The 143,148-nt window shown below is 42.1% G+C and overlaps 2 protein-coding genes and 1 long non-coding RNA gene across 14 annotated transcripts in view; 1 reads left to right on the forward strand and 2 right to left on the reverse strand.

Moving 5' to 3' along the window:
• Positions 1 to 14,715, reverse strand: part of HACD1 (3-hydroxyacyl-CoA dehydratase 1) — a 20,418-nt gene extending 5,703 nt beyond the window's left edge. The window contains exons 1-6 of one of the 4 annotated variants that reach the window (XM_073334135.1): positions 14,308 to 14,707; positions 8,728 to 8,845; positions 7,514 to 7,532; positions 7,342 to 7,424; positions 3,000 to 3,121; positions 104 to 282 (exon numbers count right to left, since the gene is read on the reverse strand). In XM_073334135.1, coding sequence (XP_073190236.1) covers positions 104 to 282; positions 3,000 to 3,121; positions 7,342 to 7,424; positions 7,514 to 7,532; positions 8,728 to 8,845; positions 14,308 to 14,441 — 655 coding nt within the window. In that variant the 5' untranslated portion in view covers positions 14,442 to 14,707. Of the gene's footprint in view, positions 1 to 103; positions 283 to 2,999; positions 3,122 to 3,503; positions 4,077 to 7,341; positions 7,431 to 7,513; positions 7,533 to 7,861; positions 7,929 to 8,727; positions 8,846 to 14,307 lie in introns of those variants that run through there. The other 3 variants (XM_073334134.1, XM_073334138.1, XM_073334137.1) reach the window with 3 other exon arrangements.
• Positions 14,716 to 32,591: 17,876 nt separating this feature from the next.
• Positions 32,592 to 39,378, reverse strand: LOC140906068 (uncharacterized). The gene is made up of 3 exons (XR_012157033.1): positions 38,598 to 39,378; positions 33,977 to 34,109; positions 32,592 to 32,937 (listed from the first exon to the last, which is right to left on the reverse strand). It is a non-coding gene; the product is annotated as an uncharacterized lncRNA (long non-coding RNA).
• A 219-nt stretch (positions 39,379 to 39,597) lies between these two features.
• Positions 39,598 to 121,140, forward strand: STAM (signal transducing adaptor molecule). Of its 9 annotated transcripts, none has more exons than XM_073334143.1 (15): positions 39,740 to 39,826; positions 62,125 to 62,241; positions 65,374 to 65,458; positions 88,925 to 89,000; positions 89,091 to 89,186; positions 90,291 to 90,437; positions 90,806 to 90,896; positions 97,058 to 97,250; positions 101,100 to 101,194; positions 103,179 to 103,267; positions 105,370 to 105,457; positions 111,542 to 111,596; positions 112,201 to 112,354; positions 113,875 to 114,050; positions 115,139 to 121,140. In XM_073334143.1, exons 3-15 carry the CDS (start codon positions 65,391 to 65,393, stop codon positions 115,359 to 115,361), a joined length of 1,551 nt encoding a protein of 516 aa, XP_073190244.1. In that variant the 5' UTR covers positions 39,740 to 39,826; positions 62,125 to 62,241; positions 65,374 to 65,390; the 3' UTR covers positions 115,362 to 121,140. The 9 variants fall into 9 exon arrangements, with proteins under 9 accessions (XP_073190240.1, XP_073190241.1, XP_073190244.1 ...); XM_073334142.1 differs by lacking the exons at positions 39,740 to 39,826; positions 62,125 to 62,241 and adding exons at positions 70,288 to 70,420; positions 71,769 to 72,037 and having other exon boundaries at positions 65,375 to 65,458; XM_073334140.1 differs by lacking the exon at positions 62,125 to 62,241 and having other exon boundaries at positions 39,600 to 39,826.
• The last annotated feature ends 22,008 nt before the right edge of the window (positions 121,141 to 143,148 follow it).

Consider the following 143,148-nt stretch of genomic DNA (forward strand, 5'->3'; position numbering starts at 1 on the left):
GCCCTAGCGACCCCATTAAAATGGGATCCTGACCCACAGTTTGAGAACGGCTGCATAATTTATTATTGTGTTGTTGGTATTATTAAAGTATAATAGTACTTACATGGTATATATGAGGCCATGACAATAATAAGGAAGTAGTAGTAGTCAAAAGAGACATTATACTTGTTGGGAAGTCTCAGTGAAAAGATGCCTGTCTTCTTCACATAAGGTAATGCAGCATAAATCGTTAGAAGTTCACCAGCAACTCCAGCAGGATACAAGATGATAAAAAAGTTGTATCTGAAGAAAAATAAATCTAAGAATTATTTTCTTGAAAGATAAATTCATGTTGTAACATTTCTTGTTTTGATGATTAGTGGCACAGCAATGAACTACAGTAGCTTCCTGCAAGAGAAAACCAAGGGCCAGACCCTGAGCTGGTATAAATGAGCACAACTTCACTGACTTTAATAGAGTTATGTTGATTTATACTAGATGAGGATCTGGTCCTAATCCCTTACATTTAGTTTGCAGTAATATCAAAATGTTTTAATGTTTTTCCAATGTTAAAGATAAAGATTTGAAGTTTGGAAAACTGTTGTATCGTCTAGTAATCTTGTTTTGGTTGATTTAGAGCCTGATCCTGGTGCCATTGATTGGTCTGGGAGCAGGCCTGGACCAATAATAAGTAGGAATACATATCTTCATCACAGCCCATGCACACTGGTCCAAGTGCATCCCTTCCCCATTGTAATTCTATTGAAGTTAATGGAATCTTAAGATACCTAGGAAGCTTGTTCCTCCCATTGTCATATGGGGAAGCTAACAATGGACTGCATCTGCCACTTACATGAATGGGAATTACTGATGCAAAAGCATCTGTGTGTGAGACCAGATATCTCAATGAACCCATTTTAGAACAAACAGACCAACTTTCAAATAAATGATAAAGCAAAGGCACTGAAAGAAGCCAACTACTTTGAATACCATATGCTACATACATGGTGGAAAAGTAAGAAACTGAAATCAGCAATGTTTTGAAAAATTCTCATGCAAGGTAAGACATACAGATGCAATCATTCATAAAGAACTGTTCTCTTGAGTTCAGGCTGGAGAAAGCAATGACAGCTGCCTCACAGGGTCTGAAATAAATGTATAATATGCATTCTATGACCAAACCAGATGAGTTTTAAAATGGCAGCAACTGAATATGAAACTCCCTAGTAATCGATGGGCTTAGCAAGCTCGTACATCAAACAGAACAGATTAGGTGAGACGTAACAAGAAACTGATGGCGTAACTCCAAATACACCTTGGCCATATGCAGAACAGAAACAAACCAAAAATGGGGTATTCTGAATTAAAATGTAGGTGTATTTATTCTATTTAATAGGGAAAGACAAAGCTTTTATCATTCAAAATAAAAAGCTAGTGATCCCAAAGCATTAAACAGAAGTTTACTATGGTTTGCACATGTGTATTGATATATAGCTATATATACAAAAAAGGACAAAACTCATCAAAGGAGGGGAAGAGGTGGGTGGGTTGGGGGGAAGAGAAGAGAAGACACAACTCAGATAAGCCAATGGATTTGTGCCCATTTGTGCTAGCTATAAATTTCCCCTGATTCCTGATGTCAGCCCTTGGTAAGATATGTGACAGAAGAACTCATTTTCAAATGTTTGTTTTCCAGTATATTTCACACACATATAAGGCTCTTTTGTCAGAATGACTATTTTTCCTACTGCCTTATTATATTTTGAATGGAAAAAAACCCTCTAACTTGGAAGCATTGGGAGTATCTGATAGGTTGATATTTTTCAAATGTGTTTTTAAATTTAAAGCCTAAATGTATATTCAATTAAAGACAGGGGATCTTTAACTGTTTATTTTTTTAAGTCTGCCATTTAGTCTTAAACATGCCAAAACCTACCACATACTGTACAAGCAGAAAGACAATGTATTATAAGAATGGATATAAATATCAGCCATATCAAAGAAGTGCATTAGAAGCATCAGAACTGTGTTGTCTACAAAACAAAAATAAAGCAAAATAAATAAACAAAAATATATTTTTGGATAAATATGGACAAATCATCTATAATGAATTTTTAAAAAGACTTATCTGCTTCATAAAAAGCAAAGTCTGTTCTGGATATATATTTATTGTTCATTCAATAATTACAGAGGATGCAATTCATCCAGTTAAGCTTCATGGTAAATACCCAGCCTAAACACAATCAGTAATGTATTTCACATTCAGTAACATACTCAAGTATTGACATCTCAAGTCAAGGTTACGTCTATAAAAAAGATGCCCTTGTTGTTTGGACTAAGCTAGTTAAAATATTAACGAAGGCTTTGTAAAACCTCTAATTAAATCATAAATTCAATACAGAATAAGGGACAAAGCCTATAAGGTGATGAGAGCCCAAAGCTCCCAGCAACTTCACAGGACTGAGTGGCCATTCTGGCCCCCGTCCTGCAAAGACTTATGTATGTGCTCAGCTTTATGAACTTGGAATAGTCCCATCACAGTTAGCACTCACAGTGTCTATGGGTAAGTCCTTGTAGAATCTGGGCCTACGTTTGTAAACACCTAGATTTCTGGCAACAAAAGGTTTTGTTTTTCTTTATTGCATAGTGTAAGAGGATACATGGTATGATCATTTTTTAAAAAAAGATAATTTAGTACATTTTAAATTGTATTCAAAATGCAACTTAAATTTCTAAAAGTTAAAAGGTAATCCTGCAAGCATAAAACAAAAGGATGACTAGTAAATGAAAATAACTATCAAACAAAGAAATTAAAAAACAAATCACATCCAAATATCTGAGCTAAAATATTCTTTACATTTTAAACCAAATGGCAATATTCCTAAATACACAAGGCAACCAACCGCATTCTTCTGACACAAAGCCAAAGCTCACACATCTGTTCTCCTGTGAGTTAGCTCAGCATGCATGAAATTAGCATGCACAGAACTATGAGAAACTAAACTGCAAGACATCTCCACCTGGCCCATTTAATGAAGTATGGCAAATGGTTGAGCAGGCTGAATGTGTAGAAGGAATATCGTGTAATCTCTGTCACAGTCCAAACGACCAGAAAAAGAATAACGCTCTCCTCATTCTGGATCTGTGAAAGTATAAAGAACCAACATTTTCTTCACCCTTAAACTTCTTTTCTATGCAAGCGGCAATAGACTTCCACTTAAGACATTTGGAATAGAACTAAGAATTTGAGAAGAAGGAAAACTGGGGTATCAAAAATCAGCACCTGTAGTCACCATCATGTTAACTTTTCTATTACAGGTATTGACCAACATACTGAAATTTTGCTAACTGTGCAGTACAAAGTGACTGTAACCATTGTAAATACATCAAAACACTGAACTATTTCGTTGATTTAATTCCTTCTTTTGCTTACCCTGCATCTGCCCTTTCAATTTGCTCTATTTCTTCTGATTTTTGGTCTAGTTGCTTGTGTTTATCCTCTCCCTTTCTTTTTCTCAAAATACTATGTATAATATTTCTCTTCCATTTTAGAGTGGACAAACATCACATCACACTACTCTTCGTCTTGTCTGTCTTCTTATGTTCACCTAGCCCATGTCTGTTGTTGCTTCCCCCACTCCTGCTTATTAATGTCTTCGCAATACACAAGATAATTCCATTTTGTTCAGTGTACTCCATGGGCTACAAAGTGAAACCTGACAGCAGAAGATCAGGTTGGCGTGCTCAGGAGTTTGCAGGATAGTTAGGCAGTTGGGAGTGGGTCGATCACTGAAGGAGGAGGAGTGAGAGGATCAAGAGCTGTAGGTGAATATACTCATCTGCAGTGTTTTAAAGATTCAAGTTCTGAGTAGTTAAACTGCCTCCTCAGTAGGTAGCATATCTACCTGCTGCTTCAAATATCAGATCCTTTGGGGAGGGGAATCCCCAACTGTGCAAAGATGATGGTTGGGGGTCTTTTACAAATAAAACCTTCTGAGAAGGAGAATTACACACAAGTGATTTAATTATTTTCTTTAAAAGGGGAGGAATTTGGTAATAGGCTTCTGTGCCTGAAGGCTGAAAACCTCCTGGGATTTCTAGAAAATAAAATAGAGACATTTTTTGTTCCAAACACAGAAAAGAGAAACACTGTTTTTCAACAAAATGCAACCTAGTGACAAAGCTTTAATGCTTTTCAAAGATTCTGAACACTCACAGCTAGGAGATGCAGATGCTCAGCACCTCTGAAAATTAGGCCCAATATGTGTAAATTGGAAACAAGATTTAACTTTTATTTAAAAAAAATAAGAGGGTTAGGACAAATCTCAATAACAAAAGCAAAAAAACAAACAAACCGAAGTACAAAGATATTCAAATATAGGTAAGGGAGAAGAAGAGAATTAGGCTACTCTCCACCTGAAGTAGATAAGAGGCTAACACAGACGGCTAAACCTGTATTTGGGTCACAATGCTAAATGCAAGCAATAGTTCTTTGAATAAGTATGTAGAGAATTCCATGTGGTTGCCTCGCAAATCTCCTGGACAAGTAGTGAGGCTGGCTATCATCACTAACAGGCCTCTAACTACATATCCCAGAGGTAGGCAAACTACGGTTCGCGGGCCACATCAAGCCCACGGGACCGTCCTGCCTGGCCCCTGAGCTCCTGGCCAGGTTAGCTTCTGGCCCTTCCCCCCCGTCCCTCCTCCCATGCAGCTGCACGGCTTGTGCCCACCCACCTCCCAGGCTTTCCAATAAGCCTGTCCTGCTGCTCTGAGCAGCATGGTAAAGGGGCGGGGGAATTGGATAAGGGGCAGGAAGTCCCGGGGGGTAGTCAGGCGGTGGTTGGATGGGGCGGAGGTTCGGGGGGCAGGGAGGGAAGGTCAGAAGACAGGGAACAGTGGGGGTTGGATAGGGGGTGAGGTCCCGGGGGGGGCAGGGAGCAGGGGGGCTGGATAGGGGGTGGGATCCTGTGGGGGCAGTTAGGGACTGGGGTCCCGGGAGGGGGCGATCAGGGGACAAGGAGTGGGGTGGGGGGTTGGATGGGTCAGGGTGCCTGTCAGGGGTGTGGATAGGAGTTGGGGCAGTCAGGGGACAGGGAGGGTTGCATAGGGGGTGGGGTCCTGGGGGGGGGTGGTTAGGGGCGGGGGGTCCAAGGAGGGGGCGGTCAGGGACAAGGAGTGGGGTGGTGGGGTTTGGATGGGTTGGAGGTTCTGAGGGGGGCGGGAAGTGGGAGGGGGCGGATAGGGAGCGGGGGACCAGGCTGTTTGCAGAAGCACAGCCTTCCCTACCCAGCCCTTGATACCATTTAGCAACCTCAACGTGGCCCTCGGGCCAAAAAGTTTGCCCAACCCTGACATATCGGATACCCTCACATGACCCTGAATGTTCAGGCATGCAAAGAAATAACAATGAGAAATGCATTCAGACAGACATTTAGACATGGGGATTTTTTGATGTAGTTTGACCTACTATATTGAAATCAAGTGAAACAAAGAGCTGGGTGGACAAGGTTTAGTCCATTCCACATAAAGGTAGAATGATGACAATCAGTGATATATGCCCTCGCCTCGATCTACTCGTCCAATGTAACCAACAATGGTTCACTTCTTGAACATTTTTTCTTTTCTTCTAAAAGCAAAACAAGAAGCAGTTACCTTAAAAAAATTTTAAGATAAACCTACTCGGTATTACAAAAAAGGGAGGCAAAGGAAACAAAGTGTATAAGAGAGCTCTCTTCTGTGAACAGATAAAAAGGGAATTGGCAATGGAGGCAGTTTCTGCCTGGCTGTTATATCTCATCAGCAGTTAGGCATGTGCCACCTGCTGGTGAGAAAGTTTAAAGGCTCAGCATCTTGAGTTAAGAAAGTTCTAACCCAAGTCACACACACAAGCACAGACCCAAAAGTTGGGATCCATTACTCGATATTTACCTTTAGAGAACAGGAATTTCAAGCCTTGCAAAGTAAATAAAATTCAGACGAACTAAACTATAAGTCCTAGTCCATTCATTACAAGAATCATAAATTCCTTGCATCATTTTTCCTTGGGGTAACAAAACAGTAGAATCTACATTAAAATCTATAACCAAGCACATAAATAACACTTTCAGGGGCAGTTGGGTAATTTTCATATGCTGGGAGGTTTTCTCTGTTTTTTTTTTAATGATGGCCTATTACAGTGGCATGCTGTGAACCTATAATATTAATATAATATTAATTTAAAATTTTTGAGAAAGGATTTAATACAAACTACAAAGAAAACATCAATGTAAAATGTCACAACAGTGTTTATCCAGATACATTCAGTTTAAGAATGATTTCCATTTGTACATTCAACACATGCTAATTGAAGTTCTTTTTCAAAGTGGAATGGTTGACAGTATGGTACATTTGTTGATGAACAGAAGCTCTACCCCTTAATCTTGCTTAACAGACAGATCAAACCTGGCAGCAACCCAATATGTCTCAGTTGTCCCTCTCCAATGGCATTTACCAGCATCCTGTGTGTAAACAACTGTAAACTATAGCGGGGTGGGCAAACTACGGCCCAGGGTCCACATCCAGCCCTTCAGACGTTTTAATCTGGTCCTCGAGCTCCTGCCAGGGAGCAGGGTCTGGGGCTTGCCCCGCTCCAGTGCTCCAGCAGGGAAGCGAGGTTGGGGGCTTGCCCCGCTCTGCGCGTGATGTGACTCCGTGCGGCTCCCAGAAGCAGCGGCATGTCCCGCCTCTGGCTCCTACATGTAGGGGCAGCCAGGGGACTCCGCATGCTGCCCCCGCAGTTCCAATTCACTGGGAACCACATAGGAAATGAAGCAGGGACATGCCTGCACTCCCGACCCCCTGCCCCAGCCCTGATCCCCCTCCTGCCTTCCGAACCCCTCGGTCCCAGCCCAGAGCACCCTCCTGCACCCCCAACCCCTCATCCCCACCCCAGAGCCTGCACCCCCAGCCAGAGCCCTCACACACACACCCGCACCCCAACCCCCTGCCCCAGCCCGGAGCCCCTTCCCACACCCTGAACTCTTCATTTCTGGCCCCACCCCAGAGCCCGCACCCCCAGTCAGAGCCCCAGCCCCTCCCGCACCCCAACCCCCAATTTTGTAAGCATTCATGGCCCCCCACACAATTTCCATACCCAGATGTGGCCCTTGGGCTAAAAAGTTTGCCCATCCATGAACTATAGGCTTGAACCTGTAAGTTCTCTACCTGTAGAATTTTGACTGAAGTTTGGTAAGAGCCCCCTGTATGGAGCATTTGCCAGATCCTATTACTTGTTAAATAACACTTCCTGCTAAAATGAGCTTTTTATTAATAATCAGCCCTTCCTGTAAAGAGTAAAACAGAATTTGTTCATGCACCCACCTGTTTTATACTGTGTGTTATAAACCATACCATGAAGATTCTTGAACTCACTTGGACCCCAGTCACAAGCACAGAGGTGTGAACTATTCCTTAAAAAGAGAAATACATTATCTATGTCCCATAATTCCTGTTTGTAATCAGTTAAGTGAGAAATTAAAAGCAAAAGACTCACCAACTGCACAGTGGACTACCTGTCAATAAAAATAAGTATAAATTAAAAGTCACTGGTTTAAAATCATTTTACTGTTTGCAGTATAAACAAAGACATTGCTGCTGTTAACATAAATCTAAACTTACTCCTAGTCCTTTACTCCTTATTCAGACTACACTTTCATTGACTTTATCGGCAGCAAAAATTAAGATGTCAAGGCCAAATTCTGTGAGGTGCCAACTCCCCTGAATTCCTATGCTGCACTCCTCACAGGATCAGGCCCTTGGTTTGTAATACCACTGAATCAAGACTGACTTGCTTACCGAAGGAACTTTTACATAAGGCTGATTTTCATATACATACACACACCTTGCTCTTCAGCTTCAAAACCAAACCTCAGTTTCACATGCAACATCTTATCCAGATCAGAATTCTTCTGGAAAATTTAAAGCAAGATACATATGGTGTTTCAGATATACAAGGATTTTAAAATTTTTGTTGTTCATTTTAGAAGATTTTTATTAATTCTTTTTCAAATTAAATCCTTGACTAGTGTTGATGGGTTCAGGTAGAATTATTTAGAAGTGTAAAGGTATTATTATAATATAAAAACCAAAACACAGATGACCATACATGTTAAAAGAGGCACATGTATTATATACATACATCTGCTTGATGAATGTATTATATATCAATATCAGTCTGATGCATGCTTTGCCAAGTGCACTCAGCCTCCAGAGTGCTTTGCAAATGTGGAAAGTCATAGTTCAATGAAAGACTAGTAGCAAACCATATGGGGCATGTGGGTCCAGTCTGGAAGGAGCAAAAGAGAGAAAGCCATATGGGGGATAATGCATTGAGTATGGGGAATGAGAAGGAAGCAATCATCTGTGGAGGAGGGCAGGGTGTCTGCAAAGGAATAGGCTCCATAAGAAATGAAGTCCCTGTTTGGCTTGCAAGATCTGTCTCTGAGCAATTCTTAAGCATTTTTGAAATGCAAAAAAATCATAAGCAAATAATTTAGTAGCCTAGAGTTAATGTTACAATAGATATCCATTCCCTTCAACCAACCTCCTCTCTCCCCCAGAAAAACACCTTAAAAATAAATGAAGTTAGAAAGACTGGAAATTCTGAGATATTCTTTCATCCTTAACTCCATGTTAATGAAGTTTTGTTTTTTTCTGCTGAGGGTAAATATTTTCCAATCAAGCAATGTGTAGCATTTAAAAATTTACCTCAAGCACAGCAAATGTCTGGAAAAATTTAAGTGTCTTTTGAATAGTTTTGTATAAGCCTTTGTATGTTCCTTTCTGCATGTAAAACCGAGCCATGGCAATAGCCAATACCAGCCACCTAGAAAAGAAAGAGAATGGATAATTTTCAAATGAGAATTCTAAGAACACCCAGGTATCTAAATTATTCATTACATTACTTTCATCTCAAATATTTGACGGAGAATTTTGATTTTCTACTTTGTTTAAAAAGAGATTGACAATATAATTTAAAATATAGCAAAATCCATTAACTATTTAGCTCCTGTACCCTACTTTGTGGAAAAGTATAGAGAGAATGTCTTGCTGCTCTTTGCAAAGAGCCCTCTTTGTTACATAGCTAAGGTGTTCTCTTTTCCATGGTATGGACCATATCTTTATTATTCAGAGAGTATTAATTCACATACTTTAGCTGTTTTTAACAAGACTTAGCAGTTAAAAAAAAAAAAAGATGCCAACTTCAGGTGCCAGCCACTCTCAATAGACCAGCAGTTGTCCCCTCTGCACAACTCGGTGTAATGGCTCTAGTATAGACTACAGTTCTTTTTCCAATATAATTTCAAATCCCAAATTGCTTATCATAGTTTCATAGCATTAGGATATTGAAAAATGTACATGAAATTTAAAAAAATATTTGAATATATGTATTGTGTTTTCTTAAAACATATTGAAAAGTAAACACTGTGGCCAACATTTCCAACCTTGGTCTCAATCCTGCAAGGAGCTCTGTGTGAGGGGACCTCTGAGAGTGGGGTTCTACCCACACAAAGCTCTTTGAAGGACTAGCACATAGGGACTTAAGGCCAAGACTGGAAAAAGCAACTAGTGATTCTGAGTGCCTCAGTTTGTGGGTGTCCATTTTGAGACACCAATAAAGGGGTCCAATTTTCAGAAAGTGTTCTATACCCATCCTCAGAAAATCAGGCCAATTTAAAGTGTCTAAAGTTGGGTACTCAAAAATCCAGGCATCCAGAATCACTAGTCACTTTTGAAAATTTTGGCCAAAGTGGATAGTTCTGGAACTGACATGTTGGTAATCGTGTACTGATATTAAGTGTGGATTTTTTTTAAATATGCATTCTGCTGTTATTCAAATGAAAGAAAGCAAAAATAACAGTTAGTCAAATTAAAGCTTTCTTCATTGAGATCAAACAAATCTGAGCTAAAATAAATTTTATAATCACCTAAGGCAGGGGTTGGCAACCTTTGGCGTGCAGCCCATCAGGGTAATCTGCTGGCGGGCCACAAGACGTTTTGTTTACGTTGACTGTCCACAGACATGGCCCCCTGCAGCTCCCATTGGCCATGGTTCGCTGTTCCCGGCCAATGGGAGCTGCGGGAAGCCTGCCGGGAATAGGGGCTGCAGTCCCTAAATATTGCTTACATTAAGTTTTGTGGCCACTTAGCAGGGGACTCAGTAGTGGCACAGAGCTAGCCCTTTTAGGAGACCTGCCTACCTGTGAGAGGCTCCTGTAAAGAAAAGCCAAGTCAGACACACCTGGAAGGAATTTTAAATCTCTAGGTGGCTAGCTGGTAGCTAATTAGCTAATGAGCCTGACAAAGGGTTACCAGAGATTAGCTGAGGTGGATCCTTGAGACAGGAAGCTTTTGAGGGCAGAAGAATTCACCAGAGCAAGGGACCTGGAAGGTCTGCTCAGAGGGGTAGGGAATTCCAAATAGTGGCAGAAGGGCCAGCCTGTCAGAACTGTGTGCTTCCTAGAGAAGGGCTACTACTGACAGATCTCTGCACACCTTCCCTTGGCTCTAGGGAAGAATTCTTCCCAGTGAGTGTCAAGAGTGTCTGGAGAAGGGACCTGAATTGAGAGAAAACCCCTGTTGGAGGAGAGTGGTAGACTCAGGTAGGAATTAATAAACCGAGACTGACTGTGTCTCCCAGATAAGATGCTGGGGTGAGGGTTGCTGGTATTTTTATTGGGTCTTTGGTTAATAAATTAGACCCTTCAGAAGGCCACGTAAAGCCTCAGTGACCTTATTGATGACATTAGGGGAAAGTGAGTCTGGGAGCACCTACAGCTCCACACTTGGCCAGAAGGGGACACTACTGGATAGGTACACCCTGTGACAATAGCCCTCTCACCTCCAAGCCTTTCTTTCAATATGTGAAACTCACATGCAACTGGGCTCCACCATACACTGCAAATGTGGATTCTCTCATCATGCCTATTCTACACCTGTTCCCCTGTGTGTAGTGTAACTACCAAGGTTCCATAATGCTGCGGCACAGGGTGAATTCCAATTCCTGTCCTAAGAATGAAACACAAGTGCCAGTTAAGCAACACCCACAGATATTATTTCAGCTTCTTATGGCTAGTGTAAAAATCTGAGTAAATTTTTGTAGAGTATAAAATTAGAGTGGATTCCAGCTACTGCTGAAATCAGTGGATTATTTTATCTTCAGCAATACATGTTGCCTTCACAATAAGGCTTTCCTGGGTTCTAAATGTTTTGTATTTTATAGTAAAGTGTGTGTCAAAGGAGAATTATAATGGATTTTTATATGGTTGGCAATATGGCAGGTGACAGCAGTACCTTTACATAAGAGGTACCCTGAGAAGCCATATTATATCTGACCAAAAAGGCAGTAAGTATAAACCAAAAAGGTTCCCTGAATCTCATTTTGCAACAAAAAGGGAACACGAAATGTCTTCTCTGACTTAACAAAAAACAAAAGTTGGTAGGTCTCTTGCTTAGAGAGGTTATTCTTTAAAAAAGTACTTCCACAGACCATTTTATTGGGTCTTCAGCTTGCAACTTTTTTTTTTATTGTGTCCCATATGGGCCTTTGTATTGCATACAGAAAAATGGCAACTTTCACTGAACATCAGACAAGCATTCAGTGTGAAACAGAAAATACCCTACACGATAAATTCTCCCGAGGGAGACTTTCGGAGGCCAAAGGACAGTTACGGGCCTAACTTCCATTGACTTTCAATGGGATTTGGACACTTACCTGCCATTTTTGCTTTTGAACATCACCTACGCATTTACCAGTATGAATGATAAAATGTAATCCCATATTAGAAAGAGGAATTAGCACAATTTTTGATAAACCGGGGTATTCCTAGAATTTTATTAACAAGTACTGTCTTGCCAAGTGGATAAACTTGCCTGTACTAGTATTACCCTTCAGTGTTCCCATAAGTGTAACTACTATACTTTATCAGTTTCAAAAGATGATGAAATGTTTGTCTTTCTTTTTTCCTATCCCACACAAGAAACAAAGGGCCCACTTTTACAACTGCTGGTGGCTCTCAACTACCAGAGACTTTGACGGGATATGTGGGGCTTCAGCACTTGCAGGGATCACAACTAAAATAGATGGCAAAGAGTCCTGTGGCACCTTTTTGACTAACAGACGTATTGGAGCATAAGCTTTCGTGGGGGATTACCCACTTCGTCAGTTGTATGTGTATTCACCCATGAAAGCTTATGCTCCAATACATCTGTTAGTCCAGAAGGTGCCACAGGACTCTTTGCCGCTTTTACAGCTCCAGACTAACACAGCTACCCTTCTGATACTTAATTAAAATAAAGGTTTCCACCTTAAAAGTCTGTGGCAGGAGCCCAGTGCTCATGAGCAAATGAACAACAACAAAGCAAGGGGTGGACTGTTAAGAAATACAATGAGGAAACACAGCAATTCCAAACTAGCAAAGATTATGAACAACGAATAAAAACACTAATTAAAGCTGACACAAACATACCTTCATAAAGTCATGCCTGACTTCAACAATTCCCTTTGTAAAACGTGCCAATGTCGAATTAAGTATTGAAGTATTGAACTAAGTATTGAAATTTGTGGGAGTTTGACAATTTTCAAAAAGAAAAGGAGGACTTGTGGCACCTTAGAGACTAACAATTTTATTTGAGCATAAGTCTTCTTGAGCTACAGCTCACTTCATCGGAAGTATTCAGTGGATGCATCCGATGAAGTGAGCTGTAGCTCATGAAAGTTTATGCTCAAATAAATTGGTTAGTCTCTAAGGTGCCACAAGTACTCCTTTTCTTTTTGCAGATACAGACTAACATGGCTGCTACTCTGAAACCTGACAATTTTCAATCATTCGACAGAAAATTAAGTCAGTTTAAGTATGTTATGAAAAATACTGCTATTAACATGATAAATCTTGAAAAGGAATGAAAATACATACATCAACCACTTAAATATAAGCCAGAATTCCCTTAGCCTTAAAACTTAATACCAATACTAGAATCCATTGTAACACTGGGCATCAGTTTAAATGCACTCCTGGGCTTATTAATAGTTCGACCCCATTGCATTCAAATTAGAACGGCCCCTACCAGTAGTTGAATTGAGGACAAAAATTGAAATGACATACTAAGCCAAATTCAACGTTGGTAAGTGGGTACAAATGCACTGAGTTTTGTCTGCTTGTGTCAGGTCTGAATTTGGCCTGTAACCTCTATTTTCAATACTGAGAGACTGATCTGTAGAGCAGCAGGTTGGGAGACCAAGATGGAGCTAGAAGAAGGAAACTAATGTCTTAAAATACTGTTTCAATATCAGTTAACTATTTATCAGTGATGCTGCTTAGTCTGAAGCCAAGATGGTTTTTCAATATAATAGTAAAAAGAAAAGGAGTACTTGTGGCACCTTAGAGGCTAACCAATTTATTAGAGCATAAGCTTTCTTGAGCTACAGCTCACTTCATCGGATGCATCGGATGCAAGCTTATGCTCAAATAACTTGGTTAGCCTCTAAGGTGCCATAAGTCCTCCTTTTCTTTTTGCGAATACAGACTAACACGGCTGCTACTCAGAAATATAATAGTAGTAATCATTTCTTGCAGTTAATTCTTAACATGGCAGATGGAAGAAATTAATATACGTTGCCCGTCTCCGGAGTGCTCTCCAAAGCAAGAATTTGAACCAAAGCTATTTAGAAACTTTGGGCAGGCAGTACCACCTGGTGCTGCTGGGAGCCAGTGGGTCTCAAACTACTCTGAAAACTTTATTAAAACATTGATCCCGCCCTCGGCGTGGGAGGAAAACGAGGAATCCTGCTGTAACAACGCGCTTACAGCCACTTCGCAACCCCCCAGAAGCCTTCACTGGCAGCTTGAGACCGCAAGTCTGCCAAGGCTCCTTGGACAGGGCGGTGCCCGAGCTGGCGGCCAGCCTCAGCCCTGCCCAGAGCGGGGCCCGCGGCGCAGGGGAGCCGCCTGCAGCCAGCAGCTCCCGCTCCACGCGGAGCCGGCTCAGCGCGCGGGGGCGGCCGCGGTGACTTACGCCAAGGGGAGCCCCCAGCCCCGGCAGCGCCGCCCGGCATTCCTGGCTCGGGCTATACTTAACCTCCCCGCCGGGCTGCGAGATGACGCGCTCGCGGCCGCACCGTATTAGGAAATGCCAGGCGGGCGAGGGCTCGCCCTGCAGGCAGCCGCCTCTGCCGCCCTCTGCTAGAGCAGAGCCGCCCCCGGTCGCAAGGCCTCCGCCTCCCAGCCCGGCTCCCGCCGCAGCCCGCTCCCCCTCGCCCCGCCGCGTCTGTCCAGCCCCGGCACGCACCCGGCGGTCATGGCGATGTTGTAGCCGATGAGCCAAGCTGTGGCCAAGGCGCCCAGGCGCCTCTTCCTGCCCTTCTCCTTCTCCTCCAGCGAGCCGCCGCCGCCGCCGGCCCCGTCCTCCTCGCTGGACGCCATGGTTTGCCCGAGGCCGGGGGGAGACGCGCGGCGGAGGAGGGGCTGGGCTGAAGCCGCGCTGACAGCTGGAGCTGACTCTCGCTCACCCCATCTGTCTTCACGGCGGGCTGCTGCTGCCCCCGGCCAGCGGCTCACATGGTGTCGCCGGCTCCTCCTTTCTCCTCCAGCGGCTCCTCAGGTCACACGGTGCCCCCCTCCCCCAGCCCAGCCGGCCGGAGGCTAACGCCCCGACCCTAACGCGATTGCTGCGCCGCGCGGTTCCCAGTCTGGCTTCCCTGACTTGAGATCAAACGTTTTTACACCCCGCCCCCCGAAGTTGCCTCCACAAAATACACTCCCCTGGCTAACCGTGTAGGTGTAACATATCCTTGCGTGCAACATGAGCGATTGGTAGGATAGCCAGGTGGGTACTTTTTGCTCACACAGGCTGTCCCCCTGCTACGGGTCCTTACTTTTACAGGGATCACCTCTGTTGGACGTGCGTCACCTTGGCTATGTCTGCACTGCATCGCAAATCCTGGTCTGTGAGACAGGTGTTTCCAACCCTTTGCTTGAGCATCCATGCTGCATTGTAAACCTGGCTTTACAATTGCTGGATCTGGGACTCACAGCTGTCCTAACATGACCACACTGTGCTATGCAGACCTTCTGACTCAGCTCAGCAGCTTGAACTGCACCCACATTGCTAAATAACAGGGCTTGGATCCAAGTCTCTGGGACTTGGGCCCTGACCCACGCCCAGCAGGGTCCTAGGAACCTGGGGTCCTGAGTGCTTGGTGACCAGATTCAGACTGATTTGTGTGTGGATGGAATGGGGGCTTGGGCTCAAACCTGAGTGAGAGCCCAGCCTTAGTTTACCGTGTAGACATACCCCCTACTTGTATGCAAAGTTGCCCCTGCATCAGTGGTGCTAGTACTGGGGGTGTTGCTGCCCCCTCCGGCTTGAAGTAGTAATAACAAATGCCAAATACATGATTTCCATCATCAGCACTCCCACCATAAAAATTGTACCAGCACCCCTGCCCTGCGTATACATTATGACATTCCCCAGGGGGAGGGTCCTTCGTGAATCAGACAGGTTGGATACTGCACCCTGATTCCCCAACAATACAGACCTGATAGGCTGTGGTTCCCAGCCAATGGGAGCTGCGGAGCCAGTGCTTGTGGTGGGAGCAGCGTGCAGAGCCACCCTGGCCTTTGCGAACTGAGCGCTGTTGCCTACCCACCCCCCCACCCAGCACCAGCGACTGTCTCAGGCTGAGCATCAGCGCCCAGCCTCCCCCCCCCCCCCCGGCACCAGCAGGGGTCCTGGGCCGCGCGCTGCTGCCCGGGGACCCCCAGCACCAGCAGGTGTCCTGGACTGCCCCCCTACAGAGCACCCATGGCCCCCTGTCCAAGTTTTAGTTAGGGGTATATAGTAAAAGTCATGGACAGGTTACGGGCCATGATTTTTTGTTTACTGCCCGTGACCGGTCCATGACTTTAACTAAAAATACCTGTGACTAAAACATAGCCTTAATAATGATTATGCACCAGGCTGGTTGACCTAAGAAGAGATTCCCAAGCACTTCAACCAAAACACACTGGTTTAGATAAAATAATAAAACAAGTTTTATTAACTAGAGAAAGATTTTAAGGGATTACAAATGGTAAGGCATAGAAGTCAGAATCGGTTACAAAAGAAATTAAAGGATAAACAGGCAAGCTAATTCCTAAACTTTACCAAGGCTAATAGGCTTAAAAGCAAAAGGGTTGTCTCACCATGAGCTGCAATACATTTCACAGGCTGCATCATTTTCCAGCCTGGGACCACTCCCCCTGCCCCTTTCTTCTTCTTATTAGCACAGAGATGGAAGGAGGAGATAGGTGAGGTGAAGGAAACTCTTATTCTTTTATACCCACCTCCTTTCTTTGAGGATTACCCTCTGCTACCGTGTAGACTAACAGTTCCCTGTGTACCTGAGATTTGAAATGTTCCTGCAATGCAATGTAAATTTCTTGTTTATACCTTCCATGCTGCTGGTGAATAAACAGTTAAGTAAGTGATGGCTTTTTAGCACCTTGCTGGCATGCTAGCGTGCCTTTGTCTCTGAGAAAATGGTTTGTGGGTGTTACCCAGAACTACAAATATTTCAGTAACAATCATACAGCAAAATCTCATAATTTTACATGCAGTGATGTTATACACATTTCAACAGAATAATAATATTCAGCAGATTGGGTTTTCAAAAGATACCTCCCAAGGTGTACTTTGTACAAACTATATTGTAACCTTACAAAAGTGGTGAACATGAGGTATTGAGTGTCATATGAGGCAGCGGTTCTCAACCAGGGATCCATGGCCCCCTGGGGTCTGTGAGTCCTTTCAGGAGGGCCGTGGGGCACCGTGGCAGAAACACGAGTCCCCTGGCACCCTCTTGCAGGCCTGAAGCTGGGAGCCTTGGCGCTCCCTCCCGTCTCAAGCTGGGAGCGGTGCAGGGCTGAAGCCAGTGGGCCCCACCCCGCAGTCTGAAGCCAGGAGTGCACATGGGGCTGAAGTCGGCGCCTGCCGCCGCATCTGAAGCCATGAGCACGTGCAGGGCTGAAGCCAGGACCACCACCACCCCAGGTCTGAAGCTGGGAGCAGGTGTGGGGCTGAAGCACCCCATCCCCCCCGTCCCCTCCATCTGAAGCCAGGAGCAATGAGGGGCTGAAGCTGGCATTCTTCTGCCCGCCCAGACTGAAGCCAGGAGCAGTGTGGGCTGAAGCCAGCAGCCCCCCATCTCCAAAGCCAGGAGTGGTGCAGGGATGAAGCCGGGAGCCCTAGCACACTCCCCCCTCTGCTGAACCTGGGAGCTGCACAGGACTGAAGCCACAATGCCTGGTGCTCCCCGTGGGCAGAAGCCCTGCCAGCCCTTGTCCCCCGCCCCCCCCCCCCCCGGGCCCTGGAGTTTTTATAGCATGTTGAGAGAGGCCTCAACAAGAAAAATGTTGAGAACCCCTGATATGGGGTATAGGGTGTCACATACATTTCCTAATATAGATACATCCTAGCTTGGGAGCCCTATTATTAATAAAATTTCCTTATACGGATGCAGGAATTGCCAGACTGGATCAGATCCATGGTCCATCTAGTCCAATACCTGTTGCCAAAAGCAGATGCTTGCAACAAACCCTACAGTGGACAGATTATCCAATATCTAATAGTTAGAGACTGGCATAAACCCAGAAGCATAAGAGATTTTATATCCATTCCAAAACATTGTAAATATTTGCTGTTGTTATTCTGGGTATTCTTGTTACCCATATAAGTGCGAATTCCCTCTTTTAATTTTGCTAAATTTTTGGCTTCAACTTCTTGGATTAATAAATTCTAACGGCAAAAGAGACCACTGTGATCATCTTTCTAGTCTGATTTCCTGCATAACACAGGCCATAGAATGCTCTAAAATAATTGCTGTTGCAATGAATTCCATGGTCTAATCAAGCATTGCATGAGCAGTATTTCTTTTTATCATTTGAATTCCCTGCCTTTCAATTGAATTGAATGTCCCTTGGTTCTTGTCTCATGAGACAAGGAGAACAGAAATTCCTGATCCACTTTTATCACGCCTCTTTTTATTTATCTTGGGAGTTTTTCAAATGTGTCAAAGGGATTTAGGAGCACAAATCCCATTGACTTTCTAACGTAAACAATTCCAATTTTTTCCAGTCTCGTCATATGAGAGTTTTTCCATACCCCTACTCATTCTCTTTGCCTGTGTCAGAATCCTCTCAAATTCTACAATATCGTTGCAGAGATGGAGTGACTAGTACTGAACACAGTACTGCAATGATTTATATAATAGCATTATAACATTTTCCACATTATTCTCCCTCCTATTCCTGATGCATCATAAACTTTTCTTTAATTTTTTGAAGTTTTTGTTTTTTACAGCAGCTGCACATTGAGCTATCAATAATGATGCTCAGATCCTTTTTCTGAGTTGATAATTTGTTTAGAACTCATTAACGTGTATATTCAATACAGTGTTTTTCCTGAAGTGTGCCTTATCTTACATTTATCAACATTTAATTTCATCTGCCATCATGTTGCCCATTCACCTAACTTGGCTAGTTCCTTCTGACATTCCTTATAATCCTTTCTGGACTTGACTTAATTAAATAATTTTGTGCTATCTGCAAATTTGCCACTTCTCTGCTCACCCACTTTTCTATATAGTTAATAAATATATTAAACAAAACCAGCTCTAGCACAGAACATTATGGAACCATTCTCTTGATTTTCTGCCATGATGAAAATTAACCATTTATACTTACATTACATTTTCAGGCTCTTAGCCAGTTTTTGATTCAAGGCAATATTTTGCATCTAGCCTCCTGACTACTTAGTTTATTTAATGGACTCTTGTAAGGGACTTGTCAACAACAGCCTTTTGAAAGTCTAAATAAATTATTGTGTGCCATCTTGTTGTAGCCATGTCAGTCCCAGGCTATTAGAGAGATGAGGTGGGTGAGGAACCCATTTATTGGACCAACTTCTGTTTGTGAGAGAGAGAAGCTTTCAAGCTTACACAGATCTTCTTCAGGTCTGGGAAACGTACTGAAAGCGTCACAGCTAAACACAAGGTGGAACAGATTGTTTTAGGATAAGTAGTTAACCCATAGTTCAAGGACCATTTAAGGTGAAATGGCCCATTTACTCCCCTGCAGTCATAGGAGGGAAAGGAAAGCAGGAGGGAAAGGCAATTGGGGGCTTGTTAGTGGGTTATATATTGTAATAAGCCATAAATCCAGTGTCTCTATTCAGTCCATTACTTTTAGTGTTTAGCAGAGTAATGAATTGAAGCTCCCAGGCTTGTCTTTTGAAAGTGATGTGCAGGTTTTCTTTGAGGGTGAGGACCAGTAAGTCAGCTATAGCATGAGTTTTTGTGAGAAGTGTTCACCCACAGGTGATGTGGTGTTTCTGTCTTTTTATCATTTTTCTGTGTGAGTTCATTTGAGAGCATCGTGATTGTCTGGTTTCACCCGTATAGTTGCTAGGGCATTTAGTGCACTGGATGAGGTGGACCACATACTGTGATAAGCATGTGAAAAACTGTTCCACCTCGTATTTAGCTGTGGCATCCTCAGTATGTTTCCCAGACCCAAAGAAGAACTCTGTGTAAGCTCAAAAGCTTGTCTCTCTCACCAACAGAAGTTGGTCCTATAAAAGATATTACTTCACCCACCTTGTCTCTAAATAAATCATGTCAGTTTTCCTTTATCCTCTCCTTTATTTAGATATTCAAAAATGCTAATAGGCATGAATTTCCTTTGCAGGTGCTTCTGAGGTGTTCTATTATTCTATTTTTAACCAAAACTTATATTAATAAACCAGGTACAGATGTCACACTTATTGATCTGTAATTCCTAGGATCACTCCTAGGACTTTTTTAAAAAATAGGTACAATATTTAGTATCCTCACATCAGCCAATATAGTAGCTGTTTTTAATGAGATTGCATATTTTTTTCTAGCAGCAAAGTCACTTCATCCTTAAGTTCCTTCAGAATTTAATAGCTCTTCTTCGGAAACCTGAGTGTCTGATAGTGCCTTTTGACTTGAAGAATCTCCAAATGATGTATAAGCTATATATAGGGATGGCTACACAAAGAATTTGCACAGACATTATGCCAACATTTTTATGGCTGATTTAGAACAACGCTTCCTCAGCTCTCGTCCCCTAAAGCCCCTACTCTACTTGCGCTATATTGATGACATCTTCATCATCTGGACCCATGGAAAAGAAGCCCTTGAGGAATTCCATGATTTCAACAATTTCCATCCCACCACCAACCTCAGCCTGGTCCAGTCCACACAAGAGATCCACTTCCTGGACACTACAGTGCTAATAAACAATGGTCACATAAACACCACCCTATACCAGAAACCTACTGACCGCTATTCCTACCTGCATGCCTCCAGCTTTCACCCTGACCACACCACACGATCCATCGTCTATAGCCAAGCTCTGCGATACAACCGCATTTGCTCCAACCCCTCAGACAGAGACAAACACCTACAAGATCTCTGTCAAGCTTTCTTACAACTACAATACCCACCTGCAGAAGTAAAGAAACAGATTGATAGAGCCAGAAGAGTTCCCAGAAGTTACCTACTACAGGACAGGCCTAACAAAGAAAATAACAGAACGCCACTAGCCGTCACCTTCAGCCCCCAACTAAAACCCCTCCAACGCATTATTAAGGATCTACAACCTATCCTAAAGGATGACCCAACACTCTCACAAATCTTGGGAGACAGGCCAGTCCTTGCCTACAGACAGCCCCGCAACCTGAAGCAAATACTCACCAACAATCACATACCACACAACAGAACCACTAACCCAGGAACTTATCCTTGCAACAAAGCCCGTTGCCAATTGTGCCCACATATCTATTCTGGGGACACCATCACAGGGCCTAATAACATCAGCCACACTATCAGAGGCTCGTTCACCTGCACATCCACCAATGTGATATATGCCATCATGTGCCAGCAATGCCCCTCTGCCATGTACATTGGTCAAACTGGACAGTCTCTACGTAAAAGAATAAATGGACACAAATCAGATGTCAAGAATTATAACATTCATAAACCAGTCGGAGAACACTTCAATCTCTCTGGTCACGCAATCACAGACATGAAGGTCGCTATCTTAAAACAAAAAAACTTCAAATCCAGACTCCAGCGAGAAACTGCTGAATTGGAATTCATTTGCAAATTGGATACTATTAATTTAGGCTTAAATAGAGACTGGGAGTGGCTAAGTCATTATGCAAGGTAGCCTGTTTCCTCTTGTTTTTTCCTACCCCCCCCCCCCAGATGTTCTGGTTTAACTTGGATTTAAACTTGAAGAGTGGTCAGTTTGGATGAGCTATTACCAGCAGGAGAGTGAGTTTGTGTGTGTATGGGGGTGGGGGGGATGTGAGAAAACCTGGATTTGTGCAGAAAATAGCCCAACTTGATTATCATGCACATTGTGTAAAGAGTTGTCACTTTGGATGGGCTATCACCAGCAGGAGAGTGAATTTGTGTGGGGGGCTGGAGGGTGAGAAAACCTGGATTTGTGCTGGAAATGGCCCACCTGATGATCACTTTAGATAAGCTATTACCAGCAGGACAGTCGGGTGGGAGGAGGTATTGTTTCATATTCTCTGTGTATATTTAAAGTCTGCTGCAGTTTCCACGATATGCATCTGATGAAGTGAGCTGTAGCTCACGAAAGCTTATGCTCTAATAAATTGGTTAGTCTCTAAGGTGCCACAAGTACTCCTTTTCTTGTAACTAAACTGGTTTGTACAAAAAGTAGTTAAATCAGTCCAACCCCCTTGTACTCTTAAATCACTCTTAAATCAGTGTAGGCTAATATTGATTTAGCTTAATTTGGCTATCTAATTTCAGTTCCCAACCTGGGGTGGACAGGGCAAGGTGGTTTGTATCCTGTATGAACCCAACTGTAATTTTCACAGCCACTTCCAGTTTATGCAAGGTGTTCTTTCCCATGTTCACCCAGTTTCCAAACCATAGCTCTTGGTACGCTGCCATTAGAAAGAAGTAGGTTTCCTTCTTTTTTTATCCTTTGAATATTTGTGTACACTTGCATTGTTGCTGTCCTACAACCTCAGCAGGTTTCCCGTATATTGCAAGTCTGAATGAGTTTTTTATTTTCAACTAAAAGAAAATAACAAAATAAAGAACAAAACTGAAGCCTCATGAGAACAGTGTTTCCTATGTAACTTTCTGCCACAATTTGTCTTACAAAATGGCAGCTCACCCTGGAGCAGGCAGATTCCTAAGAAAAGGATGAATCCAAATGATAGCTTTGAGGGATATGCACAATACAATGACGTGGACATTCTGTTTCTGAGGGGTTGGCATATACAGACACACTGCTTATTGTCACAGCAGTTCCAGTGTACTCTGTTTACATCATTCCTTTCTTTGTGGGCCATTCTGGATGGTAGCACCGTTAACTTTCATGCGTCTTTTGCTGCACTGCCACGTTGGTGCACAGAGTGATTCCATGGTATGCAGGCTATGGGCGGGCATCCCTGCGTACCACTTGTGCTGGCTATACCTGAGGGCTGAATTTCACCTTAAGGTCCCAATTCTGCAAATAATGAATGTGCTTAGTTTTAAGTATGTGAGTAGTTCTAGTGACTTAATTGTGAATGCCACCCCATATTCTTAAAGATATTTAGGCACCTAATTTCAATTGAAATCAGTGGGTGTTAAGTGCCTAAACACTTTTGTGAATCACACCCAAACTTATTTGCTGGAGTTCAGTTGTTACCTCGCCAAGTATCTTAGTCTCACAGTCCCCTCCCTTAAACATGTACAATAACTAGGCTTTAGTCATTTTTATATGAAATAGAGACTATGCTGCTACACCAAGTATATTGTAATAATGATTTTCTTTAATACAGCATCTTACAGGACTAGCTTGCAACACTCTCAATTCAATAAAAGTGAAAAATTACTCTGCTAACTTTCACTATAATTTCAAACAATAAATCTCTAACACCAGAGTTCTATAGGCTCTAATGCTGTGAATGGTTCCATTGTCAGTCTCACACAGCATTGAGATACTTATTTGAAATAAGTATAAGTAAGAAATACTTAGTTTTTAAGAGTAACAGCCGTGTTAGTCTGTATTCGCAAAAAGATAAGGAGTACTTGTGGCATCTTAGAGACTAACCAATTTATTTGAGCATAAGCTTAGGGTTAGGATGCATCCGATGAAGTGAGCTGTAGCTCACGAAAGCTTATGCTCAAATAAATTGGTTAGTCTCTAAGGTGCCACAAGTACTCCTTTTCTTTTTACTTAGTTTTTAAGAGACTTACTTTGCTAGGGTCTAGGGTGCCAGTCCTCAACTGCTTTTAAGGTCAATGGAAATATTCCCATTTTCTTTTGTAGGAGTTGGTGGAGGCTGGAAATGGCATGGACAATGTGGGGAGAGAAGGTTAATTTTAACTTCAACATTTTGTTGAAATCTGGCCCAGGTCACCAGCAAATGAAAGTGACCATCTTGGGCATGCTGCATCTGTAGGGGTTTGTGGTCAGAAACAGAACAGGTGTCTGCACCAAAAAAAGCACATGACAACCGGATCCTTGTTGGCAATATCAGTAAAGAGCCAAAGACTTAAGGTGATCAAAAGAAGGTATAAGTCCACTGAAGAAACTGTCTATATAGTATTTAGGAAACATTATTCAATATAAGGTCATAGTTTTGCCAAATTTAGAGAGAAAAAAATTCTGTTTTCTGATCTTGCTCATGCTTCCCTTGGGAGAGTTTAGAACTCCGCACAGAAGTCAGCATTCCACGTAAAACATACAGCTCTGTGATGGCTTCCGTCAATAAATATGGGAAACAAGAAACTGTTCAATGTCCCTTTGTAGCATCTAAAACCATTCTTATGCTAGTGAGTAAAGGGATTAGGAATACAGAGGTGCTGGGAACTGCCAAATGATGCCTAGCAGGTAAAACTAAATGAAACTTCAGGAAGAGGCCCAGACAATCCTAGCAGTTTGCCCCCAGCAACTCCAAACGCTTCAAACAACATCCAGAATGAAGAAATCTGCACCCAGGAATCTAAGAAACCTGCAGATGACAAAGCTAATAGTGCCTGCTTCTTAAAAGTATATCACAATAAACTGCCATTGGCCTATTAGAAGCAAATAATTTATATAATTTGGCCCTGTTTCTGTTCATGTATTGCCTCTGACTAGATTATGAGTTCAGTGCTTTTTGTTCAAAATGATTTGATGAAACTTTAATGTAAAGTTTTCAGCCTGGGGCTTGCTCATTAACTGCTTGCTGCAAACACTGTTCTGAGTGTGGAAAAACAAACAACTTGAACTGTCTCTTGATTAGATGAGCATAAATTCTAGAGCCTCGTTTCTGATGCAATGCTTGCAAATATGAGTTTATATTTGCATTTTGTGAATATTCTGCAGAAGTTGCTTTTTTCAAAGTGAACACAGGCTTTGATGAAGCAGATACCTCATACCAGCATGAAAAGGGTTAAAGATAGCCCATGGGGCCTGCTAGCCCAGCCCTGCAGCTAGTGCCAGGCCTGGAGGCGAAAGAAAAGGAAAGAGAATGTAGACTCCTGAGAGACGCAGGAGGTAACTTGGCCCCTCTACATGAAGGGAGCATCACAAGTCAGGCAGCCACCGGCAGAGAAACAGCATGTCCAAAACTCAGAGAGACAACTGGGGAGCATTCAGCGGTGTGTGAACTTTAATGTAACCCTTCTGCCAGGCCAAGTTGATAGCAGCAAGGGCCGGGTTCAGTACACAGGGGTTCCCCCTCATCAAAGCAAATGCAAAACTGGCTCGAGCCCCCACCCAGTGACCTGGGAAAATCTTACACACCCCCTGGGCACCTCAAAGAGGCAATACTTCCCCTCTCGCAAGCACAAAGTCTCGGTGCAGCAGAGAATCTTTATTAACATGAGGTGAATGACATCAGCATTAAATTGGGGAAACACCACAACTAGTGTTCATCAACCAAACCATGAGCAAAGACCCACCCCAGCAAATTGGGCCACATCCTTTCCCTCGGGTTCTTGAGTCCCAGAACCCAAACGTCTCGAGTCCAGCAATCCACAAATCACCCAAAGTCCAAAAAGTCCAGTCCCAGAGTTCAAAAGTTCATCTGCATAGTGTTATTCCCCAGTCTGGCTAAAATGTGCCTGTGTGCGGGGGGAAAGAGGTAAGGGGCACCTTACGTGTCCTGAAGCTGACTGCCCCACAGGGCTCTGCTCCGCTGTCTCACGAACGGCTCCACTCTGCACAGCTCACCGTCTCACGAACGCTCAACTCCGCTGTCTCACAAACGGCTCCGCTCTGCACAGCTCGCCTCCTCACGAACGCTCCACCAGCCTATCCACAAACAGCACCACTGCACCCTAGATCTTCCGGCTCCCCACTACTTGACACAGTGCTCAGTGATTTCAGCTCATAGTAGTGGGAGCCTTAGTACTGGTGCACCATATGGCCAAAGTGAATTCAGCACAGTACCTGTAGCAAGACTCTTAATGGACCCAAAATTAGCTCTGATATTCCACAGTGGAGAGATACAGAGATGCAATTGGTGTTTCAGACCCTCACAAAGGGTCCCACACCCCCAGGTACTAATACCCATCTCATGCCTCTCTCAATTCACAGAGTTTTGGAACCCATGTCCCTTGCCTAGCGAGTGCTACTTAGTTGATGGTGAGTCCCTCCATCATAACAAAAGGCCAAGTACAGTTCCAAGCACAGTTCCCATAATCAGGGAAATAACAATTTATTCTTCCCGCCCCAATAACAGAGACACTGGGGATCCCAGAACAGCCAAAGTGACCATTTGGGCAGTTATGGCCTCATTCTAGGTGGGGTGGGTGTGCCTATGCAAATGAGATCAGCCCCTGAAGTTCTTTTCCACAACTTGCCACACCTCACCACCAGATGTCAGGGTGGAGCTCATCCTGACTCTGCTTACAGTAGTATTTGATTATAAAGACACAGTGGGGCTAAACCCCTCCTACCTTACATCCACCTTGACCAGTGCGTCCTGAGCCCATGGCAGAATGCCACAAAAAGTTCACAAGCAGGAGCTACTTCTGGAGAGCCACTACGGGACTGTTTGGACTATAAGGGCGGCCATGCCACAAACTGAAGGGACATGGGTAGGAAGTAGATCAAGGCAGTGGTAGGGTAACAACCCATCTCGAATTGGGCGGGTCCTTCCCGAAATGAAGAGTTGAAGTCCTGGTCCAGGGCTGAATGACTCGAGGACTGCATTTGTCCCAGCCTGCCCGAGGCTCCGGGGCAGTGCTAACATCTTCCCGCTGGATGGGGGGGCTGAGGTGGGCCTTAGCCCCCACCTTGCCACGAGGCCCTGACCCCTGATGCCCTGGGAGGTGGGGACACAGGCCGGGAGCTGCTTTCAGGCACCCCAGCGCCCCACCCAAGGCAGGTGGAGGGTCCAGGGCTCCCCACAGTGGCCTGGGCTCCCTTGATGGCTCTGACCATGGCCCAGCTCCAGCTTCCAAACTAACCAGGGGCCGGGACCTTGCGGGAAGAGGAGGGGCACAGCGTGGGGCCACAGAGGTGGGTGGGGCTCCTGCATGTGTCCTGCTTTTGCCTTTTGAAAAGGTGGTCACCCTAAGCAGTGGACTTAGACTCTCTGCTGGGAGGACTTTGGGCATTGCTTTGCACAGGGCCCTGTGCTGGGACTTGGTGGAGAGGGAGGGCATGGGTCACTCTACCCCACTGCTTTAAGGGCTGAGGCCCGGATGCAAGTGGAGGCCAGAAGGTTCCCAGCCTATGGTTAGGAACCAGGCACTGCTGCCAGAGAAGCATGAGGGTCGGAAGTGAGGTGCACTAATCACTAGACTGCCTGGCCCTCTAAGCATCCTATCACACAGGCAAAGTGAATTTGTTTTCAAAAGTCCAATAACTGTTTGTGAATATTTTTCACATGATCTCTTACGCATGTTGCCCCTGAAGTTTAACTATCTGTCCCAACTTGTATTTAGCTCAGACAGTCCGATTTCTTTCCCCAGACCTGAAGAGTTCTGTGTAGTTTGAAAGCTTGTACGTTCCACCAGCAGAAGTTGGTCCAATAATAGATATTACCTCACCTACCTTCTCTCTTTACATATATATATATATATATATATATAGTGTAATATTTGTCTAATTCTAGTGATATCATCACCCCGGGGGAGCTCCAGCTACATGATTCAGATCATCTTCATTTGCATACTTAATATAAGAAGAAAGGAACACACACTTGGAGGAAAAGGCAGAACATTTTAAATTGACAAAAGAAAACTGTGTTAACACAATGAGTAATTAATCCATATAACTCAGTACTGAGGGAAATAATTTAACAGAAATGAAAAAGGAATAGATGTACTAGCATAAGAGAAAATATCTAGAGTTACTCATAAGATAAAATTTTACATGGTAAATCAATCTTTATACTGCAGGATTTACAACACATTGTCATTGGCTGGGACTTGGAAGAAATTTCCCTTTAGCCATATTACTGTATAAATATCCATTATGAAGATCTTACATCCTTCTCTAAAGCTCTGTTTCCGACCACTGTTGAAGACAGGGTAGGGCATTAGATATGCTATTGACACTTCCTTTGTTCTGAGAAATTTTCTGCTTCTACTTTCTCTCTGTCCTCAGTTCCAAGTAAAAAGCAATTTATAACAAAGGATATCCCTGGAAAACTAAAATTAAAATACTGATACAGCCTGTATCTGGCTGATACTTTGGATGGAAGTTTGGTCTCCGTATCTGTTCCATTCCTGAGTCTATCGGTATGACTTCTTTTCTGGCTCATACCACTCAAGGACAGCTGCTAAAAACCTCATGCTGCTACAGTGTGTGCTATATTAAATATGGATGCCAGGTGTGAGCATTCCTCCACTGAACATGCTCCCTGGAACTCCAATTGACCTTCCTTTGATGGTCATAGTATTTTTGTCTTTGCTCTAAAGCAGAGGCAGGCAAACTTTTTGGCCTGAGGGCTGCATTGGGTTCAGAAAATTGTATGGAAGGCCAGTTAGGGGAGGCTGTGCCTCCCCAAAAAGCCAGGCATGGCCTGGCCCCGCCCTCCCAATGCCCTGCTTCTCACCCCCTGATGGTCCCCACTGGGACTCCTGCGCCATCCAACCCCCACCCCCGATCCCTGACGGCCCCCCTGGGACCCATGCCCCATCCACACACACCCCTGCTCCCTGTCCCCTGACCGCCCCTGGAACCCTCATCCCTGACTGCCCCCTGCCACCCCATCCAACCCCTCCTTTCATTCCTGACTGCCCCCCTGGGATCCCTGCCCCATCCAACCACCCCTTCTCTCCGTCCCCTGACTGCCCCCTGCCACCCCATCCAACCCCCCCCTCATTCCTGACTACCCCCTGGGACCCCTGCCCCCATTCAACCCCCCGTTCCCTGCCCTCTGACCGCCCTGAACCCTATCCACACCCCCGCCCCCGACCACCACCACCACCCTGAACTCTCCTGCTCTCTATCCGAGCCCCCCTGCTCCCTGCCCCCTTACCGCGCTGCCTGGAGCACCAGTGGCTGGCGGCGCTATAGCTGCGCCACCCGCCTGGAGCCAGTCATGCACTGCGCAGCACAGAGCACCGGCTCAGGCCCAGGAGCCGCAGCCCCCCCCGCCCAGAGCATTGCGCCGGTGGTGCAGTGAGCTGAGGCTGCGGGGGAGCGGGAACAGTGGGGGAGGGGCTGGGGGCTATGCTCCTGGGCCAGGAGCTCAGGGGCCGGGCAGGAGGGTCCTGCGGGCTGGATGTGGCCCGCAGGCTGTAGTTTGCCCACCTCTGCTCTAAAGAATATGCTCACTGCAATTTGGGCTGACCACCAGACTGCCAATTAGTATAGTCTGTCTGGAAATAGACTATATCCTTACAACTGGCCTGATGAGTTCTAATTTAGAAATAACTGTTCAAAAGTGTACCCCCAGACCACAGGGAGATGGGGTACACTGTGTTATCATGACTGAACTTGGTACCAAGAGTCAAATATACATAACAGACACATGTGAACAAAACATGTCTTAAATAGCTAACAAAAAATCCTTACGGATTTGTAGTAAAAAGAAAAATTGAGTGTGTGTGTGTGTATATATATGTATATATGTAAATGGGATGCCAAACAAAAATAGTTTCAGGAGTGCAGTACCAAATTCTTTTGGGTCACTCTTAGTTTTATGAGGATATTGATATAAAAGGCATCATAGAAACTTGGTGGAATTAGGATAATCAATGGGACGCAGTAATACCAGGGTACAAAATATATTGGAAGGACAGAACAGGTTGTGCTGGTGGGGAAATGGCACTATATCATATATATCAAATGAAACAAAAATCTTAAATGAATCAAACTGTACCATAGAATCTCTATGGATAGTAATTCCATGCTCTAATAATATATAGCAGTAGGGATACATTACCAACCACCTGACCAGGATGATGATAGTGACTGTGAAATGCCCAGGGAGATTAGAGGGTCTATAAAAAAAACAAAACTCAACAGTAATGGGGGATTTCAACTATCCCCATATTGATTGGGTACATGTACATGTCACCTCAGGACAGGATGCAGAGATAAAGTTTCTTGAGACCTTAAATGATTGCTTCTTGGAGCATCTAGTCCTGGAACCCACAAGAGGAGAGGAAACTCTTGATTTAGTCCAGAGGTCAGCAACCTTTCAGAAGTGGTGTGCTGAGTCTTCATTTATTCACTCTAATTTAAGGTTTCACGTGTCAGTAATACATTTTAACGTTTTTAGAAGGTCTCTTTCTATAAGTCTATAATATGTAACTAAACTATTGTTGTATGTAAAGTAAATAAGGTTTTTAAAGTGTTTAAGAAGCTTCATTTAAAATTAAATTAAAATGCAGAGCCCCCTGGACTGGTTGCCAGGACCTGGGCAGTGTGAGTGCCACTGAAAATCAGCTCCCGTGCCACCTTTGGTTGCCATACCATAGGTTGCCTACCCCCGATTTAGTCCTAAGTGGATGACCGGATCTGGTCTAAGAAGTGATTCTAGCTGGATTGCTTGGTAATAGTGACTATAATATAATTAAATTAAACATCCCTGTGGTGGAGAAAACACCACAGCAACCCAACACTGTAGCATCTAATTTCAGAAAGGGGGATTAGACAAAAATGAGGACGTTAATTAAACAGAAATTAAAAGGTACAGTGCCAAAAGTGAAATCCCTGCAAGCTGCATGGAAACTTTTTAAAGACACCATAATAGAGGCTCAACTTAAATGTATACCCCAAATTAAAAAACATGGAGAATCAAAAAAGTGCCACCGTGGCTAAACAACAAAGTAAAAGAAGCAGTGAGAGACAGAAAGGCATCCTTTAAAAAGTGGAATTTAAATCCTAGTGAGGAAAAGAGAAAGTAGTATAAACTCTGGCATATGAAGTGTAAAAATATAATTAGGAATGCCATAAAAGGATTTGAAGAACAACTAGCCAAAGACTCAAAAAGTAATAGCAATTTTTTTTAAGTACATCAGAAGCAGGAAGCTTGTTAAACAACCAGTGGGGCCACTGGACGATCGAGATGCTAAAGGAGTACTCAAGGACGATAAGGCCATTGAGGAGAAACTAAATGAATCATTTGCATTGGTCTTCACAGCTGAGGATGTAAGGGAGATTCCCAAACCTGAGCCATTCTTTTTAGGTGACAAATCTGAGGAACTGTTCCAGATTGAGGTATCATTAGAAGAAGTTTGGGAACAAATTGATAAACTAAACAGTAATAAGTCACCAGGACCAGATGGTATTCTCACAAGAGTTCTCAAGGAAACCAAATGTGAAATTGCAGAACTACTAACTGTAGGTTGTAACTTATCATTTAAATCAGCTTCTGTACCAAATGACTGGAGGACAGCTAATGTGACACCAATATTTTAAAGCGGCTCCAGAGGTGATCCTGGCAATTACAGGCCGGTTAAGCCTGACTTCAGTACCAGGCAAACTGGTTGAAGCAAAATTGTCAAATACATAGATGAACATAATTTGTTGGGGAAAAGTCAACATGTTTTTTGTAAAAGGAAATCATGCCTCACCAATCTACTAGAATTTTTGAGGGGGTCAGCAAGTATGTGGACAAGGGGGATCAGAAAGCTCTCACCAAAGGCTCTAAAGCTAAGTAAGCTGTCGTGGGATAAGAGGGAAGGTCCTCTCACGGATTGGTAACTGGTTAAAAGATAGGAAACAAAGGGTAGGAATAAACGGTCAGTTTTCAGAATTAAGAGAGGTAAATAGTGGTGTCTCCCAGGGTCTGTACTGGGACCAGCACTATTCAACATATTTATAAATGATCTGCAAAAAGGGGTAAACAATGAGGTGGCAAAATTTGCAGATGATACAAAACTACTCAAGATAGTTAGGTCCCAAGCAGATTGGGAAGAGCTACAAAAGAATCTCACAAAACTGGGTGACTGGGCAACAAAATGGCAGATGAAATTCAATGTTGATAAATGCAAAGTAACGCACATTGGAAAACATAATTCCAACTATACATATAAAATGATGAGGTCTAAATTAGTGGTTACCACTCAAGAAACAGATCTTGGAGTCATTGTGGATAGTTCTCTGAAAACATTCACTCAATGTGCAGCGGCAATCAAAAAAGCAAACAGAATGTTCGGAATCATTAAGAAAGGAAAAGATAATAAGACAGAAAATATCATATTGCCTCTATATAAATCCATGGTATGCCCACATCTTGACTGCTGCGTGCAGATGTGGTTGCCCCATCGCAAAAAAGATATATTGGAATTCGAAAAGGTTCAGAAAAGGGCAACAAAAATTATTAGGGGTATGGAACGGCTTCCATAGGAGGAGAGAGTAATAAAACTGGGACTTTTCAGCTTGGGAAAGAGATGACTAAAGAGGGATGTGATAGAGGTCTATTAAACCATGACTCTTGTCGAGAAAGTAAATAAGGAAGTGTTATTCACTCCTTCTCATAACACATGAACTAGGGGTCACCAAATGAAATGTATAGGCAGCAGGTTTAAAACAAACAAAAGGAAGTATTTTTTCACTCAACGCAGTCAACCTGTGGAACTCTTTGCCAGAGGATGTTGTGAAGGCCAAGACTATAACAGGGTTAAAAAAAGAACTAGATAAGTTCATGGAGGATAGGTTCATCAATGACTATTAGCCAGGATGGGCTGGGCTGGTGTCCCTAGCCTCTGTTTGCCAGAAGCTTGGAATGGGAGACAAGGAATGGATCACTTGATGATTACCTGTTCTGTTCATTCCCTCTGGGGCACCTGGCATTGGCCACTGTTGGAAGACAGGATTCTGGGCTAGATGGACCTTTGGTCTGACCCAGTATGGCTGTTCTTATGTTATTTCCCTGCAAACCAATGGGTAGTGAACGTTTTGTTTCAATGTAAGGCTTTAACATAAAGAAGTGGAATGTTGATGTACTTAAAATTCCATTCAATTTTAAGTGACTTAAAATTAAGCAGCTAGAGCATATAGTGCAGATATTATGAAAATATAACAGTGCAGAGAAAATTATTATCCTTAAACTGTATCTATTTTTCAGTTTATTCCAGAGGCAAATCATCTTTCAACATGTGCACATTTCATTGCTGTCAAATCAAATTTGGTCTGGATTGTAAAATTCAGTAAGAGTGGAAAAATAATATAGTGCATTCATCCAGCCCATACTTCTTTAACTTGCTGACAAGAATACTATGGGAGACTGTGTCAAAAGCTTTGCTAAAGTCAAGAAACAATACATCCACTGCTTTCCCTTCATCCACAGAACCAGTAATCTCATCATAGAAGGAGATTAGATTAGTCAGGCATGACCTTCCCGTGGTGAATCCATGCTGACTGTTCCTGATCACTTTCCTCTCATGTAAGTGCTTCAGGATTGATTCCTTGAGGACCTGCTCCATGATTCCTGCAATGAATGGAAAGAAATTGGCACCATAGGGTATGTCTACATGTTCAGACTTGTGCTGCAGCCTGGGTTTCAAGACCCTCCCACCTTGCTGCGTTTCAGAGCCTGGGCTCCAGCCTGAACCTGAATGTCTACACTACTATTTTTAGCCCAGCAGTGTGAGCCCTGCAAGCCTGAGTCATTTCACGAGGCGGGCTCTGAGCAGTACCGGCTTTATAATGGCACAATGGTGGCGGGCCCACACTCAGAATGGTGTCTTCTTGGCCTCTTCGCCCTGAGGCCACACCCACTTCTCGCTCCTCTCTGCCCCTTCTCCCCTGTGTAAGTGGTGGGTGGGATCTCAGAGGGAAGAGACCGAGTAGGGTGGGGCCTTGGAGCAGGGAGCAGGGCCACTGTTGGGTACCAGAGCCCACAAAAGATTAATCTGTCCCTGGATCTGAGACTTGCAGCTACAGCTGTTTTCTTTATTTTCTTTTTCTTTCTTTTTGTACCGTTAGTCTGCAATTCACAAAAGCCAGCATGCTAGGCAGGGAGCTACCTAAGCTAGCCAATGGGAGATGGTGACAAGAGGGGTATGTGATAAGCCCTGCCCCTCTCTCAGCTGCAGGGAGGCATCAATCTGTTTTTGGGATTCTCAGCTATAAACACTCTCTTGGCATTAGGTGCTTATGCTTTTTAACAAGCAGCGGAGATGAGGAGGAAGAGAAGTTATTTGAGAGAAACAATAGGTATGAGATTGACTCTGTAGCCTGATAGTTTGAGCACTCAGCTGAGAAGGAGACCCAGGATCTGGTCCCCCTGCTCCAATGCCTCTTTAATTAGCTATCCAGAGTGCAACAGCTTCAACAGGAGATTGAGGAAACCTCACAACAGAATATCCCATAGCTCAACAGTTAAAGCAGGCATGTGAGTGTGATACTCATCTTAGGTGGATGGGGCGACTTGACCTGGGTGTCTCCCACATCCCAGGTGAGTATCCTACCCACTGTGCTAAAAGTTATAAGGGAGGTCCACCTTGGGCTGTTTTGTGTGAACTCACCTGAAGGACCTAATCAACCAGATGGCCTCGAAGCATGCCTATTGAATTAGGCCATGCATGCTGCTTAGATGACTGAATACTTATCTTCCTCTGGTTTGTGAATCACTCTGGGACTTAGGTGGGAGACAGGCACCTAGAGGGAGGCAGCAGTATGTGTGCTCAGGAGCCGAAACAAAGTCACATAGGGAATTTTTATTGCAAAAACCTAGGTGTGTACAAGTTCAGAGGGAGTTTTGTGCATCAGAGTGGTTCCAAAACTGGGACTTGGGGACTTAGGTGCCTAACCCCTTTTGTGCATACAGGCCTAGGTGCTTATGATTTTGAAGCTAGAGAATCTGAGTTCTATCCCTGGTACTCCTATGAAGCTCCAAGCTGCCATGATCTGCAACATAGTGATAATCACGAAATCATATGTGGCTATGGATTTGTTTGCCTGTGAGCCATGTGGAAAAGCACATTTTGTAAGTTAATAAATAAACAAATTGTAAATACTTATTTGTATTGTCTGTGTAATGTTTTTATAGTAATTATGCTTTATAAGACTAAATAGTTTGATAGCACTGACTGAAAGTTGTAAGTATTGGAAGACTACTCATTGGTTTTTGTGAAATGATTTGGGTATCTCAGTCAATTTCATAATGGACAGGTGGCCATATTCCAAAAAAATCTTTCATAACTTACATTTGTTGTCAATCTTGGCAAGAAAGCCAAGGAGACTGAATTTCTCTCTCATGCCTACTGATGGTCCTTCAAAACAGGGTTGAGATATATTACCCACTGTTTTAATGATCCCAGTAGAAGTTTTATTATGGGGAACTTTGAAAATTAATATATTTCACAATTTACACCCCCTCTTTTATCCCAAAGCTCTTCCCAAACCATATATATAAAATATCACCGAAGTGCAGCCATCTCTGAAGTGGAGCATAGAAGCCAACCAACACACAGAATGCTGCAATAGTATCCCTAAACTGCCATGTTGGTTTATATTTATGCAGATCAGCCACAACTTTGTTTTTTGAAGTCTTATCTGCAAGATCACCGCACTGTAAATTGCATGGTGCTAAAATTATCCACCTTGCAAAAATGAAGATTTAAATCGCATAAGTTGGACTGCACTCTATGCTTCTCTGGAGTCTAGGTATATCAAAAATGATGCTTAGAGCAACAACTTGTCCCTCTGGTTTTAAAGCATTGTCAATGACATGAAACAGAGGATTTCAGTCCCCTAGGGTATTAACCTAGAACATTTCATGAAACCTACATTTATAGTGGTCATCATTAAAAACTTTCTGATTTTGTCCTGTTTAATAAATAGTATTTGAAATATTCTCTAAATACTCTCTACAGTAAGTGCCGGGAATACTGTAAATATTGAGATCAAATAATCTAAGGAAAACTGGAAAGTTTTTAAGGGAGCTCACTTAATTTTTTTTAAAAAGTGTAACGCTTACAAAAAATTACATATCTTCAAGTTTCCTTTAGAAATGCCTTTACAAATTGCAAAACAGAAAAATCTGTTTTTAAAATAATATTTTATAACTGTGCTACTACTGTAAATAAAACTGGGACTGAAACTAGATTGTAATGTGAAATCAACAAATATAAAGGGATATAGAGTCTGATGGCTAACTCTACTGAAGCCCAAAGAGTTGCACCAGCAGAGAATTTGATCCAGGGTAATTTCTGTCTGTTACTAAAACTACCCTTCATTTTTTGCTGTATATAATATGCAAAAGACGTTAAAAGCAGACAGCTCTAGTTGATTCTAAAGAATCCTTGAAGATGTCAAAGCATAGTATTATGTGCATTTGAGACAAGTTTCCAAAAACCTTCATGTTTTCTAAACCAGTGAGAAAAAGAATCAACCTTCATTCAAGTTATTTAAAGACAAATATCAAGATATGTGCGTGACTTAATAACCATGACACTATATGAGGGAAAAAATAGGTGGAAAATGTAAGTATTGCCTTGAAATATATTACAAAATCAAATTTTCAGAGAAATAATTGCTCTTTCTCCCCTACATGTGGAATTTCCTCTAGTTTTGGAAACAGGAGCTTTATTGTACTCAGAAGGGGAGATTTCCTGCTTCAATGAAATCTAATACTCTGTTCTAGACCAGTAAAGGCCTGAGATAACTGTACTTTAAAAGGAGAGTATTTTTATATGCATAAACTATTTTAGCCTATTTTTTTAAACTTTTTTTAAAATTACTTTCTCTTAGCCCCGTACAACTGAACTCATGACCTAGCTTTACAAGCAGAGATACAAAAATGGTTCCTGTAATAATCTGAAAAACTAGTTTTTTCCTGTAACATGTGGAGGCAATCTTTCTCTGGTAGGTTGTTTTTATAGGTTGTGGCTATATGAAGCTGCTCCAGGGTTTGGAATATCAAAGTAAGTCCTGGGGAGATGGATTAAGGGGTGGAAAAGAAGATGAGGCAGTCAGAAACATGAAAAATACATGTAGCACATGGTTCTGCAATTTGTCACATGTGTAAACACACAGAGCAATTAAGAAACAACAGGAACTGATTAAGCTGCATAGATAATTAACTGAGCATTATTATTAATAAAATAGTAGCATATCTATGAATAGTACTATATAAAAGATGAAGTATGCCAAATATATAATAGGTCCCTGTCTCAAGGGCTTGTAGATCTTCCTATGCAGAAGAAAGGTGATTTTTTTTAGCAGTTTTTCTGAAGGATTTTGTGAAAGGCTGTTGCATATGAGACAACATCAGTAAGTCATGAATATATTGACCAAGTGGGGAGGGAAATAATAGATTTTCCCATTTATTTTAACTATTTTATTTCTGTATTGCATAAGTTAATATAAATCTTACTTTTTTAAATCCATGTTTGTTGCTATTTTGTTTTTTTATATGTCAACACCATCCTTTCTGAACAGATACTTCTCTTATGACTCTGTCACCACTGTTTACTCTCTTTCTAGCTCACTAATTATGCCGCCCTAATAGCCCTTAAAGAAAATGACTGAGCTTTGTATGGCAGGGATAGGCAGGAAATGTGTCATATGCTGTGACCCAAATCCTGCTCATGGAATAAATTCCATTGGAGGTGATGGGGCCGCTCCTATGAAGTTAAAAAAACAAGATTTGGTCTTCGGGTTACATATCATGTGCATGTTTAGTACCATAAAAACAATAATACTTTTATTAAGAGGGAAGGTTCTCTCATGGATTGGTAAAAAGGTAGGAAACAAAGGGTAGGAATAAACGGTCAGTTTTCAGAATGGAGAGAGGTAAATAGTGGTGTCATCCAGGGGTCTGTACTGGGCCCAGTCCTATTTAACATATTCATAAACAATCTGGAAAAAGGGGTAAACAGTGAGGTGGCAAAATTTGCAGAGGATACAAAACTACTCAAGATCATTAAGTCCCAGGCAGACTGTGAAGAGCTACAAAAGGATCTCACAAAACTGGGTGACTGGGCAACAAAACAGCAGATGAAATTTAATGTTGATAAATGCAAAGTAATGCACAGTGGAAAACATAATCCTAACTATACATATACAATGATGGGATCTAAGTTAGCTGTTACTACTCAAGATAGAGATCTTGGAGTCATTGTGCATAGTTCTCTGAAATCATCCACTCAGTGTGCAGCGGCAGCCAAAAAAGCGAACAGAATGTTGGGAATCATCAAGAAAATGATAGATAAGACAGAATATATCATATTGCCTCTATACAAATTCATGGTATGCCCACACCTTGAATACTGCATGCAGATGTGGTCGCCCCATCTCAAAAAAGATATATTGGAATTGGAAAAGGTTCAGAAAAGGGCAACAAAAATTATTAGGGGTATAGAACGGCTTCCATATGAGGAGAGATTAAAAAGACTGGGACTTTTCAATTTGGAAAAGAGGCGACTAAGGGGGAATACGATAGAGATCTATAAAATCATGAGTGGTATAGAGGAAGTAAATAAGGAAGTGTTATTTACTCCTTCTCATAATACAAGAACAAGGGGCCACCAAATGAAATGAATAGGTAGCAGTTTTAAAACAAACACAAGTAAGTATTTTTTCATGCAACACGCTGTCAACCTCTGGAACTCCTTGCCAGAGGGTGTTGTGAAGGCCAATACTATAACGGGGCTCAAAAGGGAGCTAGATAGATTCATGGAAGATAGGTCGATTAATGGCTATTAGCCAGGATGGGCAAGAATGGTGTCCCTAGCTTCTGTTTGCCAGAAGCTGGGATTGGGTGACAGGGCATGGATGACTTGATGATAACCTGTCAGTTCATTCCCTTTGGGGCACCATCCATTGGCCACTGTCAAAGGACAGGATACTGGGCTTGATGGACGTTTGGTCTGACCCCAGTATGGCTGTTCTTATGAATAATGTGTATTTACATATAAATCCACATGGATAACTGGCCAATCCACATTTATTTATAAATACATACTGTATTGAGGAATAATCTATCAGTGTCACCACCCTGAAACCCATCCTTAATTTCCTCATTTATTTCAAAGATGTGAGAGAGTTAACAGCAGTAGTGTTAGATCAGCCCAATCCACAGGGAAGCCTTGAAAATTAAAGACAGAAAACATACCAGTCTGGGCATGAAACTGACTCACTCACCATTTGGGGCAGCAGCAAAGAAAGGGGGAACGAGGATGTTACTTTTAATATTTTACTTGCTCCTTGCCCCTACAACACTGAATTGCTTGCCCTGGGGCAGACAGAATTGGATGAAGTTGGGGGACTTAATCAGAGCCGCCAAGTTTGGTGCAGCTCCGCAGATGCCATTCTTCACAGTGAGAAAAAGTCCGTGATCTCTCTCACATCGGCCCCCAGCAGTGGGAGCAGATGGGGATGCTGGCAGGCACGGAGCAGGTAGAAGCCCTTTTGGGGCAGGGACGGTGGAGCAGCGGGGTCCGAAGCCAGGCAGCGTGGGGAGCGGAGCTCAGGGGCTGAGGCTTCCTGGGGCCCCTCATCTGCCAGGCCCTCGGCTCTGGGGCTGCTGCTCCCTCCCCCCACAGCACGCGGCGGCGGCCCACGCAGCCATGTGGTACAAAGGGCAGGGCCCGGTCCAGCCTCGTGCCCCCCTCCCCATCCCTCGTGCAAATCAGGTCAGCATCAGCAGTCACGGGGCCGCCGCCGTGGTCCCTACGATGCGGGGCGGCGATGCGCGAGCTGCCCCCCTGGACACGCGGGGCCTGGGAGCAGGTGCTGCGGGGGACGCCGCAGGGCCCGGGAGCCGCTAGTGCGGAGGGGACGAGCCCCTCTCCCTCCCGACGCCTTAAAGGGACAGCACCCCGCGCGTGGGACGTCCCGCTGGAAGGCGCCCCTGCCGGGGCCACTTGCCAGCAGGTGCAAAGTCCCGGCTCCCACTTGCTCCAGTCTGACGGGGGAGGGGGGTGTCCGTCACCGACTGTCAGGGGCATAGCTGCCCTGAGAGCGCCGGAGGGGCCTCCTCTGCTGGCTGACCCACCGCCCCATCCAGCAACCCATCCTGGGGAGGCAGGGGCAGTGAAAGCACCGCGGTTATCACACAGCGGGAGGGCAGAGCCGCTCCCAGCCCTTTGTGTCTGCGCTGAGGGGCGTCTTCGGGTCAGGCATTGGAGTGGGCATCCCTGTTTTTCCCGGCATGCTCTGCGAGCACGGCGGGGTGGCTCCTGAGCTATGCCCTGACAGGGAGGAGGAGCTGAGGCCGCCGCGGAGAGTCCCCTTCCCCCGCCCCTCCATCGCACTCGCACGCCACACACCGTACCCCGCGACCGGGAGGGGAGGGAGAGGCTGTTCCCCACCCCCAGCGCGCGGACCCGAGATGCCGCTCTTCGCCACCAACCCCTTTGACCAGGATGTGGGTAAGTGGCACAGACACGAGCGGCCCGGCCCGGCCCGGCCCGGCCCGGCCCCTGCTGCCGGGCGCCCAGCCCCCCGCCCGGCCCTTGCTGTCTGGTACCCAACGCTCTCCCCGCCTGCCCCCTGGCGTCGGGCACTCCCCACTCCGCTCTCCGTCTGTGCTGCCTGCCCCCGGGTCTGCCACCATCCGCCCTGGCGCGCCCCTTCCCCACGCTCTGAGTTGCCCCCCGCTCCTCGCCTCAAACTTGTTTTGCCAGCCCACCCCGCGCGAGCCCCTGCTGTTCACGGCTTTGTTTTCTGGGGGAGGGGCAGAGACAGCTGGGACCAGGGGGCAGGCACGAGGGTGGGCTGTGCTGAGCCTTGCTGGCAGTGCCGCTGCGCTCTCAGGGGCCGCACGCCGTCACGAGGGACAGAGACACGCACACAAAGGGGACGGAAATGCTCACTGGTGAGAGCGCTGTGGACAGCGAGGCGTTGGTATCTGCCTGACGTGACTCAAACGGCTCATCGGATGCATGGAGTGAGCTGTAGCTCGCGAAAGCTTGTGCTCAAATAAATTTGTTAGTCTCTAAGGTGTCACAAGTACTCCTTTTTCTTTTTCCAAAATGTAAAGTTACATATACATGATCTGAAGTTATTTTCTGCCTGCCCATTTGATTTTTTGTGTAGTTGGTTTCTTATCAGTGGTTAGCTTCAAATTATTCAGTACTATGTTACACAGATAAGTTAACGTAAAGGCAATTACACTTTTAAAGACAATGACACTGTCAGTGATCTAGCTGCTTTAAAGGTAGAGATCTCTGGTTCATCTTCTTTTGATAAGCAAGTAAAGCCACTCATGATCTAAAAAACCTATACTATTAAATATGAAATATATTTCAGGGATCAAGTTTCTTCAGTACTCATCACTTTTTGTGTTTAGGACTTATAAACTACAAATTAATGATTAATTTTGTATATATAAGTATGACTTCAAAATTCAAGGCTCCCATTAACTCTCCCACTTCCCCAGACACCTCCACCTTATAATCGGTCAGCTTTCTGGGAACCACAAGCAAATGTTCCACAGACTTTGGTTTTAGAACTAGAGAACTGAATTATTGATAAATGAATCGGTACCTTTATTGGTACTATTGTACTAACGGTTCAGTGTGATCACAGTCGTCACATTATTTCAGGTGCGATTTTTGCCCCACATCCACAGAGGCACTATACTCCATCATTACAGTTCACTTCCTTTCTAGGTACCTACTGGCACAGCATTGTCTTCTGAGAAGCTTTGAAAGGCCTTCTGGAATCAAGGGGGAATTATGGGAAAATGTAATTTTTTGGAAGGCAGTACGGTGAGACCAGTTATTGTGTTTAGAAAATGAGCTTGGCAGGGCACTACATGCTCTCTGCAGATTTATATAACCAATAGCCTGAGAGACATGTTAAAAGTTCTCCCCAAGAAACCCTGGAATTTTTCTGTCATGGCGTGTCCAAAGTTACAATTTGACACTATACTGACAAAGGGTTCTTGTCCATAACTTCATTAATATTTGCCCTTTAAAGGCTCAAGTTGGCTGAAAATGATTGTAATGTATATGGAAATGGTATTAAAGGCAGAACTGAATGGACAGAGAAACTTAGAAGTCATACATAAGAAAAAAATATTGCAAACAGCCAATTTGAGTGAAAATTATTTATTTATGGGCAATAAAATATATGAAAGAACTAAAAATTCTTGCCCTGCTGGGATGTTTTATGCATCAATATTTTCTACAATTATCAGTCTACCAGATAATGTGCAATCAATTACTATGTCTATCTTTTGGTAGCAAGTATTACCCGACCCCCATAATTTGTTTTTCATAGCAATACTAACCTTTTACTGTAGGCTGGACCATTTTGCTATTTTCCCTTAAGAGAAGTGTTTGTATACCAACCTCACTGATACATTTAATGATAAATTATAAATTTAATACATTTGATGCATTTTTTCTATGCAAATACCTAAAATATTACTATTTTATTTGACAGCCAGTATATTTTTCTCAGCAACAGCACTGAGAAAAGAAAAACACAAACCTTTTTACTGGAATCCTCTTGTATATAACATTTGTTTCTTACATATTTTTAAGACAGTGACAGCTCATCTGGATTGGTATGAATTGATGTGATTATCTATATAAATCAACATTTTATTTTCTTATTAAAATCTAGTGTTCATTTTGAACTGTGTATTGTTCTTGGCACTGTAGTGCTTATTCCCTGAGTAAAATACATTTTTATTTCCCACTCTGACAGTCTACTTACAAAATCTCTCTCGTTGGACACATCATCATTGTGAATGACAGGTTCAGCAGCATTTTTGTGAGTGTTCTCACACTTCTGACACTTACACAAGTCTGTGCAGGAAAACACAGCAGCAAGACAGGAATACCTCCCTGTTTGACTTTTCTCATGCCTGCAACTTATTATCTGGTGCTGGACTTTTGTCATCCAGGTGCTTGCTGGCAAGCTCCTTGTTTTCTAAATGCCATCCATGATCAATTGGAAGGAACATACATCCTGTTAACAAAAGAGTGCCTCATTATAGCAGCCTCGTTATTTGCCCGCTTGCTCTGTTGGTGTAGCGCAGACGTTCTAAAACTTCATTACATTGTGATCCCTATCTGGCAACAAAAATTACTACATGACCCGAGGAAGGGAGACCGCAGCCTGACCGCACCCGAGCCCCACTGCTCCGGATTTGGGGGCAAAAGCCCAAGCTCCACGGGCCGGGGTGGTGGGGCTTGGGCTTCAGCCCCAGAGCTGTGGGTCTCGGGCTTTGGCCCTGGGCAGTGGGGCTTCAGCTCCAGGCCCCAGCAAGTCTAAGGCCAGCCCAGGCGACCCCATTAAAATGGGTTCACAACCGACTTTGGGGTCCTGACCCACAGTTTGAGAACCGCTGGTGTAGAGCATCTCATGTTTGTGGCATGCTCCTTTCAGGTAGTGAAGATGCTGCTAGGCAGCACACCTTGTGTCAGGCATGACTGACATACTGCGATGAAGTTTGGCCACACAGGTGACACACAAATTTACTTAAGCACAAGGAATCATCCAAAGCACAGGTCTTGGTGGTGATGGGGGACTTCAACTACCAAGGCTACTCATACACTTTAAGACCAGAAGGGACCATCATAATCCTCTAACTTGACCTCCTATGCATTGCAGGCCATAGAACCTCACCCACCCACTCCTGTAATAGACCCATAACCTCTGGCTGAGTTACTGAAATGCTCAAATCATGATTTAAAGACTTTGAGTTACAGAGAATTCACTTTTGTCCACTAGTTTAACCTGCAAGTGACCCATACCCCATGCTGCAGAGAAGGGTGAAACCCCCCCAGGGTTTCTGCCAATCTGACCTGGGAAGAAATTCCTTTCCAACCCCAAATATGTTGATCAGTTAGACCCTGAGCATGTAGGCAAGACCCAGCAGCCAGACACCTGGGAAAGAATTCTCTGTAGTAACTCAGAGCCCTCCCCAGCTAGTGTCCCATCATCGGCCGTTGGAGATATTGCTACTAGCAGATGCAGATTGGCTGCATGCTGTTGTAGGTAGTCTCATCATACCTTCGTCTCCATAAACTTATCAAGCTCAGTCTTAAAGCCAGTTAGGTTTTTTGCCTCCACTACTCCGCTTGGAAGGCTGTTCCAGAACTTCACTCCTCTGATGGTCAAAAACCATCTTATTTCAAGCCTAAAATTATTGATGGCCAGTTTATAGCCATTTGTTCTTGTGTCAACATTGGTGATTAACTTAAATAATTACTTTCCCTCCCTGGTATTTATCCGTCTCATGTATGTATACAGAGCAATTGTTTCTCCCCTCAACATTCTTTTGGTCAGGCTAAACAAGCCAAGCGCTTTGAGTTTCCTCTCAAAGGTAGGTTTTCCATTCCTCTGATCATCCTAGTAGCCCCTTCTCTGCACCTCTTCCAGGTTGAATTCATCTTTCTTAAACATGGAAGACCAGAATTGCACATAGTATTTCAGATGAGGTATCACCAGTGCCTTGTACAATGGAACTAACACTTCCCTGTCTCTCTACTGGAAATATCTCACATGATGTATCCTAGGACTGCATTAGCCTTTTACACAGTTGCATCACATTGACAGCTCATAGTCTTCCTGTGATCATCCAATACACCCTGGTCTTTCTCCTTCTTTGTCACTTCCAATTGATAAATCCCCATCTTATAGCAAAAGTTCTTCTTGTTAATCCCAAAGTGCATGGCCTTGCACTTTGCACTATTAAATTTCATCCCATCTCTATTACTCTAGTTTTCAAAGTCATCCAGATCTTCTTGTATGATATTCCAGTCTCTCCTTCATATTTGCAATACCTCTCAATTTTGGGTAATCCACAGATTTTATTAACATACTCCACTTTTGTGCCAAAGTCATTAATAAAAATGTTAAATAAGATAGGTTCCAAGACCGATCCCTGAAGAACTCTACTAGTAACCTCCATCCAGCCCGACAGTTCACCTTTCAGTACAACTTGTCTCCCCTTTAACCAGTTCCTTATCCACCTTTCAGTTCTCATATTAATCCCCATCTTCTCCTATTTAACAAATAATTTCCCATGTGGAACTGTATCAAATGCCTTACTGATATCCCGGCAGATGTCTGTTGGGAAATAATACAGCAGGGCACAGACTATTCAGTAAGTTCTTGGAATGTACTAGAGACAATTTTTTATTACAGAAGGTGAAAATGCAATGTGGAGAGACTGTTCTAGATTTGATTCTGACAAAGAGGGAGAAACTGGTTGAAAATTTGAAGGTGAAAGGCAGCTTGGGTGAAAATGATCATGAAATAATAGCGTTCGTGATTCTAAGAAATGGTAGGAGGAAAAACAGCAGAATAAGGACAATAGACTTCAGGAAGGCAGACATTTGCAAATTCAGGGAATTGGGAGGTAAGATCCCATGGGAAGCAAGTCTAAGGGAAAAAAGCGAGCCGGAGAATTGGCAGTTTTTAAAAATATATTAAGGGCACAAGAACCAACTATCCCAATGCGAAGGAAAGATAGAAAGTATGGTAAGTGATCACCCTGGTTAATGAAGATATCTTCAGTGACCTGAAACTCAAAAAGAGTCATACAAAAGTGGAAACTAGGTCAAATTATAAGGCATTAATATAAAAACAATAACACAAGCATATAGGAAAGAAATTAGAAAGGCTAAGGACAAAAACAGACACCCCCCCCAAAAGCACCCCACCCCCAATTAAATTAGCTAGGGACATAAAGGGTAACAAGAAAACATTTTACAAATATATTGGAAGCAAGAGGAAGACCAAGGACAGAGTAGCCCATTACTTAACGGGGAGGGAAAGACAATAAGAGAAAACACAGCAGTGGCCAATGTATTAAAAGCCCCTTTTTTGTTTCAGTTTTCACCAAAAAGGTTAGTAGAGATCGAATGACTAACGTAGCAAACATCTGTGTAAATGGGGTCTGAAACTAACTAGGGAAAGAACAAGTTAAGAATTATTTAGATAAGTTAGATGTCTGCAAATCAGCAAGGCCTGATGAAATACATTCTAGAATACTTAAGGAGCTAGCTGAAGAGATCTTTGAGCCATTAGCAATTATCTTTGAGAACTCATGGAGGATGGAAGATATACCTGAGGGCCAGAAAGGGGCAAATATAGTACCTAGCTATAAAAAGCAGAATAAGGACAACCCAGGGAATTAGAGACCAGTCAGCTTAATTTTGGTACCTGGAAAGATAATGGAGCAAATAATAGGTCAGTTTGTAAACAACGAGAAGAAAATAAGGTGATAAGTAACAGCATGGATTTCTCAAGAACCAATCATGTCAAACCAACCTAATATCCTGCTTTGACAGGGTAATGGGCCTTTTGGATAGGGCAGGGGTGGCCAACCTGTGGCTCCGGAGCCACATGCGGCTCTTTAGAAGTTTGTATGCGGCTCCTTTTATAGGTACTGACTCTGGGGCTGGAGCTACAGGCGCCAACTTTCCAGTGTGCCAGGGGGTGCTCACTGCTCAACCGTGGCTCTGCCACAGACCCTGCCCCCACTCCACCCCTTCACGCTCTCTTCCCTGAGCCTGCCATGCCCTCGCTTCTCCCCCTCTCCCCCAGAGCCTTCTGCGTGCCACGAAACAGCTGATCAGGAAGTGAAGTGAGGGAGGGGGAGGTGCTGATTGGCGGGGCTGCCAGTGGGCAGGAGGCGCTGGGAGGGGAGCTGATGGGGGGCTGCTGATATATTACTGTGGCTCTTTGGCAATGTACATTGATAAATTTTGGCTCCTTCTTGCGCTCAGGTTGGCCACCCCTGGGATAGGGGGAAGCAGCAGATATCTTGATTCTAGTAAGGCTTCTGATACTCTCTCACATGACCTTCTCACAACCAAACCGGGGAAATATAGCGTAGGCACACCTACTATAAGGTGGGAGAGGAGGGGAGACCACTGGCTGTAAAGCTCTGAGAGTATCAATGATTCACAGTCATGTTGAAAGGGCATATTGAGGGGGCTCCCTCAGGGAGCTGTCCTGGGTCTGATTCTTTTCAGTATCTTCATAAATGATTTGGGTAATGGCATAGAGGGTACACTAGTAAAGTCTGCAGACAATACCAAGCCAAGAGGGATTGCAGGCACTTAAGAAGACAGCATTAGAATTCAAAATGATCTTGACAAACTGGAGAAACGGTCTGAAATAAATAGGATAAAATTCAATAAGGATAAATACAAAATACTATGCTTAGGAAGGAATAATCAATTGTATAAATACAAAATGGAAATGGCTACTGAGGAAGGAGTACCGCAGAAAAAGGATCTAGAGGTTATAGTGGATCATAAACTAAATATGAATCAACAATGTATTGCTATTGCAAAAAAGCAAACATCATTCTGGATATATTAGCAGGAGTGTTGTAAGCAAGACATGAGAAGTAATTCTTCCACTCTACTCAGCACTGATAAGGTTTCAGCTGAAGTACTGTGTCCAGTTCTGAGTACCACATTTTGTGAGGGATGTGGACAAATTGGAGAAAGTCCAGAGGAGAGAAAAAAATTAAAGGTCCAGAAAACATGGTTTATAAGGAAAGATTGAAACACCTGCATTTGTTTAGTCTGTAAAAGGGACCGCTGAAAGGGGACATAAGACTTCAAGTACTGAAAAGGTTTTTATAAAGAGAGGGTGATATACTGTTCTCCTTACCCACCGAGGACAGGACAAGTTAGTAATGGGGTTAAATTGCAGCAAGGGAGATTTAGGTTAGACATTAGGAAAAACCTCCTAACTGCCATCACTGGAGGTTTTTAAGAACAAGTTAGACCAGCACTTGTGGGGTATGGTCTAGAGATAATCCTTAGCCCTGCCTCAGTGCAGAGGACTGGACACGATGACCTAATGAGGTCCCTTGTTGCCCTACATTTCTATGATTTAATCAGTTCTGATTCCCAAAATGTGCAATATCTCTTGATAGAATCTAAATGCTCATTTTTTGATCTGTCTGTACCTGCACCACCAACAAATTCAGGAGTATGTTAACAGAAACGGGTACTACTCAGTGCAGATGCAAGCCTTAGTAAATCATTGTGGGAGATTCCTGTATGAGTACTCAGGGTGGCTAGGCAAAGTGCATGATGCCAGAATTTAAGGAAACAAAATTCTGGACTTGTACAGTGGGGGACTCTATCCCAATGAAAAACATTGACATTTATGTCTTTATGCTTACTAATTTTCTGAAGGACCTTAATATCAATTTTTGCTCCATTCCTGAGAGATGCAGATTCAGCTGTACATTTGGTATCTGCAAGACGGTAGTGGAGTGTGGTTTTTGGGAGATTGAAAGCAAGATGGTGATATCCAATTCAGCATGACAGTTTGGTTACTAGTGCAGCAACTATATCGACGTGCTGCATTTTGCTTAATAGATGGATGCAAAAGTGAGGTCCTTAGTGAACAATAGAGTGAGGAGCCAGTAGTTTGGACAAGGTGTTGCACTTGAGGCTGCTAACTTAAATTCGTATAGCATACTAGTGTGCTTGCTGCCCAAACTACAACTGCTCTTTGCTCTAATGTATGTTACTAGAGAAATTTCATGTTGTTTTGGTGGTTTTATGGCAAGGAGTTCTTAGAGGCTTTTTTACAGTTGTGGTGGGATTTTAGTATTGATGATCGCAGGCATTTATTTTTATCATGATTAAGTAATGACTTGTATTAGTTATGGTGAGTAAGTTTATGGATGAGTGAATTGATGATTTATTGACATTAAACAGTATGCTTGAAGTGTTAATTGTCCTTTTTCCAGAGTCTGATTTATAAACAAACATTCGGACCAGCTGCAGTTGCAAATCTAGATTATATATTCTCAATGAAAAGGCCAATAGAATGTTGTACTGTTTTATAAAGTACATTTATTGGGAAGTCATCCAGAAGTGTGTGTGTATATAATATATATATGACTGCAAAGTTTTAGCTGGTAAGTTTTTGAATCTCCATTCAGGAATTGTAGCATTTGAACCTCGCCAGCTCCTTTCCTTCACTTTCTACTTTTTAGTGCTCTTTCTAGTTCCCACAATGAAAGATCCATCTTCATTCCTCTACCAAAGATTAACAATGGTAGAGAATGTGAACAGTGTCAGACTGTAAGCTTGATCGCACTGAACAATTATTGAAAATCGTTGGCACATGGATGCATCGACAACTAAAGACAAGAATTAGCAGAAGTTGGTTTGGTTTCCACTCAGGAATAGGCACAAGGAAGGCAGTTTTTGCCCTGAGGTTCATATATGAGTGTGCAATAGATGTGTAAAGGGAAATGTATATGTGCACTATAGATTTTGAGTAGGCATTTGATAAAATGGAGCTTGACAAGTTGATACATATTCTTGAAGAACGTAATATTGATTTCTGAGATCTATAGCTAATAAAAAGCCAGACAGAAAGCAGCAGTGTGAACAAACTGAAATATCTGAGTATTGCAGCATCAATAAATCTGTACACCAGCATTGCATCCAATCTTCGTAGCTATTCAACGTATGCGTAGAAGGTATGAGAGAAAGTTTAGAAGATGCCAAGTGGGGCAAACAGGTCAATGGCATATACATCAACAACATAAGATACGCTGATGACCTATTTCAGAGTAACAGCCGTGTTAGTCTGTATTCGCAAAAAGAAAAGGAGTACTTGTGGCACCTTAGAGACTAACCAATTTATTAGAGCATAAGCTTTCGTGAGCTACAGCTCACTTCATCAGATGCATATCGTGGAAACTGCAGCAGACTTTATATATACACAGAGAATATGAAACAATACCTCCTCCCACCCCACTGTCCTGCTGGTAATAGCTTATCTAAAGTGATCATCAGGTGGGCCATTTCCAGCACAAATCCAGGTTTTCTCACCCTCCACCCCCCCACACAAATTCACTCTCCTGCTGGTGATAGCCCATCCAAAGTGACAACTCTTTACACAATGTGCATGACAATCAAGTTGGGCTATTTCCTGCACAAATCCAGGTTTTCTCACATCCCCCCCACCCCCATACACACACAAACTCACTCTCCTGCTGGTAATAGCTCATCCAAACTGACCACTCTTCAAGTTTAAATCCAAGTTAAACCAGAACATCGGGGGGGGGGGGGGTAGGAAAAAACAAGAGGAAACAGGCTACCTTGCATAATGACTTAGCCACTCCCAGTCCTTGCAACAAAGCCCGTTGCCAATTGTGCCCACATATCTATTCAGGGGACACCATCACAGGGCCTAATAACATCAGCCACACTATCAGAGGCTCGTTCACCTGCACATCCACCAATGTGATATATGCCATCATGTGCCAGCAATGCCCCTCTGCCATGTACATTGGTCAAACTGGACAGTCTCTACGTAAAAGAATAAATGGACACAAATCAGATGTCAAGAATTATAACATTCATAAACCAGTCGGAGAACACTTCAATCTCTCTGGTCATGCAATCACAGACATGAAGGTCACTATCTTAAAACAAAAAAACTTCAAATCCAGACTCCAGCAAGAAACTGCTGAATTGGAATTCATTTGCAAATTGGATACTATTAATTTAGGCTTAAATAGAGACTGGGAGTGGCTAAGTCATTATGCAAGGTAGCCTGTTTCCTCTTGTTTTTTCCTACCCCCCCCCCCCCCGATGTTCTGGTTTAACTTGGATTTAAACTTGAAGAGTGGTCAGTTTGGATGAGCTATTACCAGCAGGAGAGTGAGTTTGTGTGTGTATGGGGGTGGGGGGGGATGTGAGAAAACCTGGATTTGTGCAGGAAATAGCCCAACTTGATTGTCATGCACATTGTGTAAAGAGTTGTCACTTTGGATGGGCTATCACCAGCAGGAGAGTGAATTTGTGTGGGGGGGTGGAGGGTGAGAAAACCTGGATTTGTGCTGGAAATGGCCCACCTGATGATCACTTTAGATAAGCTATTACCAGCAGGACAGTGGGGTGGGAGGAGGTATTGTTTCATATTCTCTGTGTATATATAAAGTCTGCTGCAGTTTCCACGATATGCATCTGATGAAGTGAGCTGTAGCTCACGAAAGCTTATGCTCTAATAAATTGGTTAGTCTCTAAGGTGCCACAAGTACTCCTTTTCTTTTTGCTGATGACCTAGTTTGCATAGCTCTGAGTAGGGAAGAACTTTAGAAAATGCTTATTGCTGTGAATAATGCGAGGAAGAAACGTGAAATGATGATCAATGTTAGGAAGATAAGTATGATAATAAGTAAACACAGAAGTGTACAAGATAGGTAGCACCTATCGTGGTCAGGTGGTGAAACAACTGTATAGTTCTTCCTATTTAAGGAGTTTAAATAAAGTTGGACCAATGATATGTGAAGAAATCAAGAGAAGGATATAGGTTGCAGAAAATACATTCAGCAACTTTCAAAGTCTTCTGTGAGGTTGAAAGAAAAATGTTCATATTAGCTGGATAACCAAAAGTATGAATGATGAGGTGATGAGAAGGATGAATTTAAAAAAGAACACAAATTACTTGAGACCCTAAGTAAGAGAATAACATCTTTCAGTGGACACATTGCTCACCAATCACAGAGTGACTCAATTCCACCACTCATGTTATGAGGCATGTTCACAGGCAAAGCAAGAAGAGGGAGGAGGAGAGCCGCTACATTGGAAACATCACCAGATGGATTGGTAGCCACAGGAGAGTGGAAATTTTACACATCTGTTGCAACTGCAAAAGATGATGTGATGGTTGACAACCTCCATATCAGAGATGTCACTTGAAGGTATATTGGGAGGGATGGAATGCATGGGACATGGATGAGGGACCTGGAGAGTAGGGTCCAGTAAATAGTATTGTATTATGATTATTTGCAGGCATAGGAGCATGCACTCGACTTGATTCTTCTGTCTGTTGAAATTTTAAAATTATAACTTTTTTTCATTTCCCTCTTGTTCAGAAATAGTGCTGCGTTGGCTCCGTGTTCTTCTGCCTGAACCAGTCCAGTGTTTGAATCTTGCCCCTTAATTTGTGCTTCTTATTCTCAGTATTCCTCTAATTTTTTCCAGTCATGTGTGGAATACATTTTATTATGTGCACGAAGGTAATGTGTGGCTGTGCGCCACTAGCAGAAAGAAAAAAAACTAGATATAATATATATTTTTAAAAAGTTACCAATAGGGATAATTACTCCAGCCAGGACAAGTTAGGCATTTTAGAACTCACTACCCAAAGAATTAAATTTAAGTGTAAGAGAAATAAAAATTATGAAATGCATAGACTAGAAAAAAATTAAAATAAAACACGTTGAAAGAATAAAATTACAGAGAATATGTGTGCATTGCAGGAAGTACCAAGAAGTAACAACAATAACTCTGTGTGCGCGCATGTGTGTGTGTGTGAGTGAGACATAGACACTGTGTGTGCTGGCTACTGGGGAAGTGGGAGATGCCCGTCTGCTGTCTCTTTAAGGCACTCACTGAAAGCTCTCCTCTTCCTGAACCATGTCCCCCCTCCCCCACTCTGCGGAGATGTGATACATGGGAGGGGGGAAGGGGAGAGATTGTGTGTGTTTGTGTGTGTGAGAGAGAGAGGCAGAGATTGTGTGCTGTTTGCTGAGGAAGTTTCTGAGAGACCATGTGCTGTCTCTTTAAGGCACTCACTCACCTGAAGGCTCGTTCAGACCTCAGAGCTGCTGAGAGTCCTGAGCCCTGTCCGCTCTACCCTGCTCTGTGAGGGGAAGGGGGACACCCTGATATCAGCACCCTCCTTCCCATCACCCCCACGCTTTGCACAGCCAGCAGGTCCTGGGAGCAGCTGTAGGAGCAACATGGCTGCAAAGCAACGGCGGGGGGGCGGGCACCTAAACACACGTGGCTCTGCTAATCAACTGCACAGCACTTGAATCTCTCCTGGGCGGCCGCCCAACCACGCAGCTTACAGGGAACACAGCCTATACTGTATGTTCAGTCCAAGTCCCCATTCATATCTTTATGTCCAGGAATAAGTCGTAATTGATTTTTTCTCTTACTGGAGCTCAGGCATGTAAGAGTTTCTGTCACTGCATTCTGACTGCTGGTCTCTTGTCTGTTTTGGAATGTCCTTGGTGCTGCAATAATCAATACAGTGGCAGAGAAGAAATGATAGTTAACCACAGTGACAGTCCTAGAGTTCAATTTTGAATTCCAGTGCTTTCTTGCAAGACACTTACTCTGTGGACTAGAGTTGGTAAAGACATCTAATTAGAACAACACGGTGAATGGGTGTGCTAGATTATTGTGAAAATGGGGTTTAAAAAAGGTTAAAGGGATCTGTTAGTGGTCAGTGTAACTGGGTTAAATAAGGTTGTTTATTGAGACAAACAGGATCCTTGAAAAACATTTAGTTATGGAAGGAAGGAGAAACATTATTCAAAAGGTAGGAGAGAGGCTTATACTAGCGTATTTAATGTGGATGGTACCAACAGTCAGCTGCATGAGTAGATAGGTTGTGTGACCTTCTGTGGGGGTTGTTGGAAATATGTAGTGACCTATACTTTGATACCACAACTCCCACTTGCTTTACTGAAAGGTTTTGGGACATTGTTATGATAGTGCCCAGTGGCCATCTGAGAATGGGACTCCATTGTGCTAGGCACCATACAAATACAGAGTAATACAGTCCTTGTCCTAAAATACTTATACTTACATAGACAAGACAAAGGGAAAGGACACCATACAAGTATAGTGATAGTTTGCAAACACTTGGTACCAAAATGTTGTGAGATCTTATCTTGGTAGCCAATAGCCTGATGATGATTTCATAACAATGGCAGTACAGGGGATATGAGTAGCAGTGAAGAGGTGACATTGCTTTGACAGATAATTTGCAATCACAGAAGCAGAAGACAAACAAGTTTGAATTCAAAAGTGACTTTGGATACTTTCTCTTTACTCCTCCATTTCCCACCCAAGACTTCAAAAGATTTATAATTACAACATCAGAGGCCTTTTTGGTGTCAAGATATCACAGTGGTTTATAGCAATGGCGGTATTCCCAGGTTGTCTTGAGTGTCAACTGCTGTTAAACTGAGATTAATTTAGATTTAATCTAATGAGGGAACTTGAGTTGTCTTAGCTGTAAACATTTATAACTTTTTTGAAATGTGGAATAAGTGAAGACATTGTTTTAAGTGAGTTTAGTACAAATCATATCTTCTATACACAGAACCCATGCAGCATTAGCAGCTGCCCTCCAAGCTGCTTTATATTGCCAATGTCTCTAAATTCTACCCCCCAAGTTATGGAGGTAATTCAGTCATTGGTGCTGTGTTGACTGAGATACCATCCTTGTTTTAAAGTGACCAGTGATAGGGAGTCTGCTCTGAACAACCACAATGTGGTGTTGGTCTGTAGTCTCTACTCATCGGAACAATTTAATTGAAGATGATTCTGTATTTCATTGCCAGTCCCTTGCTGTAAATATTTTGCAGGTTGGTTAGTGCTAGGAAAAAGAACTAGTGTGACTTTTATTAACAAGGGGTCTTCTAGAAATACTGGCAGACAAATCTGCAAGTAAGTTTGTTCTGTGCTATATTTTGTTTATCACTTGGCCAGTCTGAAACTGTTTTTGCTTCATAAATTAAAATTAGCTGTGGCCTTGCAACTGTGTAGTTACCCCTTTGACTTGCTAATAAATGGCGCTGATGGATTCTGGAATGAGCTGGTGAGAAAAATAAGTAATTATGTAACATGCTGAAGAATTTTTAGTGGTCTCAAACTATTGGGTGTAAGGGCTGGTGTAAGGGAAAATATATTGTTTCACTTAATAAAGCAACTGGAAGAGCAGATGTGTTGCCCTAAACTTTATAAACCCAAACACCCAGTTTATATTTTTGTATTATCGAGTATGTTAATCTTATGTTACTCCAAAGTGTATATATTTCAAAAGTGTGTGTGTATTTATATATATAAATAATATAAATAGCTTTCATAAGAACTAATCTTTCTCTTATGTATACATTAGAGAGAGCGAGATAGCACTGAAAGCTCTATCCAGAAAAATAATAGCATCGGCAAATGATGGACATAGTCTTCTTTGCATTAATCACATCAAATGGGATCTGCAAGTGCTCTGTTCAGTGCCGTATCCTCTATACCACCACATGCTAACACGTGTTTCTGTATGATATCCCACTGCTGCTTCTGGGTTGGACTCTGTCTTTTTCCTTCCATCTTGATGTGTTGTACTTTTACTCACATGGTTGTCAGGTCTGCACTTTATCTGTCCAAACCATCTGAGCCTGCACTCCTTCATTTTTTTCATTAATGGGTATTACTTGGAGCATGTCTCTAACATACGTTTTCCTCATGTGGTCTTTCTTGCTTACTCATCCATCTCAGCATTTGCATGTCTGTGGAACAGATAGCTTGTTCACGTTTGTTCCTTGTTGCCCAACATTCAGTGTCCTACGTTAAAACTGGACAGGCCACCATTACATAGGAAGATATCAGTAAGATTAAAAGAGAGAGTCTGTCACATACCTCTCACTTAATTCTCTCCATTTGAGCCAGACATTTATAATCCAAATTCTAATTTCATCCTTCACTTTTCCAGAATTCTGGAACCCAGATACATGAAACTTTGCATTTTTATTATTGTCTGCCCATGTAGTTTCAAAGATGATTCTTCAGGGTTCACATTATTGATCTTACATACCATAAACTCTGTTTTTCCTCTGCTTATTTTGAACCTATGTCTCTCCAACACATCTCTCCATTTATCAAGATCCTTTTCTAGACTATCTTTCTCCTACTGCATATAATGATATCATCTGCAACCGGCATGCACCAAGATGTTTTCTTCTGTATATTCCTTGTGGCAGTATCCAGGATGAGGATATATAAGAAAGACCTCATTGCTGATATTTGATGCACTCTTTTACTGATAGTTCATTTGTTTCACCACTGGAAGTTCTGGCTGTTGATGTTGTACCTACGTAGTTGGCTTGAACAAGCCGCACATAAGGTTTTGGTACCATTTTCTCCCTCATACACCACCAGATGACTGCCCTTGGAACTCGATCAAAGACCTTGTCCACATGAATCAGCGCCAAGTGAATATTTTTCCTTTTCTCTCTTCATCTTTCCACTAGCTGCCTCAGTGTAACACCAGCATCTATTGTTGACCCTCCTCGCATAAATCCATATTGTTTTGCGCTAATATCTACTTCACTTCTTAATGTCTTATCAATGACTCTGTCCCCCAGTTCCATTGTATAACTCACCAGCTTTATACCTCTATAACTTGTACATTTGCCAGCACCACCTTTTCTCTTATATATTGCCAACAAGATACTTTTCCTTCACGCGTTTGGTATCTTTTTCCCATCTCATGGTTGAAGAGGGATGTCAGCAGATGGATGCTTTCTTTTCCAAAGTTTCTCCATGCATCAGTAGGGATTCCATCTGGGCCTAGGTCCTTTATTATTTGGCATTTCTTTTACAGCATTTGCCACTTCCATCTGGTGTAATAGGCTCTACTACACCAATGTTCATTTTGAAGTCATAGATTCCAAGTCCAGGAGGGATCATTGTGATAATCTAGTCTGACCTCCTGTATAACACAGGCCATTAGAACTTCCCCCAAATACTTTCTAGGGCACATCTTTTAGAAAAAAAATTCAATTTTGATTTAAAAATGGCCAGTGATGGAGGATCCACCACAACCTTGGTAAATTGTTCCAATGGTTAATTATTCTCACTGTTAAAAAATTATACCTTATTTCCCATCTGAATTTATCTAGTTTCAGCTTCCAGCCAAAGGATTGTATTTATATCTTTCTCTTCTAGACTGACAAGCCCATTATTAAATATTTGTTACCCATCTAGATACTTACAGACTGTAATCAAGTCACCAGTTCTCTTTGTTAAGCTAAATAGATTGAGCTCTTTGAGTTGATTGCTGTAAGGCATGTTTTCTAATCCTTTAGTTGTTCTTGTGGCTCTTCTCTGAGCCCTCTCCAGTTTATCAACAGCTTTCTTGAATTGTGAACATCAGAACTAGACATAGTATTCCAATGGTGGTTGCACCAATGCCAGATAGAGAGGTAAAATAACCTCTCTACTCCTATTTGGATTCCCCTGTTTATGCATCCCAGGGTTGTATTAGCTCTTTTGGCCACAGTGTCACTCTGGATGCTCATGTTCAGCTGATTATCTACCACGACCCCTGTCAAGGTTCCTCCCCCACTCTGAACTCTAGGGTACAGATGTGGGGACCTGCATGAAAAACCTCCTGAGCTTATCTTTACCAGCTTAGGTCAAAACTTCCCCAAGGTACAAAATATTCCCCCCGTTGTCCTTGGACTGGCCGCTACCACCACCAAACTAATACTGGTTACTGGGGAAGAGCTGTTTGGATGCGTCTTTCCCCCCAAAATACTTCCCAAAACCTTGCACCCCACTTCCTGGACAAGGTTTGGTAAAAAGCCTCACCAATTTGCCTAGGTGACTACAGACCCAGACCCTTGGATCTTAAGAACAATGAACAATCCTCCCAATACTTGCACCCCCCCTTTCCTGGGAAATGTTGGATAAAAAGCCTCACCAATTTACATAGGTGACCACAGACCCAAACCCTTGGATCTGAGAACAATGAAAAAGCATTCAGTTTTCTTACAAGAAGACTTTTAATAAAAATAGAAGTAAATAGAAATAAAGAAATCCCCCCTGTAAAATCAGGATGGTAGATATCTTACAGGGTAATTAGATTCAAAAACATAGAGAACTCCTCTAGGCAAAACCTTAAGTTACAAAAAAGATACACAGACAGAAATAGTTATTCTATTCAGCACAATTCTTTTCTCAGCCATTTAAAGAAATCATAATCTAACACATACCTAGCTAGATTACTTACTAAAAGTTCTAAGACTCCATTCCTGGTCTATCCCCGGTAAAGACCAGCATATAGACAGACACAGACCCTTTGTTTCTCTCCCTCCTCCCAGCTTTTGAAAGTATCTTGTCTCCTCATTGGTCATTTTGGTCAGGTGCCAGCGAGGTTACCTTTAGCTTCTTAACCCTTTACAGGTGAGAGGAGCTTTCCCCTGGCCAGGAAGGATTTCAAAGGGGTTTACCCTTCCCTTTATATTTATGACAACCCCCAAATCTCTTTCAGAGTTTCTGCTTTCCAGGATGGAGTCCCCCATCCTGTAAACATAACCTATGTTCTTTGTTCCTAGATGTATACATTGATTTTAAGCATATTAAAACTCGTATTGTTTGCGTGTGTGAAGTTTACCAAGCAATCCAGTTTACAACTGCATTAATCGCTTCTTATAATTACTAGAGCATAACTGTTATCGGTCTGCATTTTTGTGTCATGTCTGTACAGATCCACTCACTGACACATCACTAGTATGTATTTTCTCTCTCATAAATGCTCTCGATCAATTTACTAATTCCGGGATATCCTATATATCTGTAAGGATTGGCTTTTTAATACTGTGGTACGAACTTAATTATCCAAAATAAAATTATTGATCCCAGCATCTGGTAATTACATTGAAGATTCTCTAGATTGTCAGAAACCTGTCTCCCTTGACATTTGGGTAGTCAAGTTTGTACTTTGTGATTTAAAAGTATTGTAATGAGTGTTTGTTTGCACTATGCATAAAAATGAAATGCCTTTATGTGCATGTTGAGCTTGGAGGCATCTGATAATTATTAAATCATACTTCCTAGTGAGGTGTTTTGGTGCTGAACATTTGAGTGGTTTTGGTTTTACATGTTTGGGATTTATTTTTCATATATGTTGTCCTTCAGAAGGTTTGAAAACACTTGTCCAGTGTATAGGACATTGGTGCCTCTACTTTCTTCAAGATGTAATTATATGCATGAGATCCTGGATGGAGGGTTTTTTTGTTTTGTTTTTATCTTGGGTATGTTTAACAGTGTGTTTGGGGAAGCTGGTGGTGATGGAAAGAGTAGGTTTAAGTTGTCTATCCTTTTGCTTTTCTGAAATTTTCTATGGTTTGCTTAGCCTTAATATTGAGGATTATGGAGTATATAATGGGAGTATAAATATATATAGTGCTTTTCAGAAGGATAAAAATACTAAACAAATACCCTGAAGAGTTGGCAGTCCAAAGACTCAATGATTTCTTTAACTGTGTGTGGATTTTTTCACTAACAACCTTAAGGGTGTCAAGTAGTTTTGGAAAAATGACTTTAAGGAGATAAGGGAGGATGTTTGGCACATGTTAATTAGGAAACTTCTAAAGAAGCAACAAAGTTGGGAATGGTAAAAGTCAGAACAAGAAGGAGAGAAGTTTGGGAAGACCATAGGTGTATGAAGAGTTAATAAGGGCAATTGTACAGTGCTTTGAAAACGGGAGAATCCTAAGCTGTATATGAAAGAAGAGTAAAATATGCGAGAAGGGAGGAAACAGTGCTGTAGGGGCAGTGTGGAGGAGAATGATACACAGACTGAGAGTCTCTTTTCTCATTTGTAAAAGAAATAGCGATACAAGTATTTGTGTCGTGTTTGTTGCAGTTTCAATATAGTGGTAATATGCATATCTCCAATCTGTACGAGTACATCTAATAACTGGTTGAATTAAGTGATGGAGGTATGTTTATGGTACAGTCTTTATAATCCTTTGAATTAATTCCAAATGTAAGAGAGATACTGGCAGGCCGGGATTCATTTATATCAGTTACCTTGTGTTAGGGTGCCATGTTTTATTTGTAACATTGGCATCCAAATTACCATGCATTTGTGTTTTTGATTGGGCTTTGTCTTAAGTTTATAAAGACATTTTTACAATGGTACATTAGGTATTGAAGGAGATGATATGTTTTCTTATTTTTTTTCTTTTGTTGGCAGGAATAATGGAAATTTGGAGGAAATTTCTGGAGTGGGATTGACTTGTATATTTCTAACAGGCGTCAAATCTTTTCTCTGAGGACATAGAATAGATTACTTTTCCTAAAAGCTTATATAAAGGGAGATTGTCAACTTGAAATCTCAGTGATAAAAATTGGATACTAATCTTGTCCTTGTGTGTTCCTGGCTGTTCCTTGTGTTACATTTCTCTCCCCTTTTGCTAAGATAAACAAGATAAAAAAATAGAGCAAATATTTTCTCTAATCTTCCAACTGTAGGAATCTTAGGCGATGTCTATAACAGTAGCAGCTTTTTTCCCCCCCAGAAGGCTGATTTTTAGGTGGGCTGGTATAGTTTAATGGTCTGCCAGCATTTCTTAGTTCTGGAACTATAAAAGATTTTGGATATCTATGTGGCACTGGCAGCCACAACTTATTAATTTTTTTCATAATTTTGTTGAATGTGTACTTTATAAGTTTGTCAACAGGCCTACAAGACATGTCAAATAAGTTTCTGTGTTGTTGTCTGAGACAGCACAGATCTTGGGTCCCTTCTTCTTACTTGATCTGACGGGCATAATGATGAGCAGTTGCCATCTAGGATTTTTCTATATTCTCTTCCATTGCCGTTTGATTCTTGCCTTGTGGAGTGCAGCATGCAGAAAAGTGACTTCCACAGCTACATCTCGCACTATTTTGTTTGTCCTTAGACTATTCTATTTGAGAGCATAATACAGCCCAAGAAGGCTAAATTAAAAGAGGTGGTGTCACAGGGTGGATTTAATTTAAATCAAATTGATTTAAATCACTAGTCAGGAAGACGCGATTTAATCATGGATTTCCACATAAAAGTGCGTTCTTGTTGGTTGTTATAACCTTCATACATATTCTTCACAACTCAGAGATAGATGTAGGTTTCATTTTTAGAAGATAAACGCTATACATTTTTAAAGTGATTTATTTTGAAAACTTTTCAGATTAGTTTTACAGCTATATCACAAAATGAATGATTGTTTGGTTATTTCATTTACCAAAGGGAATTGAAGCAGACATTTATGAAGTCATTGGGAGGTGAACTATCTCCAATTCAACAGGTTAATCATTAATATTTCGAGGATTTTTTTGCCATGCTGTATTACGAGGAGAACATCACCAGCCATTTACATTGTTTTATTTAACTAAAACAACAACAATATGTATTCTGGATTTTTTTTCTTCAACAGCAAACATATAATATTTTTACAAAACAAGCATATGAATTTTTGAATTTAGTTAAACGTTCAAGTTTTTTAAAATCAGGTTTGTTTTTGTTAAAACTGTTTTTAACTAAAATAGTTAAATGAAATATTTAAAAAAACAACAACAAAAATTAAATAGACTATTTTAGCTAGGTCAACATGAGAAACTTAAAATATTGGCTTCTGCAGCCAACTCAGTTGTCTTCACCTTCATTTTCCTGTTTGTTCATAATCTGGAAAAGAAAAAGAAGCTTTTCTGCTTTTTCACGTCTCAAATGATTTCTCAATTTGGAATGAATTGGTCCAAAGGAAGAAAATATTCTTTCTACACCAGCAGAAGAAGCTACTGCTGTTAAAAGTGAGATTATCACTTCAACAGTCTCCAAATCCAAGTGCTTAAGTGACTTCTACCAGTTCACTGGTGTGGCTTTCTTTAAAACATCATCAGCAAACATATTTCTTGGATGGTTCACCTGTAGGTCTGAAGTTTATTATAGTTGGCATTACGGAGGGATGATTGCTGAATGTCCATGTCATAGCCAACTCCTCTTTTTCAGCAGTTAAGATTTGACCCTGGAACCAAGTATTGAGAATATTTGCAAGAAAATAAGCTGGAGATAGTGCTTGTCCCATTGATTTTTTGTTTTAATGCTTGTAATTTAACACTGTCATTGCATATTTCTCTTTTTAAGATCTCACTCAGTTCCTTCCAAATTTCAACAGCGTCAGCAATAAAACAGCGATTTCCCTGCATTTTGTTCAAGGCTACAGAAATAGACTTCAGGATACTCAGCATGTGTTCAACGTTTCTCTTAAGCCCAATGTTGAGAACTTTGGCTGTGACACAGCTATGGCACATCTATTTTTTCACGATTTGGTTCACAAACTGTCATCAGATTAGGCCAGTTCTTGATACAGTGCTCAAAACAGTCCACTACTGAGTTCCATCGCATGTCTTGTGGGAGAGTTAGCTTGGTTCCTCCCACTTTTTTCAGAGCAGCTGCTGCAAAGTGGTTGTTACGGAAGTATTTTGCAATTTCAACACCATTCGCCTCTATTTCTGACACCATTCGCCTCTATTTCTGGAACACTGAAGTCTTTGGCTAGGAGGTGCATCAAATGAGCACTGCAACCGTATATTATTAGCTTGGGACTCTCTTCTAAATTTCTTCTCATCTTGGATACATTTGCAGCATTGTCTATGACCAAGCTGCGTACTAGACATTTGAATTTTTTTTCAGTTTGTTATAGCTTTTACTGCTACTTCTTGTAAGTATTCTGATGTGTGTGCATTTCCTGATGTATTATTTCTATAAGAGACATTCCTTTCTTTTGTTGTCACACAAGCACATACAACAGGTTCGTTGTGAACATTGCTCCACCCATCAATACTCAAGTTCACAATTTTACCCTCTAGACGTTTTGCACACTGCTCAATTTCTCTTTCATACACTTTATCCAGCAATTTGCCTGTGACATCTGCTCTGTTGGGTGGACTGTATCCTGGTGTTAATGACTGAACCATGTTAATGAAGTGTGCATTCTCAATCATACGGAAAGGAGAGTTTGTTGCATGACCAAACCGGGCAATTTTTTCATCCATTACCTCTTTTTGTAATCTGCTGGTTCTTATCACAAACGTATCTATGGTTGTTTCTGGATGATGGAGTTTTTTTTTTCTTTTTGCTACAGGTGATATACTATGGTTATGTGACATACATGATGTGACTGAAACACTGTCATTGGCAGATAACTCTGAAACTATAGAAAATGATGGTGAACTTGAAGATGGATAGTCTTCAGTATCCTGTATGTTGAGGATGAATTCTCCTAAACAAATTAAGTCAATGCAGTTATTTAATTATTATTACCATACTGATCATTTAGTATTACTCATTGCATTCACTGACACTCAGTACTACTTTAAAGGTTTCAGAGTAGCAGCTGTGTTAGTCTGTATTCGCAAAAAGAAAAGGAGTACTTGTGGCACCTTAAAGAGTGAGCTGTAGCTTATGAAAGCTTATGCTCAAATAAATTTGTTAGTCTCTAAGGTGCCACAAGTACTCCTTCTCTTTTTACTTTAAAGGTGAAATTGTAAAAGTAAGATCTGCCTATTTCAGCTATTTATTTTTTTATCACAACTGCATCTAAAATTATAGTACCATAGAGTAACAACTATATTTTTTGCTCAAACATGAGAACTCAAGAATAGTCCAGAAGGAAGACAGGAAGTTCTTAAGAAAGAAGTATGAAATAGAAAAGTTTACCAACCTGAAGATCCTGCATGTTCATACATGTTCCTTTCATCATCTTCGACTTCAGTGCAGCTTCCTCCTGAGAAGGAACACTTCTCATGATGTTGTTTCATTCGGACAACCAGGCATTGCATTTATTTGTTGCACTGTTTGCATTTTGCACATGTGCCTGTCTTACCCACAGGTAGAGGAACTTCATTAAAATATTCGCAAACTGGGTCTCTTTTATGGCCTGCTGTCATTATAGATTTTCCCTTCTAGTGAGAGAATGGTATGGTAGATCTCAAATCAATGAAGGCTACACTCAGAAAGATCTCAAGGCTTCTGGAATATGCTCCTTAAACAGTTTCATTTTTCTTTCTACTGCCTGTCCCTCCCTTCTCACATTTATCTCCAGACTTCTTCTCCTTGTCCAGATCTATTCTGCCCCCAACAATCTTCTATTCATTGAACTTTTTGAAACGTTGCACTTAGAGAGAGGTAAGGGATTGACTCTATGTACACAAATTTGCGGAGGGCCAATAGGGTTGAGGTCTGTTATTTCTCACCTCTCTCTCTCTTTATTTATTTATTTAAAAACATTTTTGCTGTTAACAAGCATGTTATCCCTGGAGACACAAATCCACAGTTCTCAAATTGCAAAACTAAGCATCTCTAGTGGTATCTTCTAGACTGAGCACTGAGTTCCATTGGGTAGATAGAAAGATTAACGTAAATAATCTATTCAGAAGCCCCTGGAACTGCATTAAATCGGGTCCCTAATCCATGAACTAATGGAACTCGTTTACAAAACTTTTCTTAAACATTACATGAATATATTGTCTCATACTATAGAATTAGAATTTATAATCCCTATTCCATAATGAGATATCTTTAAGCTATAATGTATCTTAATTAAAACTATCTTTAGATAGGTTTTTTCCTCAAAAAGCATTTTATCAAAAAAATCCGACAAATAAAAAAAATCCTTTTTTTAATTTTTTTTTTAAAAAAAAAAATCATTACTTTTTATTTACTCTGGGTGGTGAGTGACGGGACTCTCAGTTGTTTTTCTTGCAGTAGAGCTTTATTCGGGTGTGTTATTTTTTTCTTTAAGAAACTTTTGCTACCCTAGCAGAGTGAGACAACAACTGGCTTGCTCAGCTTGCATGCAGGACAGAGAAACTCACTTGCAGAAATTAGGCCCACAGCTTTGGGCTCAAAGATGGATATTCTACGTGACTTTTGGGAGACAGGAGGTTTCACTGACGTGGTCTCTCCGCTCTGTAGCCACTGAATTGCTAGAATAGATTAATGAGTCTTTCCCGGAAAAACTTTGCTTCCCTTCAGAAAATTATCTAGAAAGCCTCCCTGGGGCGTGAGATTATTTGCTGAGGCAGCTATTAAATTAAAAGACCAGAAATAAAGTTGGATGAGGCAGGGCCAGGAAGGGGGAACCAAGAAACCCCCTCCTAGTCTACTCTTCTGTTCACAGAATCATGGAAACTGTGCCTTCCCTGACTGCAAGCTAGGTTTTTTAGTGTCATCCAGTGGTGACATAAACTCCCATAGGATTCAAATCGATTCCTCAATTCAGAATTAGAGGGAAAAACTCAGTTTCCTTGTTTCTCTTTTATGGTGTCGTTATCCACCAGCCGCCTAAGCCTGAACATGACCTGCTGTGGAGGGAGATGTCGATTTGTTGCTCCTGCTTGTCTGGCAGCTGAATCTGCTTCCTGCTTGCTCAGCCTCTTTGTTATTCCTCTCTGCTGCTGCTGCTTGGTGGTGTGGCCTAATCAGAGAGATGGATAAACTGGGAGGAAAGAGAAGGCTGAGCTATTGGACTCCTGCCTGGCTATCATGGGATTAGCAGACTTCTGTGGCTGGAAAGAGGCCACTAAAGAAATCAGCCAGGGCAGAGCTGAGGTTGGGGAGCTAAAAGTTGGGGTGACTTTTCTCTTTTTTAACCCATCCTTGAACCCATTGTGGATCCATTGCAGTCTAATGGAGGTCACAACCTACAGATTGTGAAAGTGCAGAAAACTATATTTACAAACAAGCATCAGGCAAGCACAAGACACAGCAGCATATTAGAATCATCGGACTGGAAGGGACCTCAAGAGGTCATCTAGTCCAGTCCCCTGCACCCATGGCAGGACTAAGTATTATGTAGACCATTCCTGACAGGTGTTTGTTTAACTTTATCTTACTGAATATGTTGTGGCTGAATTGCTGAGGCACAAGGATGTATTGATGTGGCAAACAGTATACTAATGTCCTGGGAAGTGGTAGCCTTTGGAATTCATTTGCAGACCAAGAACTAAGAGTGCACAAAATTTTCTTGAAAGCTGATATATTTCTTTGAATATAAAAATAATTTTGAGTGTGTATTGTTTGAAATGCAAACAGAAAAAGTAAAATGCTCATTAGCTTATTAATTCAAATACTAGGGCACCAAGTGAATGTTTGAATATTTTAATGTTTGATACAACAGTAAAAAATACATGTGTGTAAAATGCAAATTTGTAAGAACTACTTCAAGAAATTAATTAAAAGCAAGGTATATCAAACATTGGCATTTAACAGAAATCTTACAGCATTAAATCTTGGTAGTTCTATGTTAAACTTTCACATATATGAGAACAAGAAGTTTATTCTGGTCTATTTACTCTCTCTCTCTCTCTCTTTTTTTTTTTTTTTTAACCAGAGAAAGCAACTAGTGAGATGAATACTGCAGAGGACTGGGGCCTCATCTTAGATATATGTGATAAAGTTGGACAGTCACGCACAGGGTAAGTGTTATGAACTGGGAGGATTTGCTTTTAAACTATGAATCTTTCATTTTTATCCTCGTAGATCACTCTTCATTATATTGATGTTGAGGGGGAGAGATGATGAAAATTTTGAGTTCAGACATTGTTTTGTCTTCTGTAGTTTAATTAACTTGGTTTAGAATGTACTTGCTATAGGAAGCAAAGGAGGGATATTTATTTTCACACACTATTTAAAAATCTGGGGTCTTGATTTTAGGACTTGCATTTGTGCATACAGCAGTTACTTTAAGGGTATGTCTACACTACGAAATTAGGTCGAATTTATAGAAGTTAGTTTTTTAGAAATCGGTTTTATATATTCGAGTGTGGGTGTCCCCACAGAAAATGCTCTAAGTGCATTAAGTGCATTAACTCGGCGGAGTGCTTCCACAGTACCAAGGCAAGCGTCGACTTCCGGAGTGTTGCACTGTGGGTAGCTATCCCACAGTTCCTGCAGTCTTCGCTGCCCATTGGAATTCTGGGTTGAGATCCCAATGCCTGATGGGGCTAAAACATTGTCACGGGTGGTTCTGGGTACATATCGTCAGGCCCCCGTTCCCTCACTCCCTCCGTGAAAGCAGCAGCAGACAATCGTTTCGCGCCTTTTTTCTTGAGTTACCTGTGCAGACGCCATACCACGGCAAGCATGGAGCCCGCTCAGCTAACCGTCACCGTATGTCTCCTGGGTGCTGGCAGATGCAGTACTGCATTGTTACACAGCAGCAGCAACCCATTGCCTTGTGGCAGCAGACGGTACAATAGGACTGGTAGCTGTCATCGTCATGTCCGAGGTGCTCCTGGCCACATCGGCCAGGAGCGCCTGGGCAGACATGGGTGCAGGGACTACATTAGAAGTGACTTGACCAGGTCATTCTCTTTAGTCCTGCAGTCAGTCCTGTTGAACCATCTTATGGTGAGCAGGCAGGCGATATGGATTGCTAGCCGTCCTATTGTACCATCTTCTGCCGAGCAGCCATGAGATGTGGTTGGCTTGCAGTCCTTCTGCACCGTCTGCTGCCAGCCAAAGATGTAAAAGATAGATGGAGTGGATCAAAACAAGAAATAGACCAGATTTGGTTTGTACTCATTTGCTTCCCCCTCTCCCCCGTCTAGGGGACTCATTCCTCTAGGTCACACTGCAGTCACTCACAGAGAAGGTGCAGCGAGGTAAATCTAGCCATGTATCAATCAGAGGCCAGACCAACCTGCTTGTTCCAATAAGAACAATTACTTAGGTGCACCATTTCTTATTGGAACCCTCCGTGAAGTCCTGCCTGAAATACTCATTGATGTAAAGCCACCACGTTTGTTGATTTTAATTCCCTGTAAGCCAACCCTGTAAGCCATGTCATCAGTCGCCCCTCCCTCCGTCAGAGCAACGGCAGACAATCGTTCCGCGCCTTTTTTCTGTGCGGACGCCATACCAAGGCAAGCATGGAGGCCGCTCAGCTCACTTTGGCAATTAGGAGCACATTAAACACCACACGCATTATCCAGCAGTATATGCAGCACCGGAACCTGGCAGAGCGATACCGGGCAAGGAGGCGACGTCAGCGCGGTCACGTGAGTGATCAGGACATGGACACAGATTTCTCTGAAAGCATGGGCTCTGCCAAGCATGCATCATGGTGCTAATGGGGCAGGTTCATGCTGTGGAACGCCGATTCTGGGCTCGGGAAACAAGCACAGACTGGTGGGACCACATAGTGTTGCAGGTCTGGGACGATTCCCAGTGGCTGCGAAACTTTTGCGTGCGTAAGGGCACTTTCATAGAACTTTGTGACTTGCTTTCCCCTGCCCTGAAGCGCATGAATACCAAGATGAGAGCAGCCCTCACAGTTGAGAAGCTAGTGGCGATAGCCCTGTGGAAGCTTGCAACGCCAGACAGCTACCGGTCAGTTGGGAATCAATTTGGAGTGGGCAAATCTACTGTTGGGGCTGCTGTGATGCAAGTAGCCCACTCAATCAAAGATCTGCTGATATCAAGGGTAGTGATCCTGGGAAATGTGCAAGTCATAGTGGATGGCTTTGCTGCGATGGGATTCCCTAACTGTGGTGGGGAATAGATGGAACCCATATCCCTATCTTGGCACCGGAGCACCAAGCCGGCGAGTACATAAACCGCAAGGGGTTCTTTTCAATAGTGCTGCAAGCTCTGGTGGATCACAAGGGACGTTTCACCAACATCAACGTGGGATGGCCGGAAAAGGTACATGACGCTCGCATCTTCAGGAACTCTGGTCTGTTTCAAAAGCTGCAGGAAGGGACTTTATTCCCAGACCAGAAAATAACTGTTGGGGATGTTGAAATGCCTATATGTATCCTTGGGGACCCAGCCTACCCCTTAATGCCATGGCTCATGAAGCCGTACACAGGCAGCCTGGACAGTAGTCAGGAGCTGTTCAACTACAGGCTGAGCAAGTGCAGAATGGTGGTAGAATGTGCATTTGGACGTTTAAAGGTGCGCTGGCGCAGTTTACTGACTCGCTTAGACCTCAGCGAAACCAATATTCCCACTGTTATTACTGCTTGCTGTGCGCTCCACAATATCTGTGAGAGTAAGGGGGAGACGTTTATGGCGGGGTGGGAGGTTGAGGCAAATCGCCTGGCTGCTGGTTATACGCAGCCAGACACCAGGGCGGTTAGAAGAGCACAGGAGGGCGTGGTACGCATCAGAGAAGCTTTGAAAACCAGTTTCATGACTGGCCAGGCTACGGTGTGAAAGTTCTGTTTGTTTCTCCTTGATGAAACCCCCCGCCCCTTGGTTCACTCTACTTCCCTGTAAGCTAACCACCCTCCCCTCCTCCCTTTGATCACCGCTTGCAGAGGCAATAAAGTCATTGTTGCTTCACATTCATGCATTCTTTATTCATTCATCACACAAATAGGGGGATGACTACCAAGGTAGCCCAGGAGGGGTGGTGGAGGAGGGAAGGAAAATGCCACACAGCACTTTAAAAGTTTGCAACTTTAAAATTTATTGAATGCCAGCCTTCTTTTTTTGGGGCAATCCTCTGTGGTGGAGTGGCTGGTTGGCCGGAGGCCCCCCCCCATCGCGTTCTTGGGCGTCTGGGTATAGAGGCTGTGGAACTTGGGGAGAAGGGCGGTTGGTTACGCAGGGGCTGTAGTGGCAGTCTGTGCTCCAGCTGCCTTTGCTGCAGCTCAACCATACACTGGAGCATACTGGTTTGATCCTCCAGCAGCCTCAGCATTGAATCCTGTCTGCTCTCATCAAGCTGCCGCCACATTTGAGCTTCAGCCCTGTCTTCAGCCCGCCACTTACTCTCTTCAGCCTGCCACCTCTCCTCCCGGTCATTTTGTGCTTTCCTGCACTCTGACATTATTTGCCTCCATGCATTCGTCTATGCTCTGTCAGTATGGGAGGACAGCATGAGCTCAGAGAACATTTCATCACGAGTGCGTTTTTTTTTCTTTCTAATCTTCACTAGCCTCTGGGAAGGAGAAGGAGAATGCTTTGTTGTACAGTGATTCCCGAGTACGTGTTACTGGCCTGGAGTGGTAAAGTGTTCTACCATGGAGGATCCAATAAGGCTGCCTTCCCCAAAAACCTTTTGCAAAGGCTTTGGGAGTACATCCAGGAGAGCCGCGAATGCCAGGGCAAATTAATCCTTTCACATGCTTGCTTTTAAACCATGTATAGTATTTTAAAAGGTACACTCACCGGAGGTCCCTTCTCCGCCTGCCGGGTCCAGGAGGCAGCCTTGGGTGGGTTCGGGGGGTACTGGCTCCAGGTCCAGGGTGAGAAACAGTTCCTGGCTGTTGGGAAAAACGGTTTCTCCGCTTGCTTGCTGTGAGCTATCTACAACCTCGTCATCATCATCTTGTTCGTCCCTAAAACCTGCTTCCGTGTTGCCTCCATCTCCATTGAAGGAGTCAAACAACACGGCTGGGGTAGTGGTGGCTGAACCCCCTAAAATGGCATGCAGCTCATCATAGAAGCGGCATGTTTGGGGCTCTGACCCGGAGCGGCTGTTCTCCTCTCTGGTTTTCTGGTAGGCTTGCCTCAGCTCCTTAAGTTTCATGCGGCACTGCTTCGGGTCCCTGTTATGGCCTCTGTCCTTCATGCCTGGGAGATTTTGACAAAGGTTTTGGCATTTCGAAAACTGGAACTGAGTTCTAATAGCACGGATTCCTCTCCCCATACAGCGATCAGATCCCGTACCTCCCGTTCAGTCCATGCTGGAGCTCTTTTGCAATTCTGGGACTCCATTATGGTCACCTCTGCTGATGAGCTCTGCATGGTCACCTGCAGCTTGCCACGCTGGCCAAACAGGAAATGAGATTCAAAAGTTCGCGGTTCTTTTCCTGTCTACCTGGCCAGTGCATCTGAGTTGAGAGTGCTGTCCAGAGCGGTCACAATGGAGCACTCTGGGATAGCTCCCAGAGGCCAGTACCGTCGAATTGTGTCCACCATACCCCAAATTCGAGCCGGCAAGGCCGATTTAAGCGCTAATCCACTTGTCAGGGGTGGAGTAAGGAAATCGATTTTAAGAGCCCTTTAAGTCGAAATGAAGGGCTTCATCGTGTGGACGGGTGCAGGTTTACATCGATTTAACACTGCTGAATTTGACCTAAAGTCCTAGTGTAGACCAGGGCTAAGTGTGAGAGAACAGGAGATTTGATGTGTGTTTTAAACACTGTCATTATGAATCCAGTATGAAGTATATAGCGTTCTAAATGTGATAAATGGTCATCTTGAATAGGGGATTAATAATTAAATTATACACGTGTTAGCATAGGCTGTTCAATCTACTTTCCCAATACACAGTAGCTGAATTTCCTCTCAGTTATGTTTTATTCAGGGATCTACTATCAAGATGAAAAGCTGGATCCAAATCTGAGATGGTTTTTGTGGAGGGAAATCATGCCTCACCAATCTACTAGAATTCTTTGAGGAGATCAACAAGCATGTGGCCAAGGGTGATCCAGTGTACTTAGATTTTCAGAAAGCTTTTGACAAGGTCCCTCCCCAAAGGCTCTTAAGCAAAGTTAGCTGCCACTGGATAAGAGGGAAGGTCCTCTCATGGATTGGTAACTGGTTAAAAGATAGGAAACAAAGGGTAGGAATAAATGGTCAGTTTTCAGAATGGAGAGAGGTATATAGTGGTGTCGTCCAGGGGTCTGTATTGCGACCAGTCCTATTTAACATATTCATAAATGATCTGGAAAAAGGGGTAAACAGTGAGGTGGCAAAATATGCAGATGATACAAAACTACTCAAGATAGTTAAGTCCCAGGCAGACTGTGAAGAGCTACAGAAGGATCTCACAAAACTGGGGGACTGGGCAACACAATGGCAGATGAAATTAAATGTTGATAAATGCAAAGTAATGCACATTGGAAAACAAAATTCCAACTATACATATAAAATGGTGGAGTCTAAATTAGCCGTTACCATTCAAGAAAGAGTTCTTGGAGTCATTGTGGATAGTTCTCTGAAAACAGCCACTCAGTGTACAGCGGCAGTCAAAAAAGTGAACAGAATGTTGGGAATCATCAAGAAAGGGATAGCTAAGAAGACAGAAAATATCATGTTGCCTTTATACAAATCCATGGTACGCCCACATCTTGAATACTGCATGCAGATGCAGTCACCCTATCTCAAAAAAGATATATTGGAATTGGAAAAGGTTCAGAAAAGGGCAAGAAAAATAATTAAGGATCTGGAACGGCTTCTGCATGAGGAGAAATTAATAAGAGTGGGACTGTTTAGCTTGGAAAAGAGATGATTAAAGGGGGATGGGATAGAGGTCTATTAAACCATGACTGGTGTGGAGAAAGTAAATAAGGAAGCGTTATTTACTCCTCATAACAGAAGAACTAGGGGTCACCAAATGAAATGAATAGGCAGCAGGTTTAAAACAAACAAAAGGAAGTATTTTTTCACACAAAGCAGAGCCAACCTGTGGAACTCTTTGCCAGAGGACGTTGTGGAGGCCAAGACTCAGGGTGGATTTGATTTAAATCATGATTTAAATCACTAGTCAGGAAATATCGATTTAATCATGGTTTTCTACATAAAAGTGCAATCTTGTTGGTTGTTATAACCTTAATACATATTCTTCACAACTCAGAGATAAATGTAGGTTTCATTTTTAGAAGGTACACACTATACATTTTTAAAGTGATTTATTTTGAAAACTTTTCAGATTAGTTTTTACAGCTGTATCAGAAAAATGAATGAATGTTTGGTTATTTCATTTACCAAAGGTAATTGAAGTAGTTCACCTCCCAATGACTTCATAAATATTTATCTCCAATTCAACAGGTTAATCATTAAGGATTTTCCTTGCCATGCTGTATTAAGAAGAGAACATCACCAGACAGACATTTACACTGTTTTATTTAACTAAAACAACAACGTTAAGTATTCTGGATTTTTTTCTTCAACAGCAAACATATAATATTTTAACAAAACAAGCATATGTCGCTTGCTTCTCACATTTATCTCCAGACTTCTTCTCCTTGTCCAGATCGATTCCGCCCCAACAATCTTCTATTCATTGGACTTTTGAAACTTTGCAGTTTTAGAGAGAGGTAAGGGATTGACTCTGTGTACACAAATTTGCAGAGGGCCAATGGAGTTGAGGTCTGTTGTTTCTCACCACTATATATTATTTATTTATTTAAAAACATTTTTGCTGTTAACAAGTATGTTACCTCTGGAGACACAAATTCACAGTTCTCAAACTGCAAAACTAAGCTTCTCTGATGATATCTTCTAGACTGAGCACTGAGTCCCATTGGGTAGATAGAAAGAGTAACCTAAATAATCTATATAGAAGCCTCTGGAACCCCATAAGATTGGGTCCCTTATCCATGAACTATTGGAACTCATTTACAAAACTTTTCTTAAACATTACATGAATATATTGTCTCATACTATAGAATTAGTATTTATAATCCCTATTCCACAATGAGATATCTTTGAGCTATAAAGTATCTTAATTAAAACTATCTTTAGATAGGTTTTTTCCTCAAAAAGCATGTTATCAAAAAAATCTAATTTAAATTAAAAAAAACTTTTTTTTTTAATTAAAAAAAAATCATTGATTTTTATCCACCCTACCAAGACTATAACAGGGTTCAAAAAAGAACTAGATAAATTCATGGAGGATAGGTCCATCAATGGCTATTAGCCAGAATAGGCAGGGATGGTGTTCCTAGCTTCTGTTTGCCAGAATCTGGGAATGGGCGACGGGATGGATCACTTGATGATTACCTGTTCTGTTTATTCCCTCTGGGGCACCTGGCATTGGCCACTGTCAGAAGACAGGATATTGGGCTAGATGGACCTTTGGTCTGACCTGGTGTGGCTGCCCTTATGTTCTTATGAGATGGGTTTCACATAACTGAATATTCTGGAGAAATCTGTAATAGAAATAGTAGTTAGTGTGATGGAGTTTGGAGTTGTGTGCTGTGAAAAATGGAATGTGGTGACATAGCAATGTATTTTAGAAGTTGGAAATGCATGATCTGAATGTATCTTTTTACAAGCCCACTTAGCTGACAGTTCAGAATGGAGTGGCAAACTGAGACTCCTCATGCTGTTGTGTATGGTTCTGCTATAGATTATGGTCAGTAAGCAGGTATTAACTTTTCATATTTTTTTCTATATGTAAAACTGTATTCCTTCTAAAATAAGAGTGGTGGTGCTGCTCTTTACAACTACTGTTAATTTGGAGAGTTAAATGGTATTGCTTCTTTCCGCATAACTTGTGACATGAGTAATATCATTATAAGGAATTATCTGGGAAGGTTTAGCCTAACAATTCACCATCAACAGAAAATGCTATCTAGCAAAAAGGGATCAGGGAGACAATCTTTAGTCCTGAGAGTTACACAGGCAAAGTTAGGGTCTATGCTGGTAATATAAGCTTAAATTTCTCTCAGGAGAACCTTCGAATTCTTTTACAATAGGAGCCAGCTAGAACAGTGGATTTGTTCTGTCTGTAGTGTAGACATGCCCGTAAACTTAAGTCAACCTATGTTAGATCGACTTACAGCCAATGCAGTAATTTAGTGCAATTTTTTGTGGCCACACTACACTCCTTTGTCGGTGGTGTGCATCCTCACTAAGAGTGCTTCCACTGACTTAAGAGGGGCAGTGTGGGAGCTGAGAGCCCCCCTCTGAGATCCAGTCTTAATGTACATACTTGCATTGGATCAAACACTGTTACACCTTTAAGGAACTGCTATACTCGCTGGGTGAAATACGGTTTTCTTTCATTAATATTGTCATAGTTGGAAAGCTTATCTGAAATTTCAATAGAAGTTTTAATCCATGGGTTTTGAATCCCTGTGTCACTGCTGTGTTGCTAACATTTGAGTGCTCAATATGTGTTAAGTCAACTTTGATTGTACATTTGATGAATATGGATTTCACAGGATTACAGCTAATCTAACCCCTGATGTAGATATCGTTGGGTCGATGGAAGAATTCTTCTGTCAACTTAGCTACCTCCTCTTGGGGAGGTGGATTAACTACACTGATGGGAGAACCTCTTCCATCGTTGTATTGAGTGTCTATACTGAAGTGCTACAGCAGTGCAGCTGCAGCATTTCAGGTGTAGGCAAGCGCTCAATTCATCTCACCTGCAATGCTCACATAATAGACCTTGCTAATAACGTTGGGATGACCAATTTCCCATGTGCTGATACGCTAGCAGCAAGTCAAAAAGGTTTTTAAATATTGAGGAAAAAATTGCATTTTAAATCAACAAGCTCTTTGCCATGCCTTGTGATGAAGTCAAGTTTTATCTGTAAAATTTCTGATTTTTCCACCAGATGTTTCAGCTCTTCAATGCTTCCATGTCTGGTGTAATTTTCTTTTCTCCTCCACAAAACCGGAGTAAAAAGTAATAGACTGTATGATATTCAATAGCAACATACTGGCTTCCCCATCTCATTTTAAGTGGTTCAGGGTGCAATTTTACAGGAAAACTGGAACCCACAGCCTGGACTACGCTTTGCAGATACTGTTTAAAACACAATTTTCTGCTCAGACAACGTTGAAAATCCTTTTGACTATTACTGTTAGCTTGTCAGCGTGTGGGAAATTGGTCATCCCAATGTCTCGGGAAAGGTCTATTGTGTGAGCATTGCAGGTAAGATGAACTGTGCACTTGTCTACACTTGAAATGCTGCAGCTGCACTGCTGTAGCGCTTCAGTGTATACACTCAGTACAGTGATGGAAGAAGTTCTCCCGTCAGTTAATCCACCTCCCCAAGAGTAGGTAGAAGAATTCTTCCATCAGCCCAGTGCTGTCTACTCCAGGAGTTAGGTTGGCTTAACTATGTTGCTCAGGTGTGTCTTAAATTTTGAGTGTAGACCTGGCCTGAGTTAGGCTGTAAGCCCTGAAGCACTTGCTTGTAAGCTTTTGACATGTAGGATGTGTTTTCAGATATAAATGCACTTACATAATCAAAATCCATTCCAAAGGTATTCAGATACTTAACTACAATACCATTGCACAAGCTATTGCAAACAGCCTGTGAATAAATTGTATCAGCAATGACAGCTTTCAGGTCCGAGTCAGGTGTGTCTTCACCATTTAGGCCTTGCAAAACAAATAAATTATGTGACACATACTCATCTTGGCCACCAGTTGATTCATCTGTGACCACAGACAACCTGACTGCTTCATGAGTTCCATAATCCTGCTTGTGACACCTCATCAGCTTCAAGTAAATATTCATCAATCCAGTTAAGATGTGAAGAAATCTCTCCACCTTTTGCTATATTCCATCCAAAGAATTCCCTTAGCTCGGGTTGTCCAGTTTTTCAAGAGGGATATTTGCGTAAACATACATCTCTGGTGGATCAATATTTATAGTTACACGTTTCACGTTTTTTGGTGCAATTTTGAAACAAGGAAATCACGGGTGTTGTTTCTTAGCAAGTAAAGCAGCTGCCCATACTGCTTTGTATTCCTGACTTTCTCTTTTGGTGAATACGTGATTCAAGAGGTGTATTAGACTCTCTTTTTCTGTAATGACAACAATAATATTGCAGGAGGTACAGAAGAGCTTAACTCTATCACTATGTAAGATTCTTTGATAAATACTGCTTTTGTGTGATCATCTGCAGACACCGTTTTAACTTTTTTGGATGCATCATTCTGTTGTTGTCAGTGAGCAGTGTTTCCCACCTAGATTGCCTTTTCAGATTTCTGTAGTGCACCTCTGCTGCGCATGTGCGTAACACTGTTCTTCCACACATGGGTGCAACACTGTAAGCTAAAGGTCATTTTTCATATTAAATACTTTATTACAGACATTTTTTCCTTTTTAAAAAAAAATTGAAAATCATGGTTTTGGGGTATCTTCATGATTTCTGTGCCCTCCATGAACTCATGATTTATATAGGGCCCTAATCATAATAAATTCCAGATAAATAGATTTTGTACCTGGGCTGGCAAACTAATGACAATTTTTCAGAGTTGGCCAACTCTTAATTGCCATCTCTCTAAATATTTGTCCTTGTAATGTTACTTTCTTGGGTCTACATACATCTTAACTTTAATGTTAATAACAGTTGTTATTAAAAGTTACCTATGCCTTTTCTCAGTTACATTGAAGCTTAACAAATTAATGTGTAATGATTGTATGGACAACATTTATTCCAAAATGTGTGTATGTTTGTATTGCAATAACAATACAATAGGGCAGAAAAGTTTGACTTTGTTTATCTTATACTGATATATACTCAATCTGTTTTATGAAGACATGTACTCAGTAAAATAGCCATACTGTGTAGCAGCCTTTTCTATAATTAGTAGTACTACATATGAGAGAGAGGTTTATGTAAAACATGGACACAGCCAAATATAGTTTAGCCAAGCAGTAGTGTAACTTATACCAGAGTTTCATTTTAGTTGTCAGATATCTATGCACATTGTAAAACTATTTTAGGTGTTAGAGGGGAAAAAAACGCACTGTAAAGTCATTTGAGAAGAAAGAAAAAAGCAATTTTGTATTAAGGGAACACAGCTAAGATTTGTTCAATGGAATATTCAAAAATTGTATGAGGGATGATACTTTTTCCAACCCCATTCTTTCAGATAGAAACCCACTTAGTTGTATAACAGGCCCACAGCATATGTTTGAAAATTCCAATGGAACTGCAGCATTTTCTCTTAACTTCAGTTTCTACATTATTGATACCTGCTACGATGGAAGTAAAACCTTTAAAATGTAAGGTCTGTGTTCAGATATCTCATCTGTTTGAAACTCAGACCTGGAAGGTATAGCCATTGTTTAGCAGTTGTTGCTGATTCACATCTTTTCTTCATACAAATGGGGTAGGACTAGAATGGGATCTGTTTGAGAGGAAGATAATTAAAGCACTATGAAAAATGTGTTTAAGTGACTGAGTGATGAGTGGTGTTAGAAGTGCAGGAGAAATAGACTGTTGCATATTAAACTGTTTTAAAATCTGACAAGAAATTACCCGAAATTACTAAACAAGCATTAATTACAACTGTAGCTGTTCTTATATAGTGTACTACTTACTGTATTTTATTATTAGGGCCCTCCCAAATTCACGGTCCATTTTGGTCAATTTCACAGTCGTAGGATTTTTAAAATAGTAAATTTCATGATTTCAGCTATTTAAATCTGAAATTTCACAGCGTTGTTAACTGTAGGAGTCCTGACTCAAAAAGGATTTGCGGGGGGTGCTTAGTCAAAGGTTATTGTAGGAGGGGTTACGGTACTGCTACCCTTTCTTTTGCGCTGCTGCTGGCGGCAGCGCTGCCTTCAGAGCTGGGCAGCTGGAGAGTGGCGGCTGCTGGCCAGGAGCCCAACTCTGAAGACAGAGCTGCCACTAGCAGCAGCAGCGCAGAAGTAAGGGTTCCAATACCATGACCCCTAAAATAACCTTGCAACTCCCTTTTGGATCAGGACCTCCAATTTGAGAAAAGCTGGTCTCCCCCATGAAATCTGTATAGTATAGGGTAAAAGCACACAAAAGACCAGATTTCACGGTCTGTGACACATTTTTCATGGCTGTGAATTTGGTGGGACCCTATTTATGATACAGGCACAGTGCTTAAAGTGGTATGAAAAGTGTGTATGGGAGTGTGTGTGTGTGTGCCTGGCATCACCCCCATATCAGCCCGTACCCCTGCTCAACAATTCTGGCCTCCAAGTCAGTGCTGCCCACAATCCCCCATCCAGGCCCTGGGGTGGTGCAGTGGGTTCCCCTTCTCTTCCATGCTGGGGGAGGAGCAGCTGCAGGAGTTCTTAACTCCCTCTGCTCCTTTACAAGCCTGGTGCTGCTGAGGGGAAGAGGTGAGGAGGAGCAGAGGAGTCAACTCATTGGTCACAGGGCAGGAGGGGGGGAGTGGAGCTGAGCTGCTGCGCTCTTCTTCTTCAAGTACTTGCACATGTCCATTCCAATGTAGGTGTGTGCTTGCCCCAAGCACAGCTGCCAGAATTTTTTTCCCTCGGTGCTGTCTGTTGGGTCAGCTCTGGTGCCCCCTGGAGTCGCGTGCTCCTAGTGCCAGTATGTATAAACAGTCCTGCTGATGCGTACCGTCTCACTTCCTTCTTACCGCCTGTGATGGTCGCTGGCAGTACTTTGTCTTTGCAATTCTGCAAGTACTCTCCCAGTGGACTTTTCTCTTTTTATTGTATGTAGTTAACTTTTACATAATAGTTAAGTTTTCTGTTAGTAGTTCTCCATTTAGCAGAGTTCATCTCTGCTCCGATGCCGGGGCATACCCCGGTCTCGGGTTTTAAGCCTTATGACTGGTGTCACAAGTCTATGCCTGTGAGCGACCCCCATTCCAGCTGGCTTAAGTGCCTGGGGGAAGCTCATGTTTGGGAGCACCGTAAGATCTATAAGGACTTCAGGCCCCTCACCAGAAAAGACAGGGATACTACATTGGAGTTCATCCTAATGGAGGCAGTACTAATACCTTCCTCGGAGCCTGGTCACTCAGACTCTGCACCAAATATTTCAGCTTCGGTGAGGAGCGCCCTGATGGCTGTTTGGAATCCTCGGCGCCGTTCCTCATCACCGGTACTGAGGACCAAAACTTTGTCCACCTCACGAGTATCTCAGCATCATCTCCAGTGCCTAGGAAAAAGCAGAGGAAGACTGACAAAGGACACTCCCCGATCCTGAGGTTGACAGGGCATGGAGAGACTAGCAGAGTGTGACCTGCGTCGGACTACTCCATAGCCCTGGTGATCTGTGCAGCGCCGTTGACTCTGGCCCCAGAGAGGGTACCACTGAGTCCGGCACCGATGGACTTGCCAATGCAAGAGAGCCACCAGAGGTACCAATGCTTTGGCATTACCATCTATTCCAGAGGCGTTTGCCACACCAAGAGACATCCTCTCAATGCTGGTCCCAGCATCCCTGGCTGTGTAGGAGCCTGCAGATTCCTTGCTGGTGGGGAGAACCTCTGTGGTGCCAAGACCCCTTGTGCCTTCCAAGGGGAAACCTGCTATGATGGTCCAATACCAATCTTCTTCCTCTCTGCACTGATCACCGGCACCGGTGAGCACCACTCCTCCCAAGTCTTCTGACAGGGAGTCTTTGGAGTCTGATTCAGAGGCAGAGTCATATACCTCACGCAGAAGCTGGTACCATCACTCCAGCCTGCACTATCCTACTATGGACCTGGCCCAGGGAATCCCACCCACGGCATAACCCCTGGGGCAATGGCAGATGCCAGTACAGTGGCACTTCTGGAACCCCTGGGCTTTTCCACTGATGCAGGGGCCCCAATCTGGAAGGTCGGACTCTGTGGCATCTGAGGCCAGAGCTCTGCCTCCATTCCGATCCAATCTACATCCTGGCTTTGGTACTGAAGTCTGTACCGAATACCCAGAGCCAGCTCCGCGAGACCCGTCTGGTGTTGAGGTAGAAATACAGTGCCCCCTACTGATACAGACTTCCTCTTCTGATTGAGGCAATGGCAGGAATGGACATAGTGCCCTCTCAGGATGACTATAGGGTTCATCAAGAGCTCCTTAAGAGAGTGGCTAAAAACCTGGGCATCCAGGTGGAGGAGGTCTGGGAATCCTCCTATGTCTTAGTGGACATCATAACATCAACGGGCCCATGAAGACTAGCACTGCCCTTAATGAAGGCATTATGGATGCCATAGAGGCATTGTGGCAGACCCCAGTGTCCCTTCAGTGGATGGCAAAGAAAACTGAAAAGAAATACTTTGTTCCAGGTCTAAGGGATATGAATGTTTGTATACAACCCCCACCCCGGGCTCTTTGGTGGTGTCAGCAGCCAACAGGCAGGAGCAACAGGGGCTACAAGGGGCAACCCCCAAGGCCGAGGATGCCAAAAAGTTAGACCTTTTCGACAGGCAGCCTACAGCTCAGGATCCCGAACCAACAAGTGCTCCTGAGCAGATACAATTTTAATTCCTGGGACTCCATGCTGAAGTTTAAGGAACTGTTGTCCCTGGAGTCCAGATGAGAGTTTGCATCTCTCCTGGAGGAAGGGAAGTCCGTGGCAAAGGTGTCCCAACAAGCGGCCTTGGATGCGGTGGACGCGGCAGCGCAATCTATGTGCCCCGCAGTAGCAATGCGCAGAAGCTCATGGCTTCAATCCTTCAGCCTACCACACAAGGTCCAACAGACTTTGCCCTTTTGAGGGCATGTCGCTCTTTTCCAAGCAAACAGACTCTAGGCTGCACAGTGTAAAGGACTCCAGGGCTACCTTGAAGTCCCGATGCGTCTAAACACTGGTGCCCATGAGGAAGCATTATAAACTTCAACTGGCCTCTTGATTTTTCTCACCGCCTGCCAGGCAGGACTCTCACAGGAAGAGGAGCAGGGGCTTTAGTAGAAGATCTCCAGAATCCTCTTCCATGTCTGTCTACTCCCCCCAAACACTGGGGGGGGGGTTAGGAGGGTCCAAGCAGGCCTTTTGATGGGATGCTTGGGGATGACATACCAGGACAGGACTCTGATCCAACCTACTCTGTATTTGCAAATCATTTCTCCCATTTCTGTCAGGCTTGAGCCCATATTATGACAGACCGCTGGGTGTTAAGCTCGATAGCAGTAGGACATACCCTTCAATTCAGTTCTTCCCCCCCTTCCCAGCCTCCCTCTCTGTCCCTCTTCAGGAACCCTTCTCACAAGAAAATTCTAGCCCAAGAGTTGTAGTCGCTCCCAAGGTTGGGAGCCGTGGAAGAGTTCCACCTGAGTTGAGGGGCCAAGGGTTCTACTCCTGATATTTCCTAATCCTGAAAGCCATTGGTGGTCTCAGACTTCTTCTGGACCTCCAAAACCTCAACAGATACATGAAAAAGCTAAAGTTCTGCGTGGTCTCCTTGGCTTCCATCATCTCCTACCTCCAGGGGACTGTTATGCAGCCCTCGATTTGAAGGAAGCTTACTTCCATTTTTCAGTTTTATTTCACAGAAGATTCCTCAGATTCATGGTGAACCACATACAATACCAATTCACAATTCTATCTTTTGGCCTGTCAGCAGCCCTTGGGTGTTCACGAAGTGCCTGGCGGTCGTTGCAGTGTTCTTGAGGAGGCAGGGGATTCAGCTTTACCCTTACCTCGATAACTGGCCTGAGACTTCCTCCGAGCAGGGTGATTCCAGGCAATAGTGATGCTTATAGAGAGCCTCAGAGATCATCCCATCACGACAGCAAGAAACTGCTTGAAGCTCGTGGGCCCCATGGCCTCATGCATCTGTGTGGTGCAGCATGCAAGACTTGGACTCCAACCTCTCCAATCATAGCTGGCGTTGGTATACTTGCTAAGCCAATACCATTTGGACACAGTGATCACAGTTCCCCTGTCAGTGCTTTCCTCCCTCAACTGGTGGCTAGACCTCCTGATCTGTGCATGCAGGAGTCCTGTTCTCAAGGCTCCAACCATCAGTATCTCTCATTACAGAAGCTTCAGCGAGGGGCTGGTGTGCTCACTTGGATTCCCTCGGAATGCAGGGTCTCTGGTCTCAGGAAGAGTGCTCCCTGCATCATCAACGTCAGGGAGCTTAGGACGGTGCACTTGGCTTCCCAGGCATGCCAGCCTCAGGTGGCAGGCAAGAATGTGTCAATTCTCACAGACAACACAACGGCGATGTTTTTTATGAACAGGCAGGGAGGAGCACGTTCCTCTCCCCTATGTCAAGAAGCGCCACGCTTGCGGGAATTTTGCATAGTCCGTTCAATCCACTTCAAGGCCTCCTATCTGCCAGGATTGCAGAACAGTCTAGCGGATCACCTCAGCAGATCCTTCTACAACCACCACGAGTGATTCATTCACCCAGATGTCATGAAAACCATTTTCCAAGGTGGGAAACACCCAAGATATACTTGTTCGCGACAAAGCACAACAAGAAGCGTCTGCAGTTCTCCTCCCTCCTGGGCCACAGCCCCTAGATCTGTCGTAGATGCCTTCCTCCTCTCTTGGATAGTTCATCTCTTCTATGTGTTTCCTCCTATTCCTCTCATACCCAGGGTCTTGCTGAGAATCAGAAGAGACAAAGCGTGAGTCATCCTGGTAGCCCCTGCCTGGCCCCGCCAGTATTGGTTCACCACACTTCTAGGCCTCTCGGTGGATGCCAATCCTTCTGCCTCTGCATCCAGACCTGATCTCGCAGGACCACGGCTGCCTGCATCACCTGATCCTCAAGTCCTTCCATCTGATGGCCTGGAAACTCTGTGGCTGAACCCCACAGAGCTAGCAGGCTCGGACCAGGTCCATGAGAACATAAGAATGGCCATACTGGGTCAGACCAAAGGTCCATCCACCCCAGTATCCTGTCTGCCGACAGTGGCCAATGCCAGGTGCCGCAGAGGGAGTGAACCTAACAGTTAATGACCAAATGATCTCTCTCCTGCCATCCATCTCCACTCTCTGACAAACAGAGGCTAGGGACACCATTCCTTACCCATCCTGGCTAATAGCCAGGAATGGACTTAACCTCCATGAATTTACGCAGTTCTCTTTTAAACCCTGTTATAGTCCTAGCCTTCACAACCTCCTCAGGCAAGGAGTTCCACAGGTTGACTGTGCCCTGTGTGAAGAACTTCCTTTTATTTGTTTTAAACCTGCTGCCTGTTCATTTCATTTGGTGGTCCCTAGTTCTTCTATTATGGGAACAAGTAAATAACTATTCCTTATTCACTTTCTCCACACCACTCATGATTTTATATACCTCTATCATATCCCCCCTTTTCCAAGCTGAAAAGTCCTAGTCTCTTTAATCTCTCCTCATATGGGACCCGTTCCAGCCCCCTAATCATTTTAGTTGCCCTTCTCTGAACCTTTTCTAATGCCAGTATATCCTTTTTGAGATGAGGAGACGACATCTGTACGCAGTATTCAAGATGTGGGTGTACCATGGATTTACATAAGGGCAATAAGATATTCTCCGTCTTATTCTCTATCCCCTTTTTAATGATTCCTAACATCCTGTTTGCTTTTTTGACTGCTGCTGCACACTGCATGGACGTCTTCAGAGAATTATCCATGATGACTCCAAGATCTCTTTCCTGATTAGTTGTAGCTAAATTAGCCCCCATCATATTGTATGTATAGTTGGGCTTATTTTTTCCAATGTGCATTGCTTTACATTTATCCACATTAAATTTCATTTGCCATTTTTGTTGCCCAATCACTTAGTTTTGTGAGATCTTTTTGAAGTTCTTCACAGTCTGCTTTGGTCTTAACTATTTTGAGCAATTTAGTATCTCCTGCAAATTTTGCCACCTCACTGTTTACCCCTTTCTCCAGATCATTTATGAATAAGTTGAATAGGATTGGTCCTCGGACTGACCCTTGGGGAACACCACTAGTTACCCTCTCCATTCTGAAAATTTACCATTTATTCCTACCCTTTGTTCCCTGTTTTTTAACTAGTTCTCAGTCCATGAAAGGATCTTCCCTCTTATCCCATGACAACTTAATTTACTTAAGAGCCTTTGGTGAGGGACCTTGTCAAAGGCTTTCTGGAAATCTAAGTACACTATGTCCACTGGATCCCGCTTGTCCACATGTTTGTTGACCCCTTCAGAGAACTCTAATAGATTAGTAAGACATGATTTCCCTTTACAGAAATTATGTTGACTTTTGCGCAACAATTTATGTTCTTCCATGTGTCTGACAATTTTATTCTTTACTATTGTTTCCACTAATTTGCCCGGTACTGACGTTCGACTTACTGGTCTGTAATTGCCGGGATCACCTCTCGCTCCCTTTTTAAATATTGGCATTATATTAGCTATCTTCCAGTCACTGGGTACAGAAACTGATTTAAAGGACGGGTTGCAAATCATAGTTAATAGTTCTGCAATTTCACATTTGAGTTCTTTCAGAACTCTTGGGTGAATGCCATCTGGTCCCGGTGACTTGTTACTGTTATGTTTATCAATTAATTCCAAAACCTCCTCTAATGACACTTCAATCTGTGTCAATTCCTCAGATTCGTCACCTACAAAGGACGGTTCAGGTTTGGGAATCTCCCTAACATCCTCAGCTGTGAAGACTGAAGCAAAGAATTCATTTAGTTTCTCCACAATGACTTCATTTAGTTTCTCGTCTTTAAGTGCTCCTTTTGTATTTGGATCGTACAGGGGCCCCTTAGCCAGCTTCCTGCTTCTGGTGTACTTAAAAAACGTTTTGTTATTACCTTTTGAGTTTTTGACTAGCTGTTCTTCAAACTCCTTTTTGGCTTTTCTTCTTACATTTTTACAATTAATTTGGCAGTGTTTATGCTCCTTTCTATTTACCTCACTAGGATTTGATGTCCACTTTTTAAAAGATGCCTTTTTATCTCTCACTGCTTCTTTTACATGGTTGTTAAGCCACGGTGGCTCTTTTTTAGTTCTTTTACTGTGTTTTTTTAATTTGGGGTATACATGCAAGTTGGGCCTCTGTTATGGTGTCTTTGAAAAGTGTCCATGCAGCTTGCAGGGATTTCACTCTAGTCACTGTACCTTTTAATTTCTGTTTAACTAACCTCCTCATTTGCACATAGTTCCCCTTTCTGAAATTAAATGCCACAGTGTTGGGCTGCTGAGGTGTTCTTCCCACCACAGGAATGTTAAATGTTATTATATTATGGTCACTATTTCAAAGCGGTCCTGTTATAGTTACCTCTTGGACCAGATCCTGCGCTCCACTCAGGACTAGATCGAGAGTTGCCTCTCCCCTTGTGGGTTCCTGTACCAGCTGCTCCAAGAAGCAGTCATTTAAAGTATCGAGAAATTGTGTGTCTGCATTTCGTCCTGAGGTGACATGTACCCAATCAATATGGGGATAATTGAAATCCCCCACTATTATTGAGTTCTTTATTTTGATAGCCTCTCTAATCTCCCTTAGCATTTCATAATCACTATCACTGTCCTGGTCAGGTGGTTGATAATAGATCCATACTGTTATATTCTTATTAGAGCATGCAATTATTATCCATAGAGATTCTGTGGAACATGTGGATTCATTTAAGATTTTTACTTCATTTGATTCTACATTTTCTTTCCCATATAGTGCCACTCTCCTCCCCCCGCGCCGCACAACCTGTTCTGTGCTTCCGATATATTTTGTACGCCGGAATGATTGGGTCCCATTGATTGTCCTCACTTCACCAGGTTTCTGTGATGCCTATTATATCAATATCCTCCTTTAACATGAGGCACTCTAGTTAACCCATCTTATTATTTAGACTTCTAGCATTTGTGTACAAGCACTTTAAAAACTTGTCACTGTTTATTTGTCTGCCCTTTTGTGATGTGTCAGATTCTTTTTTATGTGAACATTTCTTTCTGATCTGGCCCATACTTTATCCTCTTCCATCCTCTCCTCCTAACTAAAACCTAGATAATCTCTATCAATAGACTCTCCTCTAAGAGAAGTCTCTGTCCAATCCACGTGCTCCTCTGCAGCAATCAGCTTTCCCCCATCTCTTAGTTTAAAAACTGCTCTGCAACTTTTTTAATGTTAAGTGCCAGCAGTCTGGATCCACTTTGGTTAAGGTGGAGCCCATCCTTCCTGTATAGGCTCCTACTAGGGAGCAGGAAGCCATCCACCAGAGCTACTTACTTGGCAAAGTGGAAGAGGTTCTCTATCTGGTCCATGCAGAAGACAGTATCGCCTGCGCAATCGTCGATACTATTCATTTTGGACTACTTACTGCACCTGAAGCAACAAGGTCTAACTGTGGCATCTATTAGAGTCCATCTGGCCGCAATCTCAGCTTTTCACCCATGGGTTAATGGCTGATCTGTGTTCTTGAACATCATCTCTAATTGGATTCTTAAGGTTTGAGAGATTGTATGACAACCAATCTCTCCCTCGGACCTCAACCCTGGTATTATCAAAACTGACAGAACCCCCATTTGATCTGCTGGCAACATGCTCTCTCTTCTCAATGTGTCCTGGAGGGTGACCACCAGGCCATTACTTTTGCCAAAAGGGTCTCAGAGATCCATGCCCTAACATGAGAACTACCATACACAGTGTTCTTCAAGGACAAGGTTCAATTGTGTCCTTATCCAGCCTTCCTTCCGAAAGTGGTTTTGCAGTTCCATAGTAAACAGGCTATCTTCCTGATGGTCTTTTATCTGAAACCACATACCCACAGGGAAGAACAAAGCCTCCACTTGCTAGATATTAGACGTGCACTGGCCTTCTACATCAAGGACTAAACCATTTTGGAAAACTACTCAACTATTCATAGCCATTGCAGACAAGATGAAAGGTCTTCCTGTCTCAGCCCAGAGAATTTCATCATGGATCACATCCTGCATCCACATATGCTATGGCCTGGCAAAGGTTCCTGCTCCACCTGCCCTGACAGTACATTCCACAAAGGCCCGAGCATCTTGGGTAGCATTTGTAGCACAAGTTCCTATCCAGGACATTTGTAGATCGGCGATGTGGTTGTCAGTTCGCACTTTTGCTTCTCATTACACCATCACCCAACAGGCTAGGGACAGTGCTGGATTTGGTCAAGTGGTGTTGCAGTCAGCGTGTCAGTAGACTCTGAACTCTTCACTTGGACAACATCTTGGGAATCACCTACATTGGAATGGACATGTGCAAACACTCGAAGGAAAAATGGTTATTAACCTTTCCATAACTGTTGTTCTTCGAGGTGTGTTGCACATGTTCTTTCCAAGACCCACCCTCGTACCCCTCTTCGGAGTGAGCCTGAAAGAAGGAACTGAGGGGGCATGGGTCAGCAGGACCCTTTTATACTGGTGCTATGAGCGTGCAACTCCAGGGGGGACTAGAGCTGACCCAACAGATATCACTGAGGGGAAAATTTCTGGCATCTGTGCTTGGGGCGAGCATACGCATACATAGGAATGGACACGTGCAACACATCTTGAACAACAACAACAGTTATGGAAAGGTTAGTAACAGTTTTTTCCTCCTTCCTCTTTGGTGGAAATAGTATCAGCTCTTCAGGGGAGAGGGAGAGAGCTCTGCCTGTCTCTTGCAGCAGCCCGGATTGCTGTTGTTTCAGGAGGTGGGAAAATCAGCCAGTTTTCCCCAAGTGCTACTAAAAATGTGTGCCCCTCAGCAACCCAGTTCCCTTCTTGGAAATTTGATTTTACAGGTCTATGACCTGTATGTTTTATACACTTAAGAGTCCCCAAGAAAAAAGGTGATTTAAAGTGACTATAGATTTACTGAAAGGCTTACTCTTGTCAATAGTGAATGAATTCACTATTGCTTAAAAAGTATAGGGAACTATCTTCTTTGCTTTGTTGTAGGTATTAGTGATAGGTGTAAAAAAAGCTAAAGATATATAAAACAGAACCCTAAACATTCAAATCTTCTTTTCACTTTTTTTGGGAGTATGGAGGTGTGTTTATTATGGAGTACTAGTACCTTCACCACAACCAATTTCTTATACCAATAATATATATACAGTATATATTCCAAACCACTGCTCCTCTTTCCCCGGTTTCATAAAAACCAAGGCAATCCATCTCAAAATTCATATATCAGATGTCATGCCAGAGTAGAATTTTTCTCAGAAGTATGGGGCAAATTGAAGGCATGTGGGGGTTACAAATTGTATTCTTTACTTTTAAAGAACACTTTCTAAACCTCTTTTGGCTTGGAATATCTCCAACAGAGATGTGAATAGAAATTTCATCTTCATTTCTCCAAAATCCCTAACAAATAGAATATCCTAACATATGTTTTGAGTGGTTGCATATAAGAATTACAAAGACATGGTGTGAGAATCCAAAAACAGACATATATTCACTTAAAAATAATGTGCAATACATGATTATCTTTAGAAGTATATACAAGGTGTTTCTTTTAAGATGTGTTATAATATAATATACCAGTGTTATGCACACGAAGCCCTTGGGTACTGTGCAAAGCTTACATTGTGCAGATATGGATCACCATGTTAGGAAGAGTGGCCAGATTGGGACCTGTGGGGTGCAGATGAGTCTAGTCTGTCAAGAGTGTGCGGAAGAGTATTTGCCTTTTGAGGAGAGGTGGTAGAGAGTCTAATAGATGAAATGGGTGGAGAGGAGGCAAGCACAAATGAATGTGTGACCCTGTTTGGGAAAGAATTAAGGTCCGTTCCTGCAGTGTGTAACACTGCAGGACTCCTGTCTGCAGGAAACTCTGTCACTGAGCAATTCTCTTAAATTTTTAAAAAACAGACAAAACACTTGTAAGCGTTTTTAGGTTGGCTAATAAGATTTTTTTTTTCTTTCTGAAATATAGCTGTTAGCCTGGAAGTTCTAATTGTAGTTTCTATCTGAGACAAAAGCCATAAATGGACCAAATGAACAATTGCATTTGATCTGCAATATTCCATTCATATTACACCATGAAGTACCCAGGTACAGAATATGTAGCCAGCTATATAGTATCATCAGATTATAATAACAGTTTTTGTTCATCTTTCTGTTTTGTGTAGATGTACACAAAGAAAGCTATTCCAAACTAAAATTGGATATTGATGTGTTTCCTGCTCAGACAGAAAATCTGAATATGCAGAGACAAATTAGATCTTGCTCGAAATTGGTCTTCACAGAAATTGTGCCATGTGTTTTACACAGTATATGCAATAGACAATGTTTGCTACTTTATGAATGTTTTTTAAAAAACAGGAAGTTTTTTTTCATAAAGGTAGATGAACTATACAAAACTATAATTCAAAAGATAAAATAAATTTAGCCTAATGGGGAGCTCCTCCTAATTCAGAAATCTAACAATCTTTCATATAGAAATGTTTTGGAAGGTAGAACTGCTAAAGGTACAGTTCTTAAAATTGCAACATTGACAAAATGTTTTTTGTCCTTGAAGCTAACAAAAAATTATTTTCCTGATATTTATGTAAAGTTATTTATGTAAAGCTTGCGTTACTTCTGCCTTTTCCCTCAAAATGAGGTGTGGTTTATGGACTGTAATATTTCAAAGTTGTGATTTTCCCCCTTAATTATTAGGCCTAAGGATTGCCTTCGGTCTGTTATGAAGAGAGTGAACCATAAGGATCCTCATGTTGCTATGCAAGCACTGACAGTAGGTGGCCTTTTGCTTCCTTCCTTTTTCCTCCTGCAAAGCTATGTTGTACAAATGCATGGCTGTCTTTTAATTTCTTTTTCTCTTCAGCTTCTAGGAGCATGCGTATCAAACTGTGGTAAAATCTTTCATTTAGAAGTGTGTTCAAGAGATTTTGCTAGTGAAGTAAGCAACGTATTGAATAAGGTAATGTATTGTGTTCCTTTGTAGGATTTCATGATAGAATCTGAATTAGATGTGGGAAATACCTTTCTGAGAGGTGGAATGGAATCTGTGCTATTGGGGATTGTGTGGGGATGTGAATTTTAACGGAGATGTGAGGGATGGCTGAGGCTATAGTGAGTGAGGGTTGGTAAGGAAATGGTTGCTTGCCAGGTTGTGGTGGGAACAAAATGTGTGCATTAGAACTCTTTTTAAAAAAAAGATTAGAGGGACTTTATTTATGCATTTAGACTTCTATAGTAACTATGAGCGTGATTCTCTCTTTCTTTAGATACTTAAGATGACACATCTCATAGTAGTACATGTCTTTCTTGTGTATGTGAAACAGCAAATAGTAGGACTCCATTGCTAGATCTCTTAAAATTTTGACACAGAACTGAAAAATTGGTAAGAGATCAGTTACATTTGAATAAGTTCCTAAGGCTATGGCAGTGGTCGTCTTCTTCAACACTTAGCCAAATGGTCGGCCGTAGCAATCGTTCACCATTTGGTACGTTCTTGTGCGGATGCAGGGGGCTTGTTGGGCCGAAAGTCTAACGTTGAAACAGACTTGATGCACCCATGTACTAGGGGGGTCTTCCTCTGGGCCATCTCCACCCCTCAGTTGGTGGAATTTTAACTTGGATGTGGGATATGGCAATAACAAAATATGACCAGCACCTCCTTTTCAGTAACCTTGCATCTTTCCTTTCTCCTTACTCAAGCAGCAAGGAGTTTGTGTTATTCATAAGCCCCTATGCAAGTTGTACACCTTAAATGTTCTTAAAATACTATTTTAATGCTGATAGAGTCCTTACCAATTGTGATTATGTCACGGTTCTTCAGTATGCTCTTGTTATCAGACAACTTATAAGACAATACTAATGGTTAAACATTTGAAGAAACTTTCCACCTTAATTTTTCCTGTGTGCAGTAGAACAGCACCTTCGTCGGGATAGGAAATGAAGAGAATTAAGAGTGCATCAATTTGATTATTTTGTGTACTTCTTCAGATACTAAATTTAATTTAATAAGAAATTATTAGGAGCAGATTCCTAAATTATAGAACTTAACTTCTGCCGTTTCCAGGGTCATCCGAAAGTCTGTGAAAAACTAAAAGCCCTAATGGTGGAATGGACAGATGAATTCAAGAACGACCCACAGCTTAGTCTAATATCTGCCATGATAAAAAATCTTAAGGAGCAAGGAGTTACATTTCCAGCTGTTGGTTCACAGGTATAATTCATATAATAATATGCAAAAGCTTGTGAATTTAAGTGATGAATGAATTCCTGGAATTTCATACAAATTCTGTTTATCTTCGATGTCTACAGTTTTGTAGGTTTATGTTTAAAAGTTATGTAATGCATTTTAGAAACAAAATGTCAACTTATAGAAACGTTAAGAATGCCTCTGTTTTATTTGAATTTTATTTACAAAATTTGAATGCTCCTTTAAAGAACGCATGCTGTGATTTGCATTGTATTTTAAAATAAATGGCCTCAAGAAGTTTGGCTGAGACAATGACAGAACAAAATAGTGTGTTTAATGTACTGCCATAAAGGCCATTGTAATTAACTTTCACTTTTGTGGTGTTTGGCTAGGCTGCAGAACAAGCAAAAGCAAGCCCAGCTCTAGTAACCAAAGATCCTGGTACAGCAGTTAACAAAAAGGAAGAGGAAGATTTAGCAAAAGGTGACTATTTATTTTCTGATCTATATACTTTATGATATAGTTGTTAATATCTACTAAATATATACTGCTTAAGGGATAGCTTTGTTTTGCCTCTTTTCCTGTGTGTAGTAGTATATTTGTGAACTGCAGTGATGATTATTCAATTTTAAATATTTAAAAAACATGGAAAAGATTTTAAAAAAACCCTTTGTTTTACTTATAGGTATTAAAAATCCTTTTCTGCTTTTTACTTATAGGTATTTAAAAAAATCATTCTCTGCTTTTTGAATTATCCTCTGAAAAAGTGAAGTGACATTGTAATAGCCTGCTAGTCAAATGTGATCTCAAGGAGAGCTTCACTTTGAAAGACTTAGCGGAAATCCTTTACTTGGATTTCTCCCTCATTTGGGGGTAGATGAGGTACCTTAGTTGTCTGGAGTATCAAAATTTGATGGGATCAGCAATGCACACAGTGCAAGTGGTATGCAAAGCTGGCTTAAATTTCTTGCTTGCACTATCCCAATCATAGTGCTACTTTGTGCACTTCTCTTCACCATGCATTTAGAGCAGTCTAGAGGCTGCTCTAATTTACACTGGATGATAATTGCCATGATGGGCGCAAAAATCTAGTCCAGAATTGTGATAGTATAGTGGGGTCCTGACCAGCACCTCCTTTTCAGTAACCTTGCATCTTTCCTTTCTCCTTACTCAGGCAGCAAGGAGTTTGTGTTATTCAGTTGCCAGTTGTACACCTCAGCAGGATCATTCTTATGCTGGGCTGATCCTATCTGGGCCAATTATCAGTTTTTTAAACCAAAACATGCTAGCAGTGACAATACACCCAAAGATCTGGCCCTATATATTTTTAGCAAGAAGAATGGACTTTTGATTGAAGTCTGTAGCAGGATCTATTGACAAGTCACTATGGGTGTATCTACACTGCATTGTAAGCCCAGAGTTAGTGGCATTTGAGTCAGCAGACCTGTGTAAGAGAACCTGTGATTGAGCATCTATACTGTTTCTTAACTCTGTGCCAAGACTTTTCTGACCCAGGCTCAAACCTGGGGCTCTGGTGTCCACACTGCAGTGCACAGACAAACCGACTATATCCCGGAGTCCTGAGCTTCCTTCTGAAATATGGCTGTTCTAGCCTTTGGACCATTATGTGCTGAGGGAAAACTTTAGTGTCCATCCAGCACATTACAGGAATTTTGAACAGCTTGCCAACACATCCTGCCGAGCAGCCTTTTTTATCCGTGCATTCCCAGTGCCAGCAACATGGAGGCGACCACATTGTCATGCAGACCTGTGATGACGAGCAGTGGGTCCAAAACTTTCTCATGAAGAAAGCTACATTTCTGAAGCTTTGCGAGAAGCTAACCCCAACCCTCCAGCATAAAGAGAAACAACTGAGATCACCCTTGCCAGTCCAGAAGCGGGTTGCTATGACAGTCTGGAAGCTGACTATCCCAGATTGCTATAGGTCGGTTAACAATAAATTTGGTGTTGGAAAGTCGACTGTTGCTAAAGTGGTGGCAGAGGTTTCTGAGGCAATCAGGCGTGTGGTTTACTTCAGGGTGGCGGACATTAAAGATATTCCGGAAGTAATTGCGGTCTTTGAGAGAATGGGATTTCCTAACTGCTCTGGGGCAATTGATGGAACTCATGTGCCATAGTTTGTCCTCCTCAAGGAGCACATGAATACATAAATCATAAAGAGTGGTACTCCTCACGTACCACAGAGGTCAATTTATCAATGTCAACATGGGCTGTACTGGAAAAGGTCACAATGCCAGAGTTTTTCACTACTTTGGAGTCTACATTCATGGACAGACTGTGATACTATTCCCACCAAATGACATTGACATAAGCGGAGTTACTGTCCCCACCATTTTTCTGAAGGATCCCGTGTGTCCCCTTTTGCCTTGGCTTATGAAACTCCCGATTTCAGAGGCCCTGGCAAAAGAAGGTTTAATTACACTTTCAACAGGTGCAGAATGGTTGTTGAATGTGCTTTTCGCAGGTTGAAATTCTGTTAGAGATCTTTACAAACCCGTTTGGATGCCAATGACTGTGGCATGCTTTGGCCTTCACAATCTTTGTGAAGCCAGAGGTGAGCTATTTCCCTCTGAATGGACCTATGACAGCAAGGGGCTGCTGAATTGGTGCCTTCAGCCAGGAAGTGCCGCCACCTGCGGGAGCTGGTTGCATCTGGACAACAGAAATCAGGGGTGCTTTGTGTTCTTACATTATGGACTTGCGTGGCCCAGTGGAAGAGGGGGAATAGTACCTGTATGAATATGTTTGTAGGGGAAAAGTGGCTAATTTTTGCTGGATTGGGGGGGTTCAGTTCTTGGGAGGGGTTTTGGATTGGTTGTCATGCATTATAGTTATGAAAGACATGATGAATTGAAGGGAGGTAGCATGGGTTTATATATGAAATTTATTGTAATGTGAATTGCTGTACCTGGCTAAATAGAAGAATAGTGTTTGCTTACTAATATATAATTGCTCCTGAATGTTTTTTTTATCTTTATCATCTCAAATCGTGATTGTATCATGTGACACAGTGATAGCAATAAAATTTCTCGATGACATAAAAGGCTTTAGTTATAAACATGTATTAAAACACTACAACAGTCACCAGTTGCTTGGCAGGCCAGCTGATATTACAACAACCCAAAAAAAAGACCAGAAGAATCATTTTTTTTAAAGTGCCAGAAACGGTGCAAACCCAACACAGACCCTCTACTATTACATGTTCTCTGGCCCCACATTCTCCTTTTCCTTTCTTTTCCTGTGTTCCATTGATTTAGTCCCAGAGAGAGGTGGCAAAGGTATTCACAGGGAATGGGTTGAATAAGGAAGGCTTCATGGGATTCAGTTGCTCTGCCCAGCTGCCCATGGTACCTGACTGCATGGACTGCCCTGATATGAAGTTGTCCAAACTAGTGCTGGACTGTGGTTAACTTGCAGGGGGATCAGGCCATGGTGAGGGGGAGGCAGCAGGAGACAGTGCTCTTGCAGTCATGATAGAGATGACTTGCTGAAACAGTTCTCTGTTGAGCTCTGTCTTCCACTCTTAGCTGCTCTTCCTGTTCCAGGAACCGTTTTGCAATTGCCTGCTCCCTTGCTGAAACTTTGTCCTCCACCTGGGTGGTGAGCTTCAGTCTTCCCTCCTGCCTCTCAGCATACTGTTGCTCCAGTCTTGTGTCCCTCACCTTCGGGTACTGGACTTGCTGGTCTGCTGTGTCAAGAACTTAGACCATAACTTCATCACGAAATGCTTTCTTTTGAACAGTCCATGAAGGTGCTTTGCCCCAGAGATTGAGTTTTTGATGAACAGAAGGCAATAGAGGTTGAGGGCCCAGAAATAGGAACAGAAACAGGATTATTGTCTAATGTAGCTCAATGGAGGAGCATAGAATTAATTCTTGTGGAATCTCCATGAGACAAATGTTGTTTAAAACTGAACCAATATATTTCATGATCGGGATGCTTCAGTCTACATTCTCTGGACACAGCCTGGTTAATTGCAGTTACAGAAGTGCAGAGACAATTGTAAGTGTAAAATTACATCCTTTTCTGTTTTACTAGAATTGTGTAACTGCTTGGCTAGAGAGGGGGTGGAGTGGTGGCAGATAGTGCCCTTGGTGCAAAAGACTTTTTTTTTTTTTTTTTAAATGATTTCAGGCCTTTCACATTTTGGAGGACATAACTTTTCTTATGGTGCCATATTGCTAAAGGGAGATGTTATTCCAGGTAGTTGGTGGGAAACCTGCAGTGTATGCAGTAGAAATATTCCAACATATAGTGATTGAACAGCACATCTGTGAGTGCAGTGGGCTAGTCAGCTACTGAGGTGGCCCTTGGAAATATGCCCTTTCCTGCAATGTAACTGCATATCTGGAGTTCCAGCTTCAGGAAAAGTTTGCAGCTATCAATAATCAGGATGGGGTCAGAATCCATGAGAGAATTAACAGGATGCAGCATTAGTTCACACATGGTTTACCCTGTTGTTGCTGCATGCAGACTTCTACAACCTTCCTCTTCCCCATTCTCGGCACAGTTCTATGCAAAAAATGTCATCCTACTTGTACTTGGGAGAAATAATTTTGTGACCCACTGACAGCATGAACTATCTCTAACTGAAATGGACTAGATTTGGAAATAGAAGACAGTTTCTGAAAAACATACACACAGTTCACTCTTTCTAGATGGCTCCATAGATGGTTCAGTGATTTACAGAGTGGCAAATTTCAAGCTCTTACTACTGAAAGGAAAACATGAATGACCCTGGCAAACATCTGTGACATTACAGTTAAAAAACTGTTTAAAGCAGGTTTTTTTTACTGTTTTCAATTCCCGATTGCCATTTTGAACTCCATGTGATGGTGTGGGGGAGTGGAGGGAGGAAGGCGGCTTCCAAAGTGCTCTGAAACAATCTGCCATTAGTAGGTACATGCTGCCTGCCAGGGCTTCTCATAACTTGTGCATTGGTTCACAGAGCGGAAATCCCTTCCATTATTGTAGTAATAAACTTTTACTTGGAGTCAGAAACATAACAGGCTCTGGGGAGGCTTCGGTCTCTACCACCTTTTCTGCAGGCTCGCAGTGGGATGTTCCTCGGTGTGGGGGAGGATGAAAAAGCTGTTCTGAGTAGGGACCTAGAATTTGCTGTTAATCCCGTTCCACAGCCTTCTTTGTGATTGGTTTCATAAACAGAATCACCTGCTGCTGGCTCCCATCAGTCCCCATGCTGGATTCAGGGACCAGCAGGGCACCATTCTGGCTGACCAGATCGTCATGCACCATGGTTGACTCCTTGCTGGGTGCAGTGCCCAGCACTTGGTCAAACTCCTGATAAAACAGCCATGACATTGGTGAATTGCCCAAGATGTGGTTCTTGTCTCTCGTCTTCTCGTACTCACTCTTCATTCAGTCTCTTAAATGCTTTCTGCACTGATCACATGTCTGGAAAAATCTGCAAAGCTGCCAGCTTTTTAGCTCTTTGCTGGTACACATGGTTATTCCTGGTACTTTTGCTGAGGTCCACAGTTTTAGTGGCCTTGCACTAGAGAGTCACCAAAATCAGGCTATGCTTCTATGGCCATGAAGCAGCACAATTTACAAAAGGCTTGTTCTGTTCGGTATCCATTGCAAACTCAGGAGTCTGTTCGATGGTGTGCTTGCCGCTCAGTGATCAGAAGAGAATGGGTTAACGCTGACTCACTGAGCTGGTGTTGTATGTTAAGAAAGAGGGGATGGGGTGGCGTGGCTTCTGTTTTCAGTTGAGTCGATTAGAGATTGTTGAGATAGAGAGGACAGAGGAAGTCGGCCCTTGGAATTGTGGGATACTTCTGGAGGACTCCAGGACATGAGTCAAGCAAGGCTGCGTCTACACTGTAAAACAATAGTGTTCAAACTCTGAGTGTCCCATCTTGACTTGGGCTGGGACCCTGGGTCCGAGCCCTGGGTTAGCATAATTTCAGTGAAGATAGAAGGGGGGTTAGTCTTGAACCTGAATTTAAGCCTTGGTTTATGTTGCAATGTAGACATATGCTGTATGACTTAGCAGGTTAGCAATGGATATATAGATTCTTTGTATTAATTATATGTATAAAGTTTGTGCACTAGTAGTTGGTGGGCATTTCTGACCTTTGACAGATGACAGCTTCAAGGATTTTTGTATTATCAAATGTAACTTGTAACCATAAACTGTTAAAAGTGGATTTTTTACAATAGCAATGTTTTTTTTCCTTTTTAACACTTCAAGCAGCTTTTAGTAAGAATTTAAATTACATTTGCATATGTCCAAAGAAAAATATTCATTGAGTTGCAAATGTTTGGATCAAACCCACAGGTACATAAACCTATGGGAAAAACTTCCCCTGACTTCTTTGGACCGGGGGCGTTTATGTTAAAGTATTAAGTACTGATCCTGTTCCCACTGAATGCTATAGTAAAGCTCTCATTGACTTCACCTCAAGCAAGATTTTAAGATGATGAAAGTTAGTATTTTTGCTCAGTGTAGTTATTTCTAAACGAAGGGAAGAAATTGTGTATTGTGCAACAAATGCAGAATTATATTACAAAACTTTCATAGAGTAAAATTTACAAATTGTTACATCTGCCCCTTTTTGTATCTGTGAATTTTAAAGGAAATTATTTACTTTTTGTAGCCATTGAATTGTCCCTAAAAGAACAAAGGCCACAGCAAACAACACTTTCCAGTTTGTATCCGAGCACGTCAAGCCTCTTAACGAATCACAAACATGAGGGCCGAAAGGTTCGCGCGATCTATGATTTTGAAGCTGCTGAAGATAATGAATTAACATTTAAAGCTGGAGAACTTATAACTGTACTTGATGACAGGTAACTTACATAGATGTTCACAAGTAGTGCATGCTAGAAGTACATTTCTCAGACAAATGTTAGAGATTAAAATACATACTAAATCCTCAAACTCTATACTAACTAGTGTTGTCAAAAATATAGTAACTATAATCTACATTATGATCATGTATAATGTTGTGATCTTGTGTTGCACTACTCCAATGCTGGTATCTTTTATTCCTCTTTTGGAGGTTTATTGTTTCTCAGGATTGGATTTTATTTTCCTTAATTAGCTTCTTGTACGCAGGTTGCTTTAATTATAACGTTTGTAGACCTGCTTCTGAGGAAGAAATAGATCCAGGATTTAGCTATTTCAAAGTTCTTAGATATCTTCCAGTTTGTTTAGCAAAAAGGTTTTTATTATACACAAATTTAAATTTTCCAAGAGCAATGTCAGTGCTAATGAATAGTAATTATTAGAATTGTTTGACTACTTCATATTTATGCTATGGTAGCATCTAGAGGTCCCAAGCAGGTTCAGTGCTCCATTGTGTTATGTGCAGTATAAACGTAACAAGTCCCTGTTCTAAACAGCTTATTCTCTCGTCGTTAAAATTTAAATGTCCAAAATTAAGTACTGTAGTACTATCGATGAGCAGCATTTATCTTTAATTCTTATTTTAACTCATAGAGAAAAAAGTAACCCTTCTTCTTCTTCTCCAGGGATCATTTGCTTTCTAAGCAGAGTGTCTGGTTTCTTTTTTTTTTATCCAAACAAAAACACATACACTTATCCTCAAAACTCTTTGGATTACTGTCCTTCTGCTTCCCTTCTGTTTATTTCGCATTTCTACTACTGATCTAACTAGTAGGCTTTTCACAGTTTTCAGCTGTACTACAGTTTCTGGCTTTTTAGGTTCACAAATTGCACAATTTGCATAATTCACAAATTATGATCACATTCCATTCTCCCTTAGACATCCTATCTGTTTTATATGGTCTATTGTATGCCACCACTGAAAAGTGAAGGAGCATATAGGATTCCTAGGGAGAAGGTAAATCTGTTTCTGTTAAATTTTGAGCTGTGTTCTAAGATTTTTCTTTTATTCTTGATATAGTAAGGCCTTATCTACACTTAAAAGTTTTGCTGATGTCGCTACACCAGCACAACGCCTTTTAGTGTTGAGTAGCAAAAAAGTGCTTTTGTGGTAGAGCTTATTTTGCTCACCAATCCAAATAAGGTATACTAGCAAAAGTACTTTTTTGCTGATATAACTGCCTGTACACACTCTGTCTTTTGCTGGTCTAGCTATGTTGTGTGTGTTTAGGTTTGTTTGGGTTTTTTTTTTTTTTTGGTTCGTTTGTTTATTTTTTAAACAACACTAATCCACATAGCTATGCTGCTAAATCTTTTAAGTATAGAGCAAGCCTAAATTGAATGGGATGATGAGATTTTAAAATCTGGCTAATATGCACAGCACAAATTTTCTAAAAATGCCATGTATATATCACTAAAATGGTATTGCCCATTTTTTAAAAAAGCATACACTTCACTCTCTAGACATTTATGTTAGAAACAATAAATGAGACACTAATGGTTGGCTGTCTAATTCATATTTTAAAAAATTGTCTCACCTACATTCTCTAAGCACATGTACAGCTTTTAAACTGGTAACGAAAACAAAAGCATTTTACAGATTGGTTTAGCGCCAACAAGGACTCTGCCTCGAATGGTCTAGTTTTTCTAGCCAGTTGTTAATCACAGTAAATCCCCTGTGCCTCTGTTGGTACTATGAAAGTAGTAAAACTTAACTAACAGCTCAATATTAAATAATATTAAATAAAAACAGACATAACTTTCTATCTCAAGTGACTGTGCCGGAATCTCTCAGCAATGCAGGAAGTCTGTCATTGTGAGGATGAAATATGGAGAGTAAAAAAAACTTAAACAGTACGTTGGGATTTCCTCTGAGACCTTTTCCACTTGGCTTATCCAGAACGCCTTGTCCAGTTCTGGGAGAACACTTGGTCCAGTTCTCTGGGATCCAGAACCGTCTGTTTGACTTTGGATTTCGTCATTCAGGTTCTTTTGTTTGTCATACAGCAAAGCTATGTTAAGTTGATCAGACTCAAGCGCACGGGGTGGGTATATGACATACCATACATCCAAAGTTACACAAACAACTTCTTCCTATACGTACATTTATACATTACATTCCATTTGCTGTACATTAAATCTCACGTTTTTGGATTGGCTTGGTTACTTTGCGGGAACTAATCCCTGTACAGCATGCTCTGTCCATGTGCTGTTCATGTGGAACCTGATCTTTACATTCCAGGTTTATTTTGTCTATAGTTTATCTTGTCTAGCATCAGGGTGTTGTTGCTTATCCTAGCTATCACAGACATCCTGATTCCAGTATACTGTTTGCCAAGCCCCTGTTTACAATTTAACCTTCCATTCACCTTCCCTATGGTATGATTCCTGATGTCAGAGTTGTGTCCATTTATTCTTTTGCGTAAAAGAATAAATGGACACAAATCTGACATCAGGAATCATAACATTCAAAAACCAGTAGGAGAACACTTCGACCTCTCTGGCCACTCAGTGAAAGATTTAAGGGTGGCAATTTTGCAACAGAAAAGCTTCAAAAACAGACTCTAAGGAGAAACTGCTGAGCTTGAATTAATATGCAAGCTAGATACCATTAACTTGGGTTCGAACAGGGACTGGGAGTGACTGGGTCATTGCACATATTAAATCTATTTCCCTGTGTTGAGTATCCTCACACCTTCTGATCCATTGTCTAAATGGGCCATCTTGATTATCACTACAAAAGTTTTTTTCTCCTGCTGATAATAGCTCATCTTAATTAATTAGCCTCTTGCAGTTTGTATGGCAACTTCCACCTTCTCTGTATGTGTGTATATATATATATCTTCTTACAATATGTTCCATTCTATGCATCCGATGAAGTGAGCTGTAGCCCACGAAAGCTTATGCTCTAATAAATTTTTTAGTCTCTATTGTGCCACAAGTATTCCTGTTCTTTTTCCGGATATAGACTAACACAGCTGCTACTCTGAAACCTGTCATTATATAAACATAGCCTTTCCAGAAAGAAGAAATAGTGGAATGCACAAAGATTTAGCTAATTAACTAATATGAATATACAATGTGGACCAAAGACTACTTTTGACTTCTGCAATACTCGGCAAAATACCTGGCTTCCTGCCTATCTATTTAAGGTCTGATCCTGCGAGGTGCCAATTGTCTTCTGTTCCAGCACTTTCTGTCTAGCACTTTGCAGGATCCAAGCCCTTAATGCAGAAGCTTAAAATCAATAGAGAAATGTTAAATTGTCATACCAGGTTAGATCAGCGGCCCTTTCAGTCTAATATCCTGTCTCCAGCGTTGTCCATGACCAGCTGATTCAGAGGAAGGTGCAAGAAATCCTGCATCAAGCAGTTAAGGAATAACTTGCCCATAGGAAAAGTTTCTTACTAATCTATATCAGTTGGGGGTTGACTTCCATCTTTTAGAGGGAGAGAAACCTTCATGTTCTTAAACTCTTCTAAGCTTTTAATCCTTACGATAATTATGGATGTATTTATATAAATATTCAGTCCTTTTTGGATTCTTGCTAAGTTCTTATCTTAAAGTTTCTAACAGGATACTGTGAAAAAAGAGAGGCACGCAAAGTCCATAAAAAGCTTTTGGGAAATATCAGGCTGCTCATACTCAATATTTGGACACATACGTTAGAACTCCATGTTTAAATTAACTTATTTGCATGTTGAATGTTTTTATTTAAATGTCTCACATTTTTACTTGAATTATGCTGTAATGTAGAACATTTTATATGAAAACTATTTTTTAATCTTCAGTGATCCAAACTGGTGGAAAGGTGAAACTTACCAAGGAACAGGTTTATTTCCCTCTAATTTTGTAACAGCTGACCTTACTGCTGAACCGGAAATGAGTGAGTAACACAATGTTCATTCTGAAGAATATTTATGCAACACAATGCACCCAATATTTGTTTTGGTATTTTTAGTTTGGGCATACAATGGTAAAAGCATCATTAAAAAAGAGAAATAAACTGTTCTGAATCTATTCCAAGCAAAAGAATAATAATCTCAATAAAGTTCAACATACAGCCTCCAATCCTAATGTTCTTGTCTGCATCTAGGTCAGTGTAGATATGACTGTTCATATTATCTGTCACTTCACTAAGGGACTTATAAGTTCTTGTCCACTGAGGACCCTGCTACCAGAGTGTTCTGCTCTGAGACACAAGAAGGCAGTTCTAGCAGTTAGCATGGAATGCCCATCTGTCAAAGAGGGACTGCTAAACTATAAGATGCAGATACTAGCACCAGGGGACCCTACAGAGAAGAAGATAGGAGTCAGGATCCTACAGCCAATAATATAGACAACCCTTCCTTCCCAGATACTCTGCAGAGATGGGTACAGCTATGATGCTATACCTGGGCTTGGGGTTTATTCTTGAAAAAGGGATCTCCCACTCAAAGGACTTTGTCTTCTTGATCTGCTTATGAGCATGTGTGTCACGCTCTGGACTTCAGAGTCACTCTAGAATCCACTCTAGTCCTTTGAGCAAAAGAGAGCATGAAAACGTCATTGTCGAACCAACGAACTTGTGAAGAAGAAGGGTTCTCCCAGATAGACTGTTTCCCTTCAGACATTTTCATTAAAGGATACCCACATTATTCTACTTTGTAGCTCATTTACAAGATTAGAGATACAGCAGTGCTTTTAGTGGAACCAAGGATCCTCTGCTGCATCCTTACAAACAGTAGTGGTATCTGCCTGTCTTAGAGAAATATTCTGTAAAGGATCCTTGATCCTACAAAAAGACATAAAAATAAAAATTAAAGCTTACCAGGGCAGTGACTGGGATGAAAGTAGAAAAGGCTAGAGCTCCAGCAGAAGAAATCTCTAAATTGGCCATTGCATCCACCTTTTCTAATTTCAAACTTTTTACCTCCAAGAATCCTAATGTGCAGCTTTCAGTTGGAAACAATTCAATGCTATGGCTGAAGTTAAAGTTAAAAACAAACCAACCATAACACTCTTATTTGTGAAGGTGCTTTTTTCATTTTTTTTTGCCCTATTAGTTCTGCTCTGACTCCTTCAGAAAAGTATAGGATTGGTGGACATGTACTGAATGAAAGGAACAGTTTGCTATGTTAATTGCTTTTAACAGAAATAACATCCTTCAGTCTGACCTTCTTTGAGCACTTAAGTAAAAAGGATAAATGTTAAATATTCAATAAGGCTTTCAGGGTGACAAATAATACATTTAAATCTGATTTAATTTTTCATTAGACTTATTGGTGGGTTTATTAGGTTGGGTCCTTTTGTTACCTTTGACAAATTTATGTTGAGATGGGAGTGGATGCAACCAAGAAATGTTTTTTAAAGTACGCATGTGCGCGCGCATGTTCGTGCTCACACACACATCAACAACCTTAATAGGTGGTGCGTCCAACTTATTTTATATATCTGTAGATCAATCCATATATAAAATTATAAAATATGGCTTATTTCTAAGTAGTTATTGATAATGAAAGAATTTTCCTCTGCACTTTAACCTCAGGGTATCTGTTTGTTTACTTTCGCTTGGAGGACATTCCAGCTCCTAAGAGAGGCTTTGGGTAAAATTTTCAGAAGCACCTAAGTCCTATCTTCAAAAGTGATCAACCCTTGTCTTTAAGAGCTTCGTAATAAGATTACAAATATAAATATATGCCAGAAGGTTCAGTTTTGTTTTTCAGAAAACAAATATTTCAATTGCTTAAACTTTTTCTTTTTTCAGTTTCAAGTTTACAGTTTGTTTCGACCGCCAAATAATTTAAATGGCAGACAAAATGTTTTCAGCGTAACATTTTACTTTTGCAGTTGAGATTTACTTTTTTTTAAAAAGTCCATGTGTTTTACAGTGAAAACGGAGAAGAAAACAGTACAGTTCAGTGATGAAGTTCAAGTAGAGACAATAGAACCTGAGCCTGAACCAGTTTATATTGATGAAGTACGTACAATAAAAATATTGATTTCAGCATTTAGTACAACTAAACCAGTGGTGTCCAACCTCCTCAGTACAAGGGCCAAAAATATTCCGAAATATCAAGGGGACCACAGTCTAGAAGGGGAGGCACTTCAGACTTGCCATTTTTTTAAATTATTTTTTTACACTTCTGCAGACCTTTTTTCCTACTCACTTCTCTCATATGTTCTTATTAAATTGAATTGGGAGCAGCTTCCAACTTGGGTTCTGAGCCCCAAACTGTAGGTTCAGACTGCAAATCCACTTTCAGAGCACCAGCTGGACATGGAGTAGTGGCTTTCTTTTCCTAACTCTACTTTTATTGCCCCATCTCTCAGAAACACCGTATCTTGGCCCTCTTCTCTAACATGTCCCCTGTATAAACACTGCCTTCTGCCCCAGTCCCTGAAGGAACTTTTTCTTTCATTACCCAGGAATCTCAGCCTTGCCTCATCATAAGCAGCCTCAAGGATTCAGGCCATCTTTCCTTCAGCACCTTCTCATTGTTTCCAAGAACACACACTGGCCCCAGATCTTTCCTGCCTTCTCTCTGTTCTTCAGGAATACCCTCACTTTCCCAAATCCCTCCCTTCTGCCCATGACCTGCCCCTTCCCAAAATTTAAGTTACTGAGGCCCTACAACTCTTCTAATATCAATTGCACCTCTCCCTAATTCTGTGAGACCCCTGGCTCTGCTGCCCCCTTCGTAATGTTCTCTTTTCTGGGAGCCCCCGCTGCTATTGCATTTGTGGTGTGCTGCTGCTGAGCTGCTTGCTTGTTCCCTTTCCCTCCTGCTCTTTGGAAGACTGTGTGGTTCCCCGTGCTGTCTCACTACATGTGCTTTCCTCTTAAAATGTGCCTTGATGGGCAAAAGGGGTGTGTGTTTAAACTGAATTAGCTTAACACAGTTGACATGGCTTCCAGCATGTTAGACTACATCTTAGTGGGGCTTTTCAGCTGTACCGAGCTAACAGGATTGAAAAGCATACCTTTTTGCCCATCAAAACAAGACTATAAAGGCCAAGCCACTCAGAACCTGCTTTGCTCTTAGCTTTCTCCTTCCCTTCCGGCAGTGGAGGTGGCGGTGGGGGTGGAGGAGGGGAAAGAAGCTGTTAGAGAGACACATTTTCAATTTGTATTCAAATACAAATTTCTGTAACACTGACACCTTGAGTGCCACTAATTAGACACCACTGAGCGAAACTGTAGTTTTAATTTTTTTCAAAGACTTTGTGCCCAGTCTTCTCTTTTAGGTGCCCGTATAAATGGTTTGCATCTGAAATCAGTTAAAAGTAATTAGGCCCAAGTTCGCTGAGGCTAACCATATGAAAACGTCATGTCTTCCTGTGTGTTAATAAATACTTTATTTAGGTGCTTATGGACTGCTAGTTATACTTTCAAAATATGGCTTATTTTTTAATACATATATAGTTGGAGCTATATTTATGCATTTCTTTTAGCATACTTACTATGTGCACTTCGTAGATACTTACATATCCCACTGGGTGGTAGCATTGCTTATGTATTTGAAGTAGAATGAAACGTAGAAGCTGCTTATAAAATAAAATTCTGAGGAATGACTTTTATATATGAGGGACAGTCTACATTTCACATGTTATTAAACCATTTTTGTCATATTCATTGCTTATCCTTTTTAATTTTCTCCTGTCTTTCTTTTAAAGTTACATTTGCTTTGTGTGCAGTTGAAACTTTCAGGTGGATAACTGTCTCCTAGGAAATAAGAAACTCAATAGAAACGTCTTAAAATAACACTTTTTCAGGAGAGTAAATGGAGCATTCTTGCTCTTTTTGTGTGGAGGGGATGTGTTTGGCCCTGTGATAATTACCATTATTAGCGAGGAAAATCTTAAATAAAGGCTCATACTGTTGTTCATATCTGCTGAAACTAAGTGTGTTAATGCTGGTAGAATCCCTATCTTAGAGGATCAGAAAGTTAGTGTATATTGTGTGTGTGGGGGGGAGTGGCGAAGAGGGTAAAAAGGAATATTGCATTACAGTAATCTTATGGAATCCAATGTAAAACCCAGCTATTTTTCCCCATACTAATTCTCTTATTTTCATTATAGGATAAAATGGACCAACTGTTACAGATGTTACAAAGTGCAGATCCAACTGATGATCAGCCGGACCTTCCAGAGCTGCTTCATCTTGAAGGTAATGAAACTTCGTACTTTTTTGAATGATTGTCCACATTAATTCCATTGTGGTGCACTTTAGGCTCAGCCTCCTAAGCGCCAGAAGCCTGAAAAGGCCAGGCCACCTGAGGTTCCCTGCTACTGATTGCCAAGACAGCTCCCCATAATTCTCAGATTGCACCTGGACTCCTGCGTGCCCCAACACCCAAAGCAAATACTGCACTGAGTGACTTAACTGTGGACCCGGTACTGGAGTCACCTCTTCTTTGCAGGATTCAGGGTGGTGATAACCATTCAACCAGCTTCTGAGATATTGGTACATCAAGTTGAGGTGGTATCCCCAGTACCACCATCTCCTCTCCAAATGCAGGGCACTCCCAGTAGACTGGCTTTTGTGATACACTTCCTCCTTTTCTTTCTCATCTCCCACCCATCCACTTTCCCCTTCTTGGGTAGCACAATGGGAATCAGAAAGGGATTCTAGAGAAGATTTCATGAGGTAGCAGGAAGAGGCCTAGGACTCGTAGGACACCGCTCTGTTGGTAGCCCCCCTCCTCCATCCCTCAGTGTTCCCAACTAGTGCAGCCTTAGATCCTAGAACATGAAGAAGAGCATCAAATGCCAAGGAGAAGAACAACTACTCCCCTATGCGACTTTCCTCCCCAGGTAAGGCAGTGAACCCCTCTACATCTGCCTCAGTGGATGACTTCACAGTGTTCCAGGACCTCATTAGGCACATAACAGAGACCCAGGATTTTTTCAGATAGATAGATATACATCTATGAGGGTCAAGCAAAACACAAACTTTTGTACATCTTACACCCTTCCACACACGGCAGGCTCTCCATGCCAAAAAACGTGTGGCATGCAACAGCGTCCATTCCAGCCTCAAAGCAAACTGATGGGGCTATCAGTTCCCTCCTACGGGATCAGAATATTTGTACTCCCATCCGGTTCTGAGTTCTCTTGTAGTGGTGGCTGGTCAAGAAAGGTCAAAAAAAGGGACCTTCCAAATCCATGTTGAGGGAGAAGAACCTAAACAAATCAGACTTATGTGGGCATAAGGTATTTTTGTAAGCCATCTTCCAGATGCAGATGTCTAACTGTCAGGCCCTTCTTTCAGAGTATTGCTTCTTAAGCTGGGTTACTTCATCTCAGTTAGTACACTGTCTTCCAAAGAAATATCAAAAGAAGATGAAGACCATCAGGCAGAGGGACAGTTGATTGCCTGCATTTCCTTACAATCTGATGAATCTGACATCACAGCATGTAATACGGCCATAGTATTGGTAATGGTGGGGGGACTTTCCTGACTCCATTACTCAGGTATCCCCAGGGAGGTCCAGACAGCAATTAAGGATCTTCCCTTTGAAGGAAATGAACTTTTTAATTCTAGGTCTGATGTGGCCCTCCAAGAGTGACTTTTTTTGTTTGGGCCTCTAAGTTCCAGCCCTATGAAGGGAACAAGCACATCAACAATCTTAGTTCAAGAAGTCTTCTTTTTGTACCTGATACTATCGTCAGTCCCCTGAGGACCTTGTTGCTGCCAAGGAGAAGACTCAGAGACTCAACCAGACATAACCCTCTGCCTTATCCTCTTCTGCCCCATAATCTGGCTTCCACCAGACAGCAGGTTTGATGCCAAGGTCAAGAGCCTGACAGAACCAGTCAAGGATCTTTTTCTTTCTATCCCTCTTGGTAGCTGCCTCTTATTTTCAGGAAGCCGGGACTGCGATCACCTCAGACCAGTGGGTCCTGGAGATTGTAAAGGAGTATTCTGTCCAGTTCCAGTCCCCTTCTACCGTTTTATCCCTACTTTCCTTTCTTTTTACAGGGGCTCTTCTCAAAAGATACTATTAAAGCTAGAAGTAGATTCCCTTCTACAACTGGGAGCAGTGGAGGAGGTGCCCTTAAAATTTAAGGATGGAGGGTTTTATTCCCATTTTCTCATCCCAGAGAAGAAAGGGAGATGACATTCCTTCACAGACCTTTAATGTCCCAGATTCATCCACTGTTTTAAGTTCAGGATGTTGACTAGTCTCCATAATTCCATTGTAAGGTTCTCAAGACTATTCATGGCTCTTGACCTGCAAGATGCTTATCTCCACATTTGTTCATCCAGCCTGCAGAAAATACCTCATATTTCACATAAGAACATGTTCCCTACAGTGGGTCCTGCCCAAAGATCTTTCCACTGCACCAAGATTATACACCAAGTGTTCGGCCATTGTGGGAGCTCATTTAAGGAGACCAGAGATCCAGGTGTAACAATACCTCAACAACTGGCTGATATCATGAGGAAGATCACACCAACAGGTGACCAACTTGGTTCAAAAAGCTCTTCTCTCTTCCCTCAATACCCTACATACTTACTCCGACTAGAAGCATAGAGTTCATAGGAGCAGTGTTAGATTCTAGGTCAGCAAGAGTTTACCTTCCACAGGAAAGATTCCAAACTATAGTGAACCTCATCAACTAACTTCAGGCTCATCCAAGAACATCAGTGAAATCAGGCCTCAGACTGCTGAGACTCATGGCCTCATGCACTTACATGATGCACGTCACCTACATTGCATGCAAGGGTGGTTGAAACTGATATATATATACTCAGCAGGTAACACATGGACATGATCACAGTTCCACAAGAAGTCCTCTCTTCGTTCTGCTGGTGGCAAAAATATTTCTCTATACCTCTACTTACCATGAGTGGTGATGAGGGTTCATGTAGATCACCTTCATATTCAGGGTCTCTTCAATATACTTGACTCCACATAAATGCCCTAGAGTTCAGAGCCATCTGCCTGGGCAAAGCATTCCTTTCTCTTCTCCTGGGATCCACAAACCAATTATTGACCGACACCACCACAACTATGCTTCATGTTATCTGAAAAGGGGGAGTGAGATCATCCCCACTCTGTCAGGAAGTCATGCAACTCTGGAGTTGGTGCATTCCAAATCAGATCACACCAGTGGCTCTACACCTTCCTATCGTTCCCAACACCTTTCAAGATCAAATCAGTAGACAGTTTTCAGACAGCCACAAGGGGTCTCTGAAAGGCTAAGTCCTGTAGAAAATTTTCACAAGTGGGGATGCAAAGAAATAGGTTTGTTTTCCCCTACACCAGTAAAACAAGTAAGGCAAGACCCAGCACTGATGATTGATAGTCCCAGCATCAACTAAGCAGTTCTGGCACTTGGATCTGATGGCTCTTTCAGCACAGCCACCTTACCTGCTCTGCTGGACATAGTCTCACAGAACAATGGCTGTATCCAGATGCAAAATCTGACCTCCTTAGCCTGGATGCTGGCTAGATGACATTCATTGTAGGAAGCTGTTCAGCTGAAATTCAGAACATTGTGCTCCAAAGCAGGAAAGCATCAATCCAAATGATTTATAAAGCTAAGTAGAAGAGGTTTCCTATTTGTACATCTCAGCACGCGCTGTCTCCCTTGACAGCACCCATTTCAGCAATATTGGAATGCTTATTAGCCCTGAAACTATACAGGTCCATCTAGCAGAAATGTCTGTACATCACCCTTCCATCCAAGGGTTATACTGTGCTTTTCCCTCCCTTCACTGGTAAGGTTCTTTAAGGACCCCATTCATGTTTTTTCTCCCCGTTTGGGAGATCCATCGCTAATAGTTGATGGATGTCCCCCCTCCCTCCCCACACACACACTTTGAACTCTTAGTAATATGTGTCTGTTTCACTTATCTATGGAGACAGTTTTTTTAGTGGCCATTAAATCAGGTTAGAGGGTAGGGGAAATTCAGGCCCTCGTGGTAGGTACTCCTTGCCGTATTTCATAAGAACAAGGTTTCTCTCTGTCCTCATCCCAAGTTCCTGCCCAAGAATATTTCAGAATTCTATGTGAACCCACATGCTTGTCTCCCAGTTTTCTTCCCCAGCCTCGTTCAGTGTTGGGGAAACTAAACTTCAGGCACTTGGTATAGTAAGGTCACTGTCTTTTTACAGCGACAGGACAAAATTATTCAGGAACGCATCTAGACTGTTTATGGCCTTTGTAGAAAGGCTTATGAGTCAGATCAGTGGTGGGCAACCTGCGGCCCACGGTTCGCACGTGGCCCGTCAGGGTAATCCACTGGTGGGCCACGAGACAGTTTGTTTACATTGACCATCCGCAGGCACGGCCTCCCGCAACTCCCGTTCGCCGTTCCCGGGCAGTGGGAGCTATGGGAAGCAACAGCCAGCATGTCCCTGTGGCCCACGCCACTTCCCACAGCTCCCAATGGCCGGGAACAGCGAACCGCGGCCACTAGGAGCTGCGGGCAGCCATGCCCATGGATGGTCAATGTAAACAAGCTGTCTTGCGGCCCGCCAGCAGATTACTCTGGTGGGCCACAGGTTGCCCACCACTGAGTCAGATAGTATCCTCTGAGATTATCTATGAGGGGTCCCCAGCTATATAAGGGCACATCATGAATTAGCCAGGTTAGATCCACCTAGTCAAGCAGCCCCTGCTGCCTTTTTGAAGAATGTCCCTGTTTCTGAAATCTGTAGCACAGCAACATGGAGCATAGTCCACACTTTTACAAGACATTGTTCTTTAATAGAGGTTTCCAGATCAGATGCCCACTTTGGTTGGGCTTGTTCTGTAGTCGCTGTTTAAGTAGGACTCCTACTGTCTACCTCCAAGCCAACAGATACCTGCTGGTTAGTCACCAAGAATGGACAACCACTTGAAGAAAGAACAATTACTTTCCTGACAGTGACTATGGTTCTTTGAGACATGTTGTCCACATAAATTCCATGACTCGCCCTCCTTCCCCACTACTTATGGATTTGTACTCCTCTGGGATTCTGTATGGGTGGAGAAACTCAGGGACTGGGCCTGCCCTGCTTTATGCCCTCAGTTTGGGGGAGGAATAGGCTTGAGCCACACAGGATGCAGGCCTGGCGCCAGTGAACACTGCTAGCCAAGATCCCAGTCTTGTGCATAAAGGGCTCGTTTGCACCAAGAGTGGAATCCATACGTACAACACATCTTGAAGAACCATGGTTACTGTAGGTAGCCATTCTTTTTTAAACTTGCAAAAATAACTTGGTATATTTATAGAAGTCAGAGGCTAGAGGTTAATGACTAATTTTTTTCTGTCACTGGCCTGCTCGGTTACCTTGGGCAAGTGACTTCACCTCTCTGTTCCTCATTTTCTTCATTTCTAAAATGATGATAATGATATTTACCTTCTGTGAAAACTGCTTTTGAGATCTAGTGAAAAATAAGAGCTGGGGCAGTTCAATGATGAGACAGAACACAGCTTTATGCAAGCAAGCAGGCTGGTCAGCTGAGATGGGCTGTTCTGCCCCCCGCCTTCCACCTTCTCCTTTTATTATATTTCTCCCCCCTAAGCATTACACACTGTTACCGCAAAAAGATACACAAAGGAATGTATGACGTTGATTAATATACTTATTTACCATCTTTTATCTACTACAATCCTGGTTCTCAGGCCTTGAGCCCAGGCTAAGAAAGCTTCCCACAGTCACTGTCCCAACAATCAAGTTCTCATGGTTCATATCTAGCCCTTGTCCTTGGATAGAGCAATGTGTGCATTGCTTCTACAAAACAGTCAGGGTGTGCCCTGCCTGCTTCCAGGTGGAATAACTAAACATGAACCCTTCAAAGAGCTAGGTTTTGTTTTTGTTTTTTTGCAACAGTCTACTAATATCTATTGACCATCATCAGAATTGCTTTATTGATACAAATTCCAAGATTGCAGTACTTTGAAGGAACAGTGAGAACTGCAAAAGCTTCTTGAGTTATTCCACTTCCTCAAAAATGTAAGGGGAAGTGGGGGATTTATGCTGGGTTCTGTTGCTTCCCAGTTTGCAAAATCTAACTTGGAGAAGCTAGGCCTTAATCTGTAATAAAAAAGGTACATAACCAACTTTTACTCTAGCTTTTATGAATCACAAGTTAAATTGTATTTATGATCTTAAAAATTTCTTTTGATGTTTAAATATTTCAGGTACCTTTTTTTTTTTTTTAAAGCACTTACAACCATGATTACTTTCTGATTTTCTGTACAAACAACTGATACCTTCGTGATTCTGATTATATATATTTAATTCTTTCCTAGCAATATGCCACCAAATGGGACCTCTCATTGATGAAAAGCTGGAAGATATTGACAGGTAAGAAAGTACATATATGTGCTGATACTGATTATTAAGGCTCAGACTCTTTTGAAATAATAGCAAAAGTACCAATCATTTACATTATAGTTTGCCATCAATAATTTCAATATAGTACGTGCCAGAGAAAGTACAAGTAGTTAATAAAGTCCTGCTCCATGTTTATGGCTCCTGGGCAGTATGGTAATATAAATAAAAGCGGTGTCCCTCCTGGGAAGATGACTGAGGGGTTTTCTCTCAAAGAAGTGCTAGTACTTTTAGTGTGAATGATTTCTTTTGCTAACTTTAGAATGCTGAAATATTGTATCTCCTGCCTATACTCAGGAGTAACATTAAAATGTCTTGCTTGTCTATTTGATGAAGAATTAATATTTGTGACTACTAATCATAGTTATGACACTTGATCAGTCTGTCTAGGCATCACTTCCCATGTAGTAAGAGTAGTTTGCTATGGTACCTCATCATGTACAGATCCACTGTATTACACAGTTCATTATAAATATCTAAAATGTACAGTAAGCCATATGATATAATAGATGATATATGAAGATATTTCTATAAAAGGGAACTTCAGTTTATATTAAAATATTATTAATTATTCCAGGAAACATTCAGAACTTTCAGAGCTCAATGTTAAGGTCATGGAGGCTCTTTCATTATATACCAAGTTGATGAACGAAGACCCAATGTATTCCATGTATGCAAAACTACCAAACCAACATTATTATATGCAATCTTCTGGTGTTTCTGGCTCTCAGGTACATATTTGATTTTAAAGACCTGGAAGATATTGAGTTTTTATTGAGCTGATTATGGCTAAGTTGCCTTGTAAGTTATCAGTGATGCACTATGACTAATCATTGTACAAAGTTAGCTGCTATGAGAAAAAATTGTCTTACAGCAGTAAAATGACTATACAGTAACTTTTTAAAGCAGCAGATCACAGAATCTTGGAAGCCCTATTGTTTGAGTGTATATTCTATGCAAGCAAGTGACCCTTATCTATATTCTTTGGTACTGTTCTATGGACAGAATCTGCAGCCTCTCCCTTATTTTCCCTAGTTACCTTTAGACCAGTTAACTTAATCTCATATTTTTTTCCTGAGGTGAGGATGTTTTGTTGTCTCCAGATCTAAACCGTACTACGTTTCCAGCATTAGCAGTCAAATACAAATTATAGTTGTATTTAAACAAAACACTGTTTATGTAAAAGAAAAAAATAAAGAGACTCTTGAAACTTGTTCATGTTCAGTTGCAGGCTTTGAAAAGATTTTCTAGCACAGACTCTGACTTAATTTAGCTCTGTTTTGTTTGTTTCAATTTATAAAATTTACAAAAAAAGTGCTTATCCTGTGCCCTTGGTGCCGGTGTGAAAAGAAAATGAGCAAAAGGAAAGCCAGCAGTTCCTTCACACATTCAAGCCAAAAAGTAATCAGCCACAGTAAAGTTTAAGTTCAACCATATGTCCTTTCCATCACAAACAACTTCTTCTATTATCTTCCTTACCCAAAACCCTGTATAGGAGTTGTTCTTAAATTACAGAAGTACATGGGTTGCAGTACGCTTAAGGTACATCTGCATGCTTCTTGGCAGTAGCATCTAGTCTTGATATAAGGACATCAAGAGATGGAGAACCTAATATTTGGTAAACTGTTCTGTTGGCTAATTATACTCGGTAAAGCTATGCTTATTTCCAGATTGAATTTTCTGTAGCAGACCACCTTCCCTCCCATTCACATAACATCCCAATGACAGCCTCAGCAGTTACTTACATGAAAATGTTAGCTAAAAATATTATCTTTGAATTTTCGATTAGCAGCTGGATACAAAGGAAAGCCAGCACCATATTGCTAGACCACAATTCCCCTACACTGTCTGTTCTCTGATAGTTGAAATTTTGAACTTTTATTCAGAAGGAAAAAACTACAGTAATATTTTGAATTACTACAACTAAAACTATATATTTTTTAAATTTAATGACTGTCCTGTTTGGTATACAGTGTCTCAAACAATTCCTAGAGTATTTGAAATTCCTAGAGTATTGGAGTCTTTTTCCTTTTGAGAAAGAGAAAATTTATGGTACAATCCTAGTACTCTCCACTGTTTATTAGAACATCATGGCACAGTGCAAATTAGCGAAGTTGCTTTTAAATACACAGCTTTTTGTGGGCAAAGGCTTGAGAGACTTTTCTTTAGATTCTGAACTTAGCAATTAACTAAGTAGCAATAACATGTTCTGGTATTTTATCTAAGACCATCTTTTGTTTATTTTTTTAAGGTTTACCCAGGGCAGCCTCAAAGTAGTACATATCTGGTGGCAGGGAGTGTGCAGATGGGCCATATTCAAGGCTATAATCTTCCCCAAGAGCAACTTCCTTCTCTCAACCAAGGCACAGTTCCTCAATCGGCAAGCTCAGGACTGCCTAGTCAGCCAGCTCAGACATCTTATGCTAAGTAATTTTAATATTTACCTATTCTAAATAAACTTAAATTTCATCCTAAATAACTAGGACTGACTTTTAAGGGGAAATCTGGTTCTGGACAACCTTTATTTTAGTCATAATTGACTGAACTCCACAGTGCTGTCACTTCCAGTGTGTATTTACTGATGTTTAGATAACAAAAGTATTTTTAGCAATTGTATGAAATTTGTACACAAAACATTCTTTGATTGTGAAACACCTATTGTATCTTGTGCTCTTTACACAAGAACAATATGAAGAAACCATGGGCATGGCTGGGTTCCAAATAACCATGTTCACTGAATATATACAACATGCAAGGCAGCTTCATGCACGTGTCCTGCTGCTCTGACTGGTTTCTAGTACTTTCTAAAACATGAAGTATGATGAGTGCCATTAAGGATGATTGCCCTTCCTTTGCTTCAAATACATTGCTATGTTGGCAGGTACTGATCATATTGGAAAAGGGTTACATAGATTTCGCAGACTCAGCGAAGCTTGTACGTTTACCCAGATACAAGGGGATTGGGAGTGGGTCTCTGTAGAGAAAGTATCTAGGGAGCCGCCTATAAGGTCAAAAGTTTCAGCTGGACTTAAATTAACTTCAAGAAAAGGATGAATTTTTGGCTTTCTGCAGTGACTTTGTTTTAAAGTAGGTTGGGAAAGATGTCTGCCATGAGTTATTTTAAAGTATTCATTTTTCCTTACTTAAAATACTTATTATTAGAAGATGTGGTGTGAAAAATATATGTGTTGGTAAAGCTTTTGCATTCTTTGCATAATGTATATTACCAGTTACAATATGTAACTTTTTGTTAACAGAATAGAAATAGGACTTGAATCATGTGTTTATATACAGTTGAAAATAAAAGCATAGATTTATAATCCAGAGTTAAATTTATGAATATGAAGCTTGGGGGTGTGGCACATCTTCAAGATTTTCTTTAAAATTGAGCCCAGGAGAGGTGCTTTTCATGCATATATATAATACATCTAAAAAAACTTGCATTAATTTTGCAGTCCTATTGACTTGTTTCCTACCTTCTTTCTTATACAACTTTTCATTTCCCTTTCTCTCAGTGCAATGGTCAGCTCTGTTCCTGGAAACACATATTCCAACCAGGCTTCAATGTACAGTCCACCTCCTGCTGCTGTTGATGTTGCTGCTTACCAGAATGCTGGAACTAATGTGTCCCAGGTGCCAAACTATAACTTAGCATCTTCAACTCTGCCTCCACCAGCAGGCAGTCAACAACCACCGCCACCACAACCACATACTTACTCCCAGAAGGCACTACTATAGGACCCAGAACTTCTGATTCCTAATCTCTTCTCACCTCTGCTAAATGCAGTTGACAACGTTATAAGCTTCTTCCTTTAATCTCTTAAACATTGTTTATCCTCAGTTTAATAGGAATCTACCCTGGTGAACAGGTTCAATGATTCAATTTGCACTGACTTTTTAGGATTTTTTTTAATTTTGCAGAGGAGCAAAAATATTTAGGACACTTAATTCATTTTAAAAGGCCTAAAATTGGTACAAGATTATTTATGTCTGGTAAAATTGGCTAGTCTGTGAAAACTCAATTTGCAAACTTTTGTGGCATAAAAGTTATGTACATAATAGTGTGTGATTGCAATAGTGGCCATTTGAAATAGCGCTGGTGATCATGTGAATATATTTAACACACTGTTAAAATATTTTACATTACTATTTTATTTTAATCATGAACAGATGACCATGTTTCATAGTTGTACCTAGTTTTGTGAAGGATGTGATATCCTTTTGCAATGCAGGAAAAGGCTTAAATCTGCATTTCATGGTTAATATTTATGTGCTAAGGTCTACATGTTAATTTCCAAACGTAACTACATCTAGGTGTCATTCATTGTGAATTGAACTTAAGTATATCATGGCTTCCTGTAGTCTGCAGACACTGTTAGCTGGCATTATCTACCAAAGTAAATTAGTTAACCTTTTAAATGGTCTGGCGAGGTCACAGCAAATGATGATTCTGTTTTAGAATAATAATTATTTAAAACACCTATTTACAGGCTGCTAAACATATCATGGGACCATGAAACTGATCAGAATCTTACAACTTATTGTTTAAAGCCTATAATGATGTACTTTTCCATACTAGCGTTGTATAACTAGGGTTCTGACCTGTATTGTGTGTTTATTGGTGAAGATTACACCAAAGACAGAGAAACTGAGTTTGAGGTGAGGGAATGAATGGAATTTTTAAACTGGAACAAAAACATGAATACACTACATTATTCATGACTCTTGTAATTATTTAGCTCACACATGAAGAATTGTGGACAGATATAGTCACTTGGCTGAGCAAACCTTTACATTTTTATTTTAACTCTTCTGGCCCTGCTTAGCAAAATTGTTCTGTGTACTATTATTACACAAAACACTTCAGCCTTAATCCAACATCTCTTCTTAATTTCCTGATTTTTAGTTGTCTGATGCCTTGTTGTTTTTTTAATACCTTCTCTAGTATGAATAGTTTCTCATTTCACTTTCTCAAAACTCTTCATAATTTGGTTAAAATTTTAGATAATTTTACATTCTGTTCTGTAGTGATGTGAACTTACACAGGTTGTCCTGTCTCTCACTCTTTGGGGCACGAAACTCTCTGTATGCCACTCATAAACTCAGTGAAAGGGTAACAATAACTGAATGAATCATTTTAGAGTGGTCTAATCAATGCATCTTATACAAAAGAATGTTTCTTTTGATTTGTATTCTATTTCTGTTGTTGCACGCTAGCATCCTGTTTGCCTTTTTTTTAATTCAGCCCATTTTGAGTAGGTAGCTTTACAGATCTCTCAGTATAAAACCCACATTCTGGTTTTGGTTAGCATACATGCCATAATTGGTCAATTTAATATTTATTTTCCATTTTAATGTATTGCTTCTTATGTATCATTCTTGTACACGTGTTATTGCTCAGTTACCTTGACTATCCAATACTTTCTGAATCTGTTTGCAGTGTTTATAGTTATTTGCCATGTCTTTAGGTTTGCTATCATTCGCAAACATTGGTCGATATTTTGTCTGTGAATGCTGTCAACCAAATAGATTGCATAAATACTAAACAATATGGTTGCAAACCCCAACATACTGCATTGCAGCATAGTGATATTCTTTTCAGCTAGTGAAAGTACTATCTTTTGCTATTTCTTATATTTTCTCTCCAACAATCTGATTATCCCCATAAGTCATGACTTCTTAGTATAGCCAGTTACATTTGTGGGATTTAAGGGGGAACATAAAACAATGTCTTGGAATCTTTTGTACCTTAAAGTGGTTTATGTCTTGATGAAGGCATGCAACTAGGATTATGGGCTATCCTCTGTGTGTATTGGATAATTTATTCCAAAAGGAGAGAAATGACTTTGATGGAGAAGAGTAGAATTTCTACACAAACAAAAAACCCCTTCTAATTCATGTTTCCTTAGGCCCTGATTCAGGAATATACTTAAGTAAGCAGCCTATGCCTAACTTTAACCATGAAGATAGTTCCACTGACTTCAGTGGAACTACTCATTTGCTTAAAGTTAGGCACATGCTTAAGTACATTCCCAAATAAAGGCCTAAGGCTTTTGTAACTACTAAGCATCAGTGGCATTCTGTATGGCCCAGCAAAACTCGATTTTTATTATGCCTCTTGCTAATAACTGATACTATTCTATTTTCATAAAATCTGTAAGTACATCTGGCATCTTTTGTCTTTTTTCTCTTCTCAATTTAAATTTGGCCATTTTTGTCTAAGATTGAAGATTCTCTAAAATCATGTTTTGCATTAGAATTTTCAGACATTGGAAAATCTAGACAAATCTATTCTGAAAACTTTTAGTGCAAGTCTGCATTTTGTTCTTTGTATTTACTGAGCATTTAAAATCTATTATATGCATCTAAGATGGTCCCATCTTCCACCTTGTGTATCATGCATATTTATTCACTTTTAAGGTTTAAAACTAAAATAGCTTCTGGCCAAGTGTACACTTTGTCCCCTCCAGGTGCAAAACTGTTTCCAAAATGGGATCTTTCAGATCTGTCACTCTAAACTCTACCAGTGTCTGCTCCTTAACTGCTAAGTTCCTATCTTTCTCCATTTCTTTTACTGTTAACATCATTGTCCTTATCTAAGTTTTGTAATGACAAGTTTTGTGAACAACTTAGAATCATATATTTTGTCCTAAATTGCAGCACAGATTGTGGTGTAAAACTGCGGTACATTAGATGACTGATTCAGCAGGATCAATGTCATTCTTTACCAACATTCCTATTGCCTCATGCCCCTTTTCATGTCACTTGCCAGTATTCTTAAGTAGAATTCTAAGCTTTTCACTTGCCTGTCAAACTTAGTAATATCCGTAAACATTTCCTGTTAAGAATAACTGGTACACTTCCAGCTCAGACCTCTTTACAAACATGATTGTCTGTTAAGCTCACATCATACTTCTTATGTTTACCACTACTTCTTGCTTCTCTCCACAGTGTCCTAAATTGGTTATATTTTCTCTTCCTCAGGATAGACTTTTCAGTGATAGCTAATATCTGTAACATGTTGGACACCTTAATTACACTAACTCTCTTATTCAACCTCTTTTCCTTTCCTACAAATTACTTGGCCACTGCCCTTCAGTTCAAACTACTTCCCGCTAGTTATTTTTAGTGTATTCCGTCTATGAATCCCACTACTGATACTTTGTTGCTGTCACTCCTTCAGAGTCCTCAACCTGCCTTGTGGTTTCACATTTCTTGATATATGGAGAGCAGTTTCACATTTCTTGGTTTGTCTTCCTGTGTGAAATGTGAATGAAAAGAGTGTATCTCTCTACAGTTTCTCTAACAAACAGTTAAAGCTGAGATTTTAAATGCCAACAAGTCAGGCTGTTCAAAAGTTTGTTTCCTTCAAAAATACTATCTACCATATTACACTATAGAAAGCTCATTCTTTGAATGTCTTGATTTCTTTGCGTGTAAATTTTGAATGTAATACGAAAGTGTTTTTAAAAAAATCTTTCTGTATCCATGAAGGACTAGAAAAACTGTTATCTGACTTTAGATAGGGTGTTGTAGTGCTTTGCTTTCTGTGACCAACAGGCGCAAGTTCTCCTAAATGATTTCTGTTCACTTAATTTTATAGACATTTTGTCCGTGTCTATCAGTTCAATGCATATAGGCACAACAAAGATAGCAAGTATTATTGAAAGCATCCCAAGGAAATTGATTTTTCCAGAGACGAAAACTAAGGCGTAGTCCAAACTGAAAAGATTGCTACATTGATGTTCTGGAGGAGACTGCTACCAGAGTTTGCCACCATCTAGCTTTAGGATTGGAAAAATGTGTGCCCTGGCCATACTTGCTATTGGTGCCTCTGTATATAAGTGTTTAGTGTTACCAGCTGGAATATGCCTACTGTAGCACTATACATTATTAATATAGTGTAATTAAGCCCAAATAAAGTACAAAGGAGGCTTAGAAGACAACAATATAAGGATCACTGAATGTTTTTCGAAAGTCTTACAGCAGTGCACTGTCTTCCACAACATAGTTTCTTTGTGGCTATTACCTTTGATTTCTGAAATGAAAATGAGTTTGGGTCATCAGAACTTCAGAGAATTCTATCTGTAATTGCAAATATTGAAACTTATGTGCAAAATAGAGAACTCTGCTTCTAATGAGAGCTATCTTTGATTATCTGACTGAGGTTGACCCATGGTTCTCAGATTTCATCCAGGTGGTAGGAACGTTGATTTTAGGCTGGAGAGCTGATATCTTATTCTCCAGCCTAAAATCAATGGTCCTACCACAATGTTTAAAAAAAAACTGGGTTTCTTTAAGTTCGTTCACTTGACTCTTAACTACTTTCACTTGGCTTTCAAAGATTTCTGTGTAATCTTCACTTATATCGGTTTTAACCTCCTTCCCCAGTCTGCTGGGTTTTACAGGCAGATGGGCAATAACAGTATGTGTTACAGCAGCTGCCTGGCTTCAGTTCGGTACTTACCTTCAGCGAAAGCAGCATGTATCCATTTTTAGGAGCAGAGAAGGAAAATGTCTCCTTTAAGTTTTTCTTGAGTTTTATTTCACTCTAAGTTTTTTTTTTTTTCACCTCATGCTAATTTTGCTATGAATAGTAGCAGGCAGAATCATTTTTTCTTCAGTCTTCATACAACTGACCAACTTCACAACAGAGTTGTCCCTATTGCCCCTGTTGCAACTATTAAAAATACTGGTCACTTCAATATGTATATTATAAAGTACAATGTCCACAGTCAGACACCTAAAAAAGGCCTTGATATGAAAAACACAAGAAAATTGTTTTAAAAAATTCATTCATATCTTATATTAGGCTCTCTTTGTGTCTGAGAAACATTCAACTGGCTGGATTCGGAAAATATATTTATATATATATATAGCTGCAGGTCCAAAGCTCATTTTCTTCCTGATGCCTCAGCCTGAAGGTGGCAGGAGATTTCTTTTCTATTCCTCTCTCCTGCATGTACTTCTGGAAAGCTGAATAATTTGTCTCTCATAGAAAAGAGAATGTTAAAGTCTGTCTTGGTTTTAATAGAGTATATGCGGTAGTCAAGTACTCTTTTATTTTTGAAATTCCATTTAATGTTGGCATATGTACATGGATTCCACTGTTGTAGAAGAGTGTAATTTAGTAAATAACACTATTTGTAAAAACTGTTAATTGTTTTTGGTATGAATGTAGAATATTAAATTCGAAGCATTTAGTACATTATGTTGCAAAGTTATTTTATGCATTTCATAGTATAAAATGATCAAGAAAGGAAATACTTTGAAATGAACTAGAGGTCTTGTGGACACACGCTAACTTAAATTTCCAAACTCAATTTTTTGCATATTGCATATAGGGAAGAATAGTATTGTTACACTACATTTTTCAGCTGTGATCAAATTCCCTGAGTTAAAATCCAAGTAACTAATTGTATGCTGTTACCATATTTCAAGTATGTTGCATACTATTTGTTTTCTGTAAGGCATACAGTATAAATATTTTGTGGTGATAAAGTGCAAATGAAAGTGACTGTAATTCTGGACATTCTGTTCATACACCACACATCAGTTTACAAGTCAATAACCAATACTACTCACAGTTTAACAATCAGAAATGTTTTCTTGCCTTTATTCATGTGAAACTGTTTTTTAAAAGGAAGAAAATGTCTGGGAATACAGGAGTGATTGTTTGGTAACAATGTTTATAGCAAGCAAAATGTGATAGGAATATGATTTTCTGCTTTTTGTGTCTAGGTCACTGGAGGGTTGTATATCTACACTATGTTTTCTTGCCAAACTTTTCTCACTGTTAGTACTCTCAAGTCAGCTTCACCTTCTGGTAGCAATGGTCAGAGCTTTTATAGATATGGCTTCAGGCACGATTCGTGTTTTCTAAACATAATCTAATCCTGCTCAGAGCAGGTCCACATAATACAATACTTAAAATGCTTCAGGGGGCCAGTGCATTGTCTACACTAGTACTCCCACCGCTGCTGCCAAAGTAGTAAATTTATTATTAGATAAATGCGTACTGTGGAAAAAGCTATTTTGATTCCAGCCTAGGATGGCAGTGGCCCACAGTAATTCACAATTTAGAGGCTGTGCGTTCTATGTGAAATGAGTTTGTCAGTCTAATTCCTAGTGGACAAGTGTCTACATTGTCACAGTTGATGTTAATTGGGACCCCTCTTGGAAGTCTCAGCAGAGATACTAAATTTTGGAAGGGATACTAACCTTCATGCTTTCAGGGCTTAAGCCAATCTATCTGTTGGAGATTGGGGAGACCTAATGTGGGCAACATCCTGCATTTGCCTACTCTAGGTCTCATACACCTTTCCTCTGAACATCAGTAAGTGGTCACTGTTGGAGACGGGATGGGCTAGATGGACCTCGGGTCTGATCCAGTCTGGTGATTCTTTTGTTCCTATGAATTTAATTGACATGAAGAGTGAATACAAGTCCACCCAGTTTAGAGATGAAGTGGATCAAGTGGAGTACCCCAAGGGTCGGTCCTGGGGCCGGTTTTGTACAATATCTTCATAAATGATCTGGAGGATGGTGTGGATTGCACTCTCAGCAAATTTGCGGATGATACTAAACTGGGAGGAGTGGTAGATATGCTGGAGGGGAGGGATAGGATACAGAAAGACCTAGACAAATTGGAGGATTGGGCCAAAAGAAATCTGATGAGGTTCAATAAGGATAAGTGCAGGGTCCTGCACTTAGGACGGAAGAACCCAATGCACAGCTACAGACTAGGGACCGAATGGCTAGGCAGCAGTTCTGCGGAAAAGGACCTAGGGGTGACAGTGGACGATAAGCTGGATATGAGTCAGCAGTGTGCCCTTGTTGCCAAGAAGGCCAATGGCATTTTGGGATGTATAAGTAGGGGCATAGCGAGCAGATCGAGGGACGTGATCGTTCCCCTCTATTCGACATTGGTGAGGCCTCATCTGGAGTACTGTGTCCAGTTTTGGGCCCCACACTTCAAGAAGGATGTGGATAAATTGGAGAGAGTCCAGCGAAGGGCAACAAAAATGATTAGGGGACTGGAACACATGAGTTATGAGGAGAGGCTGAGGGAGCTGGGATTGTTTAGCCTGCAGAAGAGAAGAATGAGGGGGGATTTGATAGCTGCTTTCAACTACCTGAAAGGGGGTTCCAAAGAGGATGGCTCTAGACTGTTCTCAATGGTAGCAGATGACAGAACGAGGAGTAATGGTCTCAAGTTGCAGTGGGGGAGGTTTAGATTGGATATTAGGAAAAACTTTTTCACTAAGAGGGTGGTGAAACACTGGAATGCGTTACCTAGGGAGGTGGTAGAATCTCCTTCCTTAGAGGTTTTTAAGGTCAGGCTTGACAAAGCCCTGGCTGGGATGATTTAACTGGGAATTGGTCCTGCTTTTGAGCAGGGGGTTGGACTAGATGACCTTCTGGGGTCCCTTCCAACCCTGATATTCTATGATTCTATGAAACATGTTGGAAGGTCTCTGGAGAAGGAGGAAGAGGTTTATTATACAGCACAACATGTGATAGTGTGTATATTTTGTTCATTTTTATATACAGAGAACATTTCAGCTAAGTTCTATGTAGGAAGCGTGGTTTGAATAGCATTAAATGAAAGTGTGTTCCACATCTTTTAGGGTCTAAAGAAGATCTGCCAGTGAGAGTCTGCACTCTTCGGGTAAAATCTATATCAACCTCTGCTTAAAGAAAAAAAGCAGCAAAGTATAAAATAACACAAATCATAGTAAGGTCAGTTGCTTTCTCATTTGAAAGGGGCAATGTATGTTCTAAAAGAATAAGTGAAGTGTGGAGTGTCAAGAACTCTTGTTTTAACTGTGGTTGTGCTACTGACATACTCATTGGCCTTATGCAAGTCATTTAATCTCTCTGAGCTCTGGATGGAGGATATTGTTCCTCCAACTACTTTTGTCTTCAGTGATTGATGAACTGGCTTGTAGGCAACTCCTCCCTCAACTGCGTCTTCACTGGTCACCTTTGTTTCTTCTTCAAGTGATATCCCTCTGGGAGCTCCACTTGTAGGTGCGGCAGCACCCCCCGCACATGGGATCAGAGATCTTCATCAGCAGTGCCCGTTGGACTGCACATGTACACCTCCCCCAACCCGTGCTGTAAGCAGGACATATATAAAGTGCTGGGCAGGCCAACTGCCCCCAGTTCCTTCTCTACCACCTTTGGTCTGGGATGAATCCGCAGCAGAGTCTGCTTCTCCTGTTCCCTCAGTAGATAGTGCCTTACCTGTTAGTTGTAGTGTAGTTAGTATTTTCTTCTTCTCCTTCTTCTTTCTTCTATTTAAAAACAATTTTTTTTGTTGTTTTTAGCTTCGTCTTTAAAGTTATTCATAGCTTAGGTTTCTGTTTTTCTGCTTCCCGCCATTCCTAACTGGGAAGCCTTTTTCCTCACCCTTATGCACAGATCCCCTGGGTTTAAGAGGTGCATCTCTTCTGGGGCCGCCTTCCCAGTAACTGCCAGCCAGCAGCAGTGTATTTGCTCTCTGGGAGAGGGACACATCCCACAAGTGTTCTCGCTGCCACGGCCTGATGGCCTAGAGTCAGAAAGGATTGGGACATTTGATTAAAACTTCTCATGGAAAAATGAATTCAACTTGCATCGGACCCAGGTTCAGACTCTCCGTGTGAGGCCCTCATGCACTGCCAGGTCAACTGCCGATCCTCACTCTCCATGTCCCTCAAAGAGAAAGTAGTCTCTCTTTCACTCAGATGAAAAGAAATGGGCTCCCTCCTCACACTTTGAGGTACAGCCCACCAGAACGCCATCCCTTGTAAAGTCAGTTATCTTGACATCATCTGACAGGGGACACAGCTCCAGGGCCCATCCAGGTACCTCCAGTACCAAGACAAAGAAACGGTCTTAAGACCGTAACCAGGCAGACCCACAGCCGTCGGCACCATCTCTCAGCTCTGGAGATCAAAACAGGCTGACTTCAGGAGCTACAGCACCAGCAAAACTGCCAGCACCATTGTCCTTTTTGACACCGAGGAAGCCCTTGGCACCATTGAAAGCATTGGCACTGGCCAAGTCATCAGCACCAGCCAACTCTCTGGCTCCATCTACTGACTCTGCGGAGAAAACGTATCCCTCCTTCGGCACCGAGTTGTACACTGGCACCGATGATGTGTTTTCCCCCTCTTCAAGATTTCAGATACCCTAAAGACCTGCTGTTATCTGATGCTGCTGAGTCACCTCTACTTCAACGTGACCTCTCTCCCCAACCCCCCCGATTCCACCCTCTTCTCCAAACTCACGACACTCCTCCCTTTGTCTCTTGAGGACGGCACCTCCCTTCCCCAGCGATGAGGAGGAGGGCTTCATCTCACCCTCGTGTCCTAGACAAGTTCCAGCTACTGATCCTCACTATGCACAATTTATATCTGGTCTAGAGTCTTGATACAGACCACCACAGATTCAACCACATGTTCCACTCCCTTCATACTGGCCATATTGGGACCCTTGGGTCATGTACAGGGCACAATTTGGGAAACCTGCCATGGAGCAAAGCCGGAGACCTACACTTCTCCCTTCTCCATCAGTCTCCCACCCTCTGGGCTGAACCTCCCTTGGAACCACTGTTACCAACTGAGGAGGAGGAAGCTGCGCTAGCATTACATTTTTCCTCCTCTTCCCATGACTAGGCTATCATACTTCCACCCCCTACAACTGTCGACGACTTCAGACATTTTCAATATTTATTCTGCAGGATAGCAGACTACCTGCAGATTCTTTTGGAAGAAATCAAGGACCAGAAGCATAAAATGCTTGATATCCTCAATACATCCTCTTCTTCCAAGATCGCACTACTGATCAATGAAGCTCTTAATTCTGCGCAAATGCTCTGGCAGACCCCCAGCGTCCATTCCTTGGACTTGAAAATGCGCCGACAAAAAATATTATGGTCCGGCGAAGGATGCAGAATTTCTGTTCTTGCACCCCAAATTCTCTCGTGATCAGTGCAGTGCAAGAGAGGGCTGTCAATACAATCCCATTCTAGTCATCCAGAGACAGATTGGAAACACCTGAATTTATCTGAACACGCATATTCATCAGCTATGCTCCAATTTCAGATTTCTAACTGTGAGGCTCTACAGCCCTACAAGCCTTGTTAGACTTGGCAGATACCACCACCTGATCCATTGCAACTGCTGTAGTCATGAGACAGGCATCATGGCTCCACCTCTTGGGTTTTCCTAAGGAGGTTCGAACCATGGTGGAAGACTTACCTTTTGAGGGCTAAATATTCTCGGAGCACACAGATGATGCCCAGAATTCCTTTAAAGACTCCAGAGCCACCCTCTGATCTCTCTGCATCTACATGCCAGCACCAAAAAGATGTCCTGGCCAGTATCATCTCCCCCCTGCAATCCTGACCACTGCAGTATACTCCTCAATGGCACTATGACATCCAGCATTGAAAACGTCCCTCCAAAGGCGTCCCTCCAAACATAGACAACCCACTTCTAAGGGGCTACCTCTGAGGCACCCCGACCAAAACAATTTTGAGCATGTGGTCGAGGCCCCAAGAAGCCTCCCCACTCTTTCATTTCCGCCATCTTTGACGACCCTCCAATTTGGCAACCAACCAGCTCCGTTTTTCACAGCATGTAGACTAATCACCTTGTACAAGTGGGTTCTAGAGATAATCAAAGAAGGATGCTCCATCCCCTTCCTATCCATCTTGCCCCACCAGCCTCTATCCCTGTCCCTCTTTAAAGATCCCTCTCACAAACCTACTGGGAGAAATAAACCAACTTCTGCAACTAGGAGCCATAGAACCAGTCCCTTTCCAATACATGGTTTTTACTCCCATTATTTCCTGAACCAGAAGAAATCCAGTGGCTGGCAACCTATCTTGGATCTTCACAATCTAAACAAGTTTGTCAAACTATAGCACTTCAAGATGGTTACCCTCTCCACTATTATCCCAGTACTGGTACAGGGGGACTGGTTCTCAGCCCTCTACCTCCAAGATGCATACTTTCATATCACAGTACAACCTGCCCACAGGTGATTTCTCTGACTCATCATGGGTAACAACCACTACCAGGTACTGCCTTTTGGACTGTCAATGGCCCGTTGGGTGTTCTCCAGGGTCCTTGTGGTAGTCACCGCCTACCTAATGAAATAAGGTGTTGTCATCTTTCCATACTTGGATACCTGTCTTCTCAAGGTCCCATCTGAGGCTGACGCTCTCTGAGCCATCCACATAACAATGAACCTGTTTATGAAGGTAGACCTCCTTGTGAACCTAGAAAAGTCCCCTTTAATACTGGTACAACACCTGGAATTCATCAGCGTGCATTTGGATGCTGTACAAGCCAGAACCTTCCTACCACCTCACAGATTCTTGGCTATACTAGATCTGGTATCTAGCATAGGGATCTGCCCCCAGATCTCTGCCAGAACATGTCTCCAACTTCTAGTCCACAAGGCAGTGGCCACTTTCCTGGTCAGACATGCAGGGCTACATATGCAGTGTCTTCAGACATGGCTCCATACTGTATGTCTCCCCCACAAACAGCCTCCACAAACTCTTATCCATGCCAACGAGAGTCAGAGGACTCACTGCTTTGAAAGACGCAGCCCAACAATGTCAGTGTTGGAGTTACTTTCCTCCAACCACCACGAACCATGATTAAAGCTAAGATTTTGTCATGGTTATTTTTAGTAAAAGTCATGGACAGGTCACGGGCAATAAACAAAAATGGAAGCCATGACCTGTCTGTGACATTTGCTGCTGTGGCTCCATGGTTTCCCCCACCACCGTGGTGGCGGGAGCTGTGGGGTACCCCCTCTCCCCATGAAAGGTGGGAGCTGCAGGGTGACCATATTTGCCAAAGAGAAAACGGGACACCCCAGCTGCTTGCCCGAGGCGTCCCCCTCTTCCCATGCGAGGCTGTCACCGGAACCCTAAGGAGGGCCCCTCTGGAGTCTATCACCTGTTGCTTGTTGCTGGAACCCTGCCAGGGCCCCACTGGCTGTCAGCTCCAGAGTCTTGCAGCCCCTTGGGCTGAAGCAGAGAATGTTACGGGGGTATCTGGAAGTCACAGATTCCATGACTTCCATGACATAAACATAGCCTTAACCTTGATCCTAACAACTGATGCCTCCCTAATTGGTTGGGGAGTGCATCTCTACGATCACATGGTGTAGGGTAGATTATCATTAACCAAATCCACCCGACACATCAACCTCCTAAAGCTATGGGCGGTCCGCAGCGCCTGCCAACATTTCTTCCCCCTACTTGAATATCGTACTGTCAGTCATGACGGACAATCTTTCCTGCATGTTTTACATCAATAGGCAAAGCGGAGCGAGGTACCACTCTTTATGCTCGGAGGCACTCAAATTGTGGAACTGTTGTATCTAACACATTAGCATTTCAGCCGCATACCTCCTTGGACACTAGAACACCACTGCGGATGCATTGAGCAGGAGATTCTCCCGTGATCATGAGTGGAAACTGGATATGCGAGCCCTTTAGCTCATCTTCAACTGATGGGGATGCCCCCCCATATAATTTTTTGCCACACCACAAAATGTCTTTTGCCCTCAGTTCTGCTCCAGAGTGGGACTGGGACACAGATCTCTGGGAGATGCATTCCTCGTCACATGGGATGCACTGCATCACTTTCCTCCCTTTCCCCTCCTATTCTGAGTACTTCACAAGACACAGGAGGACTGATCTCATGTCATACTTATATACTTATAGCTCCAACATGGCCACAACAGGTCTGGTATACTTACCTCCTTCACAGAATGGTATGCCAACCAATCTCTCTCTGTCCAACACTGCGGCTCCTTTCACAGGACACATCTTCCATCCCAATCCATAGATGCTCCATCTCAAAGCCTGGCTTCTCGTGGTTCCGGGATTTGGAAATAACCTGTTCGGACTCAGTCCAACAGATACTTTTGAATAGCAGGTGTGACACAACTAGATGCCCTTATGTTCACAAATGGACTAGATTTCAATCCTGGTGCACCTGCCAGCAGGTCAATGCAACACGTGCTCCACTACTACTTATCCTGGACTACTTGTTACACCTTAAACAATCAGGATTATCCACCAGCTCTATTTGGGTACATTTGGTGGCAATCGCTATATTTCATTGCCACATAGACGGCAGTTTTGTTTTCACGCACCCACTCATGAAATGTTTTCTAAAGGGTCTCCAAAATCTTTATCCCCACATACGAGACCTGACCCAGGGTTGGGACCTTGGCCTCATCCTGTGTTAGAATCATAGAATCATAGAACCCCTTTTGAACCAATGGCATTTCTTGTTGCTAAAACTTCTGCTGAATGAGTCAGCAAAATTGCGGCCCTTATGGCATATCCCCTGTACATGCTTTTTCCCAAGGACAGAGTTACACTCCTCCCACATCCAAGGTTCCATCATCTTTCCATTTCAATCAACTGATAGACCTTGTTTGCTTCTTCCCAAAGCATCACAGTAACCAATAGGAGGTAGCTTTACACACCCTAGACATGAGACAAGTATTACCTTTTTACTTGAACAGACTAAAGCTTTCTGAAAATCACCACAATTATTTCTCTCAACCACCGAAAGATCCATAGGCACAACTACCTCTAAACAATGATCCTGCAGTGTATACATTTATCTTATGAACTCCACAATAGACAGTCTCCTACTACAATTAGAGCACATCCCACACATTCATTATCCACCTCCATAGCTTTTCTCAGTAATGTCCCCATTGCTGACATTTGCAAAGTTCTCATCACATCAACAGACATCACTACACTGGGTTCCTTCCCCACTCTGAACTCTGGGGTACAGATGTGGGGACCCGCATGAAAGACCCCCTATGCTTATTCTTACCAGCTTAGGTTAAAACTTCCCCAAGGCACAGATTTCTTTCTTGCCTTGGGATCGCTGCCACCACCAAGTGATTTAACAAACAATCAGGGAAAGGACCACTTGGAGTCCTATTCCCCCCAAAATATTGCCCCAAGCCTACACCCCATTTCCTGGGGAAGGCTTGAGCAATCCTCACCAACTGGTTACAAAGGGACTACAGACCCAAACCCCTGGGTTTTAAAACAATGGAAAAATCAGTCAGGCTCTTAAAAAGAAGGATTTTATTAAAAGAGAAAAAGGTAGAAGAATCACCTCTGTAAACTTAGGCTGGTAGTAAGCCTTACAGAGTATCAGAAAATTCAAAGAGCACAGAGGAACCCTCTCTAGCCTTAGTTTCAAAGTTACAACAAAACAGGGATAACCTCCCTCTAGCAAAGGGAAAATTCACAAGTTGAGAAAACAAAGATAAACTAATACGCTTTGCCTGGCTGTTACTTACAAGTTTGAAATATGAGAGACTTGTTCAGAAGATTTGGAGAACATGGATTGATGTCCGGTCCCTCTTAGTCCCAAGAGCAAACGGCCACAGAAACAAAGAACCCAGAACAAAGCCTCCCCCCTCAACCCCCCCCCCCAGATTTAAAAGTATCTTTTGTCCCCATTGGTTCCTTTGGTCAGGTGCCAACCAGGTTACTTGAGCTTCTTAACCACTACAGGTAAGGAGGAATTTAGGCTACCCCTATCGTTATGACACACCCCACAACTCACAGATGGTGTCAGACAGCCTGTATCACACTGGCTGTGATTTCTTCCTGGAGCTTGAGGAGAAAACAGAGTTAGTAAGACACATGCACCTCTAGACATAGTACTGATTATATAAAAACTAACAATATGTCCCACATTTCAAGAACAATTTAACCAGTTGATTCTGGGAAACTTTCACAGGATAGTGCATCAGCCACTTTGTTAGAAGTTCCTGGAATGTGTTGTATTTCAAAATCAAAATCTTGGAGAGCTAAACTCCACCGAAGAAGTTTTTTGTTATTGTCCTTGACGGTATGAAGCCACTTCAGCGCAGCATGGTTGGTTTGCAGGTGGAAACACCATCCCCAAACGTATGGGCATAGCTTTTCCAGAGCGTATTCAATGGCGTAACATTCCTTTTCACTGATTGACCAGTGGCTTTCCCTCTCAGACAGTTTTTTGCTGAGAAACACTAAAGGATGGAATTCTTGATCTGGGTCTTCCTGCATTAAAACTGCTCCCACACCATGCTCGGATGCATCTGTGGTTACTAGGAAAGGTTTGTCAAAGTCTGGGACCCTGAGCACAGATCAGACATGAGTGTTGCTTTAAGCTGGTTAAAGGCCTTCTGACACTCCTCATTCCACTGAACTGCATTTGGCTGGTTCTTTCTGGTTAGGTCTGTCAGTGGGGCGGCGATTTGGCCGTAGTGTGGTACAAATCGCCTGTAATATCCAGCCAAGCCTGAGAAGGATTGGACCTATTTCTTTGACTTTGGGACAGGCCACTTTTGGATAGCAGCCACTTTGGCCCATAGGAGGTTGATAGTTCCTTGACCCACCTGGTGTCCAAGGTAAGTCACTCTGTTTAGGCCTATTTGACACTTTTTAGCCTTAACAGTTAGTCCTGTCTCCCTTATGCGCTCAAAGACTTTTTGTAAATGCTCCAGGTGTTCTGCCCATGAATCAGAAAAGATGGCCACATCGTCAAGATAGGCAACTGTAGATTCTCCCAATCCCGCTAGGAGACTATCTACAAGTTTCTGGAAGGTGGCGGGTGCATTTCGCAGCCCGAAAGGGAGCACATTAAATTCATACAGCCCTACATGAGTGATGAAGGCTGATCTTTCCCTTGGTGGATTCATCTAGCGGTACCTGCCAGTACCCCTTGGTTAAGTCTAAGGTAGAGATGAACTGGGCTCGTCCCAGTTTCTCCAATAGCTCATCTGTGCGAGGCATTGGATAGTTGTCTGGGCAAGTCACAGTATTTAGCTTCCAGCAGTCCTTGCAAAAGCATATTTCCCCATCTGGTTTGGGGATTAGAACCACTGGAGATGCCCATGCACTGTTAGAGGGGCGGATTACACCCATCTGTAGCATATCCTGCATCTCCCGTTCTATAGCAGTTTTAGCTTGAGGAGTCACCCAGTAAGGTTGGGCTCTAATTGGGCAAGCATCCACCTGTGTCAATGGAGTGGTAGGACCATTCCGTCCATCCTGGAGTGGCTGAGAACATCGGCACAAAACTAGTGCACAGCTCCTTGATTTGCTGGCACTGCATGCATCTGAGGGTCAGTGAGAGGTTTACCTCTTCCACGCCCCCGTCACTTTTCCCTTCATAGTAGACACCTTCAGGCCACGCAGCGTCATCTCCTCCCTGGGCTGCAAACTGACAAACCTTTAATTCTCTGGAATAGAAGGGTTTTAGAGCATTAACATGGTATGATTTAGGCTTGAGGGTTGAAGTGGGGGATGCTATGAGATAGTTAACAGCTCCCAGGCGCTCTTGGACCGTAAATGGCCCTTCCCATGACACTTCCATCTTATGGGTCTGAAGCGCCTTCAAGACCATGACCTGGTCCCCTACTTTAAAGGAACGTTCTCTGGCATGTTTATCATACCAGGCCTTTTGCTCTTCCTGAGCATCTTTTAGGTTTTCTCTAGCAAGAGCTAAAGAGGTGTGGAGGGTGTTTTGTAGGTTGTTCACAAAGTCCAGAATGTTGGTTCCTGGAGAAGGCATAAACCCCTCCCATTGCTGCTTCACCAACTGTAATGGCCCCTTAACCTCACGGCCATACACAAGTTCAAATGGTGAAAACCCTAAACTAGGATGTGGTACAGCCCTGTGTGCAAAGAGCAACTGCTGTAACACTAGGTCCCAATCGTTGGAGTGCTCGTTTATGAATTTACGTATCATGGCCCCCAAAGTTCCATTAAACTTCTCCACCAGGCCATTTGTTTGATGGTGGTAAGGGGTGGCAACCAAATGGTTCACCCCATGAGCTTCCCACAGGCTTTTCATGGTCCCTGCCAGGAAATTAGTTCCCGAATCCGTTAGGATGTCGGAGGGCCAACCTACCCTGGCAAAAATATCTATTAATGCCTGGCACACACATACCCCTATGGTTACGACAATGCTATTACACATGATGACACAGCAGATGCCCTTATAGGGCCACATCGGGGAATAGAAATTGTATGGCGGACCATGAATGCTCACAAAATTGGGGTTGGAGTGCAGGCTGGGGATGAATTTGGGGTGTAGGAGGATGCTGGGACTGAGGGGGTTAGAGGGCGGGAGGGGGATCAGGGCTGGGACAGGGGGTTGGAGCGTGGGGAGAGGCTCAAGGGGTGTAGGCTCCAAGCAGCGCTTACCTCAAGTGGCTCCCAGAAGCAGTGGCATGTCCCTTCTCTGCCTCCTATGTGGAGGTGCAGCCAGGCAGCTTTGCTCGCTGCCCCATCCGCAGGCACTGCCCCTGCAGCTCCCATTGTAGTGCATAGGAGTTGGAGCAGGGCCATGCCACAGCTTCTGGGAGCCGTGTGGTGCAGCCCCGAATCTGTGCCCTGGCCGGAGCGGGGCCAAGCCACGTGGTGCGACCCCGACCCAGCACCCCAGCCAGAATCCCGGGAGCGGGGCCAAGCCAGATGCAGCCCACAGGCCATAGTTTGCTCACCTCTGCTTTAAAACATGAGAGAACCTCCACACCACAACTAGTGTAGTGCTTTATGCCTTGACTTTTTAAAAAGACAATAAGCAGGAGTTACTGTGGACAAGTATTTCCAGAAAACCATAGATTACCTTTCAAATAAAATATATGCTTATTATGCTATTCAGTAATGCATTAAAATGAGCACACAAGTTAAAAAAGCTAAAACAGAATTATTGGTAGTAAAGTACATTACATTATTGATTAGTCACATTTTTACTGTGCAATTAAACTAAAGCCCAGATTTTTAAAGATATTTAGGCATTGTTTTGCTAAGTCTCATCAAAAGTCAATAGGACATAAGCTAAGTCACTTTTGAAAATGAGACTTAGGCATTGCAATGCTAAAAAAAGCAATGCTTAAAACCTTTAAAAATCCGGATTTACATTTCTTACTACACTTTTCCAATAGTGAGGCCTTATTTATTATCACTGCTGTTTGGACTAACCTCTTTTACGCTTACTAGAAACCAAACTACTAGAGAAATGTTCTGTTGCATTATGAAAGCTGTACATATATAAATCACAATTTCAGTTCTCTCAGCAGGTTTGTTACTACATATTTATGCTGCACTCAATATAAGACTATTTCAGTTATTTTGATTATTTCTGTATCACAGCTATCCTGTACAATACATAAATTACATTGTTATATTTACAGGAAGTAAGCACTTGAAAAGTGAATCTTTTCACAGTATTTGGAAGAAGGTGTGCTAGGGTAGTGGTTCTCAAACTTATTTGATCATACCCCTTTCTTTTTGTCTGCAGTAGTTTACACGCACACACACACACACACACCCCGCCTTTCACACAAGTATATATACCGATTATGTGCGTCGGCAGTGCTTCACTTGAATCGGGTGTGGCTTCTTTGTTTTTCACTTGAGTTGGGTTTTTTTTCTGTTGCACGAATGAGCCAATGGTCCACTGTAATAAGAGCAAAAGCAAAACTGCGATTGTGGCCTATGCATACATGTGCACACCATGTCGTAGCAAATGGATTAACGTACAGATATCAGTGACTTTGTATAATGCTGTGCAAGCTTAACAGAAATCTGTCAAAATGCACAATGCCATCTGAGGACCTGATATGTCTGGAGGAATCAGCTTTGTTAGTTATTCATTGCTGTGGGTAAAATGTGTGCTCTAACTTTTAGGGTTTTTTTCCCCTAAAGCTTCTTATGTTGCCACAGAATACATTCTCTCTCTGCCACTGGGCCTGTCCCCCAGTTTGAGAACCTCAGTGTTAAGGTGTGGTGTGATGGTAAAGGCATTCTCAATATCAACTTCAATCTTCCTAATATGTTAGCCCAGGCTTGCTGATAGCCAAACTCTGTGGTAGGTCCCGTAAAGAAGCAGCTTCCATTGAAGTATAATCTGATGAATGTGTTTTTAATTGTTCTACTTCAATCTCTGCATTTTTGTAAAATAAGCTCTGTTTCTAGTCTCTGATTTTGTTTCTGTACTTACCTGTGGTTTAGTGCTGGGAGTGTCTGTAATGAGAGAGAGGAAATTTCATAACTTCATGAAATCAAATACTTTTAGTTAGAGGTCAGCAATGGAAGCAAAATGTAGTTAATTGAGGAAGTGCACACCCTGAGTTTTCATCAATCATAAGATAAACAATCACTTCTTTCACTTACCCTCTTCTTGAGCTTCCTGGGAGGAAACTGTACTCTCCCCGCTTTAGTTTAGTTTATTTCAGATTCAAAATTTAACCTTTAATTACACCCACACTATGTGGGCCTCCTAGACAAGGACGTAGTCAAATTTCTCCCAACCTTGGTGGAGGGAGCTGCCATTTTGTCCCACCCAGTCTCCAGCCCATTCTGCATCCTGACTCCCATATTTTCCCTTGATTTTTTTCCCTAACAATCTCCTGCCCCTCATATTCTCTCTGCTCCCTCTTGCCCTACTCCCTCTTTCTGCAGTCCAGCATCTCCCACAGTTCTGAGACATTTGAGCTGTCCTCTCCTGTGTAGTTACCAGAGGTGGTTCAATGTTACAGTGTGGCCATGCCTCATCTCATAGCCTGCTAGAACTCCCGCATCCCTGGTAGCAGTCCGTGGTGGTTTGCTTTGCCTCCTGCCCATTTTCTTTTCCATCTTTGATTTTTAAAAAGGCTTTAAGCAGTAGAAAACCATTTAAGATCTCTCTCCCCCTCTCCAGGATTAGGTAATTGGCAATGTCAAGGTTCCTTCCCCACTCTGAACTCTAGGGTACGGATGTGGGGACCTGCATGAAAGATTCCCTAAGCTTATTCTTACCAGCTTAGGTTAAAAGCTGCCACCACCAAAGTGTTACACAAAGAACAGGGAAGTGCCCACTTGGAAACCTCCCCCCCCAAATATCCCTCCAAGCACTACACCCCCTTTCCTGGGGTAGGCTTGATAAAAATCCTCACCAATTTGCATAGGTGAACACAGAGCCAAACCCTTGGATCTTAAGAATAATGAAAAACCAATCAGGTTCTTAAAAGAGAATTTTAATTAAAGAAAAAGTAAAAGAATCACCTCTGTAAAATTAGGATGGTAAATAGCTTACAGGGTAATCAGATTCAAAACATAGAGAATCCCTTTAGGCAAAACCTTAAGTTAAAAAAAGACACAAAAACAGGAATATACATTCCATTCAGCACAACTTATTTTATCAGCCATTTAAACAAAACAGAATCTAACACATATCTAAGTAGATTTCTTACTAACTTTTTAGTTCTTTTAGTTCTGAGTTCTGACCTGCATTCCTGCTCTGGTCCCGGCAAAAGCATCACACAGACAGAGAGAACCCTTTGTTTCCCCCCACTCCAGCTTTGAAAGTATCTTGTCTCCTCATTGGTCATCTTGGTCAGGTGCCAGCAAGGTTATCTTAGCTTCTTAACCCTTTACAGGTGAAAGGGTTTTCACTCTGGCCAGGAGGGATTTAAAGGTATTTACCCTTCCCTTTATATTTACGACAGGCAGCATGATCTTTTCAACCACTTCCATCTGCCCCTGCAGCATCTCTCTTTGGGCATGCCTCTGCCTCTCCACTCCACATGGTAGATCAGTCGCACAAACACCAGGATAAATGATGCAGGTAGCTCCTTAGAGGGCTAGTTACGCTATTCCTGTTCACACACAGCTGACTCTCACACTGCCATGGCACAGGACTCGAAGTTGGATCAGCATGTCATGGCATCCCCTCCCTCGGGAACCACATCTCCAACTCAGAAAAGCCTGTTCAGCAGCTTCTGAGCATGGCATGGAGAATGCCATTCAGGCACAACGGCAAACTCTCTTGATGCGAAGGAAAGATAGGAAAAATAGTATGATACCAATATGGCTCCATCAGAAGCTTTTTAATGACCTGAAAATAAAAAAGGCATCCTACAAAAAGTGGAAATATCAACAAATTGCCAAGGAGGTGTACCAAAGAATAGCACAAGTGTGTAGGGACAATATCAGAAAGGCTAAGAGGCAAAATGAGTTATACCTAGCAAGGGACATGAAAAAAGCAATAAGGAGCAGTTCTTTAAATACATTGAGCAAGAGAAAGACAAAGGGAAATGTAAGTCCTCTGTTTAGTGGGGAGGGAGAGCTAACAGTTGATGTCATCAAGAAGGCTGAGATGTTTAGTGCCTATTTTGTTTCAGGCTTCAGTCCCAGAGAACTGGAAAAGGGCACACACAGTACCTATCAGTAAAAAGAAGAACAAAGAGGACCGGCAGCTTAACTCTGATACCTGGAAAGACACTGGAACAAATTATTAAACATTTAAATTGTAAGCACCTTGAGGATAATAGGGTTAAAAGGAATAGAGTGAATTTGTCAAGAATAAGTCATGCAAAACCAACCCAATTTCCTTCTTTGACACGGTTACTGGTAAACAAGGACTCCTGCAAAGTGGGTGAAAAGAGCCAAAAAAAATCAGGAAATACAAAAAGATTGGTCCTAAGACTTAGACTCTAGTGAGGAGAGAGATCTTTCTCATTTGGGCTCAGAGCAGGATAAACAGCAGGAAAAACAGGAAATGTCCTCTTCTTCCTCCCTCAACCCTAAATTTGTCCTTATGTGCAGGAAAATGGCATCTTCTATCCAGATTCATCCTGACAATGCGGCTTTAAATGAGAAGCCTCTGGGCAAATCTCAGCCTGAGAAAGCAATCCCCCCTTCACCCTTCCTTTGAAAGGTAATCAGGGGAAAATGGTAATGCCCTGACAAGGGGAAGTGTATAAGTGGGCACAGATTTTATAAGCTGCAAGAACCAACACTTTTAGAGCAGAGGACCTCACCGATATTAAAGATAGATGCTGCTGTGGCATCACTAGCAAAAGATATGTTAATTACCCAAGGATATGACAGACAAGAAGATGGAAGCCACCCTCAGTAGGGATTTTGAGGCTTCGACAGCCGTTCTCAGAGTGTCCCTGGTCACTGTCTGCTTTTGATAGAGTAACCATATCCTGGCTTGACCTAAAGGCCCTCAACCAGAGGTTCTCAAACTGTGGTCCGAGAACTCCATTCAGGTGGTCCATGGATAATTCCCTCTAAGATGTGCGCATGAAAAAATGAAGGGCCACCCACCTAATTAGTGGAGCTGCGCAGGTGTGGTTTCACTAATTAGGTGCCTGGACCATGGAAAAGAAGCACATGTAAGGTGAGGTGGTGGCCTTGGGAGGGAATGGGGGTAGGTGGAAGTGGGGTGAGAAGAGGGGGTGGGGGGAATTTTGGATGTGCAGGGCTGCGGCGGCCAGAGAATGAGGCAACTTTCCCCACATCTAGAGCTGCAGCTGCTGGGGAGAGATTGCCCTCTTTCCCAACCTCAGCTCTGTGGCAGGGGAGAGACACCCCCCCGCTTCTTTCCAGCCCCAGCTCGGGGGCTGCTGCAGCAGGGGAGAGAGGGAGAGACCCCCCCCCCCTCCTTCCCAGCCCCAGCTCGGGGGCTGCCATGGCAGGAGAGAGAGGGAGAGACCCCGCTTCTTCCCAGCCCCAGCTCAGAAGCTGCTGTGGCAGGGGAGAGAGGGCACATCCATCACATTAGAAAGGTAAGACTACTGATATTAAAATATGAGTTGTGTGGTTTTATTTGTAGAACAAAAGTTTATTATTAATTTTTTTTAAATAGCACTTTTATCCAAAGTGCTTTACAATAGTTAGTTAATGGTACAAACAACATTTGGAAAGATCATTGAGTGGTCTGCCAAGACTCTCAGCAATTTGCAAGTGGTCCATGAAAAAAAGTTTGAGAAGTGCTGCCCGAGACAACAAGGACCAGCTAGACTTACAGGTATATTCTTAAAAAAACAATCCTGGCAACAGCTTTTGTTGCAGATGCTTCAATGGGTGTGGTGCGGTTTTCAGCCAAGACAATGTTATCCAGCTCAGTAGTCGAACACCATGTCTGTTTACATCCCTGAATGGAGGATGGCCACTCCACACAATTTTATGCACCATCAAAAATACATTGGATGAGATAGTGGCAGACCTCCAAAGTGAAGCAGTCCCCTCCCATCTTCATCCAGTGCTTCAAGAAAGGATTAGAAGGTCAACAGCAGAGAAATAATCCTGGTCATCCATTCTCTTCACAGAAGTACCAAAGGAAGTATAGTAGATATGCCAGAGGAAAACCCTGAAAACTCTGCATCTGGCAGCAAAACCAGAGGTGGTAGAAATACCTCTCAGAGCTAAGTATGACAACAAAAGACTGTCACTGGTCCAATCTGAGTCTGGGAAGCAGAATGGTTTCTCTTGACCACAGACACGTGGCTGCAAGAGGTAATGAGCCTTGGCTACTCTTTTGAATGAAGGTTTCCACCCTATGCCTTCTTCATCCAATCACCGTTCTCTAGAAATCCTACCAAACACAAGTTTATATTGAAAGAGATCTCACACCTTCTGGCAATAGATTATAGATTCTGAGGCCAGAAGGGACCATTGTGCTCTGACTATTGTCTGTCCTCCAGTATTATACAGGTCATAGAGCTTCCCCAAAATAGTTCCTGGAGTGTATCCTTTAGAGAAAAAAATCTAATCTTGCTTGAAAAATTGTGGAGAATCCACCTCAAACCTTGGTAAATTGTTCCAATGGTTAATTACTGTCATTGTTAAAAATGTGTGAATGGAAACAGTTCCCTAAAAAGAAACATTCTTAGTAGAGCTTGTCAACAATCAGAATTTCCATTCGCTGGGAAATTCCAAGTTATTGAAATTTCCTTTTGTCCCAAATGAAAATGAAAAGTCAAGATTTCAAAATCTCCCATGAAACCAAATTTCCCCCCAAAATTGGTTTAGAAATATCAAAATGACCATATTGAAGCACTATGGTTAACTTTATCATTTTGACTTTTATATTATAATATTAGTAAAAATGCTAAAATTGAAATGAAGTTCTTCAACTTTATTGAAACAAAGCACTTCAGTGCTATTTTGCTGAAACTTTCAATAAAGTTAATACATGCTTGCAAAACATTTTGTTTTATTCAAATCAGCATTTTCCAATTGAAAACTCTTCTGTTGGAATTTTTTTTGACCAGCTCTACTTCTTTGGTCTATTCTCCCTATTTTTCATCTTGCAGGAGTGCTACTGAGGGGATGGTTTGGAGGTGAGTGGCTGGAGCGAGGGGATCAGAGTCATCCTGGACCTCAAATGGCTCGACAAATAAAAGAAGAAAATGAGATTTCAGGTGGAAACCCTAGCCTGAACAAGTAGCATTTCTTTAGCAGGCGCATATGTACACAATCCCATTTGACCACATCACCATCATCTCTTAAGATTTGTATGTCTATAGAAAACACTACTATTGAGCCTCTCATTGACGCCCCCCGCCCCCCCAAGTCTTCACCACGATGATGCTGGTGATTGCAATAGCCAGTCTCAGAGCTCTGACTAAAGTGTCACCCAGAGAACCATACAAGGTGAGTGCCCTGAGCACAGTGTTCCTTCGCAGTTCTGTTCTCCCTGATATGTCTTCAGTAATAGCCAAGGGGAACTTATTTTTATCTTTGAGCTTATGGGCTAATCATATATTGTGAGTTTCCACACCGTTTTGGAATTAATCTTCTGGTGGGCAGCAAGAAGGGGCCTGGATTGGCACCATGGCCATGCTGCAAAGCTGAAATGCCTCTGGAAATTGCAGAGAGGAAGGGAGAGCCCTGTGTTATGCTTATAAGAAGCATACAGAATCTTTTTAACTGGGATAAGACAATACGCCGCATTTATTAAGAGTACAATTTAAGCATTAAAATCAGCATATGCTTCCATTCTCTCTCACTCGCATACACACACACACACACACACACACACCCCAAAAGGTTCCACAGCTGAATCTTAGTTACCAGTCCTTAGTGTTGCTCGGTCAATTCCAGTGGCCAGCTGAAACTGCACAGGAGGGAGGGGAGCTGGGCCTCTGTCCAACACATTCAAAGTTCCGATGCTGATGCAGAACGAACCTAAAGTCCCATGGCAATACACCCTGCTTTTATAGTAATAAGTTCCCATACAAGTCTATGGCACAGCGGAGCTGTTAGTTAAGGTTGCTTCCAATCAGGTGGTTACTGGGAGTATCCACAGCTGTTTCTTTTGTCGTTCCTCTGGCTCCGCTCTTTATCTTGTCTTTGGGGTGCATGCCTTTTCTTTAGGGTCATCAATCTGCCATCCGGGTGATTCCTCTTGATTTCTCCACTCCCCTCCCCGCCATCCAGCCCATCAGTACTGGTCTCTGTTAGCATGTCATACATCTTCACTCACATACAAAACAGTAAATAATTTCAAAAGAAAGAATTGTAGCCATAACGCTTCTTTCTTTCTAAAAACAATCGATAACACATAAAGCAAAGAATAAAAGCAAAACAATTTATTCTTACGAATTCAAGGTTAACAAAATAAGCAAAATGGAGTACAATTTACTCAAAACAATTTCTCACCATTAGGCTTTTTGCCTACATTGTCCCCCTTTTGACTCTTTAATATCAATATATTGTTTAATTGTTTTAAGGCAATGTAACGCAAAGCAATTTGGGCTTTGTGGTTTTAATTTGAGGTACATTCTCTTCCATCCAACAGCACATAAAACACATTATGACAAACATTATTCCAATTAGTACAAAGAAAACAATTATGGGATGAATTATAATATTTAAAACTGATATCCTTGAGGAGGATCAGCCTCTAAAAATGTCATACCAATGGTGCACACATCATTTGTTGAGCTTGTGTGGATACATTCAGCATTTCAGTTCCTTGGTGCAAAATAGCCAGACTTCATGTTAGTATTTTTGTCTGGGTTGCTGCAGTTAATTGACTAATTTGCTTATTCCCTGCTAGCCATTGGTATAAGGTGGTCCAATTAACCCCCAAAGGGAAATTAAAACTCAAGGCATTATTGGTATCTAATAGATTGATATCCTTATCTTCCTGAACTGGAAAATATTAAGTCATGGTGGGGGTTCGTAATATTGTCACATTGCACATACACTGTTGTACAGGTGGCCTTTGAGTGTATTTTTCCTGCCACATAATTTTTTCCAATCCAATAATACAAACAAAATTTTTCCCATCATAGTATACTTTGGTGGTGCTATTATCCAATTTCTCCCAGAAGCATGTTGCTAAATTTTTGTTTTACACAGAGTAAGGCTCCTATAAAATCAGCAAGGTGGGGCATACCCACTGTTGGGTAGTCCATTTTTCACACCCATGGTGATCACTGATGTCACTTTCTCATTTAAATACATTCCTACCAACCATGGGGCCCAAATATGACTTCCCAGTAGAGTTGGGAGTGCTAGGAAAGACCGTAGGGTGTTCAGATACCTGGTAGGGTGAACCCATATAACCTGGATAGTGATGTATCCTGTTAGGGTGTTTGTGTATACATATGATTCCATAGGCTTATACCATTCTGGAACATAAGGGAGGAAAATATTATTTCTATGTCTGCTGAGAAGAGGGAGTTAAGGCAGACATATCCTTGGCTCGAATCCAATCCATCTCTCTTTCTGTTAAAACAATGGCTAACAGGTGTTGCTCAGAACACCATAAGGCTATAGGTGTTTTGTCAGCTATGTCTTGCATAGTGGCATAGTAAGCCCAAAATGTATGATTGATGTGGTTCCAAGTGTACCACTGTAGATTTAACATATCCACCCCTGTCTGTACCAACTCAGTGATCTGGGTGTTCTTGCCCTTGTACTATTGTGTGGGGCAAAGCTTCTATCGCACTAGTCTTAGTTTTTAATGCTTCCCGATCCACTGAATTTAATATTCCTGTTCTGGCTCCTATGCCTCCCAATATAGAATTGTCTAGATCTCTCTTCCCATGAAGGAGAGAATGTTTTTGTTTCAAGGAGCCATACCAAGCGTTGAATAAGGGGGTGCTGTATGGTGCACATTCGGGCCGTGTGGTGGTTAAATTATTCTTTGTCCAATTAACTGTGATGTGTAGCGTTGTTATCATGGGTGCCATGTATGCCTTAACGGGCAGTTGTTTTTTAAGTAAATGTGGGTAGGGTCTTTCCATTATTGGAGGACCATTTAACAGTAGCACTGTTATATTTGCCCACAAAAATAATTTTGTCCTCCCACACTGTAATCATGCGTACCTCTAATGGTCCTGGAGTGAAAGGTGTATGAACCAGGTTCACTGGATTCACAAAAAGGATTAAAATCCATGATTGGCTCCATAGGGGTTGTCACCTCAATCACGCAGTCATGATCCTCATTGGTTATATTGACCCAGGCTTGCAACGTAATTTGTGTGAAGGGCCCATGCACAGTATTGTTATGCATGGGTATTTCCTGAGCCATCCACTCTGTCCAGTTAAACCATTGTGGCCCCCAATGTGTGTATGTTATCCCTGACCCCCAAAAGCTTATGAAAATAAAATAACATCTTGCCCTTAGCAGGTTTCTGGCTTCTGGACTCCCTTAGGATCCAGTAGTGTGCGAGGGAATTTCTATCAGGAGGA

This window comes from Lepidochelys kempii, chromosome 2, assembly GCF_965140265.1.
Source record: "Lepidochelys kempii isolate rLepKem1 chromosome 2, rLepKem1.hap2, whole genome shotgun sequence".
NCBI lineage: Eukaryota > Metazoa > Chordata > Testudines > Cheloniidae > Lepidochelys > Lepidochelys kempii.

What these genes read in the sequence shown, in the direction of transcription:
- STAM (XM_073334139.1), top strand. Translation starts at nt 39,607, where the DNA reads ATGCTCTGCGAGCACGGCGGGGTGGCTCCTGAGCTATGCCCTGACAGG. An exon ending in TACTGCTGAACCGGAAATGA is followed by an intron (nt 101,195 to 103,178) that starts GTGAGTAACACA and finishes TGTGTTTTACAG; the next exon opens with TGAAAACGGAGAAGAAAACA. An exon ending in AAGCTGGAAGATATTGACAG is followed by an intron (nt 111,597 to 112,200) that starts GTAAGAAAGTAC and finishes TAATTATTCCAG; the next exon opens with GAAACATTCAGAACTTTCAG.